The sequence below is a fragment of the Cucurbita moschata genome, unplaced genomic scaffold, assembly GCF_002738365.1.
Source record: "Cucurbita moschata cultivar Rifu unplaced genomic scaffold, Cmos_1.0 Cmo_Scf00031, whole genome shotgun sequence".
Classification (NCBI taxonomy): Eukaryota; Viridiplantae; Streptophyta; class Magnoliopsida; order Cucurbitales; family Cucurbitaceae; genus Cucurbita; species Cucurbita moschata.
The window spans coordinates 710,103-832,720 of record NW_019268547.1 but is presented as its reverse complement, the minus strand read 5'-3'; the positions used below and the strand labels follow the sequence as shown (position 1 = coordinate 832,720).

General features: G+C 36.5%; 14 protein-coding genes and 2 long non-coding RNA genes across 17 annotated transcripts; 7 read left to right on the top strand and 9 right to left on the bottom strand.

Moving 5' to 3' along the window:
- Window positions 1-13,335: 13,335 nt before the first annotated feature.
- LOC111464933 lies at window positions 13,336-20,669 on the top strand. Its single transcript, XM_023109218.1, has 6 exons — window positions 13,336-13,525; window positions 13,656-13,821; window positions 14,347-14,516; window positions 18,730-18,839; window positions 19,526-19,788; window positions 20,225-20,669. The coding sequence occupies exons 1-6, from the start codon at window positions 13,438-13,440 to the stop codon at window positions 20,343-20,345; spliced, it is 918 nt and encodes a 305-aa protein (XP_022964986.1). The 5' UTR covers window positions 13,336-13,437; the 3' UTR covers window positions 20,346-20,669.
- A 1,453-nt stretch (window positions 20,670-22,122) lies between these two features.
- LOC111464799 (ATP-dependent Clp protease ATP-binding subunit ClpA homolog CD4B, chloroplastic-like) lies at window positions 22,123-28,001 on the bottom strand. The gene is made up of 9 exons (XM_023109034.1): window positions 27,151-28,001; window positions 26,608-26,723; window positions 26,396-26,518; window positions 26,118-26,303; window positions 25,544-25,759; window positions 24,356-24,573; window positions 23,948-24,023; window positions 23,776-23,865; window positions 22,123-23,568 (listed from the first exon to the last, which is right to left on the bottom strand). The coding sequence occupies exons 1-9, from the start codon at window positions 27,713-27,715 to the stop codon at window positions 22,387-22,389; spliced, it is 2,772 nt and encodes a 923-aa protein (XP_022964802.1). The 5' UTR covers window positions 27,716-28,001; the 3' UTR covers window positions 22,123-22,386.
- Window positions 28,002-37,169: 9,168 nt separating this feature from the next.
- On the top strand, window positions 37,170-40,782 carry LOC111464685. Its single transcript, XM_023108907.1, has 3 exons — window positions 37,170-37,726; window positions 38,318-38,485; window positions 39,110-40,782. Exons 1-3 carry the CDS (start codon window positions 37,211-37,213, stop codon window positions 40,730-40,732), a joined length of 2,307 nt encoding a protein of 768 aa, XP_022964675.1. The 5' UTR covers window positions 37,170-37,210; the 3' UTR covers window positions 40,733-40,782.
- Window positions 40,783-41,929: 1,147 nt separating this feature from the next.
- LOC111464927 (ubiquitin-conjugating enzyme E2 13) lies at window positions 41,930-48,649 on the bottom strand. Its single transcript, XM_023109210.1, has 6 exons — window positions 48,509-48,649; window positions 48,275-48,377; window positions 47,808-47,905; window positions 47,626-47,726; window positions 46,563-46,640; window positions 41,930-42,531 (listed from the first exon to the last, which is right to left on the bottom strand). The coding sequence occupies exons 1-6, from the start codon at window positions 48,552-48,554 to the stop codon at window positions 42,454-42,456; spliced, it is 504 nt and encodes a 167-aa protein (XP_022964978.1). The 5' UTR covers window positions 48,555-48,649; the 3' UTR covers window positions 41,930-42,453.
- A 2,701-nt stretch (window positions 48,650-51,350) lies between these two features.
- Window positions 51,351-52,380, top strand: LOC111464677 (osmotin-like protein). The gene has a single exon (XM_023108898.1). The coding sequence runs from the start codon at window positions 51,390-51,392 to the stop codon at window positions 52,149-52,151; it is 762 nt and encodes a 253-aa protein (XP_022964666.1). The 5' UTR covers window positions 51,351-51,389; the 3' UTR covers window positions 52,152-52,380.
- A 6,115-nt stretch (window positions 52,381-58,495) lies between these two features.
- On the top strand, window positions 58,496-66,489 carry LOC111464918 (2-dehydro-3-deoxyphosphooctonate aldolase). 2 transcript variants are annotated; one of them, XM_023109200.1, is made up of 14 exons: window positions 58,496-58,606; window positions 59,364-59,453; window positions 59,547-59,644; window positions 59,879-59,975; window positions 61,457-61,522; window positions 61,758-61,817; window positions 61,896-61,970; window positions 62,097-62,181; window positions 63,180-63,238; window positions 63,467-63,511; window positions 63,945-64,043; window positions 65,160-65,207; window positions 65,308-65,355; window positions 66,209-66,489. In XM_023109200.1, the coding sequence occupies exons 2-14, from the start codon at window positions 59,421-59,423 to the stop codon at window positions 66,263-66,265; spliced, it is 870 nt and encodes a 289-aa protein (XP_022964968.1). In that variant the 5' UTR covers window positions 58,496-58,606; window positions 59,364-59,420; the 3' UTR covers window positions 66,266-66,489. The 2 variants fall into 2 exon arrangements, with proteins under 2 accessions (XP_022964968.1, XP_022964969.1); XM_023109201.1 differs by lacking the exon at window positions 58,496-58,606 and adding an exon at window positions 58,657-58,842.
- A 7,462-nt stretch (window positions 66,490-73,951) lies between these two features.
- On the bottom strand, window positions 73,952-75,002 carry LOC111464919 (dof zinc finger protein DOF3.6-like). The gene is made up of 2 exons (XM_023109202.1): window positions 74,765-75,002; window positions 73,952-74,683 (listed from the first exon to the last, which is right to left on the bottom strand). Exons 1-2 carry the CDS (start codon window positions 74,816-74,818, stop codon window positions 74,057-74,059), a joined length of 681 nt encoding a protein of 226 aa, XP_022964970.1. The 5' UTR covers window positions 74,819-75,002; the 3' UTR covers window positions 73,952-74,056.
- Window positions 75,003-80,810: 5,808 nt separating this feature from the next.
- LOC111464857 (U-box domain-containing protein 13-like) lies at window positions 80,811-85,523 on the bottom strand. The gene is made up of 4 exons (XM_023109112.1): window positions 84,935-85,523; window positions 83,966-84,082; window positions 82,742-83,197; window positions 80,811-82,263 (listed from the first exon to the last, which is right to left on the bottom strand). The coding sequence occupies exons 1-4, from the start codon at window positions 85,202-85,204 to the stop codon at window positions 81,094-81,096; spliced, it is 2,013 nt and encodes a 670-aa protein (XP_022964880.1). The 5' UTR covers window positions 85,205-85,523; the 3' UTR covers window positions 80,811-81,093.
- Window positions 85,524-93,541: 8,018 nt separating this feature from the next.
- On the bottom strand, window positions 93,542-95,118 carry LOC111464948 (fasciclin-like arabinogalactan protein 4). Its single transcript, XM_023109235.1, has one exon. It carries the CDS (start codon window positions 94,999-95,001, stop codon window positions 93,736-93,738), a length of 1,266 nt encoding a protein of 421 aa, XP_022965003.1. The 5' UTR covers window positions 95,002-95,118; the 3' UTR covers window positions 93,542-93,735.
- A 2,507-nt stretch (window positions 95,119-97,625) lies between these two features.
- Window positions 97,626-98,973, top strand: LOC111464724. The gene is made up of 3 exons (XR_002714077.1): window positions 97,626-97,764; window positions 98,577-98,603; window positions 98,688-98,973. It is a non-coding gene; the product is annotated as an uncharacterized LOC111464724 (long non-coding RNA).
- A 1,686-nt stretch (window positions 98,974-100,659) lies between these two features.
- LOC111464798 lies at window positions 100,660-101,356 on the top strand. Its single transcript, XR_002714087.1, has 3 exons — window positions 100,660-100,759; window positions 100,966-100,998; window positions 101,080-101,356. It is a non-coding gene; the product is annotated as an uncharacterized LOC111464798 (long non-coding RNA).
- A 258-nt stretch (window positions 101,357-101,614) lies between these two features.
- LOC111464797 (outer envelope pore protein 16, chloroplastic) lies at window positions 101,615-103,752 on the bottom strand. The gene is made up of 6 exons (XM_023109033.1): window positions 103,474-103,752; window positions 103,328-103,379; window positions 103,214-103,245; window positions 103,011-103,044; window positions 102,726-102,793; window positions 101,615-102,037 (listed from the first exon to the last, which is right to left on the bottom strand). Exons 1-6 carry the CDS (start codon window positions 103,585-103,587, stop codon window positions 101,897-101,899), a joined length of 441 nt encoding a protein of 146 aa, XP_022964801.1. The 5' UTR covers window positions 103,588-103,752; the 3' UTR covers window positions 101,615-101,896.
- Window positions 103,753-106,180: 2,428 nt separating this feature from the next.
- Window positions 106,181-106,657, bottom strand: LOC111464742 (RING-H2 finger protein ATL64-like). The gene has a single exon (XM_023108983.1). The coding sequence runs from the start codon at window positions 106,655-106,657 to the stop codon at window positions 106,181-106,183; it is 477 nt and encodes a 158-aa protein (XP_022964751.1).
- A 2,595-nt stretch (window positions 106,658-109,252) lies between these two features.
- Window positions 109,253-109,699, bottom strand: LOC111464741 (RING-H2 finger protein ATL39-like). Its single transcript, XM_023108982.1, has one exon. It carries the CDS (start codon window positions 109,697-109,699, stop codon window positions 109,253-109,255), a length of 447 nt encoding a protein of 148 aa, XP_022964750.1.
- A 1,513-nt stretch (window positions 109,700-111,212) lies between these two features.
- Window positions 111,213-113,417, bottom strand: LOC111464794 (glucan endo-1,3-beta-glucosidase-like). The gene is made up of 3 exons (XM_023109027.1): window positions 112,207-113,417; window positions 111,525-111,816; window positions 111,213-111,461 (listed from the first exon to the last, which is right to left on the bottom strand). The coding sequence occupies exons 1-3, from the start codon at window positions 113,242-113,244 to the stop codon at window positions 111,331-111,333; spliced, it is 1,461 nt and encodes a 486-aa protein (XP_022964795.1). The 5' UTR covers window positions 113,245-113,417; the 3' UTR covers window positions 111,213-111,330.
- Window positions 113,418-113,574: 157 nt separating this feature from the next.
- On the top strand, window positions 113,575-116,581 carry LOC111464796 (methyl-CpG-binding domain-containing protein 5-like). Its single transcript, XM_023109032.1, has 3 exons — window positions 113,575-114,054; window positions 115,774-115,887; window positions 115,977-116,581. Exons 1-3 carry the CDS (start codon window positions 113,635-113,637, stop codon window positions 116,199-116,201), a joined length of 759 nt encoding a protein of 252 aa, XP_022964800.1. The 5' UTR covers window positions 113,575-113,634; the 3' UTR covers window positions 116,202-116,581.
- Window positions 116,582-122,618: the final 6,037 nt, after the last annotated feature.

Below are 122,618 nucleotides of genomic sequence, written 5' to 3'. Positions count from 1 at the left end.
AAAAAAAAAAAAAAAAAAAAATTAAAAACCACCGTGAAAGGATTATTCTAATCATTATAATGGTTGAAACAAGAACATGTATTGATAATGAAAATGTTTCCCAAAATTAATACTATGTTTATGGGAAGCTCATGGAGGGTTTGAAATAAAAATAAAATAAAATAAATATAAAAAGATATATTATAAGATATTTTGAAAAAGTACAATAATTTAATTAATAGTGTTACTCATTAAATTGTATTTAATATTTAACCTGAAATGAAATGTTCATCATCTTTTATGTATGCATCTTTTTTTTTGTGCTCATTGAATAGATGCCTTTTTTTGCTTTAGTCAAATCTTATGGTAGAAAATGATTTCCTTTAGGAAAGTACTTTATGTTTTAAAATTTTTAGCAACAAAATAAATGAATTTATTAAATAGCATTCAACCAAATTGGATAATTAGGGAACCCGAGTTGTGAAGAAAAAGAAGAAAGCGAGGGTTAGTTTCGACAATTAGTTTCTTGATTGTGATGCTGAGTATAGGAAAGGGTATGAAAATAAATCAAAATTATATGAATGAGAGTAATTCTGGGACATGATGGTTAAGAAAAAATGGTATATCGGGTGATATCATCTCGAGAATTTTTGTAGGAAGGATATAAGTGAGGACAAAACACAATGAAAGGACTCGTGTTGGTCTATGACAAGAGATAAGGGGTCATGTCTCTTGATAAAATAGAATGCTGAGGCCATCAGATGCCAAATTCTGATTCCGACTTTTAGTCTAAATCATGGATAAAGGGATTAATCAAGAACGCAGCTGTGCATCTTGTTGGTTTTGACCCTTGATCGAGGTAAAATAAATTAGTAAAGCAGCCGGAACAACTTGCTTTTCGATTCTTTTGTTGTTGTTAATAGAACATACATTTGATGAATATTTATAAGGAAGAAATCACTAACAAATTTACTAACTTACTCGGTTAAAACTACTAACAATTCTACTAGATATCTCATTTAGTCTTGATCTTGGGCTTGCTGAATTCTGAATCCAAGTCCTGGGTTGGTTGCATCAAGGATGGGTAGAAGCAATGGATCGAGTGTATGGATTCAATTTCTTCTCATCCTGGGATCATATCTCCTAGTCTTGATCCAGCTAGCTCCCTCGGAGTGATCTCGAGCTACTTACCCTTCTTACCACTGTTGAGATACCTATTAAACAACCTTCTTCATGCAAGAAGAAAGAGACAATGAGAAGAGGATCAAGATCCTCTACTTGAAAGAGCAAATCAAAACATAGTTAAGAACAATCAACCTCCTTTTTCTTGTCCCTGGTTAAAGAAGAAACGTCTTGAATCATCTATTATAGATCGAGGTGACAACATTACCGCCCATGGTTTTTTGCTACAATTTAATGTATCAATGTGAATACAATATTTGATCCATTGTTCATATCCGAAGAGATTATTGCTAGAAGTAAGATAAAGAAAATGCAAAGAGAATTTTACATGGCATCTCTGACAACTAGCTTATTGCACATAAATTTATTTATAATGTTATTTTAGCATTTTAGATGACATTGAAAAAAGTTGCGTTATTTGAAAAATGGTACGATGGACCATAAAACTATGCTGGATTTCTAAAAAACTCACCTTGGTATTGGTTATTTTTCAAATCTTGTATTATGTTTGATGTTTAATCGATTCATTGGATTAGCTCTGATTAATCTAATTCGAGAGCGAGTCACTTAATAAATTAGATCTAAGAGTTAGCTAATTATTAACTAAAGCAATTCAATTCAATGCAGGATGGAAATGAGAGAAAGGAAGATAGGCAAGAAAGAAGAATACAACCCAACAAGTAGAAGAACGATTGTTATAAGAGGACATTTGACTTAGTTGTACAAAAAAGATAGTTGGGAAGAGAATGTGTATGACAAGAGGAAGAAATAACGTAGCGGAGTTAAACTCACAATTACATCATCCTGTTACGATGGTAGCAATTGGAATTTTTCTTGTCGTTCGGTTTCTTCCGCTTTGTATAGTAATACCTTACATCATGAATCTAATAGCTTTTATAGGTATAATAACAATACTATTTGGAGCTACTTTAGCTCTAGCTCAAAAAGATATTAATAGAAGTTTGGTCTATTCTACAATTTCTCAATTGGGTTATATGATGTTAGCTTTGGGTATAGGGTCTTATCGAGCTACTTTATTTCATTTGATTAATCATGCTTATTCAAAAGTTTTGTTGCCACTTTCAAGTTTACCAATCATAATGGTGTATTGAGATATAATATTTGGAGTAAATATTATTTATAGTATATATCTTAGATATTATATCTTAATATTCCTTCTTTATGATTTGATTTACAGAAGGAGCCAGCGCGGAGAGCGTTAAGACCTAACTCTTTCTTGCTTGAAAGAAAGAAGACATGCCTCTTCTTTACAGTCTCACAGTTTCTCTCCTGAACCTTCTTGAACTCTAAAGCAATTATGATCACAAGATAGCTTTTAATCTACCTTTTGACTTATTCATCACTCTGATCAGCCCAGATATTCACTTATTCCAATCAAATTAAATGAAACAAATTACCAATCTTGGCATAAATCAGTTATGCATGCTCTTATTGCCAAAAAGAGAATTGGCTTCATTAATGGTACAATTGAAGAACCGTTTCAAAAGGTAAATTCAACCAAATTGGAATTCTGGAATCAGTGCAACAGTATGACAATATCTTGGTTAACTCATTCAATTGGAGCAGATATTGCTGAGGGTATTATTCACGCCAAGACAACTCATTAAGTGTGGATTGATCTTCACGATCAATTCTCACACAAGAATGCTCCAGCAATTTTACAGATACAAAAGTGGATAGCAATGATGTTACAGGGAACCATGACACTGTCGGCATATTGCACCAAGCTCAAAGTACTCTGGGATGAATTAGAAGCGTACCGTGCACCATTTACCTGTAATCAACGTCAAATACATGTTGATCAACGCGAAGAAGACAAGTTGATGCAACTACTCATGGGGCTCAACGAGTCTTATAAAACGGTAAGATCTAACATATTGATGATGACTCTATTACCTAATTGTGAGACAAACCTATTCATTACTTGTACAAGAAGAGACGCAGCGTCAGGTAACTTCTGAACCTACTAAGAATTTCTCGATTGCATCAGCAGTGCAGAAGAAAACAACATATTCAATATTCACCAAGGATAAGTCATGTGAACACGGCAATAAAAGTGGTCATATAATTGATGAGTGTCGAATCCTTAAGTTTCATTGTAAATTTTGTGATAGAACATACAGAAGATCGATGTCAACAGAAAAATAATTCTAGAAGGGCAATACAAATCAATCAATGCAACAATCGAGGATATCGATCATCTGCAAATATGGCCGATGTTTCTCAGTTGAATACAGAATAACAGTCACCTAATTCCATCCCAAAATTTTCTTTTGAGCAATTACAACCGATTGTACAAGCCTTATTTGCACTCAATCATTGTCCTTTTGGTAATTATGATAATAACGTCAATGTTGCAAGTTTGTTTCCAGTATCTGCATTATCTATTAACTCTACAAGTTCTAATCCATGGATTCTTGATAGTGGAGCTACAGATCGTATAGTATCCAAAGCTTTTGTTATGACTAAACCAAAGGCTACCACCATATCTACGATAAATTTGCCTAATGGAGGGACAACACATGTGTCACATGCTGGCAATGTCTCCTTTAATCCTGACCTTAAATTAAACCTAATGTCCATCAGCAAACTTACCAATGACTTGAAATGTTATGTCACCTTCTATTCTGATTATGGCGTTATGTAGGACCTGGCTACGGGGAAGATGATTGGCTCGGGTAAACTATTCGGAGGTCTCTATCATATTTCTTCATCTCCAATCGAATCTTCAGCAAATCAAGTATCTCAGTCATCTGATTTGTGGCATTTACGCCTAGGTCATCCTTCTTCTTCTTGTTTTAAATTTCTAGCGGATCAATTGCGTCTTAATAATGCTACTCTTTCTCATAACTATACTATTTGCCCATTAGCAAAACAAACTAGGTTGTCTTTCCCAAGAAGTTCAATAACAACCCATTCTACCTTTTATTTGTTACATTGTAATGTTTGGGGACCATATAAAATTCCAACCTATTCTAGTTTGCGTTTTTTCTCACTGTTGATGATGATTTTACTCGATGTACTTGGGTCTTTCTTATGCAACACAAATAAGAAGTACGTCATTTGTTAGTAAACTTTGTTAAATTCGTTCAAACTCAATTTCATACTACTATCAAGATAATTAGATCAGACAATGGGACTGAGTTCCTATCTTTGCAACCATTTTTTTACTTCTTATGGCATTGAATTTCAGCGCACTTGTGTCTATACTCCACAACAAAATGGAGTCGTAGAACGTAAGCATCGTCATATCCTAAATGTAGCTAGGTCTCTTCTTTTTTAGTCACAGGTTCCACTTAATTTTTGGGGAGAATGCATTTTAACTGTTGTTTATCTTATAAAGAGAACACCATCACCATTGTTATCTAACAAGACACCCTTTGAAGCACTCTACAAATGACCACCTACATTTCACCATCTTAAAGTTTTTGGTTGTAAGTGTTATGCAGCTGTAATACATCCTAAGCAAAAATTTGAACCTCGGACAAATCCTTGTGTTTTCATAGGATATCCTTGTGGTCACAAAAGTTACAAGTTGTATGACATGCAATCTAAAAAAATCTTTATTAGTCGTGATGTTAAATTTTGTGAAGATGATTTTCCTTTTTCATGAGCTTCTCAAACTTTGTCATTAGCTCCTTCAACTCCCATTTTACCACTTCATGATCCATCCTACTCAAACATCCATTCTAGTCCTCCCCCTTCTATTCCTTCTATTTCTTTTATTCCTTCGTCGTCTCCTCCGCCTTCTATTCCTTCTCCAAATTCATCAGTTCCAGATTCATTAGATTCACCCACTTAATCTAATCTTATTCTACCTGATACATCAGTTCCACTCTAACGTTCTACTCGTACCAAACAACCTCCAGCTTGTTATAATGATTATGAGATGTCTTCTGGAGCCAATCATTTAAACTTTAGCTCAAGTCACCAGGTATCCCCTTCATCATTACCTTTCATTCTCTCGTTTTTCTCTTACTCAACGTGCTTTTCTAGCTCTTATTACAGCCCAGACAGAACCTAAAACCTATGATGAGGCCGTTGGCGACCCATTATGGCAGCAGGCTATGAATGATGAAATTGCAACTTTGGAATGTAATCATACTTGGTCTCTCGTTCCTCTACCACCTGCATAAAGCTATTGACTGTCATTGGGTGTACAAGATTAAACACAACTCTGATGGTTCTATTGAATGTTATAAAGCTCGACTGGTAGCAAAGGAATACACTCAGGTTGAAGGTGTTGATTACAGCGAAACTTACTACACTTCGTTGCTTACTCACTATTGTCGCTGCTCGAAAATGGTTCACTCATCAGTTGGATGTTTAAAATGTCTTTCTCCATGGTAATCTAGACGAAGAACTCTATATGTCTTTACCACCAGGTATTCGCCGACAGGGGGAGAATACAATATGTCGGCTCCATAAATCTCTTTATGGTTTAAAACAGGCTTCTCGCAATTGGTTCTCCATATTCTCTTCCACTATACAAAATGTAGGCTACACTTAGTCCAAAGCAGATTACTCTTCATTTATTAAGAGTAAAGGTACTTCTTTCACTGCAACTCTTATCTATGTTGATGATATTCTGTTGACAGGCAATGATCTCAAAAAAATTCAACATCCCAAGACTAGTTTACTCAAGAAACTCTTTATCAAAGATTCAGGTAATTTGAAATATTTCCTAGATATTGAATTTTCTAGGTCTAGAAAAAGAATCTTTAGGTCTCAAAGGAAGTATGTTCTATACATTCTTGACACAAGTCTTACAGGAGCACGTCTAGAAAAATTTCATATGGAGTAAAATCTGAAACTTTCTTTAATAGAAGGAGAAAAGTTGAATGATCCAAGTAAATACAGACGGTTGGTTGGCAGATTAATATATTTAACTGTTACTAGGCTTGACATAGTGTATTCAATTCGTAGGCTTAGTCAATTTATGCCTTAACCAAGAAAACCACATTGGGAGGCAGCTCTTTGAGTTCTAAGATACATCAAAGGTACTCCTGGTCAAGGACTTCTACTACCATCTGAAAATAACTTAAGATTACAAGCATATTGCGATTCAGACTAGGGTGGTTGTCGAACTTACAGACGGTCTATTTCTGGGCTCTACATTTTTCTTGGAAATTCAATTATTTCTTGAAAGTCTAAAAAACAAACCAATGTGTCTAGATCATCAATAGAAACCGAGTTTCGAGCTATGGTAAATACTTGTTTAGAGTTAACTTGGTTAAGATACATTCTCCAAGACTTGAAAGTTCCACTGTCCGAACCAGCATTATTGTACTGTGATAATCAAGCAGCATTACACATAGCAGCCAAGTTTTTCACAAACGTACGAAACACATTGAATTAGATTGTCATATAGTTCGAGAAAAATTACAAGCTGGAATTACCAAACCGTGTTATGTTTCGACTAAAATACAATTGACAGATACTTTCACTAAAGTTTTGGGAAGACATCAATTTGATTTTTTGAAAGACAAGTTAGGTATGATTGACATACCCTCTCCAACTTGAGGGGGAGTATTGAGATATAATATTTGGAATATATATTATTTATGCAATATATTTTAGATATTATATCTTAATATTCTTTCTTTATGATTTGATTTATAGTATATTTTATTTTATTCTCGATATTTAATTAATTTATATTTTACTTATTGGTAGGTATTAGTTGTTAGCTTGTATCCTATTTACCGCTTATGAATATCAATGAGAATACACACCTTGGATTCCAATTCTATTTCTATTTCTCATTCTTAACATGTGAATGATATCAACATCTGAAATCATGAACAAGAAGAAAGAAGGAGGATTATATAGAACCTTCTAAAGAATTTAAAGAAGTCCTGAGAAAGAGACACATTCCAAAATATTATCAGAGGTTTTAAAACTAAATTACAAGTTTGAGATAGGGATAAAAAGATGTTAAATATTATCAAGAGATGAAGTACTTGACGGAGAAAGCAAATGTAACCACCGATTTTTTTTTTTTTTTTTTTTTAAATTGTCACAAATACATTAGATTGAGAAAGTGGAGAGATGGACACTAATAACAATTCATGTCCTGACCGCTTTAGCTCTGTCTCTCGACTAATTCGACTCGAGTTTGATATTTTTAAACCCTTTCAAGAGCAGCTGATCTTTTCATCCCACCTTTGGCCATTCAGAGGCAGTCAGAGAATCTATGTTCTGACGGCTTCAGCTCTGTCTATCAATTGATTTAACTCGAGTTTGATATTTTTAAACCCTTTCGAGAGCAGCTGATCTTTTCATCCCACCTTGGCCATTCAGAGGCAGTCAGAGAATCTGTCAAAATTTAGTGCAACTTATTTTAGTTTGAATTAGTTATGGAATATATGATTCGTAATCTTCCAGAATATATTAGTTAGGAAATATATTTTAGATATCGTAATCAGTTGAATTTGAATAGTAGTATATTTTATTTTATTATCAGGATTTAGTTAGTTTATATTTTCTTGGTAGATATTATTTAGTATCTTGTATCCTATTTAAAGGTCGTGAATATCAATGAAGATAGAACATTCGATCCCAATTCTTTTCCTCATTCTTAAATCTGTATTCTTTCGTTGAGTAATAATATTTTCATATCTATGCACACTTTTGAGTGGTAGATATTGCGTCAGTTGGTATCAGAGCCAAGTTGGTACGGTTTAATATTATTACTCAACGAGATGAATAGTGAGAGTGCTTCTATGGGTATAGCTATGGAAAAGCTGGTTGGCAATAACTATAGTTATTGGAAGTTATGCATGGAAGCTTATCTACAAGGGCAAGATTTGTGGGATTTAATTGAAGGTGATGACACAGACATTCCAGCCGATACTCCACAAAATGCAAAATTACGTCAACAATGGAAGATCAAGTGCGGAAAAGCCTTGTTTACTTTGCGGACTTTGATTAGCAAGGAGTATATTGATCATATTCGTGATTTAAAGTCACCAAAGCAAGTATGGGATACACTTCAAAAGTTGTTCACCAAGAAAAATACCGCTCGACTGCAATTTCTAGAGAATGAACTAGCTATGGTAACTCAAGGTAATTTTTCTGTTGAAGAATATTTTTTGAAGGTGAAAAATCTATGTTCTGAAATTTCAGAATTAGATGCTGAGGAGCCAGTGAGTGAGGCTCGATTACGGCGTTATCTTATTCGTGGATTACGAAAAGAGTTTATGCCCTTTGTTTCCTCAATACAAGGGTGGGCAAATCAGCCTACCGTCATTGAACTGGAGAATCTTCTTTCCAATCAAGAAGCATTGATTAAGCAAATGACTAGCAGCAACGAGTTTTCCCCAAAGTCAGAAGATGTGTTATATGTCAAAGATCAAAGGAGACAGAATTTTCACTCAAAGCCCTCATCAAGCAATGGGAATCAATTCAGAAGTGAGGAGTCGTCAAAGAAACCAATTAAAACTTGTTACAGGTGCGGAAAACCAGGTCATTTTAAACGGGATTGTGAGGTGAAAGTGGTGTGTCATCATTGCGGAAAGCCAGGCCATATTAAACCAAATTGCAGAGTCAAAATGCAGGAATTAGAAGCAAATGGTGTACATGAAAGTGAAAGCTCTTCAGATCCAATTTGGGAACACTGCTTAACTACTGAGGCTCTTGACCAGCCAACAAATGTGACTTCAGCTGTTCATCAAGATGATGCCTCTGCAAATTTTCATGCCTTCATAGACTACAACGAAGAATGGATTGTCGATTCCGGCTGCTCTCATCATGCAACTGGAAACGAAACTCTTCTGTCAGACATTCGTCCACATTGTCAAAAGAAGATCATTGTGACAGCTGATAATTCAATGCATCCTGTGACGAAAGAAGGAGATTTGAATGATGGGAGTGTTCTACTCAAGGACGTCTATCATGTTCCTGGTTTAAAGAAAAATCTTGCTTCTGTATCACAAATAACAGATTCAGGAAGGTATGTTCTTTTTGGTCCTAAAGATGTTCAAATACTCTCTAATGTGAAACATGTTGATGCTGATATCCAGTTTTGTGGAAAAAGAAAAGAATCTTTGTATGTTTTATCAGCTAGTGATGAATATATCAAGAAGGTTGGTCATAATGCAAGCTCAAATCTTTGGCATGCTCGTTTGGGTCATGTGGGTTTTCAGATGTTGGAGAAAATATCCACAAAACAACTTCTTGATGGTGTCCCTCTCTTTAAAGATATTCAGCATGATGAGGTTTGTCCAGGCTGCCAATATGGCAAGTCTCATCGTCTTCCTTTCACAAGCTCAAAGAGTAGAGCTTCAACAATGTTAGAATTGATTCATTCTGATCTTCTGGGACCGACGCAAACAGCAAGCTATACCGGCCTTCATTACGTGATGGTGTTTGTGGATGATTTCTCTCGCTTCAGTTGGGTATACTTCTTAGAACACAAAAGTGAGGCCTTTTCAAAGTTCATTCAATTTAAGCATGATGTGGAAAAAGAATTTAAATTGAAAATCAAGTGTTTGCGCACTGATAATGGAGGGGAATTTCTTTCAAATGATTTTATGGAATACTGTAAGGAGCATGGGATTCAGCGTCAACTGACTTGTCCAGGAACCCCTCAACAAAATGGGGTGGCTGAGCGCAAGTTAGCTCATCTTACATCAGTTTGCTTGTCATGGCTGCATGCGAGGAGTCTTCCAAGAGAGTTATGGGCCTCAGCTTTTCAAACAGCTTGCCATGTTGTAAATCGGCTGCCTCCATGGCCAGGGATAGAATCATCACCATTCGAGCTGATTTATCATTGTAAACCCAATGTGAGTTATTTTCGTATTTTTGGGTCTATTTGTTATGTTCATGTACTGAAACAAAATCGAACTAAACTTGACCCAAAGGCCAAGAAATGTATTTTTGTTGGCTATGATATTCATAGAAAGGGTTGGAAGTGTATGGACTTGGAAACAAAGATGGTTACTGTGTCTCGTGATGTGGTGTTCGATGAAATTTCAAGTTACAAAGACGATTCAGATGGCAGCAAAAGTACAAATACTGGTGCACTTTTTCCCGATGATTCTACGTTAGGAAGAGAAGATTCTATTGCGACAGACATTCAATCTGAAGAGAATACAGAAGCCACTACAAATATTGAAGGTGTCACAAGAAAAAATCCTCAAAGACAGAAAAGGTTACCAGGTCATTTGTCTGACTTTGTTGTTGACATTAATCAATTTTCTGTTCTGTCTTGTTTTTTTATGGGAGATACAAGTGAAAATGAGCCGAAGTTATACAGTGAAGCTAAAGGAATTTCAGAATGGGAAAATGCAATGCTGGAAGAAATTTCAGCACTAAAAAAGAATGACACCTGGGAACTTGTACCAAAGCCTCATGATGCCGACTTAATTACTTGTAAGTGGGTTTACAAGGTGAAGAAAAAAGCTGATGGTAGAATTGATAGACACAAAGCTCGTCTTGTTGCTCGTGGGTTCTCTCAGCAATATGGTCGAGACTATGACGAGACCTTCAGTCCGGTCGCAAGGATGGTAACATTACGGACAATCATCTCTTTAGCTGCTAGTAAAGGCTGGAAATTATGGCAGCTTGATGTGAAAAATGCTTTCCTTTACGGAGAATTGGATCGTGATATCTTTATGGAGCAGCCGCAAGGATTTACCTCTAAGGAATATCCTAATTATGTGTGCAAACTTAAGAAGGCATTGTACGGACTCAAACAAGCTCCTCGTGCTTGGTTTGGTAAGATTGCTCAATATCTTAATTTTTGTGGTTATAAGTCTTCATGTGCTGATCCGAGCTTATTTGTTAAGAAAACAACAATTGGATGCACTCTACTTCTACTTTATGTTGATGACATGATTATTACTGGTGATGATATTGTTGAAATTAGTAATCTCCAAGATGCCTTGTCTGTTCGTTTTGAAATGAAAAGATTAGGTGAAGCTGATTGTTTTCTAGGTTTGGAAATTAAAAAATGTGAGGATGGTTATTTTCTCTCTCAAAAAGGATATGCATCAAGTTTATTGGAGCGGTTTCATATGGAGAATGCAAGAGAAAAGACTACTCCTATGGAACAAAATCTCAAATTAGCTAGGAGCGAAGGAAAGTCATTAGTAGATGCTACCTTCTTTCGTCAACTTGCTGGTAGTTTATTCTATTTGACTATCACAAGGCCAGATATTGCCTTTTCAATAGGAATTGTGTCTCAATTTATGGACCAACCACATGAGACTCATTTAGTTGCAGCAAAAAGGATTCTTTGTTATATCAAGGGCACTCTAAATTATGGATTAATGTATGAGAAGTCAAAGTCATTTCTATTGAGTGGGTTTGTGGATGCTGATTGGGCTGGTGACGTGAATGACAGACGCTCCACAACAGGTTTTTGTTTTACAGCAGGCTCTGCTGCAATTTCATGGTGCAGTAAAAAGCAAAGCACAGTTGCTTTGTCAAGTTGTGAAGCGGAATATGTAGCTGCTACAATGGCTACTCAAGAATGTTTGTGGCTCAGGAGGCTTATTCAAGAAATGGTAACTACTCTCGATCAGCCAATTCAAATTAATTGTGATAATGAAAGTGCAATCAAACTTGCTGGAAATCCGGTATTTCATGCTCGTTCGAAACATATTGAAACTCATTATCATTTTGTTCGAGAGAAAGTGTTATCGCAGGATGTTGAATTGCAGAAAATACACACTAGTGATCAAATTGCAGACATATTTACTAAGGCACTTGCCAAACTGAAGTTTGAAGTTTTTCGTAAGGCGCTCGGAGTTATTGAGAAATAAGCTTGCACTAAGGGAGGCTGTCAAAATTTAGTGCAACTTATTTTAGTTTGAATTAGTTATGGAATATATGATTCGTAATCTTCCAGAATATATTAGTTAGGAAATATATTTTAGATATCGTAATCAGTTGAATTTGAATAGTAGTATATTTTATTTTATTATCAGGATTTAGTTAGTTTATATTTTCTTGGTAGATATTATTTAGTATCTTGTATCCTATTTAAAGGTCGTGAATATCAATGAAGATAGAACATTCGATCCCAATTCTTTTCCTCATTCTTAAATCTGTATTCTTTCGTTGAGTAATAATATTTTCATATCTATGCACACTTTTGAGTGGTAGATATTGCGTCAGAATCCATGTTCTGACGGCTTCAGCTCTGTCTATCAATTGATTTAACTCGAATTTGATATTTTTGAACCCTTTTGAGGGCAGCTGATCTGGCTCGTATGATAGCTTCAAACTCTTTTCTACCACTTTTGACTCTTTGGGAGACACTTTTTGCCATTTAGAAGGGGTTTAATGCCAGTATAATCACTTTTCACTTTTAAGCTAATTTAAATTAATTTGAGGTAAGCTCACGTTATTCGGTTGAAATGAGGTGAAGCAATTTTCATAATAATAAATAATATTTCTATTTTGTTCCTATTTTTCCTTTTAACATGTTTATTGCATTTAGTTATTTTATTCTAAAATTTATTTTAATTTCACGTGAATAATATTCTTTAAATTTTAACTATGTTAAATTATAAAAATAATTTAATTAATTAAAATTTATTTTAATTTCATTCCTAAGTATGTTATAAATAATACAGTATTTTAATTAATTAGAATTTATTTTAATTTCATTGATTTATAAATATATTATGAATAATATTTTTTAAATTTTAAGTTTTTGAGCTTACATAACAATCAATCTTAATAATATCTTTAAAAAAATAATTTTAATAAAATTATATAAACTTTTTCCAGTCCAATAAAAGAATTAATTATACAAAAGCTAAATAAAAATTAATATATAAGACGAAGAGAAGAAGAATAAGAAATGAAGAAGTGATAAAAGAATTTGTTATCAATTTTAAAATATACATTTTTATTTACGATATAATTATATATATACATACATTTATTTTATTTTTAATTTAATTTAATAATTACTTTTTATGTTATTAAAAATAATTTATAACAAAGTTAATTTTATAAAATATATATTGATATTAAATTACAAATTTTAATTAAATATTCAAGAAATAAATAAATGTTTTGATATTTTACTTTTATTACAGACAAAAATTTTAAAAAAATTAAATAAGTTCATTATTTGGTTAAAAAAAAAAAAAAAAAAAGGTGAGTTTGTAAAAATAAAGGGCCAAACAAACGTTCAAAAGCGGAAGAGTACCCTAAAACCCTGAGGAGGACCTTCTTTCCTGCTCCACTCCCCTCTGCTTCTTCTTCCTATTCCGATGGCCTGAGGAACCACAATCTATGGAGAAAATGAGGATTAAGCTTCTTGCTGGAAGAGGACTCCACTCCAACAGTTCTTTCGAGCACTCTATTTCCGGCTTAAAATCGGGTATAAACCCTCTCCCTCTCCCTCTTTGATGACTGAAGCTATTTCAATTTCCGGCTTTGATTTGAATGGAATTATTCGGTTTTTATTTCATTGTCAAATTAGGGCTTCATTAATCTTCTTCGTTTTGCAGCGTTCACTCGGAAAGAGGTCGACAATTTTGTACCTACCCCAAATGCATGGTGGCGTGGAAGATCATATGCTGCCTCTGTTGCTTCAGATGTACCCCGTCCCGAGAAGGATGGTAAAAAAGTCTCTAAACAAGATCGGCGAGCAATGGTCGAATCTTTTGTAGACAAGTATTTTCTTGTTTTCTCCTCATTTGAAATTCTTTCTTTTTCTCTTTAGTAATTCCTTTAACAATAAGAGCATCTATCATGACCATTAAGAAGAATGTGTATTGCGTTTACTACTACTGTTTGCCTAAAGGAATTGGCATGTGTTCCTAGAAAGATATTCATTACTCATACTCATAATGCAACCTGAGAAAAATAACGAATAAGTGAAACTTTTTCCTGCTTATTTGTTCATGTTAATTGATTTCCGTTTTCTTTTTAATATCATTTTCTTTTAACCTGATCACAGAATGTTCCATCTTTCAATATTGTACTTTGCTCACTGATCACATGGGAGTAATTCGATAGCTTTTGAAAGTTTTAATGCATCCTCAGTTGCAAGCTTCTTTTTATTGAAGAAATAATGTATTTATTTCTATTTGGCTTCTTTTTTTGTTGTCTGCAGGTGAACAAGTTTGTTATATTGCATCTAATACTTTCTTGATAATTGTATTTTGGTGGTTCAATACTTGATTATTCCTTCCGCAGGTACAAGGCATCAAATACTGGGAAATTCCCTTCGATATCAGACACTAAGAAACAAGTAGGTGGCTCATTTTATATTATTAGGAAAATCCTTCAGGAGCTTCAAAATGAATCTACAATGTCGTCCTTAAAGAGTAAAAGTAAAAAGTCGTTTCGAGAAACAGAAATCAAAGGTAATGGAAGTTTAGCTGAAGATGTAAATTTTACCTGAAGTATTCTTGGTTTTTTAGAAGGGTTTTAGTCGCTAAGAGTGAGAATCTTCTTTTTTCTTTTTTTTTTCTTTTTTTTTTTTGGCTTTTTGTTTCTTGCCTTCTTTAGATCACGAGAGATACACGCCTGCATCAGCTTGCCACATTCTATTTACTTTTTTGTCTCATTTTAGAGTCTTGAGTTCGATTGAAAAATAGATGGCGAAACTCATGTGAGATTTCTTATGGGAGGGGGTGGATAGGGAAAGGTTTCACATCTGGTGAGATGAGATGGGAGGTGGTCTCTGGGCCTTTGGACCAGGAGAGTTTAGGCATTGGTAATGTTAGGACGAGAAACACAGTCTTGTTGGCTAAATAGTTGTGGTGATGTTGTTTTGAACCCAATACGTTGTGGCACAAGGTTATTGTTAGCAAGTACGAGCCCCATCCCATTGAATTGACTAGTGGGGAGTTAAAAGCCATTTCCAGAAACCCGTGGAAAACAATTGCGATGGATCCTCCTTTTATTTCTCAGTTAATTCATAATGTGGTGGGGGATGAACAAGATACTTGTTTTTGGAGGAGAAGTGGTTGGGGATAGACTCGTCTGCTCCTTATACCTTTGCTTATATCTCTGACCTTTTTCAGGAACCATCCGGTAGTATCAATCCTTAATTAGGTAAATTTGCCAGCCTCTCCTTCCTTGGGTCTCTGGCATCCATTGCCATAGGCAAACATCGGATGTCTTGGCTATTTTATCCTCGCTTTCCTCTTTTCTCTTTAAGTCCAGGAGGGAGACTGTCTACCTTTGGTCTCCTTGTCCATCCAAAGGTTTTTCTCATAGCTCATTCTTCCAGTGCTTGGCTATTTTATCCTCGCTTTCCTCTTTTCTCTTTAAGTCTAGGAGGGAGAATGTCTACCTTTGGACTCCTTGTCCATCCAAAGGTTTTTCTCATAGCTCATTCTTCCAGTGCTTTTCCAAGACCTCCTCGGTGGGTGGTTCTATTTTCTCCTCAGGTGGGAAGGTGAAAAATTCCTAGAAGGTGAAGTTCTTCATGTGGTAGGTTTTACATGGAAGAAATAACACCTTGGATTAGATCTCAGCTAGAGGTCTTTGGTGGTTAGGTTGCTTTTCCCTATTCTTTATAGGAGGGTTGCATAGGACTTGGATCACATCTTGTGCTATGATTTTGCTCGTGTGGTCTTGCACAATTTCTTTGAGGTGTTCGGTTTTAGCTTTGTTGACTCTTAGAGTTGCAAGGAGTCGGTTGAGGAGCTTATTTTCCATCTGCCGTTTCATGATAAAAGGTGGGTTTTGTGGCAAGCTAGGATGTGTGCTATTTTGTGAGGGCGCTAGGGCAAGAGAAACAACAAAATCTTTAGAGGGCATGAGAGTGGTTGAAGAATCTTCTGCTGAATATCTAATATCATTATTTCAAGAATGTGAAAATGAGATTCCTAATCCTCCTTCCTCAGTGCTATGGAAATTTGCATCACTTTTTGAAGCTTGTGGGAGCTTGTAGACAAGATAATGACGAAGAAGGCATTTGGTTCCAAATGGAGAGCTTGGATAGGGACTTGCCTCAGGAATGTCAACTGTTCCATTTTGGTCTATGGGAATCCAAGAGGTCGAACTTGTGCCTCTAGAGGAATTAGACAAGGTGACACCCTATCTCCGTTTATATTTCTTTTGGTGGTTGACATTTTGAGAAGGATGATCTTAAAAGGGGTGGAAGGTAATATTGTTAAGCTTTCAAGTTGGAAAGGACAAGGTTCACCTCTCATCTCTAGTTCGCTGTTGATAGTCTTCTTTTGCTATGTTAAAAAGGATTCCTTTCTCAAGCTCAATCATATTCAGGCTTTTTTTAGATTATCTCGAGCCTTAAGATTAATGGAGGTAAATGACAAATTTTGGGCTTTTTTTAGATTATCTCGAGCCTTAAGATTAATGGAGGTAAATGACAAATTTTGGGCATTAATTGTAACTCTTTCAAGCTCGAGAGGTGATCTAGCTTTGTGGGTTTTGATGTTGGGGTTTTCCTTTCATCCTACTTAGGTTTTCCCATAGGCCACTCTCCCTAGAGGTCATTTCTTTTGGGACCCTGTCATTGAGAATGTAACGGCCCATGCTCACCGCTAGTAGATACTGTCATCTTTGGGCTTTCCCTTTTGGGCTTCCCCTCAAAGTTTTTAAAACGCGTCTGCTAGGGAAAGGTTTCCACACCCTTATAAAGGGTGTTTCGTTCTCCTCTCCAACCAATGTGGGATATCACAATCCACCCCCTTTTAGCGCCCAGCATCCTTTCTAGCACACCGCCTCGTGCCTACCCCTTTCAGGAAACAGCCTCCTCGTTGGCACATTGCCCGGTGTCTGGCTCTGATACCATTTGTAACAGCCCAAGCCCACCGCTATCAGATATTGTTCTCTTTGGCCTTTCCCTTTTAGGCTTCCCCTCAAGGTTTTTTAAACGCATCTGCTAGGGAAAGGTTTCCACACCCTTATAAAGGGTGTTCCGTTCTCTTCTCTAATCAATGTGGGATATTAGAAGGAAGATCAGCAAAATGATCACTCTCTTATTCAATTGGTATTTCTACTTTATCTCTTCTTAGAGTTCCAAGTTTGATTGGAAAGGAGATGGAGAAGCTTAGGAGAGATTTCTTATGAGAGGGGCTAGAAGAAGGGAAGGGTTGCACCTGGTGCATTGGGAGGTGGTTTCTAGGCCCTTGGACTTAAGGGGGTTCAGGTATTGGTAATGTGAGAATGAGAAACACTAGCTTGCTAGCTAAATGGTTGTGGCAATTCTATCATGAAGTCGATATCTTATGGCACAAGGTTATTGTTAAGAAATACGAGTCCCACCTCTTTGAGTGGATTGGTGTGGGTTTAAAAGACACTTTCAAAAACCTGTGGAAAGTGATGGTAGCAAATATTCCTTTGCTTTCTCAATTTCTTCATAATGATTTTGAGGACGGGTGGATACCTATTGTTGGGAGGACAAGTGGTTGGGGGATAAACCCTTCTACTCCTTGTACCTTGTTTATATCCCTTATCTTCTCTGAGGAACCACTCAGTTGTTTCAATCCTTGGTCAGTCAGACTTATCATCGTCTCCTTCCATGTGTGCTCGATGTTCATTGACCAATAAGGAAGCATCAGACTTCTCAACTCTACTTTCGTGCTTCTCCTCTTTTTGCTTTAAACCTGGGGTAGAGATTCTTGCCTTTTATACTTGTGTCCTTCAAAAGATTTTCCTTGTAGTTCTTCTTCCAATGATTATCCAACCCATCCTTAGTGGGGGTTCTAGTTTTTTCAGTTCTTCTTGTGGCAAGGGTTGCATGGAAGAGTTAACATCTTGAATCAGATTTTGGGTAGGTCTTTAGTGGTTGGGCTACTTTGTTGTATTTTTGCAAGAAGGGAGTTGAGGACCTAGAGCATATCATGTGAAGCTGTGATATTGCTCGTATTGTGTGGAGCAGTTTCTTTCAAGTATTCAGTTTTAGTTTTGTCACCCATCAGAGTTGCAGGAAGTTGTTGGATAAGCTTTTCCTCCACTTGCATTTTTGTGATGAACACTGATTTTTATGGCAGGTTGGGGTGTGTGCTATACTGTGGGGGCTTTGGGGAGAGAGAAACAATAGAATCTTTGGAGGATGTGAGAGCTCGAATATCCATGTTTGGTCCCTGGTTGGATTCTCTATTTCTCTTTGGACCTTTGTTTCTTGACTCTTCGGTAACTATTTGTTGAGCCTTATTTCTCTTGCTCTTGACTGAACCATCGTAGGCTTTCCTTTTTTGTATGTCCGTGTATTCTTCAATTTTTTTCTCAATGAAAACCAACTTCTTTTACCAAAAGGAAAAAAAACTTAAATTGGAGGCTTACTGATTCTATTAATAACCATTTGAATATTTATTTAAGAAAAAGATCATTGAGACTTGATTTTTTCTTTCTATACTTCTATTTATATATAATGTTGCACAATGGATTACATTTTTATGACTTTGATCGATGTGTATAGATACTTTTTTCTTTTTGTTTTTGTTTTTGTTTTTTGTGAAGTTTACATCTCATTATCTCAAAATTTTCCTCTTCTTTTTTTTAATGCTCAAGGCCACCGTTATCTTTTAATATATTGAGTAGACTGCTGCTTTGAGTTCAACAACAAGAACTATTCCCATTCAATGATCGTTCATGATGCAGAGAACCCTAATGTTGTTGGCAAAGATTTGGAAGCAGCGTCCGATTGGCAAAAGTCCTCTTGTGCTGAGAAGATCTTGTCTGCTAATGATGATGTTAAGCCTGCAACTCTTGTAAGTCTTATCTTTGTCTAAACAAGTATTTGCACTGAATTTGGAGATAAGAAGTTTACAGGGCTCTCTTAAGGAAGTTATAAGCTTACGTTTTGATCTAATTAGGACCGTATAGGTGGATTCACTTCGTTACTGGTGCCACAGCATGTATAAATTTTTTTGCTATGGGACACCTAGATGCTATCTCGTCATTTGCATGTTGAAATTCCGTTGCTAGCCTGTTTTTGTTTTTTTTTTTTTTTCACCAAAGTGATATACTTCAAAAGATGGAAAATAAGGTTATGATTGAACATGTTACTCTATCAAAAAAAATGATTGGATTTTTTATTTATTATGAACTCATTTCATTGGAAGTACGAAATTACACACACATATACATTATTTTATATGTTTTTAGGAATTAGCGATGAAATAAGGGAGTTACTGGATCAAATTATTTTAAGTATATTTTCTTTTGAGGTTAATCATATCAAGAAATTCTCTTTTTTGAAACAAGTATCACAGTTTTCATTTTACTTTAGTCCCGAATTATTTAGAAATGATATAAACTTTCTTTCTCACACGGCAATATAACATCAATTTTAAAGAGACTTCTATCATTCTTTATATTCGATCATAAATGTTGATACTGGTTGAGGCGGCCTTCTGTGTTATGTTTGTTAATTGATTTTTGTAATTGTACACAGGTTAGCCATTCTGGCATTCCATTGAGAACCAATCTTTTGGACGACTCCGAGGAAGTTATTTCTTCTTCTCATAAGAAACCAGATAATGATAATAAAGAGTCGGACATTTCTGAACATGTTTGTACTGATAGCCACGTACTAAAAAATGAACGAGATGTGGTTTCTGATGTTCAGATTGAAAGTAGTTCTTCATCGGAAGAGCTGAAGCATGAAGACCCAAATTGTAAGGAGCAACAAGTTCATAGTTCTCCTGAAATAGACAGGTTTGCAGTTAAACTATACCCTTTAGCTGCACAAGTAAAAAGAGAAATCTTTATATTTTGATGATTCATATTTTGTTTTGAATTATAATTACTTAATTATTGTTGCATTAAGTTACAAATTTTTGTATTTTATATGCTCGATTCACCGTCAAGTTTCCGATAATTAGAATAATAATTAATACTTGTATCTAAGAATCATGAACATGGACCTGAAAACTATTTCTAAAAAAAGGTACTGTTGTTCGTATTGGATTAGATGGGTACTCCTCAAACACCTTTTCCTTTTGGACTCCTTAAGATGTGCCAATCATGATGCTGGTCTTTTTCACCTTGGGGTTCTTCACATGCCCATTTCCATGTTTTACTTCAAAGTTTTCATGGCTGCTTATTATGAAATAACTGAGATGTTCCTTCCTGCAATTCTTCTATTTTCCAGGGAGAACATTGACAATAGGACAATGGATTTGGTTCAGCCTTCAACAAGTGATTCAAACCCCTGGGGAGGACGCATTAAGTCATTTGTAGATGGTATAATCAACATATGGAGGAAACTTTAAATCCTTCGAGAAGTGTTAATCAGAGATGGTAAATATATCGTCTTCACACCGGTTAGGAACAAAGTCTCTGTTTCATGTATTACATCTAGCCCTTTTTTTTAATTGGCTGTTTATTCCCTTTGAGTAACCTTTTGTTAATTTCTAGATTTTTACCTTATGATTATTTCGAAGTTTGAACCAGAATTTCTGGAGACTTTCTTAGTTGAAATTTGCATAGTTGGAGATGAGGAATTTGTGATGTGTAGGAGGGAAGGGTTCAACTGCAATACAAACTAGAAATGAAAGAACTGTGTGCTTTGATGCAGAATCACTGAATTCAAGCTATATTGTTGTTTTCTTTTTCTTTCTAATTTGTTAGTTTAATCATCCATTTAACTTAGAGAGGGATGGGAGAAATCGAGAAAACATTCAGAAATGTACGGTTTGAAGAGAGATAACTGAGTTTGGTATTGATTGAGGAAGAGATGGAGGATGAGGTAGAAGTGGAAGATCTAACCAACCAATAAAGTGAGTATGGAGGAAAATGAACTCATGACGCAAATAGAGATGTTCACTTAATCTACATGACTAGTAGTCTCAAACGTTAGATAGAGTAAAAGTCGTTATGCTGCCCTTTTGTCAAAGATGGAAGAAATTAAAACTAAGGAAAAGTATTCCCATAAATACTTTTTCCTTTATAAGTTTTGATGTTGGAGTCGAGATAATTTAGCCCTTTTGTCAAAGATGGAAGAAATTAAAACTAAGGAAAAGTATTCCCATAAATACTTTTTCCTTTATAAGTTTTGATGTTGGAGTCGAGATAATTTAGTAATGGTTCTACACTTTCGAGCAACAATACTAGAGAAAGCTTCACTTTTGGTTCGTACATCAATTCAAAAGGTTGTTTGACATGAACCTTTAGTTTGTTTGACATGAACCTTTAGTTTCATACTCTTTAACAATTTAAACAAAGTCAAAGCTGAACACTTTTAGTCGGTACATAGCACCAAACTCTCCAAAGGTAAACTTTTGGCTTCAAATTCAAGAAAACTCATACATGGTGTCAAGTGTCACGGTCAGGCTCGTTCAAGGCCTGTTTTAATTTTATATTTCTAGGAAGTACGACGCTTCATAAATATCATGTTAGGCACATGAAATGCCTCAAAATGTACTCCAAGGAGATACAACTAGTTGTCAACTTCCCTCTACCCAAGGTTATATACTATAAGCGGTTGTTATTTCTCTCTTGCTGGCTTATATAACGTCTCTTTCAAAAATCTCTCTTTCGAAAATCTCTCTCTGCCCTCGCTTTCTAAAACCTTCTCTTAAAATCGAGGCTCGAGCATGAGCATACGTCGCTTAGCCGTAGGCGACGCAAGAACGAATTGGCTTAGCTCACTTGTCGTCGGAAAGTGAGTGCCGCACAATCGCAAGTCCACTGCCATTAAAAGTGCGATTGTTGCTCACTTGTCGTCGGAAAGTGAGTGCCAGTCGGAAAGTGAGTGCCAGTCGGAAAGTGAGTGCCGCACAATCGCAAGTCCGCTGCCATTAAAAGTGCGATTGTGGCATCAAGCTCCTCTTGTAGCAAATGTTTGTTTTCAGACTCAAAAAAACCTTGATTGGAAAAAAAAAATGATGCAATTTTGGTTCATAGATCGCCTCAAGTTCTCTGACATAAATTTTTTGTTCTACACACAACAAAGCTCAAACCAAGCTGCCTCTAAGGTCAGTGGCAGATCAGTTATAAGACAAAAAAACTTAATCAATGGAGGTAAGAAAGTAAGTTACAAATGCAATGTGGATGAACTGTAAAAGGCATTAATAATTTTATTCATACAACAAAGTTCTCAAAGTCCTGCCAATCCTCGTAGGGGAAAATAGGCATTCATTACTCAAATCTAACTTAGAAATCTCCACAACGCATTTCCAAATCCAAAACACCAGCTGACCCATTCATCCAGATAGAAACGGACTATACAAGAACAAGCCAATAAATAAGATGAACATGCGTTTCATTTCGTACCTTGTAAATAATATGGATTGTTGTTCTCTCTCATCTCTATCAAACCAAAGCATCCGCCAAAGCCTCAGGAGTAGCAGCTCCACTGCTGCCGTTCAGCACTGTCACGTTTCCATCTGAATCAACATCCACAATTACAGAGTCACCCTCCTTGATCTCCCTTGCCAGCATCTTCTCAGCCATGCTGTCCTCCAAAAGTCTCATGATTGCCCTTCTCAATGGCCTCGCACCGTAGCTTGGGTTATATCCTTCCTCGACTACCCTATCCCTGAATCTCTCTGTCACTTGAAGCTCAATTTCCTTCGATTTTAACCTATTGAACACCTCCTTCAGCATTATATCTGAAATCTCCTTCACCTCCAGTTTTGTGAGCTGACGGAACACGATCATCTCGTCCAACCTATTCAAGAATTCAGGCCTAAAGTATTGTTTCAGCTCCTCTGTCACCAAGCTCTTGATACGGTTATAGCTACTGTCCTTCTCATCGTAGTCCAGGTCGAACCCTATTCTGCGACCTCCCTTCTCAATTACACTGCTTCCCACGTTTGATGTCATAATCAAAAGTGTATTCTTGAAGTCTACAGTTCTGCCCTTGCTATCTGTCAACCTTCCATCCTCCAAAATTTGAAGCATCATGTTGAACACATCAGGATGAGCCTTTTCAATCTCATCGAAGAGAACCACTGTGTATGGACGGCGACGAACGGCCTCAGTTAATTGACCACCCTCTGTGTAACCAACATAACCAGGGGGTGAACCAATGAGCTTGGAGACGGTATGTCTTTCCATGAATTCACTCATGTCGAGACGAATCATTGCTTCTTCAGAGCCGAAGTAGTAAGCAGCCAATGATTTTGCTAACTCGGATTTACCAACACCAGTTGGCCCAGAAAATATAAAGCTTGCAATGGGACGATTGGGATTCTTGAGTCCAACACGAGCTCTGCGTATGGCACGGCTGATGGCTTTAACTGCTTCATCTTGACCAATGACCCTCGTATGGAGGGTCTCTTCCATTTTGAGGAGGCGGTCAGATTCATCGGTGGATACTTTATCAACAGGAATGCCAGTCCAGGAAGCGACAATATGCTGAATATCAACTTCAGTCACAACAGCGCCTACGTCTCCTGCCTCACTTTCCGCCTTGCTCATCTCCTTGCCTTTATCTATGAGAGCAGATATCTTAGTCTTAAGTTCCATTTCTCTATCACGCAATTCTCCAGCCTGTTTAAAGTAAAAATTCACTTAAGTTTCCTTTGCTAGAGCTGAATCAACTTCAAAATGGCATGGAAATACTAAAATGTAAATATTGCAACCACTTGATCATTCATAGAAAAACCCAGAGAAAGAACACCAACATGCAGTTTCAGGAAGCTTAGCTGTAAAACATTGTAAATAACAGGGGAGAAAAATAAAAGAGAACAAAATTACCTTCTCAAAATCTTGACTCCTAACGGCCTCATTCTTCTCCTTTGTAATCTGCCTGAGCTCTTTCTCCAGCTCCTTAGCTTCCTCAGGTAGCTGCAAATAACATTAAAAATATAGCAAAATCGTGTAGAAACACACCAGGATTGGAGGAGTTGCAAGGATGATGAGAACAGACCTGAGCATGACGAAGGCGAACTCGGGAACCTGCTTCATCAATCAAGTCAATTGCCTTATCAGGCAAGAATCGATCACTGAAATTTACAGATACCCATCAAAACACACCTTTCACAAAGTAATTACGAAAATCAACTACAATCTTAACTAATTAATCCGAAGCACAGATATTACAAGGCAATCTCTCAACTACACATCATTATTATCATAACACATAAAAATGTCAAGGCAATAACCTCAAACACGTTATCATGCTTACATAATCCACTCAAATACGTGGACTTCAATGTTATCAAATATTATCCAACCAAAACGGTCTATTAGGAGGTAAAATAAATGGAGGTTAAACACCACAGAGCTTTTCTTTCCACTTAGATAAATATTATCTTTCAAGGAAACGATAACACACCTGATGTACTGGTATGACAGCTGTGCAGCGGCCTCTAATGCTTCATCTGTGTAACGAAGTTTGTGGTGGATCTCATAGCGCTCTCTCAGGCCTTTCAAAATCTGTATGGTTTCATCCACAGATGGCTCTGGCACTTTGACTGGCTGAAATCGTCTCTCTAAGGCTGGGTCTTTCTCAATGTGCTTTCTGTATTCATCCAAGGTTGTAGCTCCAATGCACTGTAAAAAATAGAGAACCGGATAATTTATTTAGGTAGCACAGGAAGAAAGAATTAAGATGTGTAACGACCCTAGAAACATTATAAGGATTACAATGATTGAAAAATACTAGCTAGTACGGTTAAAAACTTTATAAACATTTGTTATCCTATATTTTGCAACTATAGTACCTTTCGTTACTTTTTGTCATGACGGATATCTCTTCATTGAGAAGAATCCTCCTTACAAAATAACTTGGTTGATAAAAAATAGAGACAAGATCCAGGTGACTAGTTTTCGTTCTATCAAAGATATGGTGACATGGACCCTTGATAGCTCCAGTTCTTAGACTTGAAGCTCCAAACTACTCCCTCGGAAATTGAAGCTCGTCCTTGGGCATCTAGTTTACAAAATTCAAGTGCTAAAGAAGGACAAGTTTTTTTGGTGATCCCTTGCCTACAGAAGCTTCGTTACTCAAGTTAGACTCCAAAGTAAAACTACTAGTTGGTTGAAAAGAAAAGCTACAGATCTTTAAAACTGCGCCATTAGAGCATTTTTGTGGCTCATACAGTTTTAAAGAAACCATAAAATTGTAATGATCAGAAATTCATATGTAGCTTTTTTTATCTTGTACATTAAATAACCTCATGTTGAAGCGTCTCTCACAATATATATATATACATATATATAAGAAAACATTGTTCATTGCCCACATTTTATTTTTAACTATCCTAGAGTGGAGGGTTTTCATCCAATATCTTTCTTTTCTGGGGTTTCCTCTCCCCCAGCCTCTAAGTTGTTTTGGCCTTCTTCTTTGGTGAATGTAGGGTCTCCTATCACAAAATAATGTTAGATAACTATCCAGTTTTTTCTTTTATTAACTAGAGTGGAAGGTCTTCATACAATAGCTTTCTTTGGTGGGCGTTTCCTCCACCATGGCCTCTTAAGTTGTTTAGGCTTTATTATAGTGATTATAGGGTCTCAAGATTACCTGCAGTTCACCCCTTGCAAGGGCAGGCTTTAATATGTTTGCTGCATCAATAGCTCCTTCTGCAGCCCCTGCGCCAATTAATGTGTGCACCTCATCAATAAAAAGGATAATATCATCACTTTGTTTTATTTCCTCCATCAGTTTCTTTAGTCTTTCCTCAAACTCCCCACGATATTTTGTGCCAGCTACAAGAAGGCCCATATCCAAGGTTATAACCTGCACAACGGAAAATTTTAAATAACCATTTCAATAACAAATGCCCCACAAACATAATGGAGAAAAATAGCCCAAACTTCAAACAATGGTGTAGAACGGGTTTGACAAACAAAATAATTCCTTGATTTGTCTCAAAAGAACAATTGCCAGAGCTAGCTGACTCGCAGAAATAAAGACCATTTTAATTTAAGTTGGGCCATATAAATAGCCTACAGAGTATCTGAGACTTTTCAGCATAACAAGGTACAGCGTACTGCTTAATTATAATTATGGTTGGATTGATTGTTCAACAAGCAACAAGGAGATATGTTCTTGAGTTCCTGAAAAGCGGCCAGTTATTGTAAAAACAAATTCTAACCTTCTTCCCTTCTATCGTTTCAGGAACATCCCCATTAGCAATCCTTTGAGCCAGACCTTCAGCAATGGCAGTTTTCCCAACACCAGGTTCACCAATGAGGCAAGGATTATTCTTTGTTCGCCGACCGAGAATTTGGGTTACACGTTCTATTTGCGGCTGCCTACCAACAACAGGATCTAGTTTACCCTACAGAGGCAAGAAACTGAAATTAGAACCTGTGTTTCCACAGAATAAAAAACTCCTTGTCAGGTGTCACTGAAAATATATTTCCAAAGCACCTCTTCTGCCAGCTTAGTTAAGTTTGTCCCATACTCTTCTAGGGTAGGCATCTTGTTCCCATTGGTCCCTCCTCCAACACCAGCACCAACAGCCTCTGCGCTCTCACCCACCATTCGAATAACCTATTCACTCAATTTGTAAATTATCAGGTGAAAGTTAAAATATTTGCCTCAAATAAACTAAATTGATATTGTCGGGACGAAATTCTTGCCTGAGTCCGAATGTTAGAGGGATCAGCACCTAAATTTTCAAGAACACGAGCTGCAACACCCTCCCCTTCACGAAGTAGTCCCAGAAGCAAGTGCTCTGATCCAATATAATTGTGGCCTGAAAATGCAGGAAATTCATGTAAGTTTCGCATCAATACAACAACGTAAAGCACACTTAAGATACACATAAGATAAGGTCCATATATTAGAGCATGGACTTATATTTCTATAGCCAACATAAATACACAGGGATACACATCCCTTTAGATTTCCAAGAAGTTAGCATAAATTTAACATCTACCAATAGAATGGTGAAATGCATCAATTTTTTAAGTCGAAAAAAATAACTAAATACTACTAATATCAATACCATGATTTTCAAAATTATATACATTGTATCAAGCCACATCCAAAGCTGCAGAGAAAGATTATTAGTGCTTCAACACCGGGCTCTGGGACACAATTTCGGAGAAAACAATATTGTTTTTTTTTCTTATCAAGCATTCTGTGTTATCCAAAGAAAGTTCAAACATGTTTAAGATTACCAAGTTGGCGAGCTTCCTCAAGAGAAAGTTCCAAAACACGCTTTGCACGAGGAGTGAATGGAATTTCTACAGCAACGAAACCACTGCCCCGACCAATTATCTTCTCCACCTCCACGCGTGCATCTTTAAGATTAATTCCCAAAGATTTAAGAACCTTAGCAGCAATACCAGTGCCTTCCCCAATAAGACCCAAAAGGATCTGCTCAGTGCCAACAAAATTGTGACCAAGCCGCCTCGCTTCCTCCTGGGCAAGCATAATTACCTTAATTGCCTTTTCAGTGAATCGCTCAAACATAGCTTTTGGAACACATCTGCTAGCCTTTCCTCCCCTGGAAGAGATTGCAATTGCCATCTTCGAATAGAAATCTTGCCCATTTCTTAACATGTCATCCAAAGAATTAAGCCCCCTAAGTCCAGAGAAGCTTCTTATCCTCAAACCAGGTGCATGGACAGTCGACATCATTTTCACAGCCTGTCTTACATTACCTGATACTTTCGAAGGCGGACACCTTCTTCCACCAATCAAACCAGGAAAATTTGTCGGTTGAACCAAAACTCTAGCCATGATGTCCACAAACTGTCAGGTTTTAGAGAGAGATTTATGGAAGTCTCAAAGGAGCTGCTGCTAACTGGATAATAATGTACGGCCGCCGCCGTTGAGGTGGATGCTCGTGAGAGAGGCAACAGCCGCCGTTGAGGTGGATGCTCGTGAGAGAGGCAACAGCCGCCGTTGAGGTGGATGCTCGTGAGAGAGGCAACAGCCGCCGCCGCCCACCAGGAAGCCACTGCCGGAGGGATGATCGTTAGAGAGACCGAGACAGAATCAGAGTTAGGGCTATCTCCGATTTAGGGCACTATACCTTTATTTAAATATTTTAAGTTATTATTATTCTTCAAATTTTTTTATTTACATTATCTGCACTTTTTGTTATTTTCTTGTTTTTGAAAATTTTTAGTTAATTTATTTTATGCTGACTATTTTGTTAAACGACTTGGGCTTCCGGGCCGGCTCGGCCTACCACAATGAGCCAAGTTGGGCTTCAACTATGGGCCACATGGACATCCACCAACAGCCCGAGTTGGGCTACAACTTTGGGCCGCGTTGGGCTTACATTATGGGCCGACATGAGCTTCCACTATGGGACGATTCGGGCCTCCACTATGGGACACATGGGCTTCCACCTACGGGCCGACTTGGGCTTCAACTTTGGGCCCATTTGGGCTTATCTTATGGGCCGGAGATAGGCTTCCACTATGGGCCGATTTCGGCCTCCACTATGGGCCGACATGGGCTTTCACTATGCGCCGAGTTCGGCTTCCATAATGGGCCGAGCTCGCCTTCCACAATAGGCCTAGCTGGGCTTCGACAATGGGCCGAGTTCGGCTTCCACAATATGCAGCCTTCGGCTTCTATTTACGGCCGCCTTGGGCTTCCACATATGAACCGAGATGGTCTTTCCACTATGAGCCGCCTTGGGCTTCCACTATGGGCCTACTTGGGCTTCCATTACGGGCCGACTTGGTCTTCCACTATGGGCCTAGTTGGGCTCCATTATGGGCCAACATGGGCTACCACAATGGGCAGATTTCGGCTTCCACTAATGGGCCAAATTGGGTAACCACTACGGGCCGATTTGGGCGTCCACTATGGGCCGAGTTGGGCTTCCATTATGGACCGATTTGGAGTTCCACTATGGGCCAACATGGGCTTCCATTATGGGCCGACTTGGGCTTCCACCAACGGTCGATTTGGGCTTCCACTATGCGCCGATTTGAGCTTCCACCTACGGGCCTAGTTCGGCTTCACTATGGGCCAAGTTAGGCTTCCACTATGGGCCGACTTAGGTTTCCAACTATGGGCCAACTTGGGCCTCCACCTATGGGCTGACTTGGGCTTCCACAATGGGCCGGATTGTTTTCAACCTACGGGCCGAGTTGGGCTTCCACTATGGGCCTTGTTGGGCTTCGAGGATGGGCTGACATGGGCTTCCACTATGGGCCGATTTGGGCCACCATTAAGTGCCTACTTGGGCTTCCACTATGGGCCGATTTGGGCTTCCATATTGGGCCGAGATAGTCTTCCAATTATGGACCGATTTGGATTTCCACTATGGGCCGACTTGGGTTTCAAGTATGGGCCTAATGGGCTTCCTTAATGGGCCGACTTGGGCTTCCATCTACGGGCCGACATGGGCCTACACTATGGGCCTAGTTGGCTTCCATTATGTGCCGACATGGTCTTCAACCTATGGGCCGACTTGGGCTTCCATCTATGGGCCGACTTGGGCTTCCACCTACGGGCCGAATTGGGCTTCCACCTATGGGACGACATGGGCATCTACCTATGGGCCGAGTTGGGCATCTACCTATGGGCCGACTTCGGCTTCCACGATGGGTCGAGTTGGGTTTCCACTATGGGCCCACTTGGGCTTCCACCTATGGGCCGACTTGGGTTTCTACAATCGGCTGAGTTGGGCTTTCACAATGGGCGGAGTTAGGCTTCCATCTACGGGCCGAGTTGGGCTTGCACTATGGGCCGACATGGGCTTCCACTATGGGCCGAGTTGGGCTTTCAGAATTGGCTGAAATGGGCTTTCACCTATGGGCCGACATGGTCTTCAACTCTGGGCCCCCTTCGGCTTCCACTATGGGCCGATTTGGGTTTCCGCTATGCGCAGACTTGGGCTTCCATTATGGGCCGACCTTGGCTTCTACCTTGGGCCGACATGGGCTTCCACTTACGGGCCGATTTGGGCTTCCACCTATGGGCTGACTTCGGCTTCCACTATGGGCCGTCTTGAGCTTCCACAATGGGCCGACATGGGCTTCCACAATGGATCGACATGGGCTTCAACCTATGATGCGACTCTTGGGCTTCCACTGTGGGCCGACATGGGCTTCAACCTATGGGCCGACATGGGCTTCCACTATGGGCCGACATGGGCTTCAACCTATGAGGCGACTCTTGGGCTTCCACTCTGGGCCGATAGGGCTTCAACCTATGGGCCGACATGGGCTTCCACCTATGGGCCGACATGGGCTTCCACCTATGGGCCTAGTTGGGCTTCCACTATGGGCCGACTTGGGTCTCCACCTATGGACCCACTTGGGCTTCCACTATTGGCCTCTTGGTCTGTCACTAAAGACCCTACTTGCTCTTCCACTATGGACCTATTTGAATTTCCACTATGGGCCTATTTGGACTTCCACTATGGGCCGATTTGGCTTCCACTAAGCCCGATTTGGGCTTCTACTATAGGCCTATTTCAACCTGCACTGTGGGCCAGTTTGGGCTTCACTATGGGCCTATTTGAACTTCCACTATTGACCTATTTGGGCTTCCAATATGTGCCTATTTCAGATTCCACTATCGTCCGATTTGGGCTTCCACTATGGACCGATTTGGGCTTCCAGTATGGGCCATTTGGGCTTCCACTCAGTGGGCTTCAGACCAACTCCAATAAAGTAAAGTATTTTGCATTGACAACCCAATTTTCTAGTACTTTATTATGCAGTTGAGCCTCATTTGAGACTTACCGACAATACAACCCAACTTTCTAGTACTTCATAATTTTTATCTATGTGGCTAAGATCATTCAACATAGATTGTTCCACGCTTAATTTAGAGTTCTTATGAATGAGCTACTAGTTCTTATGAATGAGCTACTGAAAAAAAATGTACATTATTATAGGGAATAATTTTCAATTTTTTTAAGCATTTTTTAGTCATTCTATTCTTAAGATTGCTCTCATTTTTATATGGTCGTATAGTTCATTCATATACTCCTTCTTTACTCTAGTATCACAGCAAACCCCTAGAGCGTATATGTTAAAACTCCCAAATTAAGATGATTTCATCTCATGATATGAAACTTCGAGAAATTTGATCTAACAACCTTGTTGAAGAACAAGACATTCAGATCTAAAATATTTAAAAGCCCCAAAATAATTAAAAAAATCACCGTAAGAGAAAGCAAGATTTAAATTATCTTGTTGATCAAATATCTCAGAGTCATATCATTGTTTGCGAATTGAGTTTATCTCACGGTAATTTGAACATTTTTTTTAATTTTTTTCATAAAATTTATATCACGTGATTTAGATATCTTAAGTCATATCATAAACCAAAGCATAAAAACAAACCGTTATGATTAAATACATTAATGCAATCTAAGAATAAAAGACTATGAAAATGGGATGATATTAATAAATAGTGGAAAGACCTAACTTATTGAACTTTATTATTTACATAAGATCTCACCTTGTATGGCTAAGGAAGCCATGTTTTGTTTTTTGCACACCATTTTCCAAAAAATCTCTTACTTTTAAATGTTCTAAATTAAGTGTTGTCTTCGGACGTCAGCAGCCTTTCTTTCTCAAATACTATTTACTTAAAATAAAATAAATAAATAAAAATATATTGTAGCGAAAACTATCCAACCCAATTAAATGTTTAATCATATATCATGATTTGATTTTAAATTTTATGTCACATCTCACTCCGAGCGACTTGATATGATGATTAAAAATGTAAAATTATTATATATTTATAAAATGTATCTTCATTCTCGATAACTCAATTATAAAAACTCAAAAATTAAAAGAATGTTTAACTTGAAACAATCACACGTTGGATAAACTCCTAAAAATTTTCCTATAAGTAATGAGTGAGAAACCGTACCTTAAGAAACTGTGTTAGTTTTTGGGTATAGTTTTTACTTTTAGAAACAACAAAAAAGTAAAATGGTCATGTCGTAATGGATGCAGGAAAATATCAAAGCCATTAGGTCTCAGATACAATTTCAAAAGCTCAACATCTTTAGCTTAGAACAATGGGCATGTTGTCAGGTAAATAAATGGGCATGCTGTCGTGGATGCAAGGAAATCTCAGAACCATCAAGTGTCGAATGCGGTTTCAAAAGTTAAGCATGTTTAGCTTGGAACAATGATAGGTTAGAATAACTTTCTAAAAAATTTCTTAAGAACCCGTATTGGTTTGTAGGTATAGTTTTCACTCGTACAAACGATAGGTAAATAAAATGGGCATGATGGGCATGTTGCAGTGGATGCCGGGAAATATCAGGTCTCAGATTACGATACATCGTGATCCGAATACTAGATATGAGGAGGAAAATGAAAATATCGTGTGGTTGTGAGAGTGGGAACGATTTTGATCCTCCGCGTACACAATTTGACCCAAAGACGTTTCGAAAGAGCAACGACAAGGAGGGGAAAAGTTGAGTGTTAGTGGAAATCTAAAGGGATTCCATTTCAACAAATTCCAACAAGGACTTCCATAACTATAAGCTTCCTCCCCATGCAAACCATTTTTGTACTCAACTTTAACCCATTAATCATCTTTTTAATTATTAATTAATTTACTAATTTATTATTATTATTATTATTATTATTATTATTATTATTTCTCCTTTCTTCCATCACCTAAATTTTATTAATTCATATTAAAGGTCGAAGTAGTTCTATGTTGGGAGATCTATTAAGAATTTTCGATAAGACACATGTTGGTCTGGTAGGTGGAATTAGTTTGCACTTTTTAAAAGCAAGAAATGAGTAACGTGACTGAGTCATCGGGTACCAAATCCAAATTCTGGATCCAGGCATGGGGCGTTTGGTGTCTAAATTTGTAAATAATCCCTAAATTTTTAATGTTTAATTAGACATAAAATTGAAAGTAAAACACGTTAAACCATTGAGTTCCTATGATTGAGCCACGTTCTTTTAAGTCTGTCTTAGTTAATCTTAGTTTAAAATGACGTTGATAAACATAACGCTAGTGTTCAATAGACATTCTTAAACGATATTTTTGCTACACAAGTCATGAAATGATTGAAGTAATTCTTCATCCACATCTCATATGTCAATGGCGGGGTCTCATTCGTCATGTGTCGGCTTTCATTTTCAATAAGTAAAGCAACTTTGAACCCATACCCTTAATTCTTGCATTGAGCCACATCCCGAAGAACCAAAGGTGGCTGCTTGTTCTTAATAAGCCAGCATATACACAAACTCCTCGAACCAATACCAATTTAAAGATCTGAATGTATAAGAACTATATTGTTATTTTTACTGAAGTTGAGGACGAAAAAGTCTTTTCCAACCTAAATTATACGAATCTTTAATATTTGATTAGTCCCATCGTATTTTGTTAATAAAATAATCTCAACGCTAATTAAACTTATTATTTTTAATTTTATTTTTGTATAATTAATTAATCATTAACATGGATTATTAATTACGTATAACATCTTAATCAGGTAGGTAATAAATAAATAAATAAATAAATAGCTTATAATTAGTGATAAAGTAATCAATTTTTAATTAGAGAGCGACCCCTTCTCTTGGAATTTGATTTAATTAATATTTAGTAATTTTTAAAACAGAAAAATATTAATTAAAATGTCTTCCACAATGGGTTGGTGGATTAAAATAGTAATATGTACACTGTAAAATCCATTACCTTTGTTTGTGACTTAGTGCCATTCAACTTTCCCTTTAATTCTAGAAAATTAGGTCAACCTTATCATTCTTTTGGCAAGTTTTTTAATTTTTAATTTTTAATTTTTGTTTCTTATTTTAAAAATTTCAGCCACTAAAGACATGATAGCTGTCCTATGAGCGGACGCTGACATAGAACGACTTTCTTTAATTTGTTTTAGATAATATCTTAGAGACGATCATGTGGATTTGTCTGATGTCATACAGTGCAAATATATTGACTTGCACGAACAAAAAGATGGCTTTATGATTTGAGATCAAGATACGAATAAAACCAACTACAAAGGTTATAAGAAAAGGACAATAAGAAATTAAATCGATGCACCAAATAAGATTTCAAGTAACACGTACGATTCATGGGAATAGAACCTAAAATAAGAACCCACCTGAGCTCTCTCTTAGACCTAAAGACCTAATAACCTGAAAAGTTACTTGAGGCTATAATGTGACACCTGAGTAAAGGAATGGTATATAAATGAATCGAGACCACGTCCGAATTAGAGCGATTTTAAGGATAGAATGGCTAAGAAAAACTAAAAACTCCAAATTTAATTCAATATTCGGTGATCTCTCCAGAATTTTTCTCGAATGCATGTGAGTGAGGACAAAACATGTTGAAAGAACTCATATTGGTATGTGGGAATAGTCTTCATTCTTCGAAGTGAAAAGTAAGTAACGTGTTCATGTCACAATGGATGCAAGAAAATATCAGGGCATATAGGTGCCGAATCTAAATTTCAAATCCTAAACATGGTACGTTACAAGAATGCTTTTTTCATAACACTAATTTTATTTGGAATAGGATTATGCAATGGGAGCTTATCTACAGGTAGAATCATGATAATTATGTAACTTTAAGATATGTTAAGATTGTTAGGATTTATACGTCAAATTCTTTATACTTTACTTGTACTCATCTCCAATGCAATATTTTATTGGGTAAGATTAGAATGTTGTGAGAAATTGGTAAGAAAAGATGTATATAAATATATAAATTTAATTAGAAAAATGTGGGTTAAAATAAGAAGGTAACAACCTAAGCCCACCGGGTAGATATTGTCTGTTTTTTTTTCTGTCACGTTTCATCATCATCCTCGTGGTTTTAAAACACGTCTATTATGGAGGTCTAACCCTATTTTGACCAGTGTCTCGTACCGTCCAGTGACTGACTCTGATACCATTTGTAATAGTCCAAGCCTACTTTTAGCAAATATTGTCTACTTTTGCCCCTATCGTCATCAGTCTCACGATTTTAAAACATGTCTACTAAGGAGAGATTTTAGAATGTTTTGTTTCCCTCTTCAACTATGGTGGGATCTTACAATATAAGAGAAAATTTGTAGGAGGAAAAGTTTATAAAGAGCACAAGCTTAAATATATTATTTATTAGCCTCTAAACATTTATGTCATTTTTCAATTTTGTTCCAAATATATAATTCAATCATATTTATAATAATGTTTTCTTTTTCCAATAATAACGGATTTTAACGTAGGGCAACTCATCCATACAACCCGTAGTGAATGATTTGAACGACGGACAACTTACCCATACATCCAATAGATAGAGATTTACACGAGGGCAACTTGCCCATACAGTCAATATAGAGCAATTTGCAATTTCAACGAAAGGCAACTTCCCCATACATCCAGTAGAGAGGATGACATTATCACAACAAACCGTCTGGCAAAAATGTCACAAGTGCAATGCGTGGTAAACTTACGCTCGAGGGCATAACATAGGTGGAAAAGGGGGCCCACATGGTAGAAGAGTCGAGGGAGGTCGAGTCATTTGATAGAAATAGAGGGCTTTTCCCCCAACCACTCGCTCAAGTGTCAAATTATTATTTTTTTTTTCAAGTGCATTTAATCACAAATCCATTTTCTAAAATATTTTGATTTTCGTACTTTAGTGGGTCGAGTCATATAAGTTGCATAAAAAAAATAAGAAAATTTAAATGAATTATTTCTTTTGAGTCGAGTGTACTTAATTAAATATCGATAATTAATTATTAACCTCTATAATATATATATTAATGGGTGAATTTTGGAAATATTTTTTAAAAAATAGTAATTTTTTTTTAAAAAAAAAAACACTTTTTTGAAAGCTATTTTTAATATAGGCCTAACCATGTGCGTTATATATGTCTCGTTTAGAAAATAAAAAATAAATATATAATTTTTAGAATTTAAAAAAATAAATAAATATAAAAAACAAAAACATATTATTTTTACCATTAAGAAAATAAAATCATGAGAAAGTATGTAACCACTCATTTACCCAAAGGACAACCTCATCCATCCTCTAACTATATATCATTTTTAATCATACATAATCTAAAGTTTGTAGTGTCGTTATCAAAATCAAACCATATAATAATTTATTATTTTCCATATATTAGTTAGGTAAAAGCATTATGCATAAAAATATATAATATAATATAGTTTCATCGTTACACTCAAGTTCAAAAAGTAGGAGTGCGCATGAATTGAGTTAAAGAAATCTTTTGAGCCAATCTGAAATTTCAAGTTTGCTAAGTTGGTGACTCGAACAACCCGAATAGATTTCATAGTCCAATCCAACCCAACCTTCTATTTTCGAGTTGGATTAGGTTTAGTTGTCGGGTTGTTCTTTTTTTATTATTATTTAAAAAATTCTACTTTTCCACGATATATGTTACATTAATAACTAAAATCTCAAAAATTTCAAATATGCATTTTAGAACCATAGTTTTCGAGTTTTCGTCCACCTATACCATTAATAATAAATAAAAAGGAGCTTACCCGCTGGGCATTCATTTTGGATAGAAAGATAGATCGAGCCACAACTTCCTATGCTATGGGCTTGCTTCTTTTCATCTTACCTAAAAGTCCCGTGAAATAGTTGAACAACGACTCACATTATTCATTGGGTTCTGAACATTCATAAGTCATAACGCATCACTAACATCGATTACAAACGTAAAATATCATTAATCTTCGTAATAATCTTAAAAGTAAGGTAGGGTTAAATTGGGTTGTAACACTGATTTCAGATTGGAGAGAGAAACAAGTGTCAACGAGAACAATGGCCCCGAAGAGGATAAATTGTGAGATCTCACATTAGTTAGAGAGAGAAACAAAGCATTGTTTATAAGTGTATGGAAACATCTCCTAGTCGATGCATTTTAAAATTGTGAGGTTGATGACAATACGTAACGGACCGTAGGCTTAGACTGCTACAGACCTTACAACAAAAGAATTTTAACTCGCAAACCGACCCAAATATAATTTGAATTCGATAATCCAAATTATATAAAGACTGAAAAGGTAGTACGTAAGAAAGAGGGAAAATTGTGTTAAATTAATGGGCAGCAAAATTGAGAGCCACCACAATTGTGGAATTTTTTAAATAATAAATAAATAAATAATAAAACGTAGGGCCACATGGGTTCCAATAACGTAACCCACAGCCTTTCCCATTCACTACTTAAACCCATCTAAACCCTTTCCGTATTCGGCCTCAAACCTTAAACTCCAAAATTACATCACTGCCACTGTCTTTATAATGGCCTCGTTGTGGCTGACGTGCCTCGCCGCCGGTTGTCGCACGGCGGTGGCTTGCGCTATGATTGCCGGAGCCACCATGTACGGCCCAGCTTCTCTATGCCGGGTTGTGACGTTTCCGGCATTCTCTTACGTGACCGCCATCCTGATAGTGACGAATGCCACGGTGGGCGATGCCATCCGTGGCTGCTGGCTGGCGGTGTACGCGACGGTGCAGACAGTGTGTCCAGCCATGGCGGTGTTTTGGTTCATCGGACCGACGAAATTCTCGTACGAAACGATTGCTTTGACGGTGGCACTGGCTTCGGTTGTGGTGGTGCTGCCGAGCTCCACCCATGTGTTGGCTAAACGGATTGCGTTGGGTCAGATTGTGATTATTTATGTGGTCGGTTTCATCGGCGGCGCTCATACTCAGCCGCTCATGCACCCTGTTCAAGTCGCCGCTTCGACAGCCATGGGCGTCTTCGCCACTGTTGTCGCCACCCTCCTTCCCATTCCCCGCCTTGCTTCTCTTCTGGTAAGTTCTTAACTCGAGCATACCTCAATCATAATTTAACATATATTTTTTTACTCCGAGATCAGAATTCAAATTTCTGAATTTTAATTGTATTGTCTAAAAATTTAATAAAAATAATTTTTATAAAAATTTCTTATCCATCAAAATCAAAGCTAGTTTTCATGAACAATGTCATTTTTCTCGAGATTAAAAATTTAGATCTACATACCTATTTTTAATTTTTTTTTAAAAAAATTATTTTTATGAAATTTTTTCGGGTATAAGCTATAATTGTACAGAAACGAGATAACTTATCAATGAAAATCAAAACTAGTTTTCATGTACGATGTCGTTTTTTTTAGATCGAAGGCTCAAATCTTCGTACCCGTTCTATTTTTTTTTTAATAATTTTTATTATTTTTTAAAAAAATTTGGTACAAGACGTACGGGCTTTAATTATACACACACGACAGATCAACTTATCAATGAAAATGAAAGCTGGGTTGATATGTGTGATGTCATTTTGCAACACGTTATAAAATAATGATTTTGTTTGAAAATTTTATAATAAGTTAAAATAATAATAATAATAATAATAATATAAATGTGAAGGTGAAAAAGAAGAGCGAAGCAATGGTGGACAACGTGGCAGAGCGGTTAAGGCTATTGGTGAAAGCACTTCTTGCTGACAGTGACACAGTGGCAGTAGGGTCCATTTCTAAAGCCTCACTATTGTCCACGTCAGCAACCAAACTCCTTCGGCCCATAAAACAATACCAAGTAAGCATTATTATTCTGATTTTTTGCAAATATAAAAAAATATAATTAGAATAATAATTACAACAATTATTAAAAATAGCTAATATACCCTTATTTTGTCGAGTTTCAATTTTGTACCAAGAAAATTCAACCGTTTTTTAAATTAAACAAATTATGACATAAAAAATTAAAATGTTTAAAGACTTACGATTTATTAAATAAAAAAAAATCGAAAATGTTCAACTACATGTGAGATACAAAAATCAAAACTTTACGGGTGTATTAAACACTTCTTACAATCTAATAATATATCAGACATACAACGAAAGTTTAGGGACTTATTAGAAATTTTTAATAGTTTTAAGAACTTATTTTTATAAAAATCTAAACTCAAGGGACTAAATTGTAATTTCTTAAAAAATAGTTGATATGCCACTGTCTTTTTTTCGAGTTTCAATTTTGTACTTGAAAATTCAACCACTTTTTAGATTAAACAAATTTATGACAAAAAAAATTGAATTTTGTGTCGAGTAGAGATATAAAAATCAAAACTTTATAGATTCATCATACACGTTGTATAGTTTAATGACCGACCCGATGAAATTTGAAAGTCGAGGGACTAAAATTTGTAATTCCGATGAACAGGGAAGCATGAAATGGGAGTGGATACCACTGAAAATATGGCAATTGGGATGGCTAAGCAGCAGCCAAAGATTAGAAGATTTGGAAAGGCCCATAAGGGGAATGGAATTAGCTTTATCAACCATTCCTTCATATCCAATTCATAATGAAGCTCTCAAAAATGGCGTAAACGCCTTGGAAAAGCACATAATCCAAGCTTTAAACCAAGCCAATGCCTTTCCACACCTCGATTCAGTGCATACCTTCCCCAATTCAAACCCAGATGAGTATCCAATCAACAATGTCCAATCCATTCAAATCAAGAATCTTCCCTCCCTGTTCTTCGTATTCTGCATGAAACTCCTCCTCGAAAAATCCCAAAAAGACCCTCAAAAACCGAAGAAATCCCAAGAACAAAAACAAGAACAAGAACAAAAACGGCCGATTTTGAGCTGCGAGAGACTAATGGCAGCGCTAAAATCGGCTGTTTCGTTGGGAATGGCGGTGTTTTTGGGATTAATGTATAGCAAAAAGAATGGATTTTGGGCAAGTTTGGGAGTGGCTGTCAGCATTTCTTGTACTCGAGAGGCTACTTTCAAGGTAGCTAATGTGAAGCTGCAAGGAACCGTGGTGGGCTCTGTTTATGGCCTTTTGAGCTTCGTTGTTTTTGAGAAGTTCTTATTGGGGAGGCTTCTTTGCCTTGTTCCATGCTTTGTTTTCACTAGCTTTCTTCAAAGAAGCAAAATGTATGGCCCAGCTGGTGGAGTCTCCGCGATTATTGGAGCTGTCATCATTTTAGGAAGAACAAATTACGGCTCTCCTAAAGATCTCGCCTTTGCTAGAATCGTGGAGACAATCATTGGAGTATCATCTTCAATCATTGTTGATATCATTTTACACCCGACCAGAGCTTCTAAATTAGCTAAAATTCAGCTCACTTCCACTTTACAAGCTCTTCAAAAATGCATTGATTCATTGAGTTTTCAAGGGGAAGAATTGGAGAAAAGCTCCAAAGATTTGGGAGTTCATGTCGGTGAGCTGAAGCAGCTGATTGATGAAGCTGGGATGGAACCAAACTTTTGGTTTTTGCCATTTCAGAGTGGTTCATATGGAAAGTTGTTCGGATCTTTGTCGAAAACGGTTGATTTGTTTGCTTTCGTTCATCGTTCGATTCTCGAAATCCGACAGAATCATTCGTCGTCGTGGGGGAAAATCGGCGAGAATTTAGCGGAGGACGTCGAGGATTACAAGGAAAGGGTTGGTGGGTTGGTGAGATGTTGTGTGGATGTGAGTTCATTGGAGTCATTGAAGAAGCTTGAGAAGGAAGCAGCGAAGAAGAAGGATGGATTAGAGGACGTTGAGATGGGAGAAGCTGAAAGGGTAATGGAAATGGAGAAGATGGCAAAGGAAAAGATGGTTAGTTCATTTGTGGAGCATTCAGTGGAGATTGTTGAGCAGAGAGGTGAAAGTGAAGCAATTGTGAGCTTAGGTGCTTTGGCTTTTTGTTTGAACTGTTTGACGAAGGAGGTTGAAGAAATTGGGAAGGGAATTAGAGAGTTGATTCAATGGGAGAATCCTTCGAGCCATGTTGATTTCAATGAAATCATGTCTAAGATTCATGTTGTACAAAAGGGTGTAAAGGGTTAATTTAAAAGAAACGATATCATTTAATAATATACTAATCCGTCTTGAGAATCTGTCGTTTTGAGAACTAGTTAGTAGGTAAGTATTGTTTTGTTATAATTTATAGATATCTCGCTTGAGAAATTTGAACATTTGGATAAATGTAGAATGTTTGCTCAAACGAATGTCTCGACATGACAAAATCGTGCAAAAGATTATGGAATTTTAAGGTTTTGAAAACCTTTCATTAATAGACGCGTTTTAAAATTGTGAGGCCGACGGCAATACATAAACGGATTTTAAAACTGTGAGGCTGATGGCGATACATAACAAGACAAAGTAGACAATATCTATTAGTGGTAGATTAGGGCTGTTATCTTTAAAGATACTAAATTTTTCTTATGTTTTCTTTCAATGATCTTTATCTTAAAAATATGTCTTGCTACCTTAATCAGAATTTAATAGTCCCAAACTTAAAAATACTTCTCACTAATATTTTTAGTCAAATACAATCTTTAAGTGATGAGTAGTAGCTATTAAATACATCGTTAATGAGCTCGTTTAGTGAGTTTATGTACACATGTGTGGGTTGCATAGAGAAATACTATACATCAATTTATGCGTACATATTCAATCATATGCAACACAACCGATTTGCCTCTACACCAGACCAAGTCATTCGCTCGACCTTACTCTACTCAAAGTCAAGGTCTCAATGCAATGTTACATCCAACATCATCTTGGTTCCCAATTAACATGGTCCTCACATCTTGATGTCATACCAAGTCATGGGATGTTATCAGCCATCGTAGCTTACTCAATCATGCCATCGAGAACAAGCGTACGTGTCATTCATAACATCAAGACATCCCAAACATCCATATGCCCAAAGCCATAAAATTAAGTCTCATCAATCATATTGAATATTATGGGTGCCTGGGGCACGTGCCCCCTTAAATTATTAAATTTAGTCGTGGTTAAATTATTGGATTCATCCAATTAGCTTAAAATACTATATCACAACTAGGAAGTTCAAAGTTCAAATTCTCACCACTGGAAAAGAACACAAAACACAAGTCCTTATCTAACCAATATTACGAAACACACTAGTCCGAACTCAGCCAGGAACCATCCTGCAAGCAGACAGGCTGCGTATTATATGCTAGGCTACGTATATAATATTAGAAACCCCAAAAAGAACAATCCCTTGAAGGGTTCAAATCCAAAATCCAAGACTTTTTTTCATTATTATTACATTTGGAAATCTACAATCAAAACCAGAAGACTTTTATCTGATCAACAACAAGACTTAGGCTTAGAAGTGTATATCGGAGATGAATCAGTCATTTGGCAGACAAGGTTCTCTCTTCTTTTTTTTTTTTTTTTTTTCCTTTTTTTTTTCCCTTCTTTTAACAAAGCAAAAAGCATTGAACAAGATGCTTTTGTTATACAAATCCTTCTAATGCTTACTTTTAAAAATGCAGAGAGGAGAAGAAAGCAAAATAAAAATTATAACTAAAGAAAGAAAGAAAGAAAGAAAAACAAGGAGAGTAAAAATATGATGAGGGTGACAGCTCCATCGACGACGTTCGTTCTACAACAAGACCCACTGGCACCAAGTGAAACAGGTGAAGTCCCCCTTACTTAGGGCAAATGTAAAATTTAAACACTCACTGCCACAAAAAGCAGATGAGACAAAGCCAAAGAACTTGCCTGCTACTTCTGCTGCGGCTGCTGCTTCCTCCTCATAACATTTCCTGTGACTTCCTCACGCAGCGGCTTACCTTCTTCTTGAAATCTTCCCTCCTCTCCCTCCATTCCTTCTGCACCAACACACATGTAAACAATTCCTTGAATCAAATTAGATGCCCAATAAGATCAATGATTCAATACAACTTCTTATATATACACTATTTAAAAAATAAAAAAAAATAAAAAAAAAAAGAGCTCAATCCAAAAGAATGACAAAAGGCCTTATACCCACAACTCCCCCCTAGTTCTCTCACCCCAACAAAATCTCTCCCTCATATCCCTGCAATTCATGCTCCACAACCATAGAAACTCCAAAGGCGTCTAAGAACCTAGACCAAATCAACCGATCAAAATCTCAAGGATATAGTCACGGTCATTCGATGCAACTCTAAGACAGCACCACTAGGGCTCTCCAATAAACGGAAGAGTTTCTCTGCACATGGCCTGAAGAATGAACTTCCCCCTACAAGACCTATTGGGCAAAGAACTTTATCTTCTTACAGATCTAACCTTCCAAAGCGAGGAAAATGAAGGGGTGACGGGGAAGTGAGGAGTAGTGAGGAAACACTAAAAACATGGGAGAGGAAACTAGAAAAGAAAAGAGGAAAAAAAAAAACTCTGAAAAGCAAGGGTTCATCCATGATACGAAGAATCCCTCCTGCCCCATGACATAAGTAAGAATCCCTTGAAAGAAAGATTAAAGTAGAAACCTTCAATGACTGCCTATCCATGAAAGGCAGCCAAACCCCAAAACAGAAAGACTCACTCCAAGCCAACAAAACAGATGCCACAAATTAAAACTTAATACTCAACCAGCAAAGGGGTTTTCCCCCACTCAACAATCCTCCCAAAAATAGGTGTCCAAGCCATCGCCTATAAAGCATTTAACAATCTGGGATAAGGGAAAAAAAAAAAAAAAAAACTATAGATATTCAAGAGGTTTTTAGAAGATCCCAAAACCATATAATGAAAACCCAATTCGACTTAGAACATGACATCAACCTATATTCAACACAACTCTCAGTCAACACCACCAGGTTGGTGAAACATGTAACGACCCTACTTTTTCCTTTAAAATAAGACAACTATTACATACATGTCATAACTACTATGGGTAGAAAATCATTTAAAAATAGTTTAAAACTTATACGCATAAATTCATTTCAAAAATAATCCATGGAAAATAATAATAGCATGGTCTAAAATAAAAAAATAACACCTATCAAAGTTTTGAGATAAAATGCTCAGATCCTTCTTCAACATGGAGTCTACAACTTAAATGCGTAAAAACTATCTATCTGGTATGGGTTCCATAACTTTCTCATCGGATACCGTTGTCCGCATATGGGACCCTTGTTTTTTAGCGGTAAAATGTTAAATGTGGTTTGATTATTTAAAATAACCACCAAGATTCATGTTGGGACTTACTTTTCATGACTATTCCTTAGGATCTACTTTCTTTTTCATATAAGGTTTGATGCATAATATTTCTCTACACGTGGTTCACATATGCGTGCAAGAATCCACTAGGCAGCTCGTATACGTACCCCCTAAGTTGACTATATGCTAATACACACTCATGCTACCGAAAACCAATAGAAAGGAACATGTATCATATTATGGTGTATGCATCCATACAAAACATGTTAGAGAAGTACTCATGCTTGTGACATACAACATGCATGAGATCCCACATTCTAAATCATGGAACATTTTTATGATTCATACTTACATACTTTTCATGACATAACCTTTATAATGAGACATACATAAATGTACAACATACATGACTCATCAAGTGTCTCATATGGTACAATGTCAACATAGTTTAATAGCATAAACGAATCAATAGACTCAAAAGTCCATGCATCATAGAAAATTCATAGAAATACCATAATACAAGAATTAAGATGTATAAACCACATAGTACGTAATAATCATACATCATACAATTATCCAACTAAGCTTGAAAGTGCTCCAACTGGAAGTTCAATAACTTGTAGGCCTAAACCATAATCACTAAATTCTTGGGGTGATGTTCATTTGATCCTGTTTGTCGAGACCTGGTTCTGAAGCTAATTTCGAACATATATTTTCACTCTCTTCTTTCTTTCTTCTTCTTTCTTTCTTCTCCTTTCTTTCATCTTTTAATTCTCCAAATTGATTTTGGCTAGAGATAAAAGAATGATGATATGGAGATGGAGAAATAAGAAAAGCAATGAGTTGAGATAATAAAAATAGTGGGTTTGAGAAATTATTTATAAGGGAAGGAAAAGAGAAAATGGAAAGAAGAGGTTGAGAGGTTGAGGGAGTTGAGTTAAAGGGTTGAGATTTTTAAGGGGAAAATGGGAGATTACTATGTTTTTTTTTTTTTTTGTTGCATCTAAAAAAAACTTTTGTCCCCAATAGTAATCGAACACCTCAAAAGGTCTAATGTAGCGCGAGTTCAACTTGCTCTTACATCCAAATCTCAAATTCCCTTTAACGGTGCCACCTTTAGGAATACCTTGTCGCCTATCTCAAACTCCAAGTTCTATGCTTCATATCGGCGTAACTTTCTATCTACTTCGGGTCATACGCATCCTCATTCTGAAATAGTCTTCTACCTTAAGTTGAATGTGAATGGTTGAGGCTAGAGTTGGTCTACAACTTAAATAGTCTTCTACCTTAAGTTGAATGTGAATGGTTGAGGCTAGAGTTGGTCTACAACTTAAATAGTCTTCTACCTTAAGTTGAATGTGAATGGTTGAGGCTAGAGCTGGTCTACAACTTAAATAGTCTTCTACCTTAAGTTGAATGTGAATGGTTGAGGCTAGAGTTGGTCTACAACTTAAATAGTCTTCTACCTTTCCATTAAAAATCTGAACTCAACTCCCTCAAATCCCTCAACCTCTCAACCACTTCTCATTTCTTCCACTTCTTCTCCTTTCCCCTATAAACGATCTCCTAAACCAAACATTTCCATAATCTCAACTCGTCCCTCTCCTTATTTCTCATCTCCATATCATCCTTTTTTATATCTAGTCACACCAATTTTGAAAATAACAAGAAAAAGGGAAGAAGAAAGGAGAAGAAGAGAGAGAGAGAAAAAAAAAAAGGAGAGGAAGCAAGTTTGAAGTTAACTTCAAAACCAAACCTCTACTTACATATGATTATAGCACATACAATGTGACTTATCTACGTGTTAATTCTTGTATTATAATATTCTTATAAATTATCCATGATGCATATACTTCCAGTATGTTAATCCATGTATGCTATGAAACTACGTTCATGTTATGCTCTATGAGACACTTGATGAGCCATGTACGATAAGTACGAATGATTGAACATGCACATGTATGTTTGTCTCATATGAAAAATATGTCATGAAAAGTATGAGTGAATGATGTGCTTCATAACCATGTACCATTATTTAAAATGCAAGACCTCGTGCATGTTGTATCTGTCACTGACACAAGTTACTTTCCTAGTATGTTTTGTATGGACGTGTACATCATGATATGATGCGCTCTTTTCTTTTCATTAGCTTCCACCAACATGAGCATGCACTAGCCCCTAGTCAGGTTTAAGGGGTACGTATACGAGCCCACCTAATGGGTTCATAAGTGTGTGCATGAACCGTGTGTAGAGAAATACTATGCACCCAACCCTACCCAAAAAAGAAAGCAGAACTCAAGAAAACAGTCACAAAAAGTAGGACCTACTATGAACCATGTTGCATGTGATTGCATTTTCCGACCCCAACAATGGGGTCACTTATAAGGTATTTTTAAATACTCAAACCATATTTAACATTTCTATAGGTAGAGGGCCCCATATACAAATAACGACGTCAACGGTTTTAGCGCTGATATCCATGTACATTATTAACATTTCTATAGGTTTAAGGAAAAACATTAACTTTGATGTGATATCCATGTACACAAAAGAAGAGTATAATGCATATTTCGATCCTGCAGGTGATTTCTTTAATTCAGCTAATATAAAGACATAATGCAATCCCATGTAAAATACTCAAAACAAAAACAAATGCATGTAGCCATATATGAAGCATAGATAGAACAAAAGTTGGTAAACAAGCTGGAACACAATCACTTACAGCAGCTTCGACATTCGCAGGCGATTCATCATTGGGGCTCGATAGCATTGATATAATACTCAAAACTATGCTTTCAACCTACACCAATAACAACAGAGTCTTCATTAATATTTACGAAACCCCAAGGAAAACAAAGTGCCCACACCACATCATTTGCTCTAGTTGTGAGAAGGCTAAAAAGATAAGATTAATGAACATTGCAGGGAAGAAAGTCTCTATGTCTAAATATAAAGGCAACTCATAGGATATTAAATCCTACATAGGTGGTTACTATGGCTTGAATTGATCCCCTATAAGCCCTTTATTTACCTCGCCCAATTGATCTCTAGGTCAACACAAGGTGGTCATATTATTCAAGAGTCTAATATTGCTTCTGCCTCGAGTATTCAAGGGTGAAATTCTAAGACGCATGGATACTTTAGTTTGGCTATTGGACACTTGTTAACACAATGGACATATTAGACACTAATTGTACAAAGTCAACATAGGTCCAATCTTTATTTGTTAGACATGTATCTAACACTTGACTTAGAAAAATTTAAAGAGTGAAATATATCAAACTTATTTTGTAGGCATATAAATGCATAAACTGATTGACTTTGAACTTCTTTCTTGTATAAAAATTAGACCTAGTTTAATAAACGTGTCATTGTCATGTCCATATCCTAGATTTTCAAAAAAGATGACATGTCACCGTATTTGTGTCGTGTCCCTATATCATATTTGTGCTTCTTAGGGGATATTCTTGCATTCAAATCTTGTGAATGATGGAACTCTAGAATAATATTAAATTTTTTAATAAACCTTCCTAACCAGTCATCATCCGTTTTATACAAGTGGCTCTACACGCTCTTGCCAAAGTACAAAGTAAATAGAGAATAAAGGACATCCATAACTTCAAATTTAAACATCTAAACCCATTTTACCAACAGGATGATAATGAGAAAATAAAAAGAAACATTTTTTTTTCTCTTTGTTTCTTTTTTAGACGAAAGAGATTCATTTATGAATGAAAAGCAAGACATATTTAAATATTAAAAAATTGATATAAAATAATAGATACCGTATGAACAGGGGTCCAACGCTCACTAGCAAGCTCATAGCCATTAGGATCATCACCAGGGGGGTGAAGGATTGAAATACAAACACGCCCATCAGGATAGACTACAATTCAAGAAATCAAACTCAAATTCTTCAATGAGAAGAAAGAGAATACCAAATAATATAATAACAAGAGTAACAAACCATTAGGATGCCAAATCTCTGAAGTAAACTTGACGGACGGAGCACTATTTGGATAATTTGATGGAAAACTCATAATGGCGTTAAAGAAACCCCCCTCGCTGCAATTAGATTATTATAACAAGAATTCTCATTAGATTCACATTCAGATATTAACCAATAGAAAAACAGCCAAACTAACTTCAAATGATCAAGACTGGCAAAACACAAATATAACCAAACATTCGCAATCGGAATTGAGGGGAGTTTCCTTTCCACAATGATAGAACGTATGAATTAAAAAGAATAACAAAGAACGCAAATGAACAATAATTAGACCAAAACCCATATGTAACAAGAGAAATAAGGCAAATCAACACCTAAACCATTTTATTCAAGATCAACAATATTACCTGGCTATAAAAACCAATATAAACCCTAAATTTAAAACAGAACAAGGAATTGAAAATTGAAGCAGTGTAAAAACATACTAAAGCGTATCAGGGGGACCAATAATCGTGACGCTCCATTCAAATATATTGCTCTCATCCACCAGACCGGCGGAGAATCCATCGACAGGGTTCTTGCAGAGATCTGAAAGACACAAAAGAGAGTAGCCAGACAACAGTTCAAAAGAACGCATCGAAATAAACCCTACGACTCGATGATTCACAGAATCGGAAAAGAAAAAAAAAAGAATCGAATCAAAGTAAATAAAAATCTACCTTTAAGCTGCTTCTGAAGGAGAAGACTTGCTTGAGAAACAGCCATGGGAGATTATAATCGTTCGATTCGGCGAGCCCTGCGTGCTCCTCGATTGCGGAGGGCGGAGGAAAAGGAAAATAACAGAGAGAGTCTAATCATGTTGTGACTTCTCGCTATTTATATAGACGATGAGTTTACGGAATGTGGACTGTAAAGGAAAATTAAAAAATTAATAATAATAATAATCACACACGGGTAAATACATGGGAACTTGATATTCCCTCCAATCGTAGGCCGCCACGTAGGAGATTAAGAGATCTGTTTATATATGAACAGTGTGAGTACCGCACTGGATTATAATCAACGTGATTCCCATGTTGTTCCGAGGGGCCGAACGACTGTGGTCTTTCTGCACGGGATTTGGGTTAATAAGAACCGTTGATATATTGGAAGGGAGCCCATTGTATCTGATCTTACCATCTCAAAGTTGCTACCTTCCAAATTTATTTTTGGACTATTTTATTTAAATACTTATTATTAAAATATAGTGCCAAGAGAAAATAATTGAACTATTAACGACAATGACGACCGGTGACCGCCAGCACTTGTTAACGACACGGATATAAATTCAATGTCATTATCAACTGTCTCATAACTCCCAACCTTTTCCTTTTGTGCTTTGTCCATTTATCGTCTGTCGAATGTTGATTCATTTGATATCGCTTGTTTGAGTTCAATTTTTTTTTTCTCGGCTTCTTAATTTGCATGTTGTTTGTTCAAGAAAGCTACGTTCGCCTTCGATTTTAGTTCTGTTAACGACCACCTCAGAGTTTCTCATCTTCCACTGTCTATTTAAGAGCTCTATTGTCGTCAATCTCGTTTCACAATTGAAATTTTGTTGTTCACTCTCTATCTCATCTCTAGAAAATTTTCGTCACTGTGTCGCTGCTCATCAAGTTGTATCTTGTGGTTCATGACAGAATCATGAGCAGCGTCGCCGGGTCTACCCCAATCACCATTGTAGAAAGCCACCCACGTCGCCCTAAGAAATTGCATTGAAGACACATTTATTGTTACTCTAGTAGGGTTTTGACCATTCGGTTCAACCAATTTAGTTTGATAATCATAGGTGTGATTTTAGCGCTGGATAGAGTTTTCATGAACTAACTATGAACGAAATGTTATAGCATGACACATATGTTTCCAAGTAAGGATTAGGTGTAAACATGTTTAACCATCTATAGTATCAATTGTTGTTCCTTGCATATTATATTCATTTTTGTGCCTCCTCGAGTTATGAGGCTATTACAGTGGACTACTAAAGGGTTGTCAACTAACCTTTAGTACCGAGCAGTCTATTACAAATTGACTCACATATGTATCGTAGTTGGTTCCGACACGAGGCGTCTCCCATCATAGCCATGGTCTTATCAGATTATTATGAAGGAGCTACTAAGAGGTCATCAACTAGCCTCTAAAAATGATGAATCTATTATATTAATCTCACATACACCCATCCTAGTTGGTTAAACAGCGAATTACCTAGTTACACACCCAGGCTAGTTAAGCTTAGATATATGACCTTTAAGTTAAAAAAATAAGTACGTATGAACGTTAAGGGGTTTAATGAGTACTAAGTGACATGTATATATATACATACATATACATACATACATCCATACATAAATATATTTATATATATGTATAAAAATATATGCATATTAGATAGATTGATAGAGTCGAAATGTCTCAAGAGGGGATCCATCAATAAATAAGGAGGAATCTCCCGTTTCTATCTGTTCTCGATCTGCTTGAAAGAAATCGATATGTATCTAATAGAGTCTACATTGTATGTAGTGTGCCCAATCGTTATTTTATGCATGTTCCATTCTCTTATCCACCAGTCCCATGCATTGGGCTCATCTCAGGAAAAGAAAAACCAAAATTGAGTTGTAGTATTGTTGTTGTCGCCTCGAAGCATTCCCTTCTATCCCCGACATTGTCCCACATAGAAAGAAAGAATACAAAATTTCGATCTAATATGTGGGTCCACTAACGTAAGGGGAGAAGTTGAACCTCAACTTTTATATATATAACTATTTATTTATTATTTTTAATTTCATAATTAATTTTATTTATTATTTATTCTCTAACTATTCTTAAAAATAATTTTTAAAATATATATTAAAATGGAGTGGTAAATCTTTATTCAGATTTAAAAATAAATAAATTAATATTTTATTTATTGAAAACAAACAAATTTGAATAAATTAGCTGAAACAACTAACTTTTTGAGTTTGTTAAATTTATTATTTATCAATGGTGGTTTAACAATAATTAAATTAAATCTAAAAAAGCATTCAAACTCTTATTTTGGTATTTTATTATTACTATATATATATATATATTTTGTCTTCTCTTTTGCCACGTCATCATTCAAAACCCAATTACCAAACAATGATCATAATATCCTAATTAATTAAAAATAATAATAACAATATCATTCGCTAACTAACCAAAATATTATTAACAACTATATGACTATTTGAATATTTTTTAAATAATTTATAGTTTGAAAAATATTTTTGAATGCCAAATTTAATTTATAAATTAATATATAAAAAAAATAAAGGAAAAAGAAAAATTGAGGGTTTCATTCGTATTTTATTCATCGAGGTTAGGTTGGTCGTTTATTTTGAACCTATTGTCAAATACAATTTTCTCATGTGAGCCCACCATAACACATCCAATCAAATCCATCCACGTCATACACACAGATTCGAAGGGCAAAATGGTCTTTCCACATCACCCAACACACCTTTTCTCTTCCCCCTATAAAACCCTAACCAAACCCTTCTCCCTTCCTTCATATCATCTCTCAGAGCTCTCATTTCCTCATCAATGGCGTCGCCGTCTTCCTGTTTCCCTCTCCTTCTCGCTTTCTTCGCCGTCGTTTCTCTCTCCGAAGCCACATTTCCGGGCAGAGGCCTCACTCTGACCCTCGTCAACAACTGCCCGTACCCCATCTGGCCCGCCATCCAACCCAACGCCGGCCACCTAGTCCCGGAACGCGGCGGCTTCTTCCTCCCGTCCCTCTCCCACCGCTCCTTCCCTGCCCCCTACCACCACTGGTCCGGTCGTATCTGGGCTCGAACCGGCTGCGTCGGGGACCACCACCATTTAACCTGCCTGACCGGCGACTGCGGCGGGAAGCTGGAATGCAACGGCGCCGGCGGAAAAACCCCAGCGACCCTAGCCCAGTTCAGCCTCCACCACGGCCACAAGGACTTCTCCTCCTACGGCGTCAGCCTAGTCGACGGGTTCAACATCCCACTAACCATAACCCCACACGAAGGCCACGGTGTCTGCCCGGTGGTCGGCTGCCAAGCCAACCTCCTCAAGACCTGCCCAAGCGAGCTGCAACTCCACGCGCCGCACCGCTACGGCCAAGTGATAGCCTGCAAGAGCGGCTGTGAGGCCTTCAATAAAGACCAGCTCTGCTGCAGAGGGCATTACAACAGTCCACATACTTGCAAACCGTCGTCGTTTTCTCTGTTTTTCAAGCACGCTTGTCCTTCCGCTTTCACCTACGCTCATGACACTCCGTCGCTGATGCATGAGTGCGCCGCGCCACGTGAGCTTAAGGTTATCTTCTGCCATTGATTCAACCTTGCTTACATGGAGCTGCCACGTGAGCATTCTCCTGCCACTTAACATTGTCGACGTGTCGTTGTTTTGTGTTAACAATAAGCTTTTGGGTATGATTGTTGTATGTTTATGGTTTCTTTAAACTCTGTGTAAGCTTTTGCTTTTTAAAAAGTAGTTCTGTTCATGCAGGGGTATATGCCTCCAGATTCCAATATATATTTTAAAACTAAGTTTGTCCACATTACTGGATAATTGACTAATTTTGACCCCACTTGTGCCTCTGGAGCTTAGCCTCCTCGCTGACACATCACTATTTACAACGGCCCAAGTCTACCGCTAGTAAACACTGTCTTCTTTGGGTTTTTCCTTTCGAGCATTCCCTTGATTTTTAAAGTGGGTCTTAGGGAAAAATTTCTACGAGTGGATTTTTCGTTCTTGTTCCAGCCAATGTGGGATCTCGTAAGACTACTACTATCTCGAGAGGTTTAATAAAATGGAATTAATTGTCCTAACTCTAATAATCCATGAATATGGATATCTACTCATGCTTTTAGTTTCGTTTAAATTAGAATTTGTTTCGTTAATTAAATAAAAATTGAGCATCCTGATGGTTCAACATTTTATCTTCTGTCAAATTAGCTGCATCCTTACATATACGAGCATCACTTAATCTAAAGTCTCGAGGTGCTATCTATTTGGTGTGTTCGATACTTTTAAGGGTTATTTAGATTCTTTAAAAACTCGAAATGCCCTAAAACTCTTCCATGGGTTTTTTTTAGCTAGAAAATGTCTTAAATTTAGTTAATTTTATTAACCATAAACTAAGTTTGACATAAATTTAAACTAGATTAATTGACGACATTATTGATGATAATTAAATTATAAACGATTTTTTTTTATAGGGGGAACACGAGATGAGTTGGTTTGAGTTTGGAACATCTTTTAGACCATGGTTGGTGAGTCTGGCAATTCAAATAGACTTTATACCCCCAATCCAACTCAATCTTCTGTTTTAAGGTTGAGTTGGACGGTCAGATTGTATTTTTATTATTAAAAAAAAATCTTATTAAATAACACGATAAATTAATAACTCAAATTTCATAAAACTCAAATTGAAAAAAAAATCTAATCTAGTCAAACTTTTATAATTTCAATTGGATAGTTGAAGTGGGTTGAATTTTCGAGTTATTTGAACATTTTTTATTTTTTTAATAAAAAAAATGACACGAAAAGCATAAACAAAGTTCACGTGCAACTTAATTTAATTTAACGGCCATGAAATTAAAAGTTAAAAAAATGGTTAGGCTTATCAAAACTTAATGAATTAAATATTTTAGTAAATAAAAAGAATATAAAATTGTGTTGGCGATAAATGAGGAAAATGGAGGGAAAATCATTTTGAGAACCTAAATGAACAGAGAATCCGATGCAACTGCCGATGAGCACAGACATCGGCGCTCATTTACGCTGAGTTGGACGCCACCCCCCTTCCACCAATCCCTAAACTGCCCGCCTTGACCGTCTTTTTATTTTTATTTTATTCCCACCTTTACCCCCATTTTTTTTTTCAATAAAAAAAAAAAAACCGATATTAGAAGGTTCGAGAAACAAGAGGAAAAAAAAAAAAATAATAATAATAATACAAATATTTGTAAACATTGTACTTTTACTCTCCGACCATTGAGAACAACAAATAAATTTATTAGATCATACAACTTAACAAATCACCTCGGGGCTAAAGTTAGCACCATGGATACGAAAGTTATGCTCTCCCAAAATGATATATAACTAGGTAACTCTTTTAGTCTTTTATTGTAGACGACCCACACTATAATGACAATCTATTCAAGCTCTACGTCCTATTATCAGATCCGAGCACATCTTCAAACAACTTAGTTGATGCGACATTCAAAGAATAAATGGTCTCGAAACGTAACCTTACTGTTACAAAGAACACAACCAAAAATATGAAAGTGTACATGGGGTAGTAGCTCCAAACTAAAGAAAGATATATCAAAGCACTACATGATACTTAGGACGTAAGGACTCCTAAACACTAGCAACCAAAAAAAGACCCACACGATATGTAAATCCAGGTCACATGATCTTAACTATCNGTCCTTTTTTTTTTAAAAAAAAAAAAAAAAAACCGATATTAGAAGGTTCGAGAAACAAGAGGAAAAAAAAAAAAATAATAATAATAATACAAATATTTGTAAACATTGTACTTTTACTCTCCGACCATTGAGAACAACAAATAAATTTATTAGATCATACAACTTAACAAATCACCTCGGGGCTAAAGTTAGCACCATGGATACGAAAGTTATGCTCTCCCAAAATGATATATAACTAGGTAACTCTTTTAGTCTTTTATTGTAGACGACCCACACTATAATGACAATCTATTCAAGCTCTACGTCCTATTATCAGATCCGAGCACATCTTCAAACAACTTAGTTGATGCGACATTCAAAGAATAAATGGTCTCGAAACGTAACCTTACTGTTACAAAGAACACAACCAAAAATATGAAAGTGTACATGGGGTAGTAGCTCCAAACTAAAGAAAGATATATCAAAGCACTACATGATACTTAGGACGTAAGGACTCCTAAACACTAGCAACCAAAAAAAGACCCACACGATATGTAAATCCAGGTCACATGATCTTAACTATCAACACCATCGGGTGAACCTACCTCGAGAGATTTGTCGACTCTCTTGAGCCAGAACACCAGGTCCAAGACTTATCTACGTAACATAACAATAACGACTATTTTTAATAGAAAAATTGAACTAAACATCGTAACCTATTTCATAAACAAATAAGACCGGAACAATATCTATTGCAATTATGTCAGTTTACAAGTTGAAAGAGATTTTAACGTCGTGACCTGAATCTTCACCACAATTTCTTTACCAAAATAATAATTAAAAGTTTAAAGTTAAATTATATATTTTAAATTTCCAAATTTACAGTTTTGACTTTGTTAATAAAAGGTTAACCTAATGATTACACGCATTTGTTATTAAAACTATTTGTTAAACATTGATATGACATTAGTGGAACAAAAAAGTGATGATTTATGACATATATTTTCAGTTAATTAATTACATCAATTTTAACTTACTTGTTTATAGTTGGATTTTAGTGTAATAGTCCAAGTTTGTTGCCCGATATTGTCCACTTTGGCCTGTTATGTATCATTGTCATATCCGTTAAGGAGGAGTTTCCACACTATTATAAGAAATATTTCGATCTCCTCTCCCATTGATATTTATCATGGGGTGAATTTGAAAAAAATAATTTCATCTTTCAAAACATTATAACGAACATATATTTTTATTCATGTAAATAATTCTCAAATCTATTATGAAATCATTTTTTAAGGATCTCACAGTGGTTGGAGAGCAAAACGAAACATTTCTTAAACGATTTTTGTATTCCGTGAAGTTGATGATGATACATAATGCGTCGAAGCAGACAATATTTATCCGCTAGGGGTGACCTTGGACTATGATCGAACTCTCCAACCCTTGACGGAATATTACTCACTCTCGACTATATCACATCAGAATTGGTAGACTTCCCACGTGAAGAAATTATTAAAAAGGAAAATCAAATGCAATCATCATCATGATGGTGGCATTGGATTCTCTCCAAATTGTCAACCATTCGTTTTAAAAATAGGGCATAATTATGAAAGAATGTTCCTTAACCCAAACGCTATTTTATGTGTCCTCCAAATAATCTCTCTTATGTTCTCAATATGAAAACAATTACAGTGTGTCGGCTTCTATTCTCATTTCTTCTGCTTGCAGCTTTGCAACCTTCCCTTCCTCCAATGGCTTCTGGAGCTGTCCCCGACACAGGTAAACTTCATCACTACTCACTTCATGTTGGATTATATTCATATATGAACCAATGTTGCTTCATTTTACGTAGAGCTAAGCTCAGTTCATGATTGGAGCTGGAATTCATTTCATATCCATGTTCCTCTAGTTTCAAAGGTATTATCTATATTTCTTTTATCCATTTTGTTTTCGTTTTCTTACAACAAGCTTAATTGTAACACTTCAAGCCCATCGCTAGCAGATATTGTTCTGTTTAAGCTTTTCTTTTCAAACTTCTTTTTAATGTTTTTAAAACGTGTTTGCTAGGAAGAGGTTTCCACAACCTTTGTTTCGTTCTCCTTCTCAACCAATGTGAGATCTCACAATCCACCCCCTTTTAGGGCCTAGTGTTCTCGCTGACACTCGTTTCATTCTTTAATCAATGTGGGACCTCCCAATCCACCCCTTTTGAGGCTCAACGTCCTTGCCTCGTGTCCACCCCCCTCGGCACATCAACCTGTGTTTGGCTCTAATACTATTTATAACGGCTCAAGCATCTCACAATCCATCCCCTTCGAGGCCTAACGTCCTCGCTGGCACTCATTCCCTTCTCCAATCGATGTGGGTCCCCCAATCCACCCCCTTTGGAGCCTAGTGTCCTTCCTGGCACACCCTCGTGTCCAACCTCCTTCGGGGCTCAACCTCCTCACTGACAAATCGTCCGGTGTCTGGCTCTGATACCATTTGTAACGGCTCAAGCCCACCACTAGTAGATATTGTCCTCTTTTTTAGCTTTCCCTTTTGAGCTTCTCCTTTTTGAGCTTTCCCTTTCGAGATTCTCCTCAACGTTTATAAAACGCGTCTACTAGGGAGAGGTTTCCACACCCTTATAAAGAATGCTCTGTTCTCCTTCCCAACTAACGGGAGATCTCACAATCCACCCCCTTTGAGGCCCAGCGTCTTTGCTGGCACACTGCCTCATGTCCACCCTCCTTCGAGGCTCAACCTCCTGGCACATCATCGGCTCTGATACCATTTGTAACAGCCCAACTCCATTGCTAACATATATTACCTGCTTTGGCCCATTACGTATCTCCATTAGCCTCACGTGGGGCTTTAAAACGCGTCTGCTAAGAAAAAAATTTCACACTCTCATAAAAAATGTTTCGTTCTCTTTCACAATCGACGTGGGATCTCACGTTAATTTTCATCATTCGTTCTAAAAGATAGCGTCCCTTAATAATAACATGCACATATTTCATGCCTGCAATCATTGAACTCCCAAAAAAGATTACACTGAAAAAGAAAGTTTTATTTCTCTTCCAAGGAATGATTTTAATAACATGCACAGAATACATACCTGAAAGTGTTTGATTTCTGTGATGACTGAAAGCAGGCAACAGAGAAGAGAGGTTATAAAAGGCCATCGGTGCCAAATCCAGAGGGGAATCATCGGCCTCCATCAAGGAAATGACCAAAGCAGGCGTTTTGGCTCTCCATCTGTTTCTGTGTTCAAAAGATAAAAAACTGTATTCCTCTACTGCTTTTCTATTATCAAACATTATTATCATATCATTATCACATACCTGTTTACAATTGGATGCTTAACAAAAGATGAGCAAAAATACAATCAAAATCAATCACTAATTCACATATATCCATAAAAAATATCCATAAAAAATATGTTATCCATAAAAAATATGTTCTTGATGAGATCTTACGTTGGTTGGAGAGGAGAACGAAACATTATTTATAAGTGTGTGAAAATCTCTTTTTAGTAGACGCATTTTAAAAACCTTGAGGGTGAAACCCGAAAGGAAAAACCTAAAGAGGACAATATCTGCTAGTGGTGCGCTTTGCTTACACTGAGCGATGTGCCAGCGATGAGGCTAAGCCACAAAGAGGTGGATACATGGCGGTGTGTCATAAGTGACGCTGACCCCGAAGTGGGTGGATTGGGAGGGGGGGTCCCACACTGATTGGAGACAGGAACGAGTGTCAGCGATGACGATGGGCACGAAGAAAGGTGGATTGTGAGATCCACATCGGTTGGAGAGGAGAATGAAACATTCTTGATAAAGGATGTGAAAACCTCTCCCTACTAGACGCTTCAAAATCGTGAGGCATATGTTGTTGGATGATGAAAGTCTCACATCCGCTAATCTAGGATATGATCATGAGTTTATAATAAAAAAATACTCTCCCCATTGGTGTGAGGCATTTTGGGGAGCTAAAAGCAAAGCCATCGGAGCTTATATTGAAAATGAACAATATCATACCGTTGTACTGTGGAGAGTCTGTTCATCTAACATACTCAACTGTTATAACATGAGTATCATATTTAAAAAATAAGTATGAATTTTTAGAAGTAATATTAAAAAAATTTGAAAATAATCTATGAACTGCGTGTGGATATTTTTAAAACAAAATACGAATAATTTTAATTCAAAAAAAAATATTTTTTATTTTATTTTAAGTTTAAGGGTATTTTAAGTGAAAATAAAAAGTTTTGGGGTATTTTTGTTAATTTAGTTTTATTTTTATTCCCCTCCCCGTCTTCCGTCTCGCCCAGCTCTCTTACACTCCATCTTCTCCTCCTCCACTGCCTGATCGCCATTACACCCATCTTCAAAGGTAATTAACCATTTCTTCATTTTTCTCGACCTCCCATATCCATTGCCCTCTCATTTACTTTAATAATTCTTCTTCTGCCCCTGAACTTTAGATTTTTTCCTTTTGCTTTTTGCTCATTTTCGTATTCTAAATCTCTCATACAAATCATTCACTTGATCCATGTGAGAAGCTAAAATTAATGTTCATACTTTTCCAGCTATTGATCCTGATCCAAATCTCAGACAAGCCGATATAATGTAGTTCTTCTCTAAATTTTGTATGCCTTTTGTGTTTTATCTTTTAGGAATCGGGTTTGGTTTGTTCAGTTCATTCGCTTATGTTCTTATTTTCACTAAATTTTCATCTGGGTTCTTCTTTTTAGCTCAAATGATTAGTGGGTTTTTCTGGGGGGTTAAGAACGCCAACAATTTCTTGAAGATGAACATGTTTTTAGATCTTTATCTTGAAAACCATGAATTTGGATGAACATGTTTTTAGATCCTTATCTTGAAAAACATGAATTTGGATGGCATTTTCCCAAGAAACTAACAAGAATTCAACAACATTTCAAGCGAAAATCGAATCACTGTCCTTGTTCCTGCAGATTATGGTTGCCATCTGATTTTTGTTGTGGGAAATTGAAAATAGTTACTGAAAAATTTAAGATCTATTGGATTAGCAAGAATTTGTGATGCATACCGAATCCACCTCTTCTTTTGTGTGTGTGTTTGTGTTTAAGATTTCTCTCATTTTGGCATTCTATGTGCATTTGTTACAGCTCAAGACATCCTGAATTAATTGTCTGTAAGTCTTGAATTGCATCGAAGTAAACGCCATGGAATCTTCGCTGCTTTTTAACCAGCTCCAGGTTTGAACCATTTCGTTTTCGTGACAATTTGTTTTATAGATCAGCCATTAATCTCTGTATGCGTTTTACATGATGATTGTATTAATTTGGCAGGCTGCTGAACCCTTTTTCCTATTGGCTGGTCCAAATGTGATCGAATCGGAGGAGCATATATTTAGGATGGCTAAGCACATCAAGAATATATCGTCGAAGTATGTATCGAGATTCTTCGAGTCTTAGGTTCTTTATTCTAAATTGCTGAATAAGATTGTGCACAAAATTGTACTTATTCCATCATATAGCATTAAATGATGAAGGTAAGTTTATGGAGCCAATAATTTCATGGCATCCTTGATTTGTAGGTGACCAAGGATACACATTGCACTCTTAACTTGGCTTTCTTTTTAACTTTGTCTTTAGTAAATACTTTATATGTTATCTGGCAGGTTTGGTTTGCCACTGGTTTTCAAGTCGAGCTTTGATAAAGCTAACCGAACATCTGCAAAATCCTTTCGTGGTCCAGGCATGGTCGAAGGCCTGAAGGTTTCTAATGATTTATTTGTTTGATGTTTGAATCATGGTGGTGCATGTTCCTCCACATGCGTATGTTCATTTGTGAATTGCACGGCTATGTGTAGACATAGTTACACCTTTCAAGAACCCAATATGTTGTCGGATGATCATTGTTGTGTAACTGTTGTTTTTTAACTGCTCTGAGATTTTAATTCAAGTATAACCTCCTCTAGAAAGGAAGCTTAGAACACTTATGGCATAGCTACCAGATAATAGTAAGTAGGAATTTTAATTCAAATTGTTACAGCCCAAGCCCACCGCTAGCAGATATTGTCTTCTTTGAGCTTTCCCTTCTAGGCTTCCCCTCAAGATTTTAAAACGCGTCTACTAGGGAGAGGTTTCCACACCCTTATAAAGAATGCTTTGTTCCCCTCTCCAACCGATGTGGGATCTCACAATCCACCCCCTTTCGGGGCCTAGTGTCCCGCTGACGCTCGTTTCTCTCTCCAATCGATGTGGGATCCCACAATCCACCCCCCTTCGGAGCTCAGCGTCCTTGCTAGCACATCGCCCGGTGTCTGGATCTGATACCATTTGTAACAACCCAAGCCCGCCGCTAGCAGATATTGTCCTCTTTGGGCTTTCCCTCAAGGTTTTAAAACACGTTTGCTAGTGAGAGGTTTCCACACTCTTATAAAGAATGCTTCGTTCCCCTCACCAACCGATGTGGGATCTCATACATAACTTTGTCATTTCCCATTGAAAGATTGCATGTGGCTGTTTATTTTAAGTGGTCACTTTTGTGCATTGGACCAATATGACATGACATTGCACCAAAGGAGGCTTGACTCTTCTTTTGCAGCAAGCATTCACTTGTGAGATCCTACATTGGTTGGAGAGGGGAACAAAACATTCCTTATAAGGGTGTGGAAACCTCTCCCTAGCAGACGCGTTTTAAAACCGTGAGGTTGACTGCGATATGTAACGGGCCAAGACGGAAAATATCTGCTAGCGGTGGAATTGCGCTGTTACAAATGGTATCAGAGCCTGACATCGAGTGGTGTGCCAACGAGGACGCTGGTCCTCAAGGGGGTGGATTGTGAGATCCCACATCGGTTGGAAAGGGAAACGAAATATTCCTTATAAGGGTGTGAAAACCTCTCCTTAACAGACGCGTTTTAAAACCTTAAGGCTGACGATGATACGTAACGGGCCAAGACGGACAATATCTGCTAGCGGTGAACTTGGGCTGTTACAAGACTGTTCTTTTGGCTAGCCTCGCTTTTTTTTGTGGGCTCCTTTTTATGTATGCCCTGTATTCCTTTATTTTTTTCCATGAAAGCTTGGTCATTGATTTATTTATTTATTTTTTTGAAGGGGAGCACGATAGTAATTCATATATCTTTTGTGTATTCCTTGAGTTCATTGCATTGCCTTTTCTTTTGATTCCGTGCTACTTATCAAGCAATTTTGCATACTTACTAAATCTTTTGTTTTCTCCATCGTTGCAGATACTTGAAAAGGTTAAATTAGCATATGATATACCCATAGTGACTGATGTGCATGAAACCATACAGGTATTTTATTTCGTTTACTTCACAGACACATAAACACTATGTTTGTATGGTCATTTGTTAAAAGTCTAAACAATGTCTTGTTAGATCCAACCATGTTTGGAACATTCTAAGATCTGAATTCTTACTCGTAATTTTCCAATCGATGTTCCTTCAAGTCACTGATGGAACTTCCATTACGCGTGTGAACTAAGAATTAGTGCGTGAATGTGGAACTTTAACGTATCATCTGTTACAGTGCGAAGCCGTTGGCAAGGTTGCAGATATTATTCAGATTCCCGCGTTTTTGTGTCGACAGGTAATTTAATATTTGTTGATGAGTTTGGCTTACTTGAAGTTAGAGTCTTAATTACTCATCTCATTTTCACCATAACAGACTGATCTTCTAGTTGCAGCAGCCAAGACAGGGAGAATTATAAATATTAAGAAAGGCCAGTTTTGTGCTCCTTCTGTGAGTGAATTCTGATAACTCGAAAAATGAGATGTTTTCTTAGTTCTTTCATTTTTTTTAAATGTTTTCGAGCCATTCGATACGATGTAGTATTGTTTTTCATTTTCCGAATATCCATTTCTTCAGGTTATGAAAAATTCAGCTGAAAAGATCAGAATGGCTGGGAATTCAAATGTGATGGTTTGTGAGAGAGGAACTATGTTTGGATATAGTAAGTTACTGTTTATCATTCTTTTTTGTTTGGTTGAAGAGAAGCTTGCATTTGTTTCAAATTATTGTCTGTATACTTTTTGGTATTTAAATGCGGTCATGGCTTTCTAGTAAAAGTGTGAGATGCGTGTGGAAACCTCTCCCTAATAGATGCGTTTTAAAACCGTGAGATTGACAGCGATATATAACGGGCCAAAGTGGACAATATCTGCTAGTGGTGGGTTTAGGGTGTTACAAATGGTATAAGAGTCAGACACCGGGTAGTATGCTAGTGAGGACGTTGGGCCCTCAAGGGAGGTGGATTGTGAGATCCTACATCGGTTGGAGAGGGGAACGAGCATTCCTTACGAGGGTGGGGAAACCTCTCCCTAATAGACGCGTTTTAAAACCATGAGGTTGACGGTGATACGTAACGGGCTAAAGCGAACAATATCTACTAGCGGTGGATTTGAGCTATTACAAGTGGTATCAGAGCCAGACACTGGACAGTATACCAGTGGGGACGCTGAGCCTTCAAGGGGGGTGGATTGTGAGATCTCACATCAGTTGGAGAGGGGAACAAGCATTCCTTATAAGGGTGGGGAAACCTCTCCCTAATAGACGCATTTTAAAACCATGAGGTTGACGGTGATACGTAACGGGCCAAAGCGGACAATATATGCTAGTGGTGGGTTTGAGCTATTACAAATGGTATCAGAGCCAGATACTGGACAGTGTGCCAGCGAGGATGCTGGGCCTCCAAGGGGGATGGATTGTGAGATCCCACATCAGTTGGAGAGGGGAACGAGCATTCCTTATAAGGGTGTGGAAACCTCTCCCTAATAGACGCGTTTAAAACCGTGAGGTTAACGGCGATATGTAACGGGCCAAAACGGACAATATCTACTAGTAGTGGGCTTGGGCGGTTACAAAAAGAAAAGATTTTTTTCAATCAACCAACACTTACTTATTTCTCGTCTCGTTTAGTTCATCCTATAATAAGTATGATTTGGTTTATAGATGACTTAATCGTTGATCCTCGGAACCTGGAATGGATGAGAGAGGCAAACTGCCCTGTTGTAAGTTGTTTGATACTGCAACTTTTGCTTCTCTATGTTGAGTTTTTCTATTCAGGAAAAGAATAGCTCTTTACATATTCAAAACTTTGTTCTTCAAGAGCATATTTCAATTTATTTTGCATAAAATTTGGGGTGCTGGGAGAAGGGGATTTGTTCGTATATAATCCATTTTGGACGTGCATCGGTCTTGTCGGGGCTAAAGTAATCTGCTAAATGCTTTCACTTCAGGTTGCTGACATTACCCATTCATTGCAACAACCTGCTGGGAGACAGGTATGTCTAATATTGTTTTCATGTTTTATGTATTCAACAGTTGCATAGAACAAGACGAGACGTGTAACACATCGACTTGTCTTCTATGTTGTTTGATAGCACGTAGCTCAAACCATGTGCTTGAATCCAGCTTTTAAGCTCGACCCTTAAGCCATGTCGTCCACTTTTCTACTAATGTCTTAATAATCGATCCAAGCTATTAGTTTTTATTTGTAGAATATGACTGGAATTCAAGCATAAATTTCAAAAGGAGAACTAAAAACGAAATCATTATCAAACGGGGACTTAATAATTCAATACTCAATCATTTTCCTCGTTAGCTCGTTCGATGGTATTTTAGTTCTAAATTTTGTTTCTCGATTTCTCCTGATAACATTTTTGCGTGGATATTTGAATTTAGAAGGTTAAATCTAAGTGTTTTATCTCTTTGAAGTTGGGTGATGGAGGTGTTGCTAGTGGTGGCCTACGTGAATTAATACCGTGCATTGCGAGGACAGCAGTGGCTGTTGGAGTAGATGGGATATTCATGGAGGTATTCAATTTTTTCTGATCCTTGTCTTTCGTGTTTATTCTATTCTGGTGTTTGTACATCTTTTGCTTGTTCATGTGATTAGTAAATGTAAGAATACGTGTTTGAATCCGTAGTAGATTAAACTTTGGGTGACCCGCATCGGTTGGAGAGGGGAATGAAGCATTCCTTACAAGAGTGTGAAAACGTCTTCCTAGCAGATGCGTTTTAAAACCTTGAGGGGAAGCCCAAAAGGGAAAGCCCAAAGAAGACAATATTTGTTGGCGGTGGGCTTGGGCTGTTACAAATGGTATTAGAGCCAGTCACCGAGCGGTGTGCCAGCGAGGACGCTGGGTCTCCAAGGGGGTGGATTGTGAGATCCCACATCGGTTGAAGAGGGGAACGAAGTGTTCCTTATATGGGTGTGGAAACCTCTCCCTAGCATACGCGTTTTAAAACCTTGAGATGAAGCCAAAAAGGAAAAGCCCAAAGAGGACAATATCTGCTAGCGGTGGGCTTGGTTTGTTACAAATGATATCATAGCCAGTCATCGAGCGGTGTGCCAGCGAGTACGCTGGGTCTCCAAGGAGGTGGACTATGAGATCCCACATCGGTTGGAAAGGGGAACAAAGCATTTCTTATAAGGGTGTGGAAACCTCTCCCTAGTAGAGTCACCGGGCTGTTACAAATGGTATCAAAGCCAGTCACTGGGTGGTGTGCCAGCGAGGACGCTGGGTCCCCAAAAGGGGTAGATTGTGAGATCCCACATCGGTTGAAGAGGAGAACGAAACATTCCTTATGAGGGTGTGGAAACCTCTCCCTAGCAGACACATTTTAAAACCTTGAGGAGAAGGCCAAAGTATCTGCTAGCGGTGAGCTTGGGTTGTTACACAAATAAAACGATCATAAAAAGTCGAGAGTTATGGTAAATTTGATTATATCAATGAATTTAATATTAATTAGGGAGCAAATGACATTTACGAGGGTTCAAACGTAGGACCTCCTTTGATACCGTGTTAGATCACCAATGAACCGAAACGTTTAAACTTTTATGAGTTACCGTAAATTTAAATATATCAATACTTGGTGATATTTATATGGGTAATTCAACTGTCTCAAGAGTTTCCTTATGGTTTGAAGGTGCATGATGACCCTATGAACGCTCCAGTTGATGGTCCAACGCAGTGGGTGAGTTCTGCTTAAATGGGTTTGAGTTTCATTTATAAAATGAGACCTTTTACGAGATTATTTGCTGAACCTTTCAATGAATACTCCCTTTTCTGATTAGCCTTTGCGTCATTTGGAGGAATTGCTGGAAGAGCTTGTGGCAATTGCAGTAAGTTCACTTACATTTCTTTCATATTTTTGCTGAGCCATTTCGGTGACTGGTGAGACATGACCCTTTAGATTGAACTGAAGTTGACTGAACATGACGTGTCGTCGTCTTCTTTACACCATCTTAATCTGTGTATTTGTGAAATCCCACGTTGGTTGGAGAGGGGAACGAAACATTCCTTGTAAGAATGTGGAAACCTCTCCCTAGCAAAGACGCTTCAAAACCGTGAGGCTAATGATGATATGTAACGGATCAAAGCGGATAATATTTGCTAGCGGTGGACTTGAGCTGTTACAAATAGTATCCAAGCCAGACACCGGGCGGTGTAGCAACGAGGACGCTGGGCTTGGAGAGTTGTTACAATCGGTTGGAGAGGGGAACAAAACATTCCTTGTAAGGATGTGGAAACCTCTCCCTGATAGACTCGTTTTAAAATCATGAGGTTAATGACGATACATAATGTGCCAAAGCGGACAATATTTGCTAGTGGTGGGCTTGAGTTATTACAAATGGTATTAGAGACAAACATCGGGAAGTGTCCCAGCGAAGACGCTGGGCTCCTAAGGGGGTAGATTGTGACATCCTACATCGGTTGGAGAAGGAAACAAAACATTTCTTATAAAAGTGTGGAAACCTCTCCCTCGTAGACGCGTTTTAAAATCGTGAGGCTGACGACGATACGTAACGAGCCAAAACGGACAATATCTGCTAGCGGTGGGCTTCAGCTGTTCCATTATCATCAATGCTTGTTGCTACTGGTATCGTTTAGTCGACGTACTACTAGCCAAGGATCTATACCAATTTTCTCATACATGTTTATCGAAATTTACCAAGATTGTTTTTCTTTCCTCAGCGAGTGAGCAAGGGTAAGCAGCATTTTAATATCGACTTGACGCCATTTCGTGAGTAGAGACACGACGCACCATGAAAGTTCGAACTGAGGTACGAGAGCTATGATTTGAATACACCAATTCTTGCTCATTATTGACATTACCGCTACCAAGTTAGTTTGATTTTGTGTAGATACTTCTTATCTATCTTCACATGAACTGAACATGATGCTTTAGTTTTTGTCTTACACCAATCATGAACTATTTGTCTTTTGCTTCTAAATATCATGTTCCTTCGCTATTATTGTCCCTTGTAATCAAGAACATCATATTAAAAAAGGTACAAAAGATAGGCGGAAAACGTGTTCAGAAAAACATTCGATTAAATCAACACCTTGAAGAACAGTCTACCCCCTAATCGAGCTTGTATAGGTCAAAGATAAGTAACACGATCAAGGATATTTGAGATTCAATATGTCAATGATGAAATTAGTTGCTAGTTCAAAATTATCAACGTGGGTCGAACTATATAGTTGGTAGGTTCGTTAAAATACTGTTAATGAGAATAGTAATTCCAACGATAACGAACAGTGGTTCTTCTATGTAGGTACGACATTCCCCTTAACTTGACTTGTAATACTCAGTAAATAAGTAGCACATGAATGAACCAATACCATATCTGAATGAGAGCATTTAATTTACCTTTTTTTTTATTTATGGTTTAATTTTTATTTGGTTGATAAATAGTTTTTATTTTGTTATAAAATTGATATTTTACAACTTTACCCTCAAACTTTGTTTAAGTTACATTAAATTTTGATTAATTAATGAAAAATAATTATGATATAATTTTAAAAATTATTTTTAATAATGACATAAAATTAATAAAAGCTAATTTAATTACAATGAATTAAATTGTTTGAAATTAATTAATAGAAATAAAGTAGATATTTAGTGAAAAATAAAGTAGTTGTGGTCTTCCTTCCTCTGCCGTCTCTGTCAGTCATCAATTTCCGGAGCTTTTTCCATCGGAGGAGATGCAATTTCGAAGCTGGGAATGGCATCTTTCAGGTGGCTGAATATTGGGTTAGCCGTAGTTTTGGGGTTCCTCATAATGGGCATAATTGCAGAGCTTTACTATCTTCTATGCCGGAAGAAGAAAATAATCAATACTACACAGGTTGAAGACGGCGACGGCGACGGCGACCAAACTAAATTCACCAGAAACCCACCTGAGATCCGCCATGGATTGGACCTTGAGCTCGGCGACGAACAAGAAGAAGAAGAAGAAGAGGTGATGGGGATTTACGATCTGGCAGGGCAACCGAGATTTTTGTTCACAATCAAGGAAGAATCAAACGAAGATTTGGAATCAGAAGAATCAAGAACCAGAAGGTTGAGTGACATAATTACAGCAATTGAAACTCCATATTTCACTCCCATGGCGTCTCCGCCATTGAAGGCTTCTCCTCCTCTCAGCTGTTTAGATTCGTATAAACTGCATGGGTTCAATCCCCTGTTTGAATCTTCGCCTCCTCCAAAGTTCAAATTTCTTAGAGATGCAGAGGAGAAACTCTGCAGAAGGCTAATGGAAGAAGCCCAGAGAACCAAAAATAACAATCAATCCTTGTTCCCTTCTCCAATTGATGCGAAACCCCCCAATCCACCCCCTTCGGGCCAGCGTCTTTGGTGGCACACCGTCTAAGGCTCAGTCTTCTCACTGGCACAACACCCACTATTTGACTCTAGTAATGATGTGGGAACCCCAATCCACCCCTCTTGGGGCCAGCGTCCTTGATGACGCACCTTTTTACGTCAACCCACCTTCTGGGCTCAGTCTCCTCACTCACACATTGCTCGGTGTCTGGCTCTGATACCGTTTGTAACAGCCCAAGCCTACCACTAGTAGATATCATACTCTTTGGACTATCTCGTTCGGATTTCTATTCAAGGTTATTAAACGCGTCTGCTAGAGAGAAGTTTCTTTGCTTCTTGAATTTTGTTTATTTTATTTATTTATTATTATTATTATTTAATTAAAAGTAAATTATTTGCAAATATATAGTTCTAAGATTTGGGTGATGATTTAGTTTGTTGTTTCTTCAAGCATTGCTACCATTAACAAGGTGGGTTTTTTAATTACTATTTTTAATTAATTTTTTTTAATGTCATTTAAGTCATAGATTTGTTAATAACCTGACTAAGCTTTTATTAAAGTGTGAAATTTCAAGTTTTAATTGTGTGTTTTATTGACCTAATTAATTTTTATGTTTATTTATTAAAAAGTGATATTCTTGCTTTATAATTTATTTATATTATTTTTTATTTTAATAATTCTATACAACTTTTAATTAAATTATTTTATAATTTCATTTATAATATAATAATTTCATTTTGAGTCCTAATATTTTTATTTTTATTTTTATTTTTTAAAAATCTCTACTCAATAATGCATTTAGAGTTGAATAATATGAAGTAATTTCCAATAATAATGGCTTGGTTTGGTGTAATTTAATTCAAACAACCTAGCACACGTAAAAAAAATTATTTTTATTTTTTTTTAAATTAAAATTATTTTTTTAAAAAAACGTTTTATAAACGTGATTTTTTTTAATAAAGAAAGTGAGAAGTCTACGAAAATATTATTACCAAACAAGTATAATTGAAAATAAATTAAAAAAATTATTTTTTTTTTTAAAGAAATTGAATATGATTTTGTCATTTATTATTATTATTTTAAATAAACCATTTTAAATTAGTTGTGAAAATTTGAATTCATCGATTACCCAAACGACAAGAAATGTCATTGTTTATATCACGCGATTCGGCCACCGAAAGTTTGTTGCCCTCCAACCATTATTTAATATTTACCCTTTTGATACCCGAACAATTTGAACTACACAATAGATGTACGCTCACCTGAACAATTCGGATTAAACAATCGAGTTACAGGTTGACTTGAACAATTCAAAATATACAATCGATTTACTGGTTGACCTGAACAATTCAAAATATACAATCGATTTACTGGTTGACCTGAACAATTTAGATTAAACAATCGATTTATTGGTTGATTCGAACAATTTAGACTAGGTGTCAAACAATTTGGACTACACAATCGAAGAATTTGGACTATACAATCAATTTATAGGTTGAAATTTCATTCCTCAGGTCAACTTGATCAACCCAAGAATAGAGTTCACAATTCAACCGGACCTAACGAAAAAATAATTAAAAAAATCAATAATAGATGACCCAACTCAACGAGAAAATAAGAGAGTTTGGTTGGATAGTAAAACTCATTTGGATAGTTACGTCGTCAATTCAACAAATCCAAAATTTTGAATTGGTTCAAATGTTTTTCTCAATGTATGCTCTGATTTATTTTTTAACAAAAAAAAATTATAATTTAATCATTTAATAGTTCCTTCTATTCAAAAAAAATTATAATTTTGAATTGGATAGTTTGTTCTATTAGTGAATTGATAAATTGCACAAAATGTAACGTTAAAATAATTATATTTCTTCTAATACTGACGTAATTGATATACTAAAACCTTTACATTTTAGACTCTGCATTTCTTCGTGTTTTAGCTTTTGAACCTTGTTGTTTGGGTAGACCATTGATGGAAGATTCTCGGTATCAACTCTTTACCTACTTAAAAACAGCTCTTCTTCGAGACAAAGAAACAAAAACAACGGTAACTACTAGTGGTGGGTTTGAGTCGTTACAATATCAAATTTAGTCTTCAATGGTGGCTATGGCCGGCATAATTTGAGGTGGCTATAGCGTTTGCCATGGCATGATACTCTATCTATGCACGTTTGCCATGGCATGATACTCTATCTTCCAACAACCTTCTTACATTGATAACTTCTTTAATTTTGAAAGTCTCGTTACCTCCACTAACATATTTTGGTTAACGCATTTACTCATACAATTGTAATATTCGACTCGGGTAACATATAAAAAAAATTTATATGAATATATTGTAAAGTTGAGGGCAAAATGATTTTCCAAATGTTACGATGACGTGGACGAATCCAAAATAGAAGGTCCCATGAAGATTCGTTTTTATATTTTATCACCCCATTATTCATACCCACTTAGATGTGAAACGTTACGTTCATAATAATAATAAAAACCATATAATATAAATAAATGAAAAGACATAGCTTTAAGTGGGTGTTCATGGATTTAACACTGTCCCTGTCGGACCTCAACAAGTTGCATCCATTTGCACGTTGAACTTATAAAGAAAGATAGAGGCTTTGAATAACTCACTAACATCCAAAAACCACCGACTTAGTTTACGGTTTAGGGTTTAGTTCGGACGTTTTCTACAACATAGTTACGTTACTTACTTCTCGCTTTTAAGAGTATAAACTATCCTCACAAACCAACACAGATCTTTTCATAATGTTTTGTCCTCAAGTACATGGATTCTAGGAAAATTTCTAAGAGGTCAACCCATACAAAATTACTTCACAGCCACCGAAAAAGAAGAAACACCTCGTTGGTATAGATTGTATTTTTCAATTCTTATAAGCAGTTCTTAGCCATGACATGTTCTAGATCATTTTCATTGGGATGTGTTCTCAGTTTATTTAACTACTCCTCTACTCAGATGTCAAGGAATTACTAAATTTAGTCTGATTGTGAGTGGTTTTTAATTTGATGAGAAAGTTCATACAACTTGGGAGTGATTTCTCAACTCTCATAAGATTCAGATTCATGCTCTATTCACAAGAACAAAAGAGAATTGAGAAGTACAAGTGTTTAAGGTTCTTCAGTTCAAAGAATCTCTCCCCTCAAATTGTTGTTTCTGTTTCATTATATTTCGATCTTGAATCATCTCTAATCGACGTAGGTGGGTTTAAAGTATATTTCGATGATAAGGGTCGGAATTGATATATATGGGAAGTAGAAGAGAAAGGAAGAAGGGAGGAAAAGAAAGGAGCAGAGAAAGAGAGTTGTGGAGGGGCCTTTGATGGGTGGTGTTCGTACGTACCCACAACAGCAACCACTCCTCTTTTATGTCTTTCTCTCTTCCCTTTCTTTTCTCTTTGTCACCCATTTCCACACACATCTTTACAATCTCATCTCTCTCTCTTGGTTTGTGTGAAAGTTATATTGATCAGACCTTTCTTTTCTGCATTCATTCCATTACTTCAACAACAAGAGTTTGATACATATGTTATGAAATGGTATAAGTAAATTTGAGTCGGTTAATGATTTGACATGGTTTATGTAACAGCTAAGTCCATCACGAGTAGATATTGTCACTTTTTAGGTTTCTTTTTTGAGTTATCTCTCAAAGTTTTTAAAACGCGTATGCTAAGGAGAAGTTTACACACCCTTATAAAAAATGTTTGTTCTTCTCTCCCACTGATGTGGGCTCTCACAATTCACTCTTTTTGGGATCTAGCATCCTCGCTGACACTCGTTCATCTATTCAATCGATATGGGATCTCATAATACATTCTCTTTCGAGACCAACGTCCTCACTAACACTTATTCCTCTCTCCAATCCATGTAGAATCTCACAGTATAAGAGTTGGAGATCTCGCCTTTAAATTCATGTAATGTTATTGTTATAAAGAAGAACCTTGAATCTTGAGAATCTCATATCAAAATATGAAGAGGTTTCACATTCTTAATAAGATACATGACCGTCAATTGATTTTAAGTTAGAATCATATGTCTATTTAAGGCTATCCATTCAGTTCAGTTTTCTCTCTCTACTTTTGATTTTTAACCTAATTTAACAAATCTTTTATGTCCGGTCAATAGAAAGTGTTCCGCTCATTAAAGAAGGAAAGACTGAAGGTGAATGAGACTAAACTACTCTCCCTATTGGTCTTTTCTCTTTTTTTTCCTCTCCCCGAGAGAACTCGATAAAGCTGCTATGCTTCTTTCCCTCGGCTTTTCTCTCTCCAAGTTCTTATTTTCTTATTGTTACATCAGCGGTGATTCTCGTACATGGTGAATAATCAAATTCCAATGAAAATGAAATCTTTAGTATAAATCAATGCAATTTAGGAGGACTTGATTAATGAACGACTATCATTTCAAATCTTGAATTTTTGAATTGAGAGAGAAAGAATTCTCAATATTTCTTAGATTAATGGACCCGACCTATAAAGACCAAACAAGTATTCGATGAAATAGAAAAAGATTTGACCAAAGCATGATGAACTCAAAGAGACACCGTCTTAAAGAGATGAGACCTGATACTTATCCTAATTGGTTTTGGAACGAAATTTCATAGTCATCTAATATCGAATATATCCAACATAGATTTCGAATTATCCAAACAAATCCTAGAGAATCTCAGTAACTACTCCAAGTAGTTTGGATCTTTACACAAGATCTTCAACCAAAAAAACAAGAAACAAAACTTCTAGAAAAATGTTGTGTTCTTGGTTTTTTTAGTTTGGTTCTTGGCGTTTTCTTAAGATTGCTGTCTTCATTACATCCGTACTTGTACACATATTACGACAATATCATTGTTCGAACTCTGTCTTGTTTTTTTCTACACACATGCACACACACACATGTCTTGACGTTTTGACGAAAAATATGAAGCAATCAGTAAAAGAAAAATCCAGCATGTGGGTAGGAACACCATTACCTGTTAAAGCTTCATCACTCACACCACTTTCTTTTTTGTATCAAACAATTTGAAGACAAAGACACCAATAATAAGCGATGACGTTGAAAGGACGTGTAGGTGTCAAATCAGGTCAACAGTTTTCTCTTCAAAATCAGAGCTGCATTAAAAGGTGTGTCTTTGAGAATAATGTACCAAATTTTCTGCCAAAAATTCCCACTGTGGGTAGCTTTCTTCAATACTTATTATACTCACGTAAACCATAGGAAAATGTTACGTATCCGTCAGCCTCAAGGTTTCTAAATGCGTCTATTAGAAAGACGTTTTCACATCTTTAATAGAAATGTTTTGTTTCCCTCTCCAACTGTTGTGAGATCTCACAATCCATCCTTTTGGGGGGCTCAGCATCTTCGCTGGCACACCGTCTAGTATTTGGCTATAATATCATTTGTAATAGCTCAAGCTCACCACTAGTAAATATTGTCTGCTTTAGCCTGTTACGTATCGTTGTCAGTCTCACAGTTTTAAAACGTGTCTACTAGGGAGAGGTTTATACGCCCTTATAAAAAATGTTTCGTTCCTCTCTCTCACCAATGTAAGATCTTACAATCCACCCCCTTAGGGGTCCAATGTCCTCGCTGGCACACAACCTATTGTTTGGCTCTAATATCATTTGTAATAGTCCAAACTGACCACTAGTAGATATTGTCCACTTTAGCCCGTTACGTAACGCCGTCAATCTTACGATTTTAAAACGTGTCTACTAGGGAGAAGTTTCCACACCCTAATAAGAAATATTTCATTCTCCACTCAAACCGATATGGAATCTTCAATTGAGCTTAGATCTATGGAAAGTATGTATCACTTCAACATAGTGGGCTTGAATACTCAATCCATTTATACACAAACAAAAAAACATTCTTCCATGTAGATTCAACTCGATCGATTTCAGTACCTTAACAAACATATGCAGATCATAATCACACATATTCTCAAAAGAAATTGAAAGGAAAAAAAATAAAAAACAATATTTTGTTATGATTAACATCTATAAAGCCTAAGTAGCTCAATAAAAGATTTAACTGATCAAGTGATGTCTTTTTTCTTTTAATCATTTGTCAAATCACTTGACCATTTAAATCTTGGTAAGTTGATATATATCAATGAAACTTACAACAAAGCCGTGGGAGGCGCCACTTGAAGAAGAACTGATAGCAGCTGAAAGATCTGTGCACCCATTTCCATTGCTTATCACAATTATTGATACCCAAATTTGAGGATTTCACCAAATTCAGCACTTGGGTTATCTTCAATCTTCCCTAAAGGCAACTGGGTCGCTCTTGAATTTGGTGTTGGGATTGAATTTGTTGGGTACCATCCCGTTGGGGTTTCTAAGCCACCTGAGATAGGACAGTTCATGACACTGCGCCATTGATGATTCTGAAGAGCATCGTTTCCAATATCATTGAAATTCAACCCTAAATTCATTGTTCCATATTGAGGAAAATTGTTGAATGAAGCCATGAATGAAAGGGGAGGATTTTGAGGCTGTAAATCACCAATAACATTCAGCTGAGTTTCATTACGAGCTATCGGAGACTTCGAGCGTCGAGTTTTAATCTTCTTATTCCGACGACAACCGCCTCCAACCGGAACGTTCCGAAGCGCACCACCACGAGTCCAATATCGGCGACAAGCCTTACAGAAATGGCGCGGTTGAGAGAGACTATAGTTATTAAAGTAACAAAATTTGGTGTTGGTTGAATCACATCTAGGACACTTGAGCGCCATCTCCGGTAGAGGTACGTTAGCCAACCGAGCTCGGTCGGCCATGGAACCGCGTCGAATCGAGCTAACTCCACCGCCACCGACATGATTTGATGGCTGCAAAAAAACCCAATAAAGAAAAAGTTGAGATATTTGGGATATTCAAGAGGAAGAAGGAAAAGAACACAAAACCCTAACCTGAAGGCAATTGGGAGGAGGATCTAAAAAGAGTGGAAGAGAGGAGAAATCCATGGAAGGACTGATCTTTTATCCTTTTATAAAGCGGAATTCGATGCGTTCGGAGAATCGTAAGCAGAGACGAAGGTAAAAGAGAAAAGGAAGAAGAGAATTAAAGGTATGGAGAGGAAGCTTTTGATGAACTTTGCTCTCTTATTCTCTTCTTTATCTTTTTGTTTTATTGTATTTTTAGGGTTTTAGTGGAAGGAGCTTACTTAGCTTATAAGCTTTCACCTATGCACTTAATAATCTTAATAATCTTAATGCATTTAATAATCTTAATGCATAAAATCTTTTTATAACTTTAAACTCTTTTCATTTTAATTTATATATTTTCATCCGGGAAAAGCCATTTTTTTCTCAATAATGCCTTTGTCATTTGATCTAATAGCGTTCAGTTAAATAAGAACAAATTTGATAAATATTGTGTTAGAATCGATACCAGTTGTTAGCTCTGATACCCATTGTTAGGATCGCTCAACAACACACACTCGATCAAGATGAACACAAAGAACAGGAGAGAAAATACAAGAGGAATATTGACGAATATTGGCTAAAAGTTTTATTATTGATGACTTCCAGGTATATACAACAAGGGAGAATACAGAGAAACAAGAGAAGTACATCTTGAGAGCGCCGCTTGTGTATCTATATATATATATGGTTTCAATTTACTAAATATAGCTTCCAAACACTTAACCCATGTAATCTAACAAATATATCTCTGTCAAATCTTTATCAAATATCTACCCTATATATCTCTATCATATCTAGACATCAGGCTCTATATCCCAACATACTGATAACTCTCGGATGGAGTATTAGAATGGAAAAAACCATTAGATAATGAACTATTGGTTCTAAACCATTTCTGGTGATGAATCAACAATATGAAATGCTTCCATATTCTTGATAAACCAGCATTTATATATACATATAGGAAGATCTGTTTGGGAAGTAAGCAGTCCCTTTGACATCTCTTCGTCGGCATAGAATTCTCGATGCAAAAACACAGAGACAAAAGGCTGATCTTTGATTAGGAAAAAGAGTGGATTGCAGGATCCCAAATGAATTGGCTTATTCGAAAAAAGTCTTGCACAGTTCCACTCTGCAAGAACTCCCTAACACATGCGTTTTAAAACTGTAAGACTAGTGACGATACGTAACGGATCAAATCGAACTCTATCAACTAGCGGTAGACTTGAGTGGGTACACTGATTGCCTAGTTAAATAGTGAAGTATTACGCGCCAATATGTAGCAATTAGGGGTTTGGTGGTGGGGCTGAAGAGGTACGTAATGAAAGGCACATAATTGAGGGCTTTGCCTCAAAACTCTGATTAGTTTCAGAGAGCTTTCATGTGGGACTCACATGGAACCCATTCAATTCAATTCAACACCATCCTTATTATTAACCCAAATAATAAAACACTTTTTTCTTTTTTTTCATTTATTTATTATTTACATTGATAGGTTTTTTTTTTTTGAGATGATGTGATTTCATGCGTACGTCAAAGTTAAGACAGCTAAATTCGAACAAGTAGTGTTAAAATATTATCAGTATTTCAATAGAGTCGCTTAGAGTTTAGGCACTTTAGATATAAAAATTTCGATGTATTTTAGGGTATTTGGGACTAAAGATTTAAATATTTTAGGAATAAGTTATGTTTATAGTGTCTAGTGTCACGGTCCTACATTCTCTTGAGAGACGCCCCTTTGCTTGTCATAGCGTGAGGGTCACAACCTACTCTCTTCATAGTATGGTTGTGACATTCTCTCCCACTTAATTTAGTCATCGTCCTCGATGACTTATTCGAGTCACAATCATACTGCAGATTGTGACATCTAGCATCCACTGTAAATACCGCTCCAGCCCATTAAGTTTTTAAGCACAACAAATCTGTAAATCAAACTGCAATAGTATTTTACTGAGTATTTTGTAATCTTTTCTTAATTGATCTTAATATAAGTGTAAGTGTTTCACACCAAAGAGTTACGTTCAACGATCTTGTATCAGAGCGAGGTTGGTATAAGTTGTCTGATCTCTTAGAATTATTAATATGTTATATGGTTGTAGCTTTACTAAATATTCTACATCATAAACGAATTCTTAAGATTCTTCAAAAGTCAGTCAATAATCGTTATCTTCTTGGCTTATAACTGTTTCCACGTTAAATCTCAGTTTTAAGATTGATCTGAAACATGATTGGCGTTTTATTTACTTAAAATATTTGACCAAATTGCATTTTTTTTAAAGTCTAGATTTTGAACCAAATAAAGAAAAGGCCAAATGCATTCAAACATAATTATGGCATCTTTTTTTTTTATAACTTTTTCACTGTTAAGTTTATGGATCTTTGGCCTCTTTTCATCTTCAATGATACAATCATATTACTTTGGAATTCAACACTTTTTGACTGATTTTTTGTGTTTCTTATTTGTTTTATTATTCATTCTATCGTAACTTTTTTGAGATAGAGACTTCAAATCATCTCGTCATCGAGATATAAAGGTTAAATTATTTGTATATTGTTTGATTATTGGTCTTTTAAAGTAACAAAAAAACGGTGTCCGTTTCTTAATCATGATGCGTCCGTTCAAAAAAATGTTAATTAGGAAGAAACTATCTTTCAATAGTTATCAAATAGTTCTTATTGTAACGCCCCGTGGCTAGAAGTTAGAATATAGATTTGACATTTGATAGTTGGAACATTTTCTTGCATCCCCTGCGACATGGTGGACACTGTCCTCACAAACCAACATGAGTCATTCTAATATGCTTTGTAAGAAAATCTTTGAGAGGTCACTCGGTTGAAAAATGTCATCAAGATTTGGTTCATAAATATTTTGATTCATGAATATTTTTGGTACATTCTCCATTTCGATTCATGAATCTATTTGATTCATTTGGTTCATCTCCCATATTGATACATTCTCTCATACTGGTCCATGAATTATCTTAATTAATGTGATTTACGTATGAACATTAGTGTTGCTTTAGATCATGTATGAGAATTAATATTATTATATCCATACAAAGATTTATTTAATATTATTATGAAATGTAGAGTCATTATCATTTTGTGTTTGATTCGACCAATTGAAAAAAACCTGGTTAGAAGAAGAGGTTTGCAATAATGAAACATAGATCTTCCTTAACATCCTCAAACTTAAAACACAACCACAGTCATGAGATAATCATAATAACACAATGAGCTTGGTATTTAGTCACTCACTTTAAGGTATATTTCAGAGCTCACATGCAGTCACTTTAGATGATGCAAAGAATTCATGTTTAAACGAAAAATGAGAAGGGAGTGGTGTAATAGTCCAAGCCCACTGTTAGTAGATATTGTCTGTTTCGGCCCATTACGTATGTCCTTAGCTTCATGATTTTAAAACGTGTCTGTTTTGAAAAGGTCTTCACACCCTTATAAGGAATACTTTGTTTTTTTTCCACGGATGTGAGATTTTACAATCCACCTCCTCAGATCCAGCGTCCTCGATGACACACCAGTTGGTGTCTGGCTCTGATCTATTTGTAACCGTTTAAACTCCGTCAGCCTCATAATTTTAAAATGCATGCGTTTGCTAGGGAAAAGTTTCCACGCTCGTATGATAAATGTTTTGTTTCTCTCTCCGATCGATGTGAGATCTCATAAACGAAGAGACGTTTCTCGCTGTTAATCAAAAGAGTCTAAAAATAAAAATTATATTCTTGATTCTTATCACCGACTTAAATTTCAAAAATTAAATAGTTACGAACCGAATTTAAAAGTGGAGGAGACGCGGTAGCGTGGAGGGAAGGCAGGAGATGGGCCTCCTAAACCCATATGATGGGGGACAATCAACTCTCAATCATCTTTACTCAGATGCTCCATGTTGGATATTCTTATTGCCACGTCACTACTCTTGGGCCCCACTCTCCCTCTTTTCAATCAATCTCTCGTGGCTTCAACACAATTATTCTCCTTTCATTATCTGGCTGCCCACTCATGCATGTGTGTTTTCTTTCATTTGAATGCTCAATAATTCCATCTCTCGGTAACCGTCTAAGCTTATCGTAAATAGATATTGTCTGTTTTACTCTATTATACATTGTTTTCAGCTTTACGGTTTTAAAATCCGTCTGCAAAGGAGAGGTTTCGGGACCCAGCATTCTTGCTGGCACTTGTTCCTATCTTCAATCGATATGAGATCTCATAGTTTAAAGGAAGCGAGTAAGAGGGCTATGAGTATTCACGAACTTGAATGATCGATTAGGTAGTAATTAATCAAAATCTCTTGAATTTTGAAAATGTAAGTTGTGGAAAGTCATTCTAATAACATATGATATGATTACCAATCTATTTGAGATGACTTCTTCAATGCTTTAAAAGTGTACGTGATGGTGTGAAAATTGAAGACTGAAAATTTGATCAAATATCTTTTTTTGGCAAAAAAATTTAGGGTTAATTGGAAATGGAGAGACCAACTTGACTAACCCAAAAATACGAAAATTAAAAATATTTAACATTTGTGATGGATGTCAGTAATTAATTGTGACTTGTATGTATTATCGATAAGTATATTTTTTTAAAATAATTTTAAAAAAAACCCGATCACTCAAGTCAACCTATTCAATAGGTTGGGTTGAGATGGTTGTGAACACTATCCAGGTTGCTCGGTTCACCCATCTAACTAACTAGAATTTCGAGTTAGTCCAAAAATTTTCCTCAACCAAACCCAACTCGTTTAGACTTCCAATACTTATAAAATCAATCAAAATAAATCGTTAAATTGGATTAGGTTGAGTTGGGTTGTGAACACTGTTCAGGTTGCTCGGTTCACCAATTCAACTAACTCGAAATTTTGGGTTGATTTAAAAGATTTTCTAAACCAACTCTCTACTCGATCCCTAATACTTATAAAATCAATCCAAATAAACCGTTAAAAAGACGATAGGATGGAGGAATTGGAAGTGAATTATGGGAGAGAGACAAGGAAATGGAGTGGGAGAAATTTTGTGGATGAATGCACATGAGTGTGGCAGATGGGTAGCAGTAGGATGCTGAGAAGGGGCAAAACTGATAGCCATAACAAAGCTGCACAGCCCCCTTCGCTGTGTCTCAGCATCTTCCCTGCACCACTGCCACCCATCTTACCAACATTTTCTTCCTTCCCTTTTCTACTTTTTTTTTTACCCAACACAAACATAAAGACAACTGTTCATGCCTCTTTCTTCAAAACTTCTTGCCTCATTCTCATTTAGATTATCTCCAAGATTTAGTTCATAAGCTATGAGTAATGCCACTCACTAAGACGTTGGGCCTTGAAGAAGGTGGATTGTGTAATCTCACATCAGTTGGAGTGAAAATCTTTCCATACTAGACGGATTTTAAAAACCTTGAAGAGAAGCCCGAAAGGGAAAACCGAACGAGGACAATATGTCTGCTAGCGGTGTGCTTGGGCTCTTACCGTTCGTAAACTGAACCTAAGTTTGATTCGTGACTAGAAATAATACTTTTCATTCATTGTGGCTCGCCACTTATCTTTATTTTCACTATTTCTGACCTTACTGAAAGTGTTTATTTCTCGATTAACAAATTCATCAACGCTCACGAGGGCACAAGATATGATCCCAGTATACTCATATCTAAGGGGGCTATAATGTTCCTCTATGAGATTGTTCAAAAATAGGGTTACAACTCAACGTAACCTAATTTTAGGATTTTCTTAAATAGTTGACAAGTCAACCCTTCCCAACCCGAAAATAAAAGATTAGGTTGGGTTGGATTGAGTTGTAAACTCTTTTCGGGTTGTTCGATTCACCTATCCAACCAACCTAAAATTTTTGTCATCGAACTCAACCTGTGTACCGCATGCTATATGCTATATTATTTCTTTACGAAATTGGTTTAAATGAAAGAATGCTAACACATATGTTAAAATGAATTTTCAAATATAAAGCCAATGATGTATAAATTAATATATATTTTACTAATACTTAAAGGGTCTGCTACTACGAGGGTCAATAAATTTTCTTTAAATTTTCCTCTTAAAAAAATTTGAGGATGTATCATTATTAATACATGGCAGGTTTTAGACTCTTCGCCTTTTGTCCAAAGCTGAAACTTCCTTTCCCTTTAGAAACTCCAAAACTAAACAAAAATTATAAATTATGATAATAACTTACAGATTAGGCAGGTGATCTTCCACCTTCCCTTTGTGAAGCAAACATGCCTCTTTTCATTACACATTTAAAAGGAACAAAAGAAACCAAGCCCGGAAACCAGCAACATCAAGTCTCCTCTCAGCTACCGACGACTTCCGTGGTCGAGGTTGATTGTGATGCCTGGTTTTGAGGTCGAGACTCCGGTGCTTGCAACCGAAGCACTCGAATCTCCTCCGGGTGCGCTGCGTGCTCGAAGAGTCGGTTCATTCGCTCAAGCAACTGAGCAGCTTTTCGCTTTCCTCTGTCAGTGCCACTGCGTGCCAAATCTATCAATGAACTTATCACTCCAAGATCTCTGGCCTCTACTAGGTGTTGCTCGTCTCCTGAGCAAAGGTGCACGAGAACTGCAGCTGCATTCTCTCTGTTCCTCGGTGATCCTGTACCGATAACATTGACCAAAACCGGTACCGCCTTTGCAGATCCGATGGCAGCTTTCCCTTCGGAATGGCTGGCGAGTATTGCTAAGATGGCTAAGGCTTCATCCACCATTCCTGTTCCAGGTTCAGTGAGAAGCTGCATCAAGGTTGGAACAACGCCAGCTCTTACTGCCTTTCCCTTGTTTCCTTGGTAGATGCACAAGTTGAAAAGAGCAGTTGCAGCATCTTTCTTACCTCTTTGTGTGCCTTCACTGAGCAGCGTGACGAGCGGCGGGATAGCTCCGGAGGCACCGATTCGAACTTTATTTTCATCCACCACTGAAAGGCTGAAAAGAGTGGCTGCAGCATTCTCCCGAGCTTCCATGCTCCCCTTCTTGAGAACGAGAACAATACCAGGAACTGCCCCAGAGGAAATGATGCTTCCCTTGTTGTCCTCACATATAGAGAGGTTAAGAAGTGCTGTCACAGCATGCTCTTGAACACGGGAGTCGGGAGTTGAAAGAAGGCCGACAAGGAGAGGTATTGCACCAGCCTCAGCTATAGCAACGCGATTGTCTGCGTTCCGTTTTGCAAGAAGTCGGATCTCACCAGCTGCAGATCGTTGATCTTCAGGATTTCCAGATGCAAGTTTGCAAAGAAGAATATCAATCTTTGTGCGTTCAGCAGGTGAGCAAGAGGACGAGCTTCTACACGGTCGAGCACTAGTGGGTCGTTTTGGTGGTTCGATACCATTAGCCTCGCACCACTGGGCTATAAGGCTACGCAACACATAATTTGGTGTAAGAGTAGTGCTTGAAAGTTTCTGTTGTGTCTTCGGACACGTCCCATGCCCGGATTCAAGCCACTTCTCAATGCAGGAACGTTCATAGGTCTACAGCAAAGAAAATTTAAATACATAATCAGCACAAGAGCAACAGCTGCTAAGGCATCAGACAAATGTGAAAGGCTTAACATGTCACATATTTCAGTAAAAAAAATATAAGCATGAATAATATGGTAAATCAGCAAGCAACACTTACTCATAGACTTGCAATAAAGTACGTAATCCTATCTGAAACTAAGCATTAAAACTACTCCAGCACGAGGATGACAGTTGAAACATAATCGGCTCCAACTTTAGGACGTTATGTGTCACAATCGCACTTTTACGGGCAACATGCCCTGGACAAGCATGATCGTGGCACTATGCACCTAAAATATCTCAATCTTATATTGTTTTTTTACCTATCTACTCGTATCTGAAAATATGAGGATGTCATGCAAATAACTAGAGCCGGTGATAAGTGAAGGCAAAGACTGTAACGTGGAAATTATTTGTTATCAACGAGAAAACACAAATGCTCAAGTACCTGTCCAGTTGAGACAATGACAGGATCTCTCATCAACTCCAGGGATATGGGGCAGCGAAAATCATCTGGTATAATTGGGGCCTTGTTATTTTTCTCATTGGATATTTGTCCACTACAACTTGCTGGAGAATTCTTTTCTGTACCAGGATCGTCCATTTCAAGGTTCTCCGTTTGCACGAAATCTTTTATTTTCTTCAGCAGCCCTGCCATCTTCTCAATGCTTTGACCTGGATCTCCATCAGTAGCAGTAACCATCTCATCCAAAGCTATTGACTCTTGTGCAAGATCGGATATTCCTAATAACTGTAATTTTTCGGACAGTCTCCTCAGCCGATCTTGATCTATAGAAGAATCATTGCTCGTGTTATAAAGGGCAGAGATATCATCCAATAACTCAGAGTCCGGAACATCGGCCCTGCCTTTGGCTCTTCTGAACTGAGCAAGAACAAGCTCGACCTACATACAGGATTGTAGATGCGTACATAATTATTTGAAAATATTAATTTCAGGCTTCTAAACGTTATCTAATATCTAGTAGAGATGAACACAAAGGAAGATCTAATCACCACAAAAGATTCGTCCACATCCTTTGTAACCTTTATATAAGTTCAACTAGTTTAGTACAGAATATATTTCATCTGGGTCAATAATATTTTTTAACTTGCGTTCAATTTCTGGACTTTTAACACAGCTATTTCTAACTTTTGGCTTCAGGCCAAAATTCACAGTAAGACATGAAAAAATTGAAAAAAAATTGTATCAGTCCTAATTCAAAGGGTCAATAATTATATTAATTGAAAACTTCGACAGAAAAAATGAAAACTATAAATATACAAAGACAACAATCCCGACGTGAACAAGGGGTTTTCCCCAGGAGAGTTTGTATTTCTCAGCCCTCAGGCAACATCATTTCCTTCGTTAGAAAACAATGTCAACTCGTTCATAGCTCAGCAGTTAGATATAAATGTTTATTAAAAAATGAGCAATAGTTTTAAGAGTTGAAATTATAACTAAAACAATAATTTCATTGAACAACACTTAAAGAAATCAATATAAAGATGTTGCAGAGGTCCTCAAAATAGGTTGGCTTATTGCAAATACAAGTCGAATGTCATCCTGAATGATAGTCGATCAAACCAAGCTAGTGTTATCACCTAACATGCAGGTACCGTGCCTAGAGACTGTAAATTCAAAGTAAGAAGATGATATAATTTTATTTCTTACCTGCTCTTTAACTTCATCGGATATATCAAGTTTATCGTAGGCTATTCCTTCCAAAGCTTGTTCCAACCGAGCGGTTACCTCATGAAATTTGTTCATAATTTGCTCCCTCTCTATGGCCTAGAAAGGATAACAAAATGAAGTTTGATTAAAAGTAGATATGCTAACATATATCTATAATGCTTCAGATGCTCCTTCCTTTCCATTGGAATTAGCTATAGAACTTTGATGCATCATCTGACTAGAAGTTGGAAGTAATTGTATTGTTGTGACGATAAAATTTCAATCAGATCTATATGCCTGATGGATAAAATCAATTAAGCTTAGCTTGCTCATTTGGAATTGGATTTAAAACGGAAGCAGTTGAACTAAAGACATGAATACAAATAAAGTTTAATTATAGAAAGAACAGCTACGGGAAAAGGTCATCTGCAAGTGGAAACAATAAAATGGTAAATTTTTGTAACTCAATTACTTGCCAAATTGACAAGCACACGGAATTTTAAGATTTATATCTCTGCCGTTTCATAATGATGTAAATATTATGCAAAAATAGAAACGTCAACTGAATTCCTGTCTTCTAAATCTTTCATTCCTAGCACACAAAAATCCGGACTGAACGTAACAGATATATTTTACTGCGTTTTTCAATGTTTAAATTTGCATCGAAAATGTTATTGGACTATATACACGATAGCCCGACGACAAGAACGACGATTTTCTACTAAATCAATCCAGCAAATACACAATTCTGGAATGAAGGGAGCCAATGTTCACTCGCTTTCTTCGATCAAAGGAATTAGGAGAAGAGAATAGTACAAGAAGATAAAGGATTGCGAGAAGAAATCTTATTAAAAAGAAAAGGAAGGATAACAGACAATCAGCTCAAGATATGCGATTCCACAACAGATACACACACACAATTACTTATGACTGAAAGAAATAAAGACAACAAATAAAACGCGAACTTACCAGGAAAATCTTGCTCCCCTCGCTTCCAAATCTGAGCAACTTCTTAGCCGATTCGAGAGCTTCTTTCAACAATACGAGAGCCTTGAGAGTATCCTCGGGGACTGGCTCTTTGCTATCCCTAATCTCTTCGAACATTGGGATCAAAAGCTTCAATCTCCTGGACAAATTGCAGTACTGCTTCTTGACAGTATGCCTAAAATCCGAGATCCAAGCAATCTCATTCACTACATCAATCAGGCTCTGAATCAGAGCGCCGTTTTCTTCCTCCATACCACAAAAACTCTCCCAATCAGATCTCACCGTAAAACTCAACTTCAAACAGCAAAAGATCTGCTGAAATCTAACTACAACAGAGATTTTCAAGCTCTCTGCTAGTAGCTTCAGCAGAGACGCTAGGAATGGCAAGTCCGAGAAGTCTCCATTACAGATAGAGAAAGAGGTGGTGATGGTGATGGTGGTGGTGATGGTGATGATGATGATGATGAAGAAACAGTGCTGTGAAAAGGAGATTTTGCTTTAACGTTTCTGGCGCGGCTGAGGGAGAGAGAGAGAGCTTAGAAGGTAGAAGAAGGGCGTGTTTGTGTGGGACTGCAGGGCTGGATTTTGAAACGTTAAATTCTGCCGTTTCCGTTACTTTCGCCGTTAACTATAACGACACCTAACTGCGGAGGATATGACGACGTCTCTGTTCTGCTGACGTGACTGTTTATACTCGGCTCATTCGGCTTGGCTCTCCAACCCCTCCGTCTTTTCAACTTTTCTATTTTTCTTTTTCTCGGAATTATAAAAAAAAAAAATTATTAGGAATTTGTTTTTAAAATACTTCAATTTTTTCAAAAATTACTTTATTATTTTTAACATTTTTATAAATATTTTTAATATTGGACTAAAAGTCAATGTATTTCAATACGTTGAATTTTATTTAATTAATTAGTTTTTTAAATAGTTTAATAAACTTAGTAATTTACATCAAAATTAATCTCACATACCACTGCTACTGAGACAGCCAGCTCAGTCGGCATCTAGGGATGCAAAGATGGTGGTTAGTGGCTCTGGAGCATATGATGCTATATCTTTAGTTCACACTGTGAGATTAATGTGGGTCTTATGACGGTTTTTGAACTGTCCTCCCTCAAGAAGGTAATTACATGGGTCAATGGTCAATACCGAAGTGAATCTTTGTTTTCAAAATAGTTAGTGGAAAAATGTGTCAGCTTGGGTCTCACGAAAACTTTTAGATTGTCCCCGTAAAGAATGATTTTACAACTCTAATCTCAATAACGAGTACGATTAATAATGAGTAAAAAAAAAATTAAAAAATATATATATAAAAAGAAAGGTATTTTGAAACGTAGGATAGAGATGATATCCAAAGAGAAAGGGAATCCTTATTAATCATAGTGCTTGAAAGGCACCTAACAAACTTTCCCAAGTCCAATAGCCTTTATATTATTTATTTATTTATTTATTTATTTATTTATGTTATTTAATTAATAATAATAAAGATAATATAATATAATATAATATTTGAGCTGGACACAGCCATGAATACGCGTAGCCCTCACCCAAAAAAACGCGAATAGATACGGTTGGTTCGTGGCTCTGCCTTTGCCAACAATGCTCAACATTGTATTGTCCCACTTACATTTTCTTTTTAATTTAATTCACTAAATTAATAATAAATTATTTTTTTTAAAAAGTTAGAAGGTATTTTTGAAACTTTTTTGAAAGTTTAAAGGTAACAAAATGTTAACGGTTTTCTGACAGAGAGAAATACACACGACATAGTGTTCAAATAGTCAAGATGTCTATATTCGATAGGAAAAGAGCGATCATGTAGAACATAAATGATAACATGAGAATAGGATAAGGTGGGTGATAATATTGATTAGAAGTTCGATAGGAAAAGAGCCGCCAAGTAAAGCTCGCTTAACTAAGAAATTTCTATAATTGAGCCACCAAAAATGAAGATAAAAAAAGGAAGATAAAGTTCGTTGTACAGACACTGAATTCCAATTCTTTTAAGCATTTCTTAGCCATCCTATCTTCATGATCGCTTTCATTCCAATGTGGTTTCGGTTCATTTTAGGTCATTTGACCATATCACACAAATGTCTATATTCTATGATATTTACATTTATGTCAATAATTCCAAACGTGATTACACAAGTTTGCCCGCGAAGCAAGCTACCCACATGTTTCGATGAGGAGAAACCTACCCACAAGTTTGAACGATGCACAAATGAATAGGCCATAAACTCCAAGCGACGGCCAGAAAGAGAGACAACAACCAGCTCTAAGCAACAGCCAAATGGCGACATCAAACATAAATGACGATTCACCTTATATGACTCTTCGCTTGATTTTTTCGAAGTCATTGGATCCTTTTACTTGTTCGAAGATCTCCCCCCTTCTTCCATTCAACCTCGAAAAATGACCTGAGACTCAAGTGGTTATTTATTTCTACGATCAGATAGAGGGTAGGCTAGTTCACTTGAAGAGAATCTTTTCTATGATCAAACTTGATGACGAGTCTCTTGACGACAATCTAGAGCTCAGGAGATGAACTCACGACTCCTCGACCACCCACCCAAATAAATCTTATAAGTGGCACAGTTTGGACTAGGGTTTATTTATTTATTTATTTATTTGTATGGATTATTTTTCACTTTTACATTATTTATTTTATTTTATTTATTCTTTTTCTAAATATGATTTTGTTTTTATTTTTTATTATTATTTATATTTAGAATTGTTTCTTTTCCTATTATAACTCTTTTAGCTTAGGTTCTTCTTTCAATCATAAGGTTGAAGTATAATTAATTGATTCAAATTAAAATTATAGTTATAAACTATAATTAATAAAATTATTTAATTATTCTATTATAATAATTATTTTATACATATATTTTTTTTGAATTCTTTTTATTATTTTATTAATAAATTATTATAATGGTATAAAATTTATAAATATATCTCATTTAATATAATTTACTCGACCATACCGAACATCTAATTTTTAAAATATAGGTTGGGTTAAAAATTTACGATTAATTATAAAATAAACTCAAAAACCTATATTAAATTTTAATTAGTTAAAATTATTTTAATAATTGAGAGTAAATAATATAATAAATTTGTTGAAAATACTTGGCGATAATTGTTTTTTTGAGACATTTTATTTTCTCCTTCATAAATAAAATTTTTAACCAAACCGCAGTTTGGTTCCTTGGGGTGGACCACACCCGAACAGAAACGGGGTCCACGTGGAGGGGTGGATAGCGGGTAGTAGAAAATTGGCCGTGAATCAGGCAAATCTGACAATGACATGTGGCCAAATCTGAAGGGACATCCATAAGCTGATTCAGCCGTCGGCTTGGCTCACTTTGCAATCTCCCCTAAGCCGCAAATACCCGAATCAGAGGATGGCGATGGTGGGCCATTATTTTAATATATAATTATTAAAGAATGGCTTTTTTTTTTTTAATTAAGAAAATTAAATCAATTTTATTCTTCAATTGGATTTTTAATTAAATAATTATCAAGTTTTAATTTAAATTACGCTGGATTATATTTAAATTAAAATAATATGTCAAATATATTTTGTTTATTTTAATTTTAATTAAGATAAGCTTTGATTAAAATATGGGTTTTCAATGAAAATGAAAAATGGAGAATATTTGGCAAAATTAAAACGTTCACGGGACTAAAAGAAAAAAAAAAAAAAAATCAGGTTGCGGGACCGGAGGTGGGGACCACAGAATTATTTATTATTTAATTTTAAAAAATAATGAAGGAAATAAAAGTGGGCCGCGTGGCACGAAAACTGCGGCACATGGTCGACGTGTACTAACGGCGTCGTATTGTGGGAGTTGAGAAATGAAAGCAATTTTATATCCACCGTCGTCGGAGTGAGCCCCACGAAAACGGTACAAGTGATCCGCCGCCATTGGAGCTCGCCCATTCTGAATTTAATTTTTAGTATTAATGTACATACTTTTTTTAAAAAAATATTAGAAATATTTAAATTTTAAGTTCTATTCCGTATTTGATTGGATGGTCTCGACGTTCCGCTTCTCCTATGATACGGGTTTTTTCAGCATGTTTTATCTTCATTCACCTAATATAGAATAGGTTCGACAAAACACGTTTAATTTGGAGTTAATATAATTGAGTAAAAAAGTGCACGTTGTTGGTGTCGGTAATAACTTTCATTTTTTATAAGTCTTTATTAAATATCATATGTTCAAGATCGCTCTCATTCGAATACAGTCTCAATTCATTCATGTATCTCGTTTACCACTTTTTCGCTGTCCAAATCTCACAATTGAGGAGCTTAGAGTGGAATGGGCTCTCTAAGCCCAATCCTTGCTTGAAAGATGGGTTTAGAAAGCCCACTAAGCCCAAAGGTTTTTTTTTTCCTTCTAATTAATTACTTTTTTTTTAATATTTTAATTACAATAATAATATTTTAGAAAAATAAGCTATTATTTGTCCCTTGGAGTATTTTTTTTATTTTTTATTTTTGAAAATTTAAAGAGTATTTTTGAGATTTTTAAAAAAATGTTTTGTTCTCCACAACCAATGTGGGATCTCACAGAATTGCTCCAGGCAAAGCACGCGTAAGTATGAAGTTCCTAAGATTGAGTCACCAAAAAAGAAGGTGCACCTCGTTGATACATGGAGTAACTTTCATTTTTTTAAAGTCTTTCTTAGTCGTCATATCCTCAGGATTGTTCTCCTTGGACGATTGGTTTTATTGTTGGTTTTGTTGGATGACTTGTTTGTTGTACGAAGACACATGTCTTATGTCCCTACATGTGTCTAGTTGTACGATTGTTTGACATGTACTATGTTATGTTTATGCTATGATATATGTTATGTTGCGTACATGTTATGCTATCTCTTATCAGTAATACCATGATATGATTACGTTATCGATGTCATATGATACATGAACCTCCATGTATCGCACTATGTAAACTATGTTAATAACTATGCCTTATGCCTATGAGACATTAGAAAACCATGTATATTAATCATGAATAATATGACAAGTATCATGTTTGTATGTATAGACGTGTGACTAGCGTTATAAGTATATACGATGTTTGATGTTATCACATTTTGTATATCACGTGCAATAGAAAACCATGTATATTCGCTATGATCTTATGTGGGACCTTTTCCTCTGTGGCATTTAGTAGAGTGAGTTTGTACTAGCTTAACTAGCCAGACCTAGACCTACGTATATGAGCCCACTTGGTGGGCCCATGTGCGCATGCGTGAGTCATGTATATGAAAGTACTACACATCCAACCCTACCTGAACTAGAAAGTAAAGTCGAAGACCATAATGTTTTTATGAAAAGATAGGTCACACCATGATTACTTGTGTTTGCATTTCTCGACTTCAACAAAGTGGTTACTTACTTAGTGCTTTTAAATACTCGAGTCACATACTACTTCCTTTTCAGGTAAAGATAAGGTACTCTGGTACGAATGACGATATCATTGTGAAAGACATGAAAGAGAAGTTGGGATAGTTGCTTCAAGCTGCATGATTAACTTTGAAGTTCTTATGATTCAGTCAATGAAAGGAAGAACCATAGTTTTATATCTTTAAGATCACTCTCATTCAAATGCGGACTATTTCATGCTAGATGGGGTTTTACTATTTCATGTTGTGTCAATACGGGGTAAATGACCCGGCACACAAAATCATGTTTATTCCCGCTAGTGCTAAAATGCCTCAAAATGACTATAGAGGAATTTTACTAGCTGTCAATTCTCCATACTCGAGTTATATGCTATTAAAGTTGTTGTTGCTGCCTACTCGTTCTTAGCTTAGAACATTACTTTCTCGAAAATTAATATCATAATATCATGGAAAAACATAGATATTGTAATGTATGTGTCCATACTCATCATGACGAGGATATCTTGATGCATATGACATACAAAATGCAGGAAGTCTTGTAGTATCAATTCATGTCATATACGTATGATCCAAGTGGTACCTCCATTCTTTTCATAACGTAATGTCCTATGAGACATGCGTACATAACACTTGTCTTATCTTCCATAATCAACATACATGGCTTTCTAATATCTCATAGGGAGTGAGTGGACGTATTACATATCTTACATGGCATGACATAAGGAGGTTCATACATCATACAACGTCAATAACATAACATAATTGTTACATGACATACTTTATAACATAGCATAAACATAACATCGTATATATTAAGCAATTATAAAATCACTACACGTGCAAAACAATGGTACAGAACCTAAATAGAGCAACCTGAGCCGAATAGCTGACTAACATCATGCTTAATATAGTGTTCCTCAACTTCTATGGTTGAGCTTAAGGACAATCCGCTAAGAAAAACTTAGGAACGTCAACTTAGGCCAAAAAGGTAAGTGAGGTTACTTTTGGAATGCCTAAGGTCTAGGTTACATATGGACGCGTACACCACATTATTATATGTCACACGAGCATAAATTACTTCTTCAATATGTTACATATCGACGCATACACCACATTATTATATGCACTTCTTTTCTTCCATTGATTTTTCATGATATGAGTGGGTGCTGGCCCATAGTTGAACCTAGAGAGTACGTTAACGAGGACACATAGTGGGTTCATGTGGATGTGTGTAAACGTGTAAAGAAGTACTATGCATCCATTCTTACCCGAAAAGAAAAATAGAGCTCAAAGATTAGTCAAGAAAGCTCGGTTCTATTAGCCACGAAACATGTTGTATATGATTGCATTTTTCAGTCCGAACAATGGGATCACTTACCGAGTATACAATAATAATAATAATAATAATAAAATAATGTGATGGCATATAATTGCATCCAATGCACATGCTTCATGATTTTGCATCCCATCTCCGACCACCATGTCCCTATCTCCAATAATCATTATCAATTAAATACAAATAATTAAATAAATAAAAGAAATCAAATAGTTGAGCTGACGTAATAAATTTAACATTGAGTCGATTGAACGTGCATTAATTAGAGAGGGAAACGAATCATTTCTTATAAGAGTGTGAAAATCTCTTTCTAATAGATACATTTTAAAATTGTGAGACTGACGAGATACATAACGAGCTAAAACGAACAACATCTGCTAGTGATGAGCTTAATTGATATACCGACGGGTGAGCTATCGAAAACGCTAGATTCCTTGGGTGAATTGTTGAAAACTTAAATAATATAATAAAATTCTAATAATATTTGGTTAGATCTTGAGCGTTGATCTTGTGAGGTCAAAGAGAATAAATCGTCAAGTTGGGTTAAATCAGAACCGTCCGTGAAGGTGGGCCCAGATAATATCATGCTGTCATCCACTTTAGGTTATGGTGGGGCCATTCACGTGTGATTGAATAGACTTAGTTCATGTGATGAGACATTTCGTAGACTATTTTGAAATTTATATTTATTATAAATTAATTAATTAAATTAATTTTTTGTATGCTAAAAATAAAGAATCAGAATTTCAATATTAATGACTTGGGAAATCAATGTGACATTAATTTTACATTTTCCAAAATTAATTATTTTTTTAAATTTTGATTGGATAAAATAAAAAATTTCAATTGACGTTAAGCAAACATTAAGAATATTTAACGTTTAAGGATAATTTTATCAATTTAGCTAAAAACGAACTAAATGACTCAACCCTGAATCCTCAATCGAACCGAGTATAACACCTAACAACTCGACTCTGAATCACCAATCGATTTGAAGAAAACACCTGATGACTCAACCCTGAATCATCAACCGAACCGAATAGAACACGTAATGGCTCGACCCTAAATCACCAACTGAACCAAATAGAACACTTAACGACTCAACCTTGAATCATCAACCGAATCGGACAGTACATGTAACGGCTCAACCCTAAATCACCAACCGAACTAAATAGAACACCTAACGACTCAACCCTAAATCACCGACCGAATCGAACAGAACACCTAACGACTCAAACCGTGAATCACCAACTAAACCAAACAGAACACCTAACGACTCAACCCTAAATCACCAACCGAATCTAATAGAACATTTAACAACTCAACCCTGAATCATCAGTAGAACCGAACATAACTCCTAACAACTCAACCCTAAATCACCAACCAAACCAAACAAAACTCCTAACAACTCAACCCTAAATCATCAATCAAACCGAATAGAACACTTAACTCCAAATTACCAACTAAACCGAACCGAACCTTCAACTCAACTAGTATACATCTTAAGAGGAGAGTACATGATTGACTCGGGTTGACTTAATTTCCTACAACTTTGCTTTGAATTATTAGAAACTTTTTAAGAAGAGTATGTCTTCCATCTTAATAACAATTTCATTAAAATCAAATTGTAACAAGATCATATCGCACGACATATTTCGAATCTGGTTCGAAATCGAAATATGAATGAAAATTACCTGAGCTCATCTCTGGAGATTGGGTGTAGAGATTAGAGCCGTGAAATCTCTGTTTTGGAAGAAAGGATCTGTGCCATAGGCAAGGAAATCCCCTGTTCTTCCACCATTTTTGCTTCTAAGAAATCTGCAAATCCAAAATTGAAACAAACCCAGATCCCCAAAATCATTATCAACTCTTTTAATTTACACCAGAGACAGCCATGGAAATCAACAGAACAGTTGCAGGAACAGGAAAATTGGCTTGCTGATAAAATGGGAGAAAGAAGAAGAAGAAGAAGAAGACCCGCAACATGAAAGCAATTATCACGGGGAAAAATCAATCAAATATTATACTACTGAATTAAATACAATGCTATACAACAACTACAGAGAGCAATGAAGAAATTCAGCCCGCCATTAGCGACGGCAACAGATCGGATTTCCTCACCATACCCAGGTGGAGATGAAAGATGCAATGGCGGTCCACTGGATTCCGGCGACATAGCCATTGAATCCGGCGGCTGAGCACTGGACACAATTTCATTACCAGGCTGGGTTGTCATCATCGGACTATTCCCGAAAATCTCCCTCGGTAATAACACCTCCGAAACCCCAAAAATAGCGACCGGATTCTGATCGATCACCGTCTGAGTCACCGATGCTTGAACAATCCCTGTATTGATCCCAACCGAGCCATTCACTCGCGAAATGTTGAGCGTGAAGCTACCAGCGCCCATGTCCTCGGTGGCCAGAGTCGGCTGTACAGGGTTCACAATGGATTCCAAAGATCCAAGAGGGTAATAAGAATGAAGCACGTGAAATTTCAACACAACCGCCTTCTTATCCGCCGACAGAGACTGGAGGCTCACCGTCCCCGGAAGGTCAGAAAACGCCGTATCAGTGGGAACAAAAAGCGTAATCCCAGCGCCGCCTTCATCGGCCTCAAACTCCTCAACGACACCAGAAGCAGAGAGCATAGAGGCAGCGACATTAAAATTATGACCATCGATCAAAGCCCTAGTGATATTCAACCCCAACGGCGGGCGAGTCTCGGAGGCCATGAGATCAAATCCGTAGGGGACAAGGAGAGCATTAACGGCGAAGATACTGACATTGTAGGGAAGATTCTTGAGTAGAGTGAGAACAGTAGCATTGGAGGAGGAGAAAGGAACAGGGGAATGGAGCGAGACGATGCCGTCGAGAGGATTGCGAGTGATGTTGAGGGAGCCGAAATCGCTGGTGGCACGACCGGTGGTTTGGAAGAGAGTGGTGACGAGCTTGCCGGAAGGGGAGATGTGACGGAGGTCGTAAGGGGAGAGGTATTGGAGGAGGACGTGGTAGCGGAGGAGATCGGCGAGGGAGGATGGAGGGATGCGGCGGGTGAGATCGGAGGAGGCGTCGAGGTAGGAGTTGGGGACGGCGAGGAGAGTGAGGGAGGTGCGGTGGTTGAGATCTGAGAGAATGGAGGAGGCGGAGAGAAGGGCGGCGAAATGGGAGAGGTCGGGGAAGGAGGAGAGGAGGGAAGAGATGTTTAGGGCAAGGATTGGGGAAGGAGGAGAGGACAGAAGGAGGAAATAGAGGAAAAGGATAGGGGTAAAATGGGAAATGCGAGTGCCCATTTTCCCTTCTGTGAAGAGGAAGACTGAGAGGAGAGAAAGACGTGAAGGGTAATGGCGAAGAGCTTTTCAGACAAACGAAGCTGAAGGCTTGGGGAATGAGAGCGTGTGGTGGCGGAGTATCAATGACGATGCGGATATTTGTTTTTTTTTTTTTTTAATTTATTTAATAAAAATCTTTAAAAAAATATTTAATATCCCTCTCATTAATATTCCAATTTTTTTTTTAATATAATTTTTAAAAATTCAAATTTTAATATTGTATTTAAAAAAAAATTCATTTATTTACTAAATAAGTATAATAAATTAATATTGAAGAGAAAACAAATCATTCCTTATAAGGGTGTGGAGACATCTCCCTAACAGACACGTTAAACCGTGAAGGTGACAGTAATACGTAACGAGCCAAAGTGGACAGCAGACGAATTTTAAAATCGTGAGGCTGACGGCAATACGTAACAGGTTAAAGCGGTGGGCGTGGACTCTAACCAGACGAGTTTTAGGTTTTTTGAAAAAAGGAAATATTGTTAGTTAAGTAATAAAATTTAGTGACATTATCATATTTATGGGGGTGTTATAGATTACGTAGATAAAAGACATTCAATTCCTCGAACTAGAGCTCACGTAATCCACCTTTCTTTTCTACCAAATTTTGGACTACGTTTTCAAAGTTGAATGTGACAAAAGTATAACCGTCAAAGCCCACCGCTAATAGATATTGTCTGTTTTAACCTATTACGTAACATCGTCAACCTTACGATTTAAACGCGTCTGCTAAAGAGAAGATTTCACACTCTTGTAAGGAATACTTTGTTCCCCTTCCCAATCGATGTGTGATCTTACAATCCACCCCTCTTAGAGGCCCAGTGTCCTCGCTGGCACACCGTTCGGTGTCTAGCTCTGATACTGTTTGTAACAGTCCAAGCCCACTACTAGCAGATATTGTCCGTTTTGACCCATTACATATCGTCGTCAATCTAAAAGTTTACATTAGATTTCCACGTATCCAAGAGGCCCCAAAGTTAGGAAGGCCTTCACTTTGGACTCTTTTTTAAGCCTATCTTTGTGGCTTATTTAATCCTATTTTAGTTTGGGCCTTAAAAAGGCACTCACATGATGAGGCCTTTTACATGTATTTTAAGCTTATTGTTGAGGCCCATGCGTCTCGACGACCGACCATCGAATGCACCAACTACACCTAAAGTGAGGAATAGATTCATGCATAGCACTGAATAGGGAGCCGCTAAATGCACCCGCTTCACCTAATATGAAGAATAGATTCATGAGCATGTTGTGCTCAATCTAGAATCCAATCATAAAGTTGAAAGTACCCGAGATTCCTAGAAACATACCGTTAAAACAGCTTCATTGACCAATTGAACAGATCGAAAAAATAGCAGTAACATTTTGATTTTAGGATTCAAAGACGAGAATTCCATTTAAAGTACACATATATTAAATAAAAGGAACGTCATTTTCCAATCTCGTTCATTTATACATATATTTCATGCCGTCTCCTTAGGATATACATAAATTCATTTTAGGATAAAGTTTAAAAACATGAAATAAAATAAATAATGCAAGTTGAATTTAATATATATATATATATATATATATATATATATATGTTTGGTGGATCCTCCAATAACATATGTAATATTAGAAGAATCCAGAAGTTCAACCCATTCTTACAATTTTTACAAAAGAAAATTATTTATTATTGAATTAGTAATAACAAACTTAGTTTAATTCATTATTAAACACATTGGGAATTGTTTTAATATATAGTTTTCATTTTTTTAATACAACTTCTATTAAAAAATTATAAAATAAATTTAATAATATTTCATTAACAAAAAAAAATATAATATAATATTTTACGTTATTTTTAAAATTTTAAATTTTAATATTACAACATGTTAGTAAATAAATAAAGAATATATAAAAATAAAAATATTTATCTGATGGAAAAAAATTTATTTTCATCTCTCTCGTTCTAAATTTAAACAGAGATTTTTGACCTTGTTCGGGATAAGTTCCCACAAAACGTCGACCTGTCGACCTTATAAATTAAATAAATATGTTTAATTAAAATTGAAACTTTCTTTCGTCCACAAAAAGATGAAATAATGAATTAAATGTCGAAATTAATTTGACGTGCACACAAACTATATATATATAAAAGATAAAATGCTGACGTGGACATTTATGTATGGTGGAGGGCCAAATTCATGCCGTTTTCCATACATTGAATTTATCAATTTTAATTTATTTTTGTCAATCATAAAATTTGTTGACTAAAAATACCCAAATTATTTTACGTTTTTACGATAAATAAAATAATTTCTTTAAAAAAATATATCATTTTAGCCTCTCATTTATTTTTATTATTTTAAATATTAACATTTAATTTTAAAATTAAAAAAAAATAAAAACAAAGTTTTATGAGAATTACTATGATAATTTCTCATTTTTAACGTTGTTTATTAAATTGTATAATTAAAAATAATTATGTCGAATTTAACGATGGAGAGGCTGACATCACGAGGTGAGAGCCGTACACGTGTAGGGTGGAGATTGAATGATTTTGGGCAAGAAGATCCTATAAGTAGAGAAGGAGAGGTAGATTCAAAAAACACAGCAAATTCCATTCCATAAAATTTGATTCGAAGTTGAGAAATATTTGTAGTGCGACAGAGAAATGGCGGCTGGCTGCAACTGTGGTGATAACTGCTCCTGTGGAGACAGCTGCAACTGTCAATCTGGGTATCTCTCTTTTACCGAATTTACTTTTTTTTTCGTTTTAGATCGTTAAAAAGCTCGATTAATTTTATATAAGTCGAGTAGGGTTTGAACAAATAACTCGAATTATCGTCCGTTCGAGCGTAGCTAAGATACCTATTACCATCTTAAATATCGATGATTCGATCCTGAACTAGAAGAACTTGATTTACGCTTATCAAGTCAACCAACGAATTTGTTCTAAAAGAAATATTCTTACCTAGTTCGGTACTCGGTTGATTTTTAAGGAGGATGTTATCACCAACTTTGGAAACAAGTATTGGAAAAACTCGATCAGCTCGATTAAATTTGCATATGTCAGAGCTGAGTTTGAACAAAGAACTCGAATCATTACTAGTTCGAGCGTAGCTAAAGTCTGAGTGTCATCCCAAATATCGATGATTTGACCCTAAACTAAAAAAAAACTTGATTTTCCGGACCAACCAACCAACGATTTGTTCTAAAAGAAATATCCTTACCCAATTGGGTAAACGATCGATCTTTAAAGAAGATGTTATCACTGACTTTGGAAACACGTATTGGAAAAAATTTGATCAGCTCAATTAAATTTACATACGTCGAGCTGGGTTTAAACAAATAACTCGAGATTTTAAAACGCATCAACTAAGGAGAGGTTTTCACACCCTAGTAAATAATGTTTCGTTCTCCTCTCCCACGTGTCCACTGGAGAGAATCATCGAGTCAGTTTAGCCCTTTCGTTAAGATTCAGTTTACATAATCTTTACGTGTATGTATATACGATATTTTTCATTAAAACGTGTTCGTAATGTTTGCAGAACCATCACAGCCACCATCCCGAAGAAGTAAGTGATAATTTTTAGTAGTTTTCTTTCAGAAACATCATAAAATCATCAAGAAATTGAACTTATAAACAATAAACCATGCAGGGATGGGTGCAGCTGTGGGAGTGGCTGCTCATGTGACCCATGCAACTGCTAAGTGAACAAGATGCCCAAACGACAACAACAAAGCTTCTTATCCATAGAATAAACAGAATTTGGTGTTCTTTTTCTTGTTCTTTTTCTTGTTCTTTTTCTTGAAATGTGTAGTGTGAAGTGAAGTGTGTGATGTTGCTTTGTTGTGGGTGGGCATTTGGGGTTCATATCAGATCATCAAAGTTCCTATGTGTGTTTGAATTTATGTTTTATATCGATATTTGTTTCGTGTCATAGCTTTCGTGTTCTTTTAACTTCCCTTCTCTCGTTTTTTTTTTGTCTCTTAATCCGTTTATGAATTTAGTTTTTATAGTTTGAAGTTGTGGGACGAACTAAACTTGTCTTTATTGTTCGTTACTTATTCTCCTTTAGAAGGCTCTTATCATTCTTTACCAATTTAAACATAGCTCAACTACGAAAAGGTCAAAGTTTTTTGAATTCTTGACTATTGGGGTCAGAGAATGCAAACACATGCAACATGAACGAGACATATCATTTAAAATCGTATTCTCTTAGATGGCCTTCCGTCTGGGGAAGTTGGATGTATAGTACCTCTCTATACACAACCCATACGTGCAATCGTGGGCCTACCAAGCAGACTCGCACATCCCCTGGGCCAACTAGTCGAGTTAGCTCCTCTGGGTTGTAGTTGGACACCCGAAGGTACAGCGGCCGTTGTGCACCATGCCAAGCATGCGGGTCATTTCAGTCTCATAGTGTCTGCATCTATACTCATAATAAATGGGAAGTATCTCGATGCATATAAACATACAATTACATCGAAGTCCTCGTACTTTTCATTATAAATAAATCATCTTTCATTCCTTACAAATTACAGTTAATATGCATACATAAGTCATTTGGATACATATCATAGCATGTCATAACGTGTCACTGTCAAACATATTCATAATAAATCGTGGCATCTTATAACATAACATAACTCATCGTAACATGAATTGACATTTCATTTCTAACCCAACGTTATTTAGCGTATCATAAAGCAATACATATCATATTATCAGACATTAAATATATCACAAATATGACACGTTCAAGACTATAGGCACGTGTGATCGTATACATAAACCAATTCTTCCAATTAATCGATAGTAGAGCTACTTACTTGGTTGACCTAAACCGAAACTACTACAACCCATTGGTGCTAGTCCTCTCTGAAATTTAATTCTATTTAAAGAGTTCTATAATCATAAATCAGAATTCTCATATGTCAATTGACTCATCTAACTGAGGATAATACGAACTTATTAGATCCAAGTCGAATCAGCTGAAATGCATGTATAGAGCCAGCAGTCAAAAAAATATATTCTCTACTGGCTTCAAACCGTTCAAGTGGGGACCACTAATGGCCATAAATCTAAACTTTTTAAAAATAGAAAGACCAAGTCAACACACTATCGACACCTAACCATATAATTTAATTTAATTATAAATCTAGTTTTTTAAAACTTGCAAGTTTGTATCAATTTTATATTTAATAAATTTTTTAATTTATTTTAAAGAATTATCTGCTCAAATGATATAATAAATTTGATGTCGATTAAAATAATTATAATACTAAAATTTATTTTATTTTAAAAATATTAAATTACAAATTTTTTAAAGCTTTTATTTGAGTATCTAAAGTTTTTTTTTTTTTAATATTTAATATATTTTTTTTAATATTAAATTACAAAACATGTTGGAAATACTCGTATTTAGTCTCCGGATGTTAATTCATTTTTATAACAGATAATAATTAATAATATCAATTAAATAATGGAGAGGGTTTCCATCTTATGACTTTGGGAATTATTTAAATTAAAGAAAGAGGTTCATAAAGGATAACGAAGTATAGGTAGGAACCGTCCACGTGTACGGTGGATAATCACCACCAATTGGGGCCTCAAGAGCTCTATATAAACGGGAAACTTTTGATACTCAAAAACCAGAAAAACAATGGCTTCTGGCTGCAAATGTGGTGATAATTGCTCCTGTGGAGATAGCTGCAATTGCCTCTCTGGGTCTCTCTCTCTCTCTATATATATTTTTTTTGTTAACCGTGCTCGACCGTAGAACGAGCTTTATTATATGCATAGTTCGTTTGTTCATATAAGTTTAAACGAGGAAATTAGAGAGAAAAACGAGAACGTGATTGTGTTCGTTGTTTCTTCTTCGCTTTTCGATTCGAATATATAATCATTCTCTTCTTTGTTTTTGATCTTTACAGGACCGTTAAAGAGACCACCTCCCTAATCAACATGTACGTAAATAGTTATGCGTTAAAATATGGATGAAAATAGAACGATAGTAATAGAAATTTTTTGTTTGGTATCGTGTGCAGGAACGATGGGTGCGACTGCTGCGACAGCAGCTGCTCGTGTGACGGGTGTGGCTGCTGCTGATGAGCGAGCTAGATGGAGAGGAGATGGATGAAGCCCTTGAACAACAAAGCTTGTGAAATGGAATAAAGTTATGGATCAATATGCAAAGTTCATCTGTTTTTGCTTCTTTTTTTTTTTTTTTGTACTTTGTTTGAGTCTATGATGGCTGCTTGAAATCTAGTGTGATGAAGTATGTAAGTGCTTTGTTGTGGGCTGTGGGTGCCTTGTTTTATATATAACTTGAACTTACCAAGTCAAACCTATATTTAGATCGAAGTCAAACCTATATTTAGATCGAAGTCAAACCTATATTTAGATCGAAGTCAAACCTATATTTAGATCGAAGAACAATCCCAAGTTATATATACGTTGAAGTCCAAATTTTTCATGACAGACTTGTTTGCTAGATTAGAACTAGTGCCACGTTGTCCACGAAGTCCAAATTTTTCATGACAGACTTGTTTGCTAGATTAGAACTAGTGCCACAAATTAACATCATAGGAAACGTCACTTTGCAATAAATTTGTTCCGTAAGACATTAAACTAAAGCTACGATTACAGCCTCAACAACACATGTGGCTCTGATTGATGAAGAAAGAAGATATTTCTATCACTATCTTCTCTTTTTTCTTCCATGTTTTAAGGCTGCAACTCTACGAGAGACTAGTTATTCTGCAAAAAACTGAAAAGGTTTGAATAGACTGAACATGATTCCATCGTCTTCAATCACCATACCTTCTTCTCAAGAGACATGAAAGTGGTTGGAAACCTCGGCGCTTAAGTAAGGTAGTTTATGAACTCTGCTGCAGTCGCAACAGCCCCTCCTGTAATTGCATCGATAACGATTTTGTCCCGGTTGCTGTTGCTCGCTGCCGATACCATAGCCCCCGTCAAAGCACCTCCAATCATTGCATTTTTCTGAAACAAGCTCAAACATTTAGATCCCAAGACAAACAACCTATTGGTGATATGCCCAATTAGAAACCATAGCAAGCAGACAACCGTCCAAGCCCACTGCTAACAGATATTGTTCTCTTTGGACTTTTCCTTCGAGATTCCCCTCAAAGTTTTTAAAAGGCGTTCGCTAGGGAGAGGTTTCCACACCCTTATAGAGAATGCTTCGTTCTCTCACATTCAACCCCCTTTCAAGTCCCAACATAACATAATCAATGACGTCACTCGTGTTCTAGGGCGTTACAATATCTGCTAGTGATGGGCTTAGACTGTTACACTACAAACTTCGGGGGGAATTCTTGTTTGAAATAATCCAGACAACTAAGGCCCCAGTTCTACAACCGGAAAGAAACATTGATTCTGTTGTTGTAAAGATATAATCATTTTAATCAGAGGACTATTGTAAGTAACATTGATAATATATCTAGGATCTCGAGAAATTTTGTTTCTGGGTTGTTTGAATTTTCTTCTCCAATCTAGGATCAATACATTCTACAAGGTGAACCAACAATCCAGAACAGTGATGAGAGGCAGAAAATCAAACAGAACTATGAAAATATTCCCAAATAAACACAGAGAACTGGAAGCAAAATCTAACAGAATTACTTGAACTTGATTTAAAGGATGAGTTTGAATTTATGGCAAAACATACCCAATCTCTTCTGCCGCGAATCCTTTCTACCCCATACTCCATACCGACGTAAACTCCGGCCACGGTTCCTGCGTTCAAACAGAAAAGAATCCTTTACCCATCTTTTCAAATGAAATATCACCATTGTTTCTGAAATTATGGCCAGATTTTCTAATCTCATAAGCTTAACTTCCAAGAACAATGAACCAAAAGCAAAATCTCATCAAATTGGCTGAGGTTTACAGATGCTGAAACTCATCCACTAAGCTAAGTACTTCATAGAGGAGTAATGCGATCTATACTTACCCCAGTATGCACCTTCTTTACACATTTTCTTCAACTGCAATAGAAGCTAAGATGTATTAGGCGAATAGATCAAAAGACCATAAAGAATCTATCTGTTTCCTAATTACGCACTTTATGAACATTCTCAGAATGAAAATTTCAGCAATCAAAAGCCATAAACAACCAGACTCCACAAGTTGAGACACGAAGCAAGAGACACTAACCGTGTTTTCAAAATTGTGACTAGAAATCGTTCCTGAAAAAACAAAACAACGCCATAAATCACTGCAGAAAGGAGGAAACCAATTTCTAACAACATGATACGCATCAACCAAAACCTTTTCTAACGACATGATACGCATCCTCGGCAGCCGCTCGGGTAGCCGCGACCTAGAAAGAAGCAACAGAACAGAACGCATTTAGATTATAGACGGAGCAAACGAAGAACAGAAAGAAAAATTCAGAAAAACAAAGAGAGACATACGGATCCGATCTTCAAGAAGCCATCCACGGTGAGGTTGAGGAAGGGGTTGCCCATGTCGATGACGACGTCGACCTTGGGCGTGGATAAGGAACCGACGAAGCCGGTGCGAGGCATGGTGTTGTTCTACAGACTGTGTGAGAGCGAGGGGATTGAATGTGGAGGATGGCGCTGAATGGATCCTTGAAGCTACAGAACAAGGAATTTGCCGCTCCAGATGATTTGATTTTGTTGGGAGTGATTTTGTACTTGAATTTGGATTGTTCTTCTGTTCACCGTTGATTTGGCCTTTTTGTTGCGTGCCCCGAGGCGACACCTCCGACCCCGCCACTCTTGGCCGTTGGATGTTTCCTCATCCCATTACAATTTTCAGCCGTCCATATCTTTCCTTCAATTTCAATTTATTATACCACTTTTATTTTTATTTTATTTAAAATTACATCTAGACAAAATATATATATATATATATATATATATATATATATATATATATATATATATGATTTGGGCCTAATTAGAGATGTTCACGAGGTAGAGCGTGGACGAGAAATGCCCTTTTTCAATCCTCTACGAAATTCTCTATTTATTTTTTTAAGGACCAAGTCGAGACGTGAAATTAAGTGAGGACAAGAACAAATAATATAGTTTCCGTCTCTTAGCCCCATTTAGCTAATTGAGAAAAATTAACTCGGGTCGAGACGAGAAATTGAGTTAGGATAAGAACAAATAATATTGTCTCTGACCTCATTTAGCTAACGGGAAAAAATCAGTTTGAGTCGAGACGAGAAATTGAGCTAGGATAAGAACAAATAATACTATCCTCTCTTCTGACCTCAATTAGCTGATTAGGAAAAATCAACTCAGGTCAGAGACAAGAGATTGAGCTAGGACAAGAACAAATAACATGTTCCTCGTTTCTGACCCCATTTAACTAATTGAAAAAAATCAGTTCCGATCGAGATTAGAAATTGAGCTAGGACAAGAATAAATAATATAATTCTGATAGGGACGTCTTTTTCATCTTTAATCTTTTAAATATTTATTTAATTCTTAAATTTTACAAAATATCTTAAAATTTTTAATTTTGTGTTAAATAAATTTTCTGTCTCAGACACAAAATTAAAAAATTGAAGAATTTATTTAAAATTTAAAATTTTAAAACTCCACAAAATTGAAAACACATTTAAAATTTTAGAATTTTTTAATTGATTGAATAAAAATTAGGTTAAAATTTTAAAAAATTAGAATAAGAAATAAAAATTAAAGGAAGATTCCTTGCTTCTATGTTGGAGTGATTTCATAAATATTCCTTTCTTAACCTATGGGACTTCGTTCATGAAAGTTGGTAGAAAAAAAAATGAAAGATAAAAAATATTTAATAAGAAACAAAAAATAATAAAAAACTTTAAAAAAAAAACAATATTAATTAGTAAATATTTAATGGAATTATTTTTTTCGGTGGCTCAATCATAAAATCTACCAATTTTCACTTAATATAAGAATGGTCGAGGTGTTCAAAAATCACGATCAACTCAACATTAAATTATGAAGTTATTTTGATTAGATTTAGTTGGTTCTCGAGTTCCCTTAAAACTAAATTGATTTGAAACGAACCAACCTGAATATTTAGCCTATAGAATAAGGGAATTCTTCCGGGAAGTGTTGCAACCGTAGAAGTCAAGGACACAGACCAAGTTACCCCAAATTGGGCTTGACTTCACAAACTTCCGTGGGTCCGTTGACGTCTTTGAGGGGTTCCATCATAAAAGATGGTCTATTCATCTTCCACTTCACATCAAACTAGAGACATCTACATTACTTGCGAGGTCGGGACACTGTGAGGACTCGCTCTAAATGGAAAGGGATTCTTAGGAACTTCCCATCTCGTTTAATATATATATAATTTTTTACTGTATTAAAAAAATAAATTAATTAATTTTGATTCTCTAATTATAATATCGATTTGTTATGATTTTTATAAATAAATAAATAAATAATTTATATTTAAAAATAAAAATTTTGAATTAACTATTTTTTTTAAAAGGATAATAAATGAATTTTTTTGAAATTGAAACTAAATTACAAATCAAATCCAAATCCATAAATTTACTACTCAATTTTAATATACATTTTGAAAAATTACCCTCAAAATATTTTTTTTAATTATTTAGAAAAAAAATAGTTTGAAAAGAATTATGAAATCAAATAAAATTAAAATAAATATACGTATATAAATTATAAAATAATAATAAATTTGAGTTGGTTATGAAACAAATTAATTTTAGGTAAATTAATTCATAAAACTCATAGAAATTTTCGTTTATTTGATCCGAATATCCAATCTAATCGTAGTAAATATTGTATACAATAAAAAATATAGCTGTAAATTTCCTTTGATATGCTCTTGGACTGATGAACTCGGTAAAACAAGCACTAAAAAAAAGTCACTTCTTGAATAAGGTAAATCTGCTTCTCTCTCGAACCTCGATAAATGAGCTTCTTTCTTCTTCCAGGTCATCATAAGAAACCGCCATTTTTTAGAAACACTAATTATCCATTTTCTGCGTCTAGTTTGGATGCTCCTACTCTCAACAAATTTCTGATCAGGATCGTGGAACTCTAGCTCGAGAAGTAAGTAATTTGGTCCTTGTCGGGTCATTATTGTTTATCCAACCATCAACTTTTAAAATGATAATTAGGGTTTAACCAATTACGAATTATTATTCTCCGATACAACACGAATCAAACAGCGACACAAAGGGCAACGACTCCCGATCCTCAACCACTGATCGATACAAACCTTATGGAAACAATGACCACAACGATCAAGAACTCCACAAATCTCTTCCTCTTCAAACCCTTCAATGCAAATGGCACAGTAGTCATCGACATCGGCTTCCTCCGTCGTTTTGATGTCTCTATAAGCGACCTTCGTGACAATGGAGGCGGCTTCTTCCTCCGCCGTGTTCGATCGAGGAGGCGGTGCTGCTATCGACTGCTGTTGTTGCATAAACTCGGCCCGAAAACGAGCGAAGAGTCGCGTTGCATGGTTTGTTTGCTCAACATCGAGGGCTCTAGTTTGATACTGCATGAGGTGGTTGTGATAGCAACGAAACATGAAGATCGGCAAGAACACAATGATAGCAATGGCGCTCAATACTATGAGACCCATCAGCTCGTGGGACATATTGGGACTCATAAACGTCGTCAGATTTAGGAATGTTGCTGAAATCAGCGGAGATGGAAGAACATGGATTGATCGATTTAATTGTTATATATATATCTTATGTGGGAATTTGAATTCCTTTTAGGATTTGGAATTGGCGTATTAATTTGCACAAATAATTTTTGATATTTTATGGTTTAAGATAAAGATAGGATTTTATCGACTTTGAAATTTGAAATTTGTGGCTGTACATCTCAAGTCCACTGCTAGTAGATATTGTCATTGTTTAGCTTATATTGTCCTTGTTGAAGCCCACAGATATTGTCATTATTGGGCTTATATTGTCCTTGTTGGAGCCCACTGCTAGTGAATATTGTCTTGTTGGGCTTATATTATCCTTGTTGGAGCTCACTCCCAGTAGATATTGTCATTATTGGGCGTATATTGTCCTTGTTGAAACCCACCGTTAGTAGATATTGTCATTGTTGGGCTTATATTGTCTTTGTTGAAGCCCACTGCTAGTAGATATTGTTATTGTTGGACTTATATTGTCCTTGTTGGAGCCCACCGCTAGTAGATATTGTCATTGTTGGACTTATATTGTCCTTGTTGAAGCTCGTTATTAGTAGATATTGTTATTGTTGGGCTTATATTGTCCTTTTGAAGCCCACTGCTAGTAGATATTGTTATTGTTGGGCTTATATTGTCCTTGTTGGAGCTCACTGCCAGTAGATATTGTCATTATTGGGCTTATATTGTCCTTGTTGGAGCCCACTGCTAGTAGATATTGTCATTGTTGGGTTTATATTGTCCTTACTGGAGCCCACTGCCAGTAGATATTGTCATTGTTGGGCTTTCCCTTGTGTACTTATCCTCAAGGTTTTAAAACACGTCTATGTTGTGCACGTAAATGGACTTTTGAACCGTCGTCAAATTTCAATTGATTTCTGTGTCACCCGAAATTTAACTCGCAAACTTCATCTTCATGACTCATTTTCCAAAATTTTCGAACTTTTCTCTCTCTTTGCACATCGGTTCCTCCAACAATTACACGCATGTCTCCGTCAACCTTTTATTTTCCGACCACACATACGAAACCTAAATAACATCGACAATCGGCGCGATATATTTGTATATTTCCCCTCTAACCTTTGATATGCTAATACAGAGATTTGTATATTTTTTGTTGAGCTTCTAACCACAACCTTGTGCACTCTCACGTTTTTGGATTTTTTGTGATGCTGAGCATAAACGGAAATACTTGGACGGTTTGAGAGGATGAAACTGTGAGGTAATGTAGATGGTTTACCAATTTTTCTCCCGTGAAATCGACGACTCATAGAAAATCACGAGATCAAAAGTTGAATTTAGTAGTTCTTAAAAGTTCTCAATTATTTTCTATAGCTCAACGTTAAATACGAAAATAATAAATTGGGAGAATTAATTTTTTAAAGTTTTGGTTTTGTAAAATATAAGCTCTTAACTATTTTAGTTTGAGCATTAACTTTTTTATTGATTTCTTCGGATTTTGTTTTTGATTTATTTTAATTATCGGTTTAATTATTATTTAATTTTTGTGGAAGGGAATTTTAATCGAATTTATTATCATAGATACTCACCTAATTTTATTTAAATTCGGTGTTTTCCTTATCTTTCAAATTTAAAGCCTGATTTTAAAAAAATTAACTTTATTCCAAAAAAATTACATAAATAAATAAATAATGAAATAAAAACTTTAAATTTAACTTACCTAAAAATATTTTCACATTAAAAATGTATAAATTTCCTTGCCCTAATCTTACAAGTTCTTTCGATATCTGAATTAGGCTAAACAATAAAGTTAATAACTTGATAACCTAACCAAAATCATAAGGATTGGGTTGAATTAGATTTTTTTTCTATTTGAGTTTGGATTGAATTTTTAAAAATTAAAAAAAAAAAGATTTGATTCAGATTACAAGTTATTTTTTTGGTCGACTTAAACAGACCAACTCGAAAATAGATTACAACTGTGTTAGTGATGCATTATTATGATTAGAACTGTGTTAGTGATGCATTATTATGTAAATATTATTCAATATTTGAAATTTAAGATTTATTTAAAATACATTGTGAATAATTATAATTTTTTAAAAATAATTAAAAATAATAATATTAATTCAATGATCTAACAAAAAGGAAGACTGGATTGAGTTGTGAATTTTATTTGAATGACTAGTTTAAAAAGGAAGACTGAATTGAGTTGTGAATTTTATTTGAGTGACTAATTTATTAACTCAATTCCTCAATTCCTTAAATCCTTGTCTCAATTAGATCTTTAATTTGAGATAATATGGGCAATTCTGAGAGAGTAAACTAATTTTCAGCACTAAAAATTTGAAAAGAACAGGTCAATAAAATGGATCCATAAACAACTACAACACAAACAAACTATGATTCTCTAGAACTAACAAATCAATCAGTTTTGATATTTCAAAATCATGATGGAACAAAACTCAAACAGTTGGTTTCGATTCAAGAAAGGCTAACGATGAACGATGAACAATGAACAAATAAAATTATACACAATTACGAACAAAAAGAAAAATCTAAATCGCAAATAAATAAAAGAATGTTTCAAGAGCGATGAGCAAAAATGAAACGAACATGAACAGGGGAACGACAGAGAGGACAATGGCGTTCATTAGGAAGCCATTGATCGATGCAAAATCGATGAAAAACGTGTTTGCATTTTGGAAGCATTCGACAAATCTCACCTTCTACGAATTCATCTAAGCAAATCGAACAATCCGCATTTTTCCCTACCATTCCTCGCTCTCCGTATTGAAACAGCCTCGTCGAAATCACCGCCGTCGCCCCTCCTCGATCCTCTCCAGAAGATCCTACCGCCGACCTTCCGCCTTCGATATCTCGGCTTCGATTCCAGTATTTATGTTCGTAATAGGTGTAAATGAAGTACATGATCGTCACCGCTAGAATGAACAGTCCGGCGAAATTTAGGAAGTCGAGATCCACAGTTGATAGAACGTCGACGGATAACTCCGGTGAAGGTGGCGGAGACATGGTTGTTATAGCCTATCGAGGAGATCGCCGCCTCTGGTTTTTACTGCCGCCGGAAAGATTCTGAGAAAATTTTCTGATCTTTTTCATTTGTTTTTAGTGATGCGAATGAGATTCTTAGCATTCATCAGAGGTCTTCTTATTGGGCTTCATTCATAACCAGAGCCCATCTTGAGGGCCCACCACAAGCCCAGAATCAGTAAGGGTATTTATGTAATTATATAATTACATAATTTAAAACATATATATACGTATAAATTCGTATTTAAGGGTATTTATATCATTATTTATTATACCATTTATGAAAAATCTTTAGAAAAAAAATAATATCTCACTTAAAAAGAATAAAGTAAAAAGAATATTTTGAAAATAAATAATTACATTTTAAAATATAATATATTTTTAAAACTAACTACAAATAAATTTGTAACGACTCTAGATTTCTACTCGGAGTTTAAACTTTATCATAAAATATAAACTTCATCTTAAAACATTGTCATAAACTTACGTGTTCCAAAACATCTTTAAAACGACCTAACGAAATATTAAATGAAACAAATAAGCATTAAAATTAAAAACATCATATTCTAACATAAGTTTAAGTACATGCATGTGTATGGCGGTTGGATGATGAAAGTCCCACATCGACTAATTTAGGGAATGATCACAGGTTTATAATAAAAGAATGCTCTCCCCATTGACATGAGGCCTTTTGGGGAAGCCCAAAGCAAAACCATGAGAGATTATGCTCAAGACAATATCATACCATCATGGAGAGTTGTGTTCGTTTAACAATGGCATGTATCATCATACAAGACCCATTTTTAACACTAAGTCCAACTACATTGCATTGCCCGAATCCATGTTGTAGTATATTTGAAAGAGGTTGACCTCACGGCCCCCGAGCCCCCTTTCTCCTCTGTCTGGTGCCAACAGTTCATCACGGAAGAAAGAACTCACTCAACCGAAATCACTAACTAATACTAATAGAATAAAAAAGACCATGAATCAATTAATTATTTTTTTCAAATTTATAAAGAAAAAACGTTTGAACATTCCAGATTTTGGAAGGTTCTCAGACCGCCGTACGACTTTCAACGCCGATGGGAATCATATTCCAATTCTAGTATGCCTAAACTTTTTTTAATGTATAAACACATCTATTCCAAATGAAACTTTCCGAATTCCCTCTTTTTTCGCATAAAAACATTGAAAATCAATCAAATCTTCATCTTCCCCGTCTTCCCCATCTCCTCCGCCGCTGCCGGAATGTTTCAACTAACGATGAGGATAACAATCGCAAGCGGCTTCATGTTGGTGGCGGTGGTTTGTGCTCTAATGATTGCGTTTATGTTCATTTTTCATTATTTTTACCTTCAACCCCGCCGACAGATCCAAACCAGAGTCCACGACTCAGAATCAAATTATAACTCGCGAGGAGCACGGCGGCAGACAGAAGAAGATTCCCCGGCCGCCGCAGTGACGATCGGAGCTGCGCGATATGCATGGAGTGATTATTAAGCGTAGAGGGAATATTTTTCATTGTTATTTAACTCCTTCAAGCTTTACATTAATTGAGTTTTGTATGTAAATTATATAAAAAAAAAAACACCAAATCTCACTTTTGTTTCAAATTAGTAAAACACCGCCACACCAACCACCGCAATACATGCGAGCGCCACCGCCCCGATCATCCTACTGGTCATCCCCGCCGATTTTTCGGTTAACTTTTCTTCATCGAACGGGTAGCTGCAGGTCTCATAACCTGTAAATTCCATTGAAATTTTAACCGGAATTTAAAGGGAGAAGAAGAAGAAGAAAATCTTACTGGGGTCGGCGGCGGTGAGGATGGCGGTGTTGTTAAAGTCGCAGTTGAAATCATGGCGGCCGGCGGACTGAAAGTAAGCGTTCATGGCGTACGAAGCATGTGACCGGACTGTATTGGGATTGTAGCAGGCCCCGCCGGCTTCTATGGGCCCACACTCCACTCCGCTGCTACACACGTAGTCAATATTCTTCTGCAACGCTTCATCTGACACGTCCGTTTTCGGCACGCACCACTTCCTCCCCACATATAACGGTTCTGGTGCGTGTGCGTTTGGAGACGTGGGCCCCATTGACTGTTACATTAAAATCAACGGTTAAGTTCGTCTGCAATTCATTAAAAAATAAACAAAAATAGAAAAGAAAAACAAATTGACTATATTGCCATGATAAAAAGAATAAAATGTAGGGTAATTCCGTCCAAATAGAAAAAGAACACGTGGCTTTGGCTTTCTTGGACAGCTGGCTTGGTGCGACTCCTACGCGTCGATTTTTTATTGGTTGCAAAACAACAAGCTTACAGGTAGAGCCATAAATCAATTAGGAATCAACACGTGTACATGACCAATGACGTTCTGTTTACTACGCGTGTGCTTGATGTACATTTACTAGAATGCCCCCGCCGTATTCGGACCTCAGTCCGGCTAAGGCGGTATGGGTTTTTTCTACAAGGAGAAGCGGTTTACCGGTTGGTTCAGGATGATGCCGACGTCGTAGACCGGAGTTAGATCGGGTTTGAAAAGGCCGTAGTTCCTCTCAGAAGCCGACGGTTTGAGATTCTCGTTGAAAAGAGCGAAGACGTAAGTTTCGAAGGTTCTGTTCGGCATCAATGGCGTTCCGATACCGGAGTTGACAAGCTTAACGAGATTCCGGTTGTACGAAATGGCGTTCTCCATGCTCACGCCGGGTTGATTTGGGTCGCCGGCGGAGGGCCAACCAGTCTCCGCCACCACGATGTCCACGTCGCCGTAACCGAGCTTCTTCATCGCCGAGTAAACCGCATCCAGCTGCGCGTCGAACATGTTCGTGTAGTGCATTCCAGTGACGTTGTCGAAAACCCCGGCGTTGGGCTTAAACAGCGCGAAGTCCAGCGTCGCCGGTCTGAAACTAAAAAAGGGGTACGGATTCACCATGAACGGCGTCTTGGTCCGACGGTGAAACTCGAGGATCGGAGCAAATATGACACGGTCGTACCCCCGCCGGAACCGCCCGTTACTCGGCGGCTCCGACGCCGACAAAATGCCCAACGAATGAGGGGTTGAAACCTTGATGTCCGAGATATTCGCGAGCCTCAGAGCGGAATGTAAAGCCTTCATCGCCGGGAGCATATGCGCTATGAGATTCTTATCGGAAGTGGCGAGAATCTCATTCCCGACGGCGATGTAGTTGATCAGAGTGTTGGGGTAAAACGGAAGAACGTTAATGGCGACCCAAGACTGAGCGGCGGGGAGTTTGGCGAGGGTTGGAATGTCACCGTTAACGACGGAAATAGTGAGGGCGATGCCGGTGCCGGCGAAGGCGCGAAGGATATCGGGGTTGGCGTCAAAGATCTTGACGCGATCGATGGAGGTTTGGGATTTGAGGAAGGCAGCGACCTGGAACGGCGGAGGGAGGTTGTCGGCTACCGTGCCATAGTTGACGCCGATGGAGTAGGCGGCGGAGGTAAGTCGGAAGAAGAGAGAGAAGAGGCTGAGGAGGAGAGGGAAAAATGGAGAGGAAGCCATGGTGGGAGTTGAACAGTGAAGTTACAGAGAGGTGGTTATTGAATCAAGGAAGAAGAGAGGTGGTCCCCACGCATATAAGGATTCGTTTGGGCCCTTCATCGGCCCATTGATGAATAAAAATGGGCTTTTAAGCCCAATTATGAATTTTTGTAACGTTGAAGTTGGGCCAGGCCCATAATCGGTTCATTGATGACTAAAATCTTTGGGCTAATCAAGTAAATAAAAATTAAATGGGCTTTAGGCCCAATGAGGAATTTTGAATTTTTGAAACGTTGAAGTTGGGCCAGGCCCATTATAAAAGTGGGAGCCGCAATAAATAATCCCCCCGTCTTCTAACGTTCACTTTCCCTGTTTGCTTCTTCCTCTTCGTCTTGCAAAGCCCCGACCCACATGTCTGCTTTCGGAACTTCGTTATCGGACCCCGACTGGCCCCGCCGAGATCCGACCCGATTCAACTTGCCTTTCTCCAACCACCTTCCGCCGGACCCTCTCCTCGACGCCGGCTCCTTCATCGACTCCTCCGCCGCCCGATGTGGAACCCTTCCTTCTTCCCCTAACCACTCCCGAGATCTTGACCTGAATCATCGCAAGAAGGCGGAGACCTCTTCCACTCTCCGATCTCCATTCCGCGCTGACCCTCTCAACGCTGGAAATGGAGATTCTCCCGCAACTAAGAAGCTCTCGGGCTCCAGAGGGACTGACGCGTCTCCGAAATCCGCTTCGTCCGAGAAGCCTAATTGGTTGCCGCCGGGCTGGATTATGGAAGATAGAGTTCGCACCTCTGGTGCTACAGCTGGAACAGTCGATAAGGTGAATTGATTCCTTCTCTTTTGACTAGTATCATTTCGATGTTGAATTTTGAGTTCCTTTTCTTGACTGGCGTTCTTGAGTTTTGGAAGATCGTGTTCAAAGTGGAGATGAGTCATTTTTGGTAATTGTTCGACCATGCAAGTAATATTCTGTTCCATGGCTCAGATTACTGAACTTCTCTATGCAATTTAATGTCCGATGATAGAACAGGGCTTTACCGTCGCTGGAATTTTTTTTCTTCTACTCTAGCCGTTGGACTCTTGGTTTAGATTTTTCTACCAGTCAGGAATGATTTTTCGGATGAAAACATGAACCAATTAGAAGAAATTATCATTGTTTACTGAAAATGATCTTTTGTTTGTGCTTCAAGGGGTTGGTTGTAGTAGCCGTCCCTTGTCGATCGTTCTCTCATCAATTATGGAAAAAAAGAACTGAATCAAGTAGTAAAGGGTTTAGTAATTACTTCTGGAATGTGATCATCCGAAAAATGGATCACTACCTAAATTCTCTGTTGGGGATTGCAGTTTTAGTTACCTGATTGGGAATTTTTGAAGTTCCGTAGGACAAGTAAACTACAGGAATTCATTTCCTTCCTCTCTAAATTTGTTTAGGGAATTCATTTCTCATTTATTTGGTGAGTTCATCTGACAATCCGAGCGATTTTGTCGTGCAGTTACGATATCGAACTATCTTAGTCCTTTTCTCTGGATAGTGAACAAGCCTCGACGAACTTTGATGTAGAGTTAGGTGCTTCTTTGGATTTTTGGTACTCTAGCTACTTACCATTTATATGAAATCAATTAGCATAACAGAGCTTGGTTGATTAGGATGGAGACTATCGTTGGAAAAGGAATAACAAAAGCCTCCACTGTTATGTTTATAGCCTGTTCATAAATGATGAAGATCAAATTGTAGGATAGTATTTGGAACTGCCCAAGCCCACCGCTAGCAAATATTGTCTCTTTGGCCCGTTAGGTATCATCGTCAGCCTCACGATTTTAAAACGCGTCTACTAGGTAGAGGTTTCCACACCCTTATAAGAAATGTTTTGTTCCCTTCTCCAACCAACGTGGGATCTCACAATCCACCCCCTTGGGGCCCAACGTCTCGCTGGAACACCGCCCGATGTTTGCCTTTGATACCATTTGTAACAGCTCAAGCTCCCGCTAGTAGATATTGTCCGCTTTGGCCTGTTACTTATTGCCGTACCTCACAGTTTTAAAATGTTTCTGCTAGGGAGAGGTTTCCACACATTTATAAGGAATGTTTCGTTTTCTTCTCCAACCAATATGGGATCTCACCTCTGTATGCATGAGGGTGAATAGCTCTTGACTCGATACTTGGACTGTTGCTTGGTGCTTGATATATGATGCTTCACTAAGAGTCATGTTTGAGATGGATTATACCTTAACTTTGTATTCATAAATAGCTCTGTTTAAAAGCACATTGACATTGTCGATAGACAAAACAAATGCAAGCAATTAAGTACGGTCACAAGTACCATTTAGCATTTAATGATTGACTACGAGTTCGAGTGTCGTTTGAATTGAGTGTTTTTTTTTTCTTTTTTTCATGTCACGTTGAATTAGTTGGGAGCATGCTTGGGCCCATTTATTTCTTGAGATTCCCCTTTCTTATTATCCTGCTTTACATATTTATTAAACAAACAAACGGTAGAGAATGTCAAAGGAATCTAATCCATCCTCATGTTTCTTGCAGTACTACTTTGACCCAGTTTCAGGTCGTCGATTCCGGTCTAAGATTGAGGTTCTGTACTTTCTGGAAACAGGAACATTAAGGAAACGTAAGAAATCGTTAGATGGTAATGGGATGGTGAGTCGAAAGCTAACATTCCTTCTTTTGCACCCAATGGGATATTCAGACCTTCTCATACGTTTTATCGCTTCGATTTACAACTGCAGTCTGCTGATGGCCCCGAAGAACCCAAGAACAAAAAATCTTCCAACAATGCTAAATCTGCTCCTTTAAACTTTGATTTCTTCAATGTGCCTGAAAAGGTTGAGTGGGTTCTCACAGACCCTTCTCAGGAGGCTTGGACGCCGTTCATCAACAACGAGAAAGTACCCCAATCTACTAAACGCGAATGGGTAGCAGCATTTAAACTCCTCAGCCGATCAAAAGTTTGAGGTTTGAAGGCAATTTCATCCCTTTTGGACACTGTTTGGGATACCCATTCAGGTCAGAACCATCCTCCCTCCCTCTAGTGGCTTCCTATCTCCAATTCTTTTGGTCTTTTTTTTGGATGGAGCAGGTGAGGTTGAGGGGGAAGTGTTGTGAAAACCAGATTTGGTTAGAAAAAAAAACATGAATCTATCAAACTGACTATGTCTTGGACTGTGAAGAAGTGATCAATTTTGTGTAGACGAGGGGCGGCTGAGTTCATTATGAATCAAATGTATTTGAACGAGGGGCTATTTCATTTTGGTTCTTATGGTATTGCTCTTCATTTTGATATATAGATCTGGATTTGTTTTATGATTCAATGTTCATAATTTTGTGGTGATAATTTTGATGTTGTTCGTAAGTTAATTCCCTTTTTTTTAAAATAAAATTTGAGGAAAGATTCATTTTGCTTACTGTTCTTGTAAATCTTAACCTTAGATTTTCAATTTCACCCAATTAACTCCTAAACTCTTGATTAAGGGTGTAATTAATACTCTTAATTAAGGTAAGAGTTGAGTTTATTTGTCTCCGAGTATTATGGTTTGATCATTTATCTCAGATTGTGGCCAATCTTTCTAACGGCGTGCTAGATGGACTGAGGGCTTGAAAACTTATCACTCTTTTGTAAGATGTTGAGACGTCATATTACACGAAACTATCGCTTATTATCGCTTATTCTATAATGTTGTCACCTAACAGCCCACCTAGAAGAGCGTGTGAAAACTTATTGCTCATTCGTAAGGGCGTTGAGACCATGATATGTTACACGAAACTGTTGCTTTCTTTATAATGTTGTCACACAGTAGCCCACTAACCTATAAGAGCACATGAAAACTTATCACTCCCTCGTAAAGGCGTTGAGGCCATGACATGTTACATGAAGTTGTCGTTTACTCTATAATGTTTTCACACAGCAACCCACCTAGAAAAGTCACTCGCTCTCAGCCAAAAGAGCGCATGAAAACTTATCACTCCCTCATAAAGGCGTTGAGGCCATGACATGTTACACGAAGCTGTCGTTTACTCTATAATGTTTTCACACAGCAACCCCAACCCACCTAGAAAAGTCACTCACTCTAAGCCAAAAGAGCGCGTGAAAACTTATCACTCCCTCGTAAAGGCATTGAGGTCATGACATGTTACACGAAGCTATTGCTTACCCTATAATGTTTTCACACAACAACCCACTTAGAAAAACCACTCGCTCTCAGCCATCTAAAAGAGCGCGGGAAAAATTATCAGTCCCTCGTAAGGGCGTTGAGACCATGACATATTACACAAAACTACCGCTTTCTCTATAGTGTTGTCACATAGTAACCCACCTAAAAAAGTGCATGAAAACTTATAACTCCCTCGTAAGGGTATTGAGACCATGACATGTTTACACGAAAACTGTCACTTTCTCTATAATGTTGCCTTAAAACTCCCTCGTTCTATAGTATTGTTGCCTTAAATAAGCATGTCCTCCTATTGCTTTCGATCAACCATTCACTCAACAACAAAACATCGATTAAAACAAAATAAAAATTTGTATTTTGACAAATATAATTTTACTTATAAATATGTTTTTTTTTAAATTAAAAAAAAAATGTTAGGTAAAACCTACTATATAATATATACCCTTAATTCACTTCATATAAAATGTCAACAGAGTTAGTCAATCTTTTTGGCCATTGTCATAATCTCCAACTCAATCACCTAAATTGGTCCTTTTATTTTCATTTCAATAATCTTAACTTTTTGACTCATTCAATGTTTTTTAGAACAATATATATTTATTTATTTATTTATCTATTGAAAATGGTAACATATTCCAATAATTTGTTTTTACCTATTGACTTTTACTGGTTCAAAGGGGTAATTATCTCTCGATTTATCACAAACGAAAACAATCTTACGAGCGTTGAAAATAATTACCATTGTGTTGATTTGTGGGAATTTTTTTTTGCTCTTTTAATGTATGGTTAAAAATATATGAACTAAGTTTAATTGAAATATCTCTGTCTAGAAACCAAAGTAGCGTGAAATTATTATGGTTATTTTCGTATAATCAATCTTTTTAAAAAGGGAATGTCCACTTTTTTAATTATTGGATTAACGTGTTTCAATAAAAATAAAATTGCAATATTAATGCTTTTTTGTGTTCAAAATAAAAGCAAAAGGACTTCAAAATGCAATATAAAAGTAGAAATAAGGGAAAAAAAGGGGGAAAAAAAAGGGAAAAAGGGTTTTAAAAAGTATTATTCTTTTCAACCAATTAATGATTATTTGAGGAAATACCCAAAACTTTAAATAATAATAATAATATAATTAAATAAATAATTTTTGTATTTTGTTTTTCTTTTGGTGGGTGGGAGATGGAAAAGACATTTATGTTGACTTTTGTCCTGCTTGAAACCTTATCAACAACGTTAGGTAGCTTTGTTTGTATGTTTTTTTTAATAATTATTTAATGATATTTGCAAATATTGGAAAATGTATTTATGAAAAATTAGTCAAATCCAATAAATCATATTTGAAAAAAAGAACTCTAATTAGTCAACTATGGAGTAATTTAATATTTGAAAATAATTCAATTCTTCTAGATCTTTTTTTATCTCTCCAAATAGAAAGAGATATATATAAATGAAACGAGAGGAATTTTAAAGATAAGATAGCTAAGAAAGACTTAAAAAAATTTAAAGTCACAACTTATATCAATAAGGTGCACCTTCCTTTTCGATGGCTTGATCTTAAAAATTTCATGATTAAACGTGCTTTACTTTGAGCAATTCTATGTTAGGTTACCTCTTAGAAATATTCCTAAGATGCATATGAGTGAAGACAAATTATGTTTGAAGGACTCGTGTTGGTTTGTGGGGATAGCCTTCACTTTTAAGAAGTGAGGAGTAAGTAACGTGACCATATGGTAGAGAATGTAGGAGAGTGTTAGGGTCATCCAAATTTTGAATCTTGATCCGAATCCTGAGCGGGTTGTTACAAATTTGGCAGCTAGATGACGCATATCAGGTAGATGGGATCTCATAGCCATCAGACGAATGTCTACTTTGGCATGGTCACTTATTTGTTCCCGACAATGAGGTGATTAAGAGGAAAGTACTAAAAAGGCCCATGATTCTTCTTATATAGTGTACCTCGATGGAACAAAGATGTATCAGAATCTGAAGGTACAGTACTAATGATCAGGAATGAAAAGAGATATCGAGAAAATATCGGTATTTAATTTCATGATCTATCCTTGTATTTTTTTTGTTACTTTAATCAATTCTCAAGAAATATCAGTATTTCGTTGTCTATAGTTTTATGACAATGTTGAACTATGTTAATATGTTACAATTTTCACTCATTGTTTTTTATTGATTTTTTTTTGTCAATAATTATAGTTTGATTTGTGTTTGTGTGTGGACTTTTAATATATTTTATTTAAAATTATATTCGAATAATTATAAATTGTGGATAAATAAAACTTTAAAACAAAAAATTGACAATCCAACCCAGACCCAACTAGAAAATAGAGGGTTGGGTTGGGTTGTGAAAAGTTTCGGGCTGGGTTGGATTACCAATCCAACCAACCCGAACTTTTGAGTTTGGTCAAAAAAATCCTCCGACCCGACCAACTCGGACTATGTACATCCCTACTAATGATCGAAAATGAAAAGAGATATCGCAGATTATGTGAGCAGATGCCTAACGTGTCATCACCTTTCACTAATCATTTGTGATATTATATGATTTAAGACTTAGGGTTAGTTGAAATTAATATAGTTAAAACAGTTGTTAAAGACTATTTTCATGATTTTTACCTAAAATGACAGAGATATGTTTGACAATAATAATAATAATAATAAATAATTAAAGAGCAACTATATAAATATATGTTTTAATTTTTGTATGGAGGATGAGACAAAGATATTTATGGACATAATAAATTCCCCCAATTATTATTCTAAGTATATGTTTTTGAAACAAGAATTTTTGTCCCATATGTTTGTGTTGCATCATCCATGCCACCTATTGTTTTGCATTAAATGTTTCCTAATCCAAATATGTCATTTATGATTATCATTTATTTCGACCCTTAAATTTTAGATTTACATTTCTTATAATAGCGTGAAAATCTCTCTCTAGACGACAATACGTTACAAGTCAAAGCAGACAATATCTACTAGCCGTGGGTTTAGGCTTTTACTTGAAATGATGTTAGTATTGGCTGTGTAATGACGAATTTTCCTTTCGAGCCTACCCTTCAATGTTTTCACACCCTTACAATGAATGTTTCGTTTCTCCCTCCAACTAATATGGGATCTCACAATCCACTCCTTGGGAGCCGGTGTCCTCGCTAACAGGCCGTTTAGTGTCTGGTTCTGATAACATTTGTAACAGCTCAAGCCCACCGCTAACACATATTGTCCTCTTTGGGTTTCCGGTTTTCACATCTTTACTAGGAATTTGTTGTTCCTCTCTCCAATCAATATGAGATTTCACAAGTGGTCAGTTTAACACCACATATTTCAAGAACTCGAACCTCTTACCTCTTGAGTCGGATGTATATATCTAGATCAGCTAAACTAGATTTAGCTTGAATTTCGGTCGCATTATGCGCGTCTTTCACTTAAAGCTAATCTTTTACTGAAAAGTTCAAACTCAAAGAGCCCAATTGATACACGTTACGACCCGAAAACCGAGCTAAAGGGGACCCAATCAAATTCAATAATTCCTTACCACCCATCAAACTAGAGGCTGCTGAATTTGAATACCGTTTTCAATTATTGGATATGCTGTGCTTGTAAAGGTTGGTCGGCCGCCTCACAATCACCAATTAATGTCATCCATCAAAATCAAACAAAATTTAAAATAAAATCATTTTAATTGCATTTTACGTCTAAATTTATAATTCCTTCCCTTCTAAAATCTATTTAATTTATCATTTATATGAATAATTATATTTGTTATTATCTCGGTTTCACGAATATTTTTTTTTATGTAAAACAATTTTAATCTTCCGTTCAACGATCTAAACTTTTGTTGAACCAAAACTTTGAATCAAAGAAATTAACACCTATTTATACAAAATTCGGATCAACTAAAAAACAAGGCAATAATTAGATTATCTCCTAATATAAAAAATCTAGAGCCTTGTGAGATACGACATGGATTCGAGTCTTTATAAGAGTTCTAGCATACGCGTTTTAAAACTGTGATGTTAACGACGATATGTAACAGGTCAAAACGGATAATATCTACTGACGGTGGGCTTGGGCTGTTACAATTATGGTCATGATTGACCAGTAACACTCCACTACCCTTCAAATGCCCATTAACCCTAATCGACAAGTTTGTAACACCCGACTGTCCTTCAAATGCCCACTATTATGACTTCCAAATCTCCAAATGATCCTTCCTCACTCGAGTCAACTTACAACACATAAAATGGAGGTTGCGAATTTTTTCGCCTTGGATCGTGTAATAAGTCCACTCAGACTTATTGAAAGCTAAATTTTTGTCTAATAAATTTATTAATTTTAAAAAATAATAAATATTTATTGGACAATAAATAAAAAATTCCAACAAATAAAAATAATTCTTCTTTCTTCTAGATTATATATATATATATATTATATTAATAAAATACTCGTAAACTTTTTATTTTGGCTCAAAAAATAAAAATAATAATTAAAAAATCGTTTAAAAAGGTTTGTTAATACTTAAATTTTTTAATAATTTATGAATTATACATTCAAAACATATTTTTATTAATTTATTCGTTATTTTTTCTTAAATTTTGTGATATGAACCAAGAGACATCTATCATACAATATACTTCAATAAAAATGAGAAGAAAATATTGTTGAAATTATCGAAAGATATTTCAATTTAGAGTTTTTGTATTTCATTAATATATTTTAAGACTTTTATTTACTTTAAGTTACAATTACTTCAGGGTTAATTATGATCATTAAGTATGAATGTTACACTTGAAATGTCTTTAATAGTTTCATTTTGAGGCTGTATGTATGTTATGTTTGTGAGTAGATTTGGAAAATATATTAAAAGAGCACTTTCCTTTAGCCAATGGCTAACTTTGTTCGCAATTGTATGTAGTTTAGGTTGCATGTAGAATCATTCAAGTTCGACATGATCAATGTTGCTTGTGAAGTGATTCGAATCTCAAACAAGTATTCTTGCGTTGAGATATTTGATCAACAAGAATCATTCAAGCTTGACATGATCGATCTTGCTCCCTTTGTAGTGATTTTCACGTGTCACTTTGATTAAAAAAAATTAATTTGTAATTGAGATCATTTAGTTATTTAAAATAAATATGTTATACTAAATTACAAAACAAAACACACGGTTATTATATGGCAAAGTCAGAGCAT

What these genes read in the sequence shown, in the direction of transcription:
- LOC111464927 (XM_023109210.1), bottom strand. Translation starts at nt 48,554, where the DNA reads ATGGCTGTTTCTCAAGCAAGTCTTCTCCTTCAGAAGCAGCTTAAAG. An exon ending in CCTTCAGAAGCAGCTTAAAG is followed by an intron (nt 48,378 to 48,508) that starts GTAGATTTTTAT and finishes TGTGTCTTTCAG; the next exon opens with ATCTCTGCAAGAACCCTGTC. An exon ending in AGAGATTTGGCATCCTAATG is followed by an intron (nt 47,727 to 47,807) that starts GTTTGTTACTCT and finishes CTTGAATTGTAG; the next exon opens with TCTATCCTGATGGGCGTGTT.
- LOC111464794 (XM_023109027.1), bottom strand. Translation starts at nt 113,244, where the DNA reads ATGGCTTCCTCTCCATTTTTCCCTCTCCTCCTCAGCCTCTTCTCTCTC. An exon ending in GCATCATCCTGAACCAACCG is followed by an intron (nt 111,817 to 112,206) that starts GTAAACCGCTTC and finishes TTAATGTAACAG; the next exon opens with TCAATGGGGCCCACGTCTCC. An exon ending in CCTCACCGCCGCCGACCCCA is followed by an intron (nt 111,462 to 111,524) that starts GTAAGATTTTCT and finishes TGGAATTTACAG; the next exon opens with GTTATGAGACCTGCAGCTAC.
- LOC111464919 (XM_023109202.1), bottom strand. Translation starts at nt 74,818, where the DNA reads ATGGATTTCTCCTCTCTTCCACTCTTTTTAGATCCTCCTCCCAATTGC. An exon ending in CTCCTCCCAATTGCCTTCAG is followed by an intron (nt 74,684 to 74,764) that starts GTTAGGGTTTTG and finishes GTTTTTTTGCAG; the next exon opens with CCATCAAATCATGTCGGTGG.
- LOC111464741 (XM_023108982.1), bottom strand. Translation starts at nt 109,699, where the DNA reads ATGTCTCCGCCACCTTCACCGGAGTTATCCGTCGACGTTCTATCAACT.
- LOC111464742 (XM_023108983.1), bottom strand. Translation starts at nt 106,657, where the DNA reads ATGTCCCACGAGCTGATGGGTCTCATAGTATTGAGCGCCATTGCTATC.
- LOC111464677 (XM_023108898.1), top strand. Translation starts at nt 51,390, where the DNA reads ATGGCGTCGCCGTCTTCCTGTTTCCCTCTCCTTCTCGCTTTCTTCGCC.
- LOC111464796 (XM_023109032.1), top strand. Translation starts at nt 113,635, where the DNA reads ATGTCTGCTTTCGGAACTTCGTTATCGGACCCCGACTGGCCCCGCCGA. An exon ending in CAGCTGGAACAGTCGATAAG is followed by an intron (nt 114,055 to 115,773) that starts GTGAATTGATTC and finishes TGTTTCTTGCAG; the next exon opens with TACTACTTTGACCCAGTTTC. An exon ending in CGTTAGATGGTAATGGGATG is followed by an intron (nt 115,888 to 115,976) that starts GTGAGTCGAAAG and finishes TTACAACTGCAG; the next exon opens with TCTGCTGATGGCCCCGAAGA.
- LOC111464857 (XM_023109112.1), bottom strand. Translation starts at nt 85,204, where the DNA reads ATGGAGGAAGAAAACGGCGCTCTGATTCAGAGCCTGATTGATGTAGTG. An exon ending in AGGGGAGCAAGATTTTCCTG is followed by an intron (nt 84,083 to 84,934) that starts GTAAGTTCGCGT and finishes TATCCTTTCTAG; the next exon opens with GCCATAGAGAGGGAGCAAAT. An exon ending in CCGATGAAGTTAAAGAGCAG is followed by an intron (nt 83,198 to 83,965) that starts GTAAGAAATAAA and finishes TCCTGTATGTAG; the next exon opens with GTCGAGCTTGTTCTTGCTCA.
- LOC111464797 (XM_023109033.1), bottom strand. Translation starts at nt 103,587, where the DNA reads ATGCCTCGCACCGGCTTCGTCGGTTCCTTATCCACGCCCAAGGTCGAC. An exon ending in GTATCATGTCGTTAGAAAAG is followed by an intron (nt 103,246 to 103,327) that starts GTTTTGGTTGAT and finishes TTGTTTTTTCAG; the next exon opens with GAACGATTTCTAGTCACAAT. An exon ending in TTCGCGGCAGAAGAGATTGG is followed by an intron (nt 102,038 to 102,725) that starts GTATGTTTTGCC and finishes AGCTTGTTTCAG; the next exon opens with AAAAATGCAATGATTGGAGG.
- LOC111464799 (XM_023109034.1), bottom strand. Translation starts at nt 27,715, where the DNA reads ATGGCTAGAGTTTTGGTTCAACCGACAAATTTTCCTGGTTTGATTGGT. An exon ending in AAACGATAGAAGGGAAGAAG is followed by an intron (nt 25,760 to 26,117) that starts GTTAGAATTTGT and finishes TCCGTTGTGCAG; the next exon opens with GTTATAACCTTGGATATGGG. An exon ending in CTGTCATACCAGTACATCAG is followed by an intron (nt 24,024 to 24,355) that starts GTGTGTTATCGT and finishes TGTAAATTTCAG; the next exon opens with TGATCGATTCTTGCCTGATA.
- LOC111464685 (XM_023108907.1), top strand. Translation starts at nt 37,211, where the DNA reads ATGGCCTCGTTGTGGCTGACGTGCCTCGCCGCCGGTTGTCGCACGGCG. An exon ending in CCCGCCTTGCTTCTCTTCTG is followed by an intron (nt 37,727 to 38,317) that starts GTAAGTTCTTAA and finishes ATAAATGTGAAG; the next exon opens with GTGAAAAAGAAGAGCGAAGC. An exon ending in GGCCCATAAAACAATACCAA is followed by an intron (nt 38,486 to 39,109) that starts GTAAGCATTATT and finishes TCCGATGAACAG; the next exon opens with GGAAGCATGAAATGGGAGTG.
- LOC111464948 (XM_023109235.1), bottom strand. Translation starts at nt 95,001, where the DNA reads ATGGGCACTCGCATTTCCCATTTTACCCCTATCCTTTTCCTCTATTTC.
- LOC111464933 (XM_023109218.1), top strand. Translation starts at nt 13,438, where the DNA reads ATGGAGAAAATGAGGATTAAGCTTCTTGCTGGAAGAGGACTCCACTCC. An exon ending in TATTTCCGGCTTAAAATCGG is followed by an intron (nt 13,526 to 13,655) that starts GTATAAACCCTC and finishes TTCGTTTTGCAG; the next exon opens with CGTTCACTCGGAAAGAGGTC. An exon ending in GTCGAATCTTTTGTAGACAA is followed by an intron (nt 13,822 to 14,346) that starts GTATTTTCTTGT and finishes TTCCTTCCGCAG; the next exon opens with GTACAAGGCATCAAATACTG.
- LOC111464918 (XM_023109200.1), top strand. Translation starts at nt 59,421, where the DNA reads ATGGAATCTTCGCTGCTTTTTAACCAGCTCCAG. An exon ending in GCATGGTCGAAGGCCTGAAG is followed by an intron (nt 59,976 to 61,456) that starts GTTTCTAATGAT and finishes CCATCGTTGCAG; the next exon opens with ATACTTGAAAAGGTTAAATT. An exon ending in AAGAGCTTGTGGCAATTGCA is followed by an intron (nt 65,356 to 66,208) that starts GTAAGTTCACTT and finishes TTCTTTCCTCAG; the next exon opens with CGAGTGAGCAAGGGTAAGCA.